Consider the following 119,132-nt stretch of genomic DNA (forward strand, 5'->3'; position numbering starts at 1 on the left):
GAAAGGGAAAAGAATTCTGTGGTAGACGTCCATTTTGTATGTTGTGCTTGAAATGTTAAAGAGGACCTGTGGTGCAGCAATACAGTACAAGGAAGAAGGTAGAAACAGTTTGGCCTGCCCCTTCGGTGACAGATGTTTTGGTGTTTATTGGAAGTGGTATTCTTAAATCAATTTTTTTTACGTTGAGGAAAGGTAAGTTTTATTTTTGCTGTCTTTGTCCCCACTGGGTAAATTCCTCTTCCTGTTATCAGGACACAATGGCAAGCGAGAGGAAATCTATCCAAATGGAATGGAAATACCCTCTTATAGATACACTATATTGTCTGCAGTATTGGGCTGCCCACCTTTCCACACACATGAAGTTTAATGCCCCCCCCCCCCCCAATCTTAGTCCTTAGGGTTCAATATTGAGTTGGCCCCACCCTTTGCAGCTATAACAGCTTCAACTCTTCTGGTAAGGCCGTCCACAAGGTTTAGGAGGGTGTCTATGGGAATGTTTGACCATTCTTCCAGAAGCACATTTACTGATGTCGGGGGAGGAGGCCTGGCTCGCAGTTTCCACTCTAATTCATCCCAAAGATGTTCTATGGGGTTGAGGTCAGGACTCTGTGCAGGCCAGTCAAGTTCCTCCACCCCAAACTGGCTCCTCCATGTCTTTATGGACCTTGCTTTGTGCACTGGTGTGCAGTCATGTTGGAACAGGAAGGGGCCATCACCAAACTCTTCCCACAAAGTTGGGAGCATGAAATTGTTCAAAATGTCTTGGTGTGCTGACACCTTAAGAGTTCCCTTCACTAGAACTAGGGGGCCAAGCCCAACCCCTGAAAAACAACCCCACACCATAATCCCCCCTCCACCAAACTTTACACTTGGCACAATGCAGTCAGGCAAGTACCTCTCTCCTGGCAACAGCCAAACCCAGACCCGTCCATCGGATTGCCAGACGGTGTGATTGGTCACTCCAGAGAACACATCTCCACTGCTTTAGAGTCCAGTGGCAGCGTGCTTTACACCACGGCATCCGACGCTTTGCATTGCACTGGGTGATGTAAGGCTTGGATGCAGCTGCTTGGCCATGGAAACCCATTCCATGAAGCTCTCTGCACTATTATGCTAATGTGAAGGCCACACCAAGATGGAGGTCTTTAGCTATTGACTCTGCAGACAGTTGGTGACTACTGTGCGCTTCAGCATGAGCTGACCCCGCCCTGTCGTGATGTGGCCTACCACTTGGTGGCTGAGTTGCTGTTGTTCCCAGTTGCTTCCATTTTGTTATAATCCCACTAACAGTTGCGTGTGGAATATCTAGTAGCCAGGAAATGTCACGGATGGACTTATTGCACAGGTGACAACCTATCACGGTACCACGCTTGGAGTCACTGAGCTCCTGAGAGCGACCCATTCTTTCACCAATGTTTGTAGAAGCAGTCTGCATGCCTAGGGCAGCTTTTTTCAACCACTGTGCCGCGGCACACTAGTGTGCCGTGAGATATTGTCTGGTGTGCCATGGGAAAAATTGCAATTTCATCCGTAACATGTGGCCTCGGCTCACAAATAGACCAATCATTAGAACAGCAATGGCCGTATACGGCCCGGCGGACCTTTTAATCCGGCCCGCGGAGCGTGATACTGTCAGGATGATCTGTCCCCCTCAACGTATCTGCGCATGTGCCGGAGATCGCCGATCGGCTGCTAATGCCTGAAACTGGCACATGCGCAGATACGTCGAGGGGGACAGATCCTCATAGGAGACAGATTTTCATGCTACACCGGAATGGCGAGAGGAACGCGCGGAGCAAAGGTAAGTGAATTGACACAGGGGGGGCTTAAGGACTTAATATGGGGGATGAATTACTATATGGGGGATGAATTACTATATGGGGGATTAATTACTATGCTTACTATGGGGGAATATTACTATACTTACTATGGATGACACATACACATCATTCATCTACTCTTGGTCCGGCCCCCGGGTCCAATATATGAACCCATTGCGGCCCTCAAGTCAAAAAGTTTTTCAATAAATTTTTTTAACATTTTCTAATGGTGGTGTGCCTCGTGATTTTTTTCATGAAAAAAGTGTGCCTTTGCACAAAAAAGGTTGAAAAACACTGGCCTAGGGGCTTGATTGTATACACCTGTGGCCATGGAGGGGATTGGAACACCTGAATCCAATGATTTGGAGGGCTGGCCCAATACTTTTGGTAATATAGTGTACCTGTCTGCAGTTCAACTTCATCCGCTTTTCCCCGCCCTATAGCAGAACTACTGCTACGGGGCAGCAAGGGTGCGCAAAGTCAATACTTTTGGCAATTTAGTGTAGTTATTACCAGCAAAGGTGTTCGATTGAGATTTCCCATTGCTTCCTGTTCTGGTGACAGGTATAATATTTTGAATCTCCCATCACTTTCAGTACTAGAGACAGTGGCCACCAGGAAAAATAGAGAAGTTAAAGCTTCCCAGTTGAGGTCTGACAGCTATAAAAACCTGACAAGGGTTCCAACTCTTCCTTCTAGTCTTTCCAGGCTCCATTCACTAAAGCATATTACATGTAGTATTTGGGTCACGACACATTTTTCCAAAACATTGCATGCGATAATGAAAATTAAGGTTCTCTGACCCTTTATACTATTTACCTCAAAAGTTAAAAACGGATAGTAAACACTACATAAAACAGAGGAAAAGTCAATTTGCTAAAGGAAATAAATGCATGCATTAAATAAGTAGTGGTCCAGGCCTGCAATAGTTAAAGAATGTTTCATTTTAGCTGGTTGTTAAGTAGCCGGCGCCTGCCGGTGTCCTTAACAACCAGCCAATAGCTGGTTAAGGAGCCAGCAGCTGCTGCAATCTTACCTACAATGATTCATCTGCTCTTGGTGCGATTCCCCGCTGACAGCAGAATGTAAACAAAAGAAGAGTCAGCATTAAAGATAAACAAAACATTGTGAGGTCCCTCCCCCTCAGTCCATACCAGGCCCTTGGGGTCTTGTAGGGATTTTGAGGGGGATCCCATGCAAAAATTAAATAAAAAAATGGATTGAGGGGGACGGAAGTTTGCGCTGTTTATTATTCAAACTTTTTAATGCCTGCTATTCTTTTATTTACATTCTGCTGTCAGCGGGGAATCAGGCTGACAGCAGAGGAGTCATGGTTGTTAAGGACGCAGCGGGTGCCGACTCATTAAAAAATATGTTTACCTTTTGTAACTTTCATTGGTTGTTAAGGGCACCAGCGGCTTTCGGCATTAAAATACTGCTAGAGTTCACTACCAAAATACCGCATCACTTCTAGAAATAGCACATGCAGTAATTTACAAGCGTTTTTTTTAGTGAACTGCAAAAATCCTACTGGTTCTGGGGAACAAATATGGAGAGCTACATGGGAATCCCTATACTAAAGTCTTAATCGATGAGTGAGAGGTCAAAAGGGCAGAAATTTGACCTTCGATAGTGCTGAGAGCCAAATACTGGTCCAGAGTCAGCTGTTGGAATGAGCAGATTTCCTAGCTAATACCATATGAACTACCGATGCCCCTCCACTGATGCCCGTTTATCAGCACCTGAGCTTAAAGTCAGCAATCCTGAAGCTTGATGGGCATATCAGTCCTTGAAATGAGAAGATGTAGACGATCTGGAAGAGCCCATGGAGTATCTGCCAAGTCTTACCAGGTTGGTGCACTACATCCACTTGGGCGAGTTCATGAGGCTCATTGGAATGCCCTCCATCTCGCTCCTGTGAAGCAGACGAGGAAGAATTTTTTTGGGGGAGGGACGGCAGTCAGGATGTACTGGCCGCAACAGAGTCACTTCTTTCTGTTAGAGCACAGGTGTTAAACTGGTGGCCCTCCAGTTGTTACCAAACTACAAGTGCATTGCAAGATTGACAGTTACAAACATGACTTCCAAAGGTAGAGGCATAAAGGGACTTGTATTTCGCAACAGCTGGAGGGCCATCAGTTTGACATCCCTGTGCTAGAGGATCTCTGTACCTAGAGACAAAACTGTTGCATTTGTTGTTGAACCTGAAGGTGAAGAAGTCCACATTCACTACCTAGGACAAAGGACCTGAAACACCTAGGGACTACTTCCCCAGGTCCAGACATTACCAGCTGAGGATGTCTGCCTACCAGTGTTCCACGTCTGGGGTGTACACAACAGACAAGGCTGGAATGTGAAGTTGCAATCTACCTCTCTTGCTGTAGTGAGACATCTGGTTCCCCACTGATGTTGGTGTCAGGGCTCCCAGGTGTGACCAGAGGTGTGTGGCTGACGCAGGGAAACGCAGACCTCAGATATGTTATAAACAATATAATTTATTAATACTAACAATACAAACATAAACGCAGTGCAATACTAAAACATAATACAGTGCAACCAAACCAAACCAAACCAACCACCCACAGATAACAGTACATACAAGCAAGCGTCGTCAGGCAGGCCGGGTCAATATCAATAGGGCAGGTAGGTACAGGGGGAGCAAGCGGAGATTGGTCGGGGTCACAGGCCAGGTTCAGCAGGTAGCAAGCAGCGTAGTACAGAGGGTCAGGCAGAGGGATGGTCAGGGTCACAAGCCAGGGATCAGAACAGGTAGCAAGCAGCGTGGTACAGAGGGTCAGGCAGAGGGATGGTCAGGAGCGAGCCGGGATCAGAGCAGGAGAAGTCAGCAGCGGTTCAGAAACAGGATGCAGGACAGAAACAGGATACAGGGCCCAGGACAAACACAACACCAAGGCAGAGTCTGTGGGTCTGGCCATCCCTTAAATACCCCAGCATAATCAGTTCCAGGTGTTAGCTGGCTGCAAAGTTGAGTCTCTGATTGCTGGGAGCATCCGCTGGCCAGCCCTGGTACTGCAGATCAAAAGGCAGGTGAGTCCCACCATTGCTGGCCAGTCCATTCCTGACAGTACCCCCCCCTCAAGGAGCGGCCTCAGGACGCTCCAAACATTCCTAGCTGGGAAAAATGTTCCACCGCCCGAGTCTGGTAACTGGCGGGATATCAAAGACTGGCACACCGGGCAGGACTCCGGGCAGTGGTACACCGGGCAGAGGCACATCGGGCTGGACTCCGGGCAGAGGCACATCAGGCTGGACTCCGGGCAGAGGCACACCGGGCAGAGGCACATCAGGCTGGACTCCGGGCAGAGGCACACCGGGCAGAGGCACACCGGGCTGGACTCCGGGCAGAGGCACACCGGGCTGGACTCCGGGCAGAGGCACACCGGGCTGGACTCCGGGCAGAGGCACACCGGGCTGGACTCCGGGCAGAGGCACACTGGGCTGGACTCCGGGCAGAGGCACATCGGGCAGAGGCACATCGGGCTACCAGGCAAAGCAGCAGGCAGCGGGCCACCAGGCGGAGCGGCAGGCACCGGGCCCCCGGGCGGGGCGGCAGGCACCGGGCCCCCGGGCGGGGCGGCAGGCACCGGGCCCCCGGGCGGGGCGGCAGGCACCGGGCCCCCGGGCGGGGCGACAGGCCTTGGGCCCCCGGGCGGGGCGACAGGCCTCGGGCCCCCGGGCGGAGCGGCGGGCGCCGGACCCCCAGGCAGAACTACAGGTCTCGGGCCCTCAGGCGGAGCGGCGGGCGCCGGACCCCCAGATGGAGCGACAGGTCTCGGGCCCTCAGGCGGAGCGGCGGGCGCCGGACCCCAGATGGAGCGACAGGTCTCGGGCCCTCAGGCGGAGCGGCGGGCGCCGGACCCCCAGATGGAGCGACAGGCCTCGGGCCCCCAGGCGGGGCGACAGGCATCGGACCCCCAGGCGGGGCGACAGGCATCGGACCCCCAGGCGGGGCGACAGGTCTCGGGCCCTCAGGCGGAGCGGCGGGCGCCGGACCCCCAGATGGAGCGACAGGTCTCGGGCCCTCAGGCGGAGCAGCGGGCCCGAGTCTGGCAAGACTGCGGGCACCGAGCCAACAGGTATGACAGCGGGCACTGGGTCACCAGGCATCAGGTCATTTGGCTTGCCAGCGGGCACCGCGTCATCTGGCAAGGCAGTGGGCACCGGGTCACCAGGTATGACAGCGGGCTCTGAGTCAATTGGCACGACAGCGGGCACTGGATCAGGTACCGGATCATCTGGATCAACAGCGGGCATCGAGTCAACTGGCCTAATAGGATCGTCGGGCTGGATCAGTTCATCATGCTGAGTAGCGGCATCAGGCTGAATGCAGGCATCAGGCTGAGTAGAGGCATCCGGCTGAAGAGAGGCATCCGGCTGAGTAGAGGCATCCGGCTGAGTAGAGGCATCCGGCTGAGTAGAGGCATCCGGCTGAGTAGAGGCATCCGGCTGAGTAGAGGCTTCAGGCTGAGTAGAGGCTTCAGGCTGAGTAGAGGCTTCAGGCTGAGTCACGGAAGGCAGGTTCACCGGTTTGGATACTGGCAGGATGGTATTGGTTGGAAAGAATTTTCGCTTTTTTCTGGTTTTAACTACTGGAGCACTGCAAGTAAACGCAGGTCTGCAAACGAATGGAGCAGCTGGAGACAGAGAAAAACTGGAGGATGGAACAGGAGAGGGAGCAGTTGCTACAGAGGGCTTTTTTACAGGGTTAAAGGCAGGATAGGTGCAGTGAGTGGGAACAGGGTACTGACATGCGGTAGATAGCCAAGTATACTGGGCTGTAACTGGAGGAGCTGGTGGGAATACAGGAGTAGAGTTAGAAGCAGGACTGGGTTTTTGTAAGCTGACTGAGGCTGGGTGCAACAAGTCTGTCCATGTCTGCAGTATGGGTTGAACAAAGCTGAGCTTACACAAAGCCTGTCTGGTCAATGACTGCACTGCGTTTATACAATCTCTTAGTGTCTGTGGTGAACATGTGGAATAACGCTCCAGAAAGTAACCCACATCATCCTCTAATAACCACACCAGGGACTCTACCTGGTCTGCACTAAATGGTGGCAAAAATTCATCCCTGCATTCGGGGGAACCAGATGAAACCAACTCAGCACAAACCTCAATCAAAGGCTGCACCTCAGAGAACTCTGTGCCCTGATCTACTAGAACATGAGCGAGCCGTATACATTCTAGTAGTTGATCCCTGGGATACTCCTTCAGAGTTTGATAAGCATACTCCCTGTCATCAAACACTAGCAGATATAAATACACAACCTCATCCAGATCCATCCTTCCCAGCAACAAGCCAAGATGGCTTCCCTGTGCAGCCACTTCTGGTCAGGATTGGCCTTGGTGTAATGTCAGGGCTCCCAGGTGTGACCAGAGGTGTGTGGCTGACGCAGGGAAACGCAGACCTCAGATATGTTATAAACAATATAATTTATTAATACTAACAATACAAACATAAACGCAGTGCAATACTAAAACATAATACAGTGCAACCAAACCAAACCAAACCAACCACCCACAGATAACAGTACATACAAGCAAGCGTCGTCAGGCAGGCCGGGTCAATATCAATAGGGCAGGTAGGTACAGGGGGAGCAAGCGGAGATTGGTCGGGGTCACAGGCCAGGTTCAGCAGGTAGCAAGCAGCGTAGTACAGAGGGTCAGGCAGAGGGATGGTCAGGGTCACAAGCCAGGGATCAGAACAGGTAGCAAGCAGCGTGGTACAGAGGGTCAGGCAGAGGGATGGTCAGGAGCGAGCCGGGATCAGAGCAGGAGAAGTCAGCAGCGGTTCAGAAACAGGATACAGGGCCCAGGACAAACACAACACCAAGGCAGAGTCTGTGGGTCTGGCCATCCCTTAAATACCCCAGCATAATCAGTTCCAGGTGTTAGCTGGCTGCAAAGTTGAGTCTCTGATTGCTGGGAGCATCCGCTGGCCAGCCCTGGTACTGCAGATCAAAAGGCAGGTGAGTCCCACCATTGCTGGCCAGTCCATTCCTGACAGTTGGTGTGCGTTACTACTGTGGTGTTGGACTGTGTGGTTGGAAGGTCATTTGATCTGGATTCAATCAAACACGGCAAAGATAGCCAAATCGTTCAAAGCTCTAGGATGTTGATCAGCAGACAAAACTCTGACAACTAAGTCCCCTGAACTAACAAGGGTCTTCCAAAAGAAGGAAAGGAAAGACTTCTTCAATTGCTGAGCCACCAAGCCAGTGACAAACTGTTACTTCTATGTTGAAACAAATCAATCTGTCCAGGGATTGGACTGACTTGTCCCACAAGTGAAACTGGGCAAACACTGAACTGCCTTGAAGGAAGCTACCATGAGACCTAAGAGTCTCATACAAAAGCGTAGAGTCGGGTGACTCCCAGAATGGACAGCTTGATCGTGACATCAAAGGCTCTGAAGTTTCTTCTATGGAAGAAACACTCTGGCCTGTGCTGTGTCCAGGACTAGACTCCAAACAATGATCTGTTACAGGTTCAAGATCCATTAAAACCTCTGCAGTGTTTGAAAGTCAAAGCCACGTGGGACAACTCTTGGTCTTTTACACAGCAGAGCTAAAAAAAAGACATCCATGTTCATAATAAGCATGCTGGTAGGAGGGGAAGTTACCATGGGCTGGCCTACAGGTTTTGGTGTGCCTGTGTTCAAGATTCCTGTAGACAGAAGTATAAACCAAAAGTGGAAGACTTCCTTCAATGGATGAGATAGACAAAAACATTTGGGCTTCCCATATCCTCAAAACAGGGTTTTTCCACTTATGCTATGTTGTATTTAGGCAATATAAAAATTAGAGATGAGCGAATTATTCAAAAATTCGGTTCGGCTGATTCGCCGAATTCGCCGAATAAATTCGCTTCGAGCCGAATATATTCGCTGCAAATTTAACTTATAAAAAGGGTGTTTCTAGGCTTCAGAGAGCCTTTATATGAGTGCAGAACACTGTACCTTTAATTTAAATGCCCTTGGAGTCTGCTGGGGAAGAGAAATAATACTGTCAGTCAGTATGACATGCAGATGAGTGCCGTCGATCTTAGAATCACCGCACACTTCACTCATTTGGGCAGTCACGGGGCCAAAACCAGAGTGTGGAGCCACAGTGTGGCGGTGGAGGCAGCAGCAATGGGAGGCCATACAGCACCCTATGACAAAATGGAACCCACCAGCAGTGTGAGGAGACCTGAAAGTGGCACATGGCAGAGTGTGGCGATGGAGACAGCAGCAATGGGAGGCCGTACAGGGACCCATGACACACTCTGGACCTGGCAGCAGCATGAGGAGGCGGTACAGGGGCCCATGACAGATTAAGGGCCTGGCAGCAGCATGAGGAGTCGGTACGGGGGCCCATGGCAGATTACGGGCCTGGCAGCAGCATGAGGAGGCGGTACAGGGGCCCATGGCAGAGTGGCGGAGCGTAAGCAGCTAAAATTGAAGGCCATACAGAGGCCTATGTTAAAAAGTCCCCCCAGCAGCAGCGTGGGGAGACGACTATCAAGAGTCCAATGGCAGAGTGGCGGAGCGGAAGCAGCTTCAATTGAAGGCCATACACAGGCCTAGGTTAAAAAGTCCCCCCAGCAGCAGTGTGGGGAGACGACTATCAAGAGTCCAATGGCTGAGTGGCGATCCGGGAAGTCAGCGTTGTGATTGCAGATGCAATGCAGAAATTCTACGAAGTAATGCCGTGGGTGCGAAGAAGATCATATACCGTCGTACTTCCATCCATAAGACGGAACAACCTGCGAACCGGGAGCTTTATTGCCCTGACCCGCTGAGCAGCTTCTGGGATACCCAAGAGGCCCATGGCAGAGTGGCGGAGCGTAAGCAGCTTCAATTAAAGGCCATAGTGTCTGAGGATGGACGTTGGCGCAGAAAGGCAGAGACCAACTGACTACATAGGTGGTTTTTATAGTACTTTATTTTGGCCTCCCTCTCAGCAGGTGTGAAAAAGGCCACCATTTTTGAACGGTAGCGAGGGTCCAACAAGGTGGACAGCCAAAAGTCATCCCTCTGTCTGATGGTTATTATTCGGCTGTCGCTACGCAAGCAACTGAGCATGCTATGGGCCATTTGTGCCAAGGAATGCGAGGGACTCCCTGCCTCCATCTCCACAGCATACTGCCACGGTGCGTCTGGGTCCTCTGTCTCCTCCTCCTCCTCTACCAGATGCTCCTGCTCCTCCACTCCTGTCCGCTGAGTGGAAAAACCACCCATTTCACTCAATAATTCCTGAGCACCAATATCCTCCTCTACCTCCTCCTCTTCTTCCTGTCCTGCCCCCACAGGGGTCATGTGGCATTGAGATCTGTGCGCCACGTCTACCGCACCCTGACCAGCCATTGTTAACAGCATTTGTTCCAGGACGTGCAACAGAGGAATGACGTCGTTCATCCCATAGTCCTGCCGACTCACGAATAGCGTGGCCTCCTCAAAGGGCCTGAGCAAGCGGCAGGTGTCACGCATGAGCTGCCAATGGCTGACATCTAAGTTACACAGGGGAGTACCTTTATCCGCTTGTAACATCAGGAAATCGGTGATGGCCTTTCGCTGTTCGTAAAGGCGGTCTAACATATGTAGGGTTGAATTCCACCTTGTTGCAACGTCGCAGATCAGGCGATGCTGTGGAATTCCGTTCTGCCGCTGCAGCTCAAGGAGGGTGTGCTTTGCGGTGTAGGAATGGCTGAAATGCATGCAAAGTTTACGTGACATTTTAAGGATGTCTTGCAGTGGGATGGTGGATTTTAGGAACCGCTTGACAACCACATTGAACACGTGAGCCATGCATGGCGCATGGCACAACCTTCCTTGACGCAGAGCAGACACCATGTTCTTTCCGTTGTCGGTCAACATGGTTCCGATTTTCAGTTTGCGCGGAGACAGCCATCTGTCGATTTCTCTGTTCATTACACTCAGAAGTTCCTCCCCTGTGTGACTACGTTCGCCAAGGCATACCAGGTGCAGCACAGCGTGACACCGTTGCGCCCTGCACATGTGATATGCCGGTCGGGTAATGGGACTTGGCACGGGGGTGGCGGCTGAGGACACGGCGGAAGAAGAGGTGGTAGAGGCGGACATCTTTGCTGGACCAAGGACGTGCAAACGTGGAGGCAAAAGCGGCGTGACCTGTCCAAGTTGCTGGTGCGGCTGTGCCGGCACCACGTTCACCCAGTGGGCCGTAAATGACATGTACTGTCCCTGACCGTAGTTACAGCTCCACACGTCGGCGCTGCCGTGCACTTTGGCAGAGACCGACATGCTCAAAGACTGGCCCACCATCTCTTCTACATGTGAATGCAGGGCTGGCACTGCCCTTTTGGCGAAGAAATGCCGGCTTGGCACTCTCCACCGCGGCTCGGCACAAGCCATCATTTCTCGGAAAGGTGCTGAGTCCACCACTTGGAAAGGGAGGGACTGCAGCACCAGCAACTTGGACAGGAGGATGTTCAGCTTCTGCACCGTCGGGTGCGTGCTCGCAAACTGTTGTCTCTTGGAAACGGATTCCAAGAAAGACTGCTGACGGAATCCGTGAAGAGGAGTAGCAGGAGAAGGAGCATCGGAACGAGCGGAAGATGCCAACGAGCGACAACTCCCCTCAGCAGAGGTGTTGGAGCCTTGACTGGCTGATAGAGGGCGATTGACGTCGGGTGACGGAGCGGGTGATGGAGCGGGGGCTGGGGCAGGCAGAACCGCCGTATCTTTATCACGGTTTTCCCAGGCCACCGAATGGCGACGCTGCATATGCTGACGCAACGCTGTAGTCCCAACATTGGCCCCCTGGCCACGCTTGAATTTCTGGCCACATAGTCGACATACGGCTACGTTTACTTCCTCGGGCGGCTTGACGAAAAATTGCCACACCGCCGAGTAGGAAACTTTGCCCCCGCTACTCCTCACTGGCTGACTGCTACTTCCTCCGTGCACACCGGCACCACTACTGGCCGTGGTGGTAGGCTGCAGTGGAGCTGGTGCTCTACTCCGTGGCCGTTTGGCTCCACTGACACTGCTGCGACCCTGCTGCCTCCTGGGCAACCCACCAACTGTTTTGCTCGCTGGCAAGCTGGCACCCTCTTCTCCTGATGATGCGGAAGCAATAGCCTGATGACGACGAGGCTGCCAAGTGCGATCAGCCTCATCATCATCAATTAGGGTCTCCGCGTCACTACTAGCCCCCTCGGCTGCGTGTGGGTCAGGAGACAGACCTGTCTCTAGACCGGCTACCGAGCCACTCTCCTCGCCAGTACTTCTTCGCCTGGCTGCTGAAGAGGCGGATGTCTCCCCCCATTCCTGACCGCCCTCTGTTAGCTCTTCCTCACTGTACAGTGGGGCTGAGCCCACAGCATGCGATACTTCGCTTGGTGAGGGAACACCAAAGGACAGGGGCAGGTCGAGGACACGTGATTTCAGTGGGCTTGCTCCCGGGCCATGCCAACTAACGGTTGTGTCTGACGTACCCACCGACCGTTGGCTGTAGGTGTCAGAGGTGACCTGAGAAGAGGAAGACGACCGAGTCAACCAATCGATGACGGCAGGGTTGTCGGTGGAGACACGACCGCTGGATGACACCGGGAGCACTGGCCTCTGGCTGCGACTAGTGCTGCCTCGACCCCTTCCTCTGCTGCCACGTCTGCTCGCTCCTTAAACATTGCCTCCTCTGCCACTCCTCTGCGTGTTGTCTGACATACTCTTTAATTCAATAAGCACCCCAAAAATAAAACCGGATTTAACTCTTTGAACGTACAATAGTGGTTGTGAAGCAGAAAGTCAGTTTATTTAGCACAATCGGTCAATTGCAGCTTGCCGTTGGCTGGAAACTGTACGTTTATGTCACTGGAATGCACTAATCACCCAAAAAATATTACCGCCACCCGGCGTGTAAATGGATCTAACTCTTTGAACGTACAATAGTGGTTGTGAAGCAGAAAGTCAGTTTATTGTACACAATCGGTCAATTGCAGCTTGCCGTTGGCTGGAAACTGTACGTTTCTGTCACTGGAATGCACTAATCACCCAAAAAATATTACCGCCAGCCGGCGTGTAAATGGATTTAACTCTTTGAACGTACAATAGTGGTTGTGAAGCAGAAAGTCAGTTTATTTAGCACAATCGGTCAATTGCAGCTTGCCGTTGGCTGGAAACTGTACGTTTATGTCACTGGAATGCACTAATCACCCAAAAAATATTACCGCCAGCCGGCGTGTAAATGGATTTAACTCTTTGAACGTACAATAGTGGTTGTGAAGCAGAAAGTCAGTTTATTGTACACAATCGGTCAATTGCAGCTTGCCGTTGGCTGGAAACTGTACGTTTCTGTCACTGGAATGCACTAATCACCCAAAAAATATTACCGCCAGCCGGCGTGTAAATGGATTTAACTCTTTGAACGTACAATAGTGGTTGTGAAGCAGAAAGTCAGTTTATTTAGCACAATCGGTCAATTGCAGCTTGCCGTTGGCTGGAAACTGTACGTTTATGTCACTGGAATGCACTAATCACCCAAAAAATATTACCGCCACCCGGCGTGTAAATGGATCTAACTCTTTGAACGTACAATAGTGGTTGTGAAGCAGAAAGTCAGTTTATTTAGCACAATCGGTCAATTGCAGCTTGCCGTTGGCTGGAAACTGTACGTTTATGTCACTGGAATGCACTAATCACCCAAAAAATATTACCGCCACCCGGCGTGTATATGGATTTAACTCTTTGAACATACAATAGTGGTTGTGAAGCAGAAAGTCAGTTTATTTAGCACAATCGGTCAATTGCAGCTTGCCGTTGGCTGGAAACTGTACGTTTATGTCACTGGAATGCACTAATCACCCAAAAAATATTACCGCCACCCGGCGTGTAAATGGATCTAACTCTTTGAACGTACATTAGTGGTTGTGAAGCAGAAAGCCAGTTTATTGTACACAATTGGTCAATTGCAGCTTGCCGTTGGCTGGAAACTGTACGTTTGTGTCACTGGAATGCACTAATCACCCAAAAAATATTACCGCCAGCCGGCGTGTAAATGGATTTAACTCTTTGAACGTACAATAGTGGTTGTGAAGCAGAAAGTCAGTTTATTTAGCACAATCGGTCAATTGCAGCTTGCCGTTGGCTGGAAACTGTACGTTTATGTCACTGGAATGCACTAATCACCCAAAAAATATTACCGCCACCCGGCGTGTAAATGGATCTAACTCTTTGAACGTACAATAGTGGTTGTGAAGCAGAAAGTCAGTTTATTGTACACAATCGGTCAATTGCAGCTTGCCGTTGGCTGGAAACTGTACGTTTGTGTCACTGGAATGCACTAATCACCCAAAAAATATTACCGCCAGCCGGCGTGTAAATGGATTTAACTCTTTGAACGTACAATAGTGGTTGTGAAGCAGAAAGTCAGTTTATTTTGCACAATCGGCAAACTGCAGCACCAACTGTGCACGACAGCCACCAAAAAAAAAAAGGGTGTATGACACTTTAAATTTTCGATTCTTTGATAGCTGTGACCGTAAGTAACGATTCTGTGTCCCTGAGTAACGATTCTGTGTCCCTGAGTAACGATTCTGTGTCCCTGAGTAACGATTCTGTGGCCCTAAAGTCTCTGTGGCCCTAACTCTGTCCCTTAATACACACAGGTCTGTCTCTCTTGAATGACCGGAGGCTAATGGAGAATTCTAAGATGGCCGCGATTTATAGCTCCACCATTACACAGTGCTGGCTGGCTGCTGATTGGCTAATGCGATCACATGTCATGAATGCATTATGGGTCAGCGCGCCTTGTCTGCGCGCCTTCCCAGAGATCCCCGCCCCATCTTCTCTGTCCATTTTCTCCGTCGCCACACATGTCGCCGCCATTTTTGGGAAAATTCGATTCGTGCATCCGAAGTTTGCTAATCTTCGGATTCGTCGCGAATAGAATTTTTCCAAATCTTCGGAACGAATTCCACTTCGTCATGTTCGATTTGCTCATCTCTAATAAAAATCATACATTTCAATACTGTTGCCTATATACACCAGTCACTTTTACCCCTTTGTCCTATTAACTGCCTTGTTCAGTCAGTGTTGCATGGTACACGACCACATGTGGCTCATGGCCATTAACATGGAGTTGCCACCCACCCCCTTAGCATCTATAACAGCCTCCACTCTGCTGGAGGCCTTTCTACAAGATTTTGTTGTATGTTTGTATGAATTTGTAGTCTTTGCTCATTCGTCCAAAAGAACATTTTGTACTAGACCTTTCTTCTAATCAATGTAGAAATTCCTCCCTAAGGTGTTAGTAGAGTTGAGGTCAAGGTGCTATGAAGACCCCTGCATTTTTCCACACCAAACTCATCAGGCCATGTCTTTATGGAGGTTTGGGCTCAGGGGCAAGCTCATGCTAGAACATTGAAGGGCGTTCTTCCAACTGTTACAAGGTTGGAGGTTCACAATTGCCTAAAATGTAGTATTAACAGTACCCTTCACTGGAAACACCTGAACTACGCCTTTGAGACATACAGTGAAGGAAATAAGTATTTGATCCCCTGCTGATTTTGAATGTTTGCCCACTCACAAAGAAATGATCGGTCGAGAAATCGAATGGTAGGTGTATTGTAACACTTAGAGACAGACTTGCAACAAAAAATCAAAAGAAATGCATGTCTAACAAATGATGCACTGATTTGCATGTTCATGAGGGAAATAAGTTTCTTGATCCCCTTCACAAAACATGACTTAGTACTTGGTGGCAAATCCCTTGTTGGCAATCACAGAAGTCAGACGTTTCCTGTAGTTGGCCACCAGGTTTGCACACATCTCAGGAGGGATTTTGACCCACTCCTCTTGGCAGATCCTCTCCAAGTCATTAAGGTTTGGTGGCTGATGTTTGGCAACTCAAACTTTCAGCTCCCTCTAAAGATTTTCAATTGCTAGGCCACTCCAGGACCTCAATGTGCTTCTTCTTGAGCCACTCCTTTGTTGCCTTGGCCGTGTGTTTTGGGTAATTGTCATGCTGGAACACCCATCCATGACCCATTTTCAATGCCCTGGCTGAGGGAACAAGGTTCGATACAAGGTTGGATAGTACATTGTCCTGTCCATCGTCCCTTTGATGCGGTACATTTGTCCTGTCCCCTTAGCAGAAAAACACCCCCAAAGCAGAATGTTTCCACCACCATGTTTGACAGTTGGGATGGTGTTCTTGGGGTCATAGGCAGCATTCCTCCTCCTCCAAACACGGTGAGTTGAGTTGATGCCAAAGAGCTCGATTTTGGTCTCATCTGACCACAACACTTTCAACCAGTCCTCCTCTGCCTCATTCAGATGTTCAGTGGCAAACTTCAGACGGGCCTGGACATGTGCTTTCTTGAGCAGAGGGACCTTGTGGGCACTGCAGGATTTCAATCCTTGTCAGCGTAGTGTGTTACCAATTGTTTTCTTGGTGACTGTGGTCCCAGCTGCCTGGAGAGCATTGACAAGATCCTCATGTGTAGTTCTGGGATGATTCCTCACTGTTCTCATGATCATTGACACTCCACGAGGTGAGATCTTGCATGGTGCACCAGACCTAGGGAGACTGACAGTTGTTTTGTGTTTCTTCCATTTGCGAATGATTGCACCAACTGTTGTCACCTTCTCACCAAGCTGCTTGGCGATAGTTTGGTAGCCCAGTCCAGCCTTGTGTAGGTCTACAATCTTGTCCCTGACATCCTTGGACAGCTCTTTGGTCTTTGCCATGGTGAAGAGTTTGGAATCTGATTGTTTGATTGCTCCTGTGGACAGGTGTCTTTTATACAGGTAACAAAATGAGATTAGCAGCACTCCCTTTAAGAGACTGCTTCTAATCTCGGCTTACTTGAATGAAAGACACCTGGTAGCCAGAAATCCTGCTGAATGATAGGGGATCAAATACTTATTTCCCTCATGAACATGCAAATCAGTGCATCATTTGTTAGACATGCATTTCTGCTGAATTTTTTGTTGCTATTCTGTCTCTCAGTGTTACAATACACCTACCATTACATTTTTAGACCGATCATTTCTTTGTGAGTGGGCAAACATTCAAAATCAGCAGGGGATCAAAAACACATTTCCTTCACTGTATATTAGTACACTTTTGGCCGTATCAGTAGGTGGTAAAAGTCAGATGTTCACAAATTCTTTGCCATAGAGCAGGAGTGACAACCTCAATTTCGTTGTGGGCTGCATCAGCATTAAGGTTGCCCTCAATGGGACGGTTGTATCTGTAAGACTGTATAAATGTATCTACTCTTTATATTTAATAATTGCTTCTGCATTCGATTATTACAAGGTTTAGTAATAACTAGTTGTGAAAGTACGAGTCTAGGAAGAATAACGGCTTATTCACATAATAATTATAAGCAGATGCACCTACTCTTTACATCTGATGTCAAGAGTCCCCCCACCATCAGAAGTCAAGTTCCCTCGACCTCCCTTATAATCCTTTGTGCTGCTGCCAGGAAGAAGATGGGGATGGAGTTGGGCAGCAGAAAGTGCAGGGTCTGGTGGAGGACCTGAGGAGGGCTGGAGACAGCTGCCGTAGTTTTTTGAATGCTGAGACCAGGGGAGGTAGAGACAAGGGAGTGCTGCGACTGCACAGAGAGATGCAGGATCTGTAGGTGTTCTGTCCTACCCTCTGTTGAGATTGGGGAGGGTATCTCCAAAGTTGCATGGAGAAACTCAGGATCTGTAGGAGGGGTTCTGTCCTCCTCTCTGCTGCTGACACAAGATGGGGGCGAAGATGTGGGGGGGGGGGGGGGTGCGGCAGCTGCAGGAGATGTGTGAGGGCCACATGAAATGGTCTGGTGGGCCAGATTTGGCCTGCATGCCTTGTGTTTGACACACATGCTATAGAGTGTATATTGACTGAGATGGTAAAGTCCTAAAGTCTGTTTAGTTTTCCATTCAGATTTGGCAGGCTTTTCATGTTGCACCTGGATAGGACTGCAGCATTCTCTCTTAAGATTCTGTCAAACCTCGCTCCTTAGCTTCACTGCACATAACCAAAGCTACATTAAGGGTTGTGGAGGGAAACACAGCGACCCATAGACTTCCAGGCCATTTAAAGCATAAGAATAGTAGCGACGCTATCAAAGCCAACCAACCACAAGCAGTCAACACCAGGATGGAAGACACTTAGCAAGTAGGTTGTGTTCTTTGGAGGTGGAGCCTTTGAAGAAAGGGGCTGGACATCAACTGCTGGAGCTATTCCGGAGACAAAGCTGTCAAATCTGGAGCACTGCCACTCCAACACGCCATACTACTGCCAAAGGGCTATTGAGGCACAGGGAATTGCAGATTCTAGAAGTATTCAATGTTTTCACAAGCACCATGTATGTGGGTGTGCTGTTTGTGCCTGTTGTACTGCATTTTATTTGAACTCTTTTGTTGACCAAAAAAAACATTATTGCTCTTCTAGACCACCCAGCAGGATACACAGAATGTAGACGCCACGAGCCAATATACTTACCCACATGTACACAGTTAAGAAAGAAAAAAGCCCATCCTCATAAACCAACTGGAGATTTCCATTATGCGTTGGTTATGGTGATGTAATGGTGATAGGAGGGGATGAGCAGCACACCTACTTAAAGGTTTGTAATTCTTGAAAGTGGTTGTAGACCCTTTCATATACCCAGTGAAGTGACTGGCCTCAGGTGATACACAGAGATGAACCAAATCCCCCTACATAAGTTGAACCTGTTTATCTAAGGCTGTCTTTCCCCTACATCCATTCAAAGCGCAGAATTTGTGCAGGATCTCAGCTCTAAAAAGCAGGAGGTGGGGAGCTGAAGATTTATCAGTGAGGAGAGCTGATTGGAGGGAAGGGACACTCCCCTCTTCATACACCACACAGGAACAGAGCGGAGGCTGTCATTCATAGGCTGTGCCCTCCCCATCACCTTTTTTCTCTTGGTGTCAGAGAAACTCCTCAGAAGTGACTCATGTTGACAGCAGAGGAAGGAGGCAGCAGACAGAAATAACTCTTAGTTCTTTGGATTGAGATAAGTACACACTATAGAGGGATATGCTTTGTTCATATTTCATGTCTGAGGTTTACAACAACTTTAAACAGCAAAAAATAAATACACTATAAGGCCAAAAGTATTGGGCCGCCTGCCTTTCCACGCACATTAATTTTAATGGCATCCCAGTCTTAGTCCGTAGGGTTCAATATTGAGTTGGCCCCGCCCTTTGCAGATATAACAGCTTCAACTCTTCTGGGAAGGCTGTCCACAAGGTTTAGGAGGGTGTCTATGGGAAGGTTTGACCATTCTTCCAGAAGCACATTTATGAGGTCAGGCACTGATGTCAGGGGAGGAGGCCTGGCTCGCAGCCTCCGCTCTAATTCATCCCAAAGGTGTTCTATGGGGTTAAGGTCAGGACTTTGTGCAGGCCAGTCAAGTTCCTCCACCCCAAACTCACTCCTGCATGTCTTTATGGACCTTGCTTTGTGCACTGGTGGGGAGTCATGTTGGAACGGGAAGGGGGCATCCCCAAACTCTTCCCACAAAGTTGGGATCATGAAATTGTCCAAAATGTCTTGGTAGGCTGACGCTTTAAGAGTTCCTTTAACTGGAACTCGGGGGCCAAGCCCAACCCTTGAAAAACAACCCCACACCATAATCCCCCCTCCACCAAACTTTACACTTGGCACAATGCAGCCAGGCAAGTACCGTTCTCCTGGCAACTGCAAAACCCAGACACATCCATTGGATTGCCAGACAGAAACATGATTGGTCACTCCAGAGAACACGTCTACACTGCTCTAGACTCCAGTGGCGTCATGCTTTACACCACTGCATTCGACACTTTGCATTGCAGTTGGTGATGTAAGGCTTGGATGCAGCTGCTCGGCCATGGAAACCCATTCCATGAAGCTCTCTACGCACTGTTGTTGTGCTCATCTGAAGGCCACACCAAGTTTGAAGGTCTTTAGCTATTGACTCTGCAGACAGTTGGTGACTTCTGCACACTGTGCGCTTCAGCATGCGATGACCCCGCTCTGTCATGTGATGTGGCCTACCACTTGGTGGCTGAGTTGCTGTTGTTCCCAATTGCTTCCACTTTGTTTTAATCCCACTAACAGTTGAGTGTGGAATATTTAGTAGCCAGGAAATGTCAGGGATGGATTTATTGCACAGGTGACAACCTATCATGGGACCACACTTGGAGTCCCTGAGCTCCTGCGAGCGACCCATTCTTTCACCATTGTTTGTAGAAGCAGTCTGCATGCCTAGGGGCTTGATTGTATACACCTGTGGCCATTGAGGGGATTGGAACACCTGAATCACATGATATGGAGGGCTGGCCTAATGCTGTTGGCAATATAGTGTATGTGTGCAAATATATTGTTTTTAACAAATAGTTTCAAAATGGTGAATTGTTGTGGGAATCCCCACCATGGCTACACCCATGATCCTCTGCTACTTTTTAAGTCCTGCCATCTTCCTAGAGTGAAGTCATCCCCATTATAAAAAAAGCTTTGTGAAGGGTATGACCTACTAGCAAAGCATACACATAGGGGCATAGTTGTGAAAAAAAAAAAAACAGTGCGAATGGAGCAAAATCAAATGTTCTCAGTCTATATTCTCTGCACATTAAATGTGTGAATTTGGAACATACCACATTATGTCCACTAGACGGTGCTGAGTATCATAGGAAAATAAGTATGCTCACCAGCTCCATCGTCTGGAGGAAAAGACATTTAATCTCCAAACACAGAAAGGTTTCTTCACAGTAAAAGCTGTGAGAATGTGGAATAGACTTCCTCAAAAGTTGGTTCTGGCCAGCTCAGTGGATTGCTTCAAAAAAGACCTGGATTCTTTCTTAGATACACAAATTATAACTGGATACTAACATTTATAGGTAAAATTGATCCAGGGAATATCCGATTGCCTCTCGGGGGATCAGGAAGGAATTTTTTTACCTGCAGGAGCAAATTGGATCATGCTTTGCTGGGATTTTTTGCCTTCCTCTGGATCAACTGTGGGTATAGGATTATAACTTTTTTTTTTTTTTTCTATGGTTGAACTGGATGGACTTTTGTCTTTTTTCAGCCAGGCTAACTATGTAACTATATTGGCCATAATGTGGTATTTTCCCCAGCCACAAATCAAGCTGCAGAGAATATTGCCTGACAACTTTCGCTTTTGCACAGGACTAATTTACATGCAGTTTCTATGGTCGAAGAACTATGCAAATTTTTTTTTTTTATACATACACCCCATGATGTCTCTAAAGGTTGAGCATAACTGTTGTAGGAGTGGCTAAATATGGAGGAAAGCAGATTAGGAGGAGCCAATTCACAATTATGGAATTTTTGCATCAGAGTCCTGATTTTATTTCAAACAATGCTTAGGCATTATTGATGTGTATCCAGCATATAAATCCCTCAATGAACATTTATAGCGCACCACTGAAATCCATCTTTTCAAGTCCTCATACTCAATGTCATGAAAATTTTACAACAGAGAACTAGAAATGTGCACCTGTGCAAACTCCTAGTTTTCAGATCCCACTGTCAAGCTGCGAAATGCAGAGTTATACACTTTTTTTTTTTTTTTTTAGATACAGTATGTAAGGGTTAGAACCCCTGTCAATTTTTCTCACTTCCTGTTGTGTCTTCAAGGCAAGAAGTGAAGGAAAATCTGGGACACAGTAAAAAAAATAAAAATAAAATAAACTTGAATTATTTCTCTACTCAAAAACTAGAAAAATTGTTTTGGGTTTGGTTATATTATAACTGACGCATGCTGATACCCTACTGATATTTTACATATATACATATTACAAACTGTATACAGAAATCAGTTTTAAAAAAACAAAACAAAACATTGGCACACATTACTATTCCTTCCATTAGGATGTGTATTGTCACATATAGCTAAAAAAACAGTAAAAAGGTTACAGTTCTATTTTATAGGATTTTCGTTGTCCTTGATTCTACCTATTCTACTTCTTCTCAGGCTCACCCTTGTCACCCTCTTCTAACCATAAGCCCTCCACCCCCCCCCCCCCCCCCCCCGTCATCTTTTTTGAGGAACTGACTCTTCACAATGGTCCAAAGAACCAGCTTATCAGCCTAATCACCTTTATGGCAGGACATTGTGATAGTTGTCCCCTTAAGGCTGGGGTCAATAAATATAGGAATTGGAGTTATCCTAAATTTCCACAAATGGGTCACAAAACTGTATCTGGTGCATGTTCCAGGTGCCAGGCACAGAAAAAAGGCAACATCACCCAAACAAGAAGATGGGCCAATTTCATTTCCAAAACTGTATCTGGTGCATTTTCCATGTGCCAGGCACAGAGAAGAGGCAACTTCACCCAAATAAGAAGGTGGGCCAATTTCACTTCCAAAACTGTATCTGGTGCATTTTCCATGTGCCAGGCACAGAGAAGAGGCAACTTCACCCAAACAAGAAGGTGGGTCAATTTCATTTCCTACTAAGGCTTTACTGTTGTCTGCGATTCAATGAAAACATCTCTCCCTCATCTCAAGAATGGTCAAGTCAAGCTCAGCTATCGCTGTCACTGGCTTATCTGACGAATGAGCTCTTCATGATGGTCCGAAGATGTGGCCATGTATGGGGGTCATCTTTAAAGGTGGGATTGGCTTTGTGATCTGATACATTTTCCATGTACCAGGCACAGAGAAGAGGCAACGTCATACAAACAAGGTGGGCCAATTTCATTTCCTTCTAAGACTTTACTGTTGTCTGCGAATCAATGAAAATATCTCTCCCTCATCTCAAGAATGGTCAAGCCAAGCTCAGCTATTGTCACTGGCCTATCTGATGAATAGGCTCTTCACGATGGTCTGAAGACGTGGCCATGTATGGGGGTCATCTTTAAAGGTGGGATTGGCATTGTGATCTGATGCATTTTCCATGTGCCAGGCACAGAGAAGAGGAAACTTCATACAAACAAGAAGGTGGGCCAATTTAATTTCCTACTAAGGCCTTACTGTTGTCTGCGAATCAATGAAAATATATCTCCCTCATCTCAAAAATGGTCAAGCCAAGCTCAGCTATCGTTGTCACTGGCCTATCTGATGAATGGGCTCTTCACGATTTCCGAAGACATGGCCATGTATGGGGGTCATCTTAAAAGGTGGGATTGGCTTTGTGATCTGATGCATTTTCCATGTGCCAGGCACAAAGAAGAGGCAACTTCACCCAAACAAGAAGGTGGGCCAATTTCATTTCCTACTAAGGCTTTACTGTTGTCTGCAAATCAATGAAAATATATATCCCTCATCTCAAGAATGGTCAAGCCAAGCTGAGCTATCGTTGTCACTGGCCTATCTGATGAATGGGCTCTTCACGATGGTCCGAAGACGTGGCCATGTATGGGGGTCATCTTTAAAAGTGGTAGTGGCATTGTGATAGGTGTGACCGAAGGGCTATGGTCAATAAATATGGAGATTTGAGGCCGCCTAAATTTCTACAAATGGAATATTAAAATGTACCTGATGCATTTCCATTGTGTCAGGCACACAGAAAAGGCAACTCCACCCAAACAAGAAAGTGGGCAGATTTTCTACTAAGGATTTACTGTTGTCTTTGACGTCAATTAAAATATCTCTCCCTTATCTTGAGAATGGTCAAGCCAGACTGAGCTACCATTGTCACCAGCCTATCTGCATTCTGCATGCTTGCGCTCCTCTAGTGGCAAAGCTTGGCCTTTCATAGTTATACCAGGACAAAGGGGGTAGGTGTTCTTTCCAGTAGGATGACAGGCCATTAAACCACAAACAAATGTCTGTGGCTGCTCTCCAAACAGCTAAAACTTTTCAGGTGGGCCTGCCTTCAGCCTTGTCTCTGTGACGTTTTTCGTGCCTGCCAAGGTCCGATTTCTGCGCAAAGCATTTTCCACATTGGGAACACGTATAAGGCTTCTCTCCCGTGTGAACTCTTTGGTGCTTTTCCAGAAGTCTCCTTTGGGTAAAACGTTTGTCGCACTCAGAACACGAATAGAGGTTCTCTCCAGTGTGGAGTCTTTGATGGTCTGCCAGAGTTGTTTTGTATGTGAAACACTTCCCACACTCTGTGCAAGAAAAGGGACCTTCGCCCGTGTGGCTTCTAAAGTGATCCACCAGACACGCCTTTACGGCAAAACACCGTCCACATTCTGAACAGGAGTACGGCTTCTGGCCCAGGTGTGTCTTCCGATGCTTGACCAGGTAGGATTTCAACGTGAAGGACCTGCCACATTCCGAACATGTAAATGGCTCCTCGCTGGTGTGCCTTTTCTGATGCTCGTCTAGGTAGGACTTCTTTGCAAAACATTTCCCACATTCGGAACAGGAGAACGCCTTCTCCAACGTGTGTGTTCGTTGATGTCGAACTAGGTTGGACTTCAGCTTAAAAGGCTTCCCGCACTGGGAGCAAGAGAATGGGGCTTCATCTCGATGGAACCATTTGTGCCTAGAGAGACATGATTTCCATCTGAAACGTTTACCACACTCGGGACATGGATAAATCTTTTCATCGGTCTTGTTCCTGTCGTTGTCAGTGGAGCACGCGTATGGCTTTGTGTTTATGTGAACCTGCCTATGCGCATTGAGACGGGACATGTACGCAAATGACTTTCCACATTCAGAACATGAATATGGTTTCAACCCTACGCAAGTTCTTTTAATAAGATCGGCTTTTTCTAGGAAATTCTCATTTTCAGAACATGGGAGGGTTTCGGTTTTTTTCGCAGAAGTGGAATGATTAAGAGGATGGGATTGAGGAAGATTCCCTTTATGTGTAGAAGGATCGGATGATAGATCTTCATTGGGAGATAGACAGAGATCTGAGATGATGGGGTTTTCTTTTCGGGAATCCTCTGGGAGATCATCGTCCTCTGCTTTAGATTCTGAAGGGTCAACTGGACATTTCTCATGGCTATTCCTAATGTATCGCCCATCTGGAGATAAAAAAAAAAAAAATTATGCAAAAGAAAAAGTTTAGGATTTTTCGAAATAAAATTCCTAAAACATAAATACTGCCAGAGAAATGCTTTAACCACTTCAAGTCCGGACACTTTTATCCCCTTCCTGTCCAGGCCAATTTTCAGATTTCAGCGCCATCACACTTTGAATGACAATTGCGCAGTCATGAGACACTGTATGAATTTTTTAGCATTTTTTTGATTCAGATAAAATTTTATTTTGGTTGTATTTATTCACCACAGGGATTTTTATTTTTTTTGCTATATAAATGAAAAAGTCCATAAATTTTGAAAAAGTGTTTTTCTTATAAAATGTTGCAAATAAATAATCTTTCTTCATAAATCTTGGTCAAAAATGTATTAATCTATCTTATTAGTAAAAAAAAAAAATAACCCAAATTAGTTTATAACCAAAAATTATAATTTTTCAAAAATTGTTTTTACATTTTTATTTTTTTTTTATATTATTATTTATAGGTTTTTTTTTTTTAACATACCGTCACCCTAGTAGTACAGTATCACCAAAGTGACACTGTACTATTTGTGAGGGGAGATGAAGAATTTTTTTTTTTACACTGATTGCTTTTGCACCTATAAAAGCTGTAAAAGCAATCATTTCTCCTTCTCTCTGGCTGCATTCTTGCAGCCATTGAGAAATACCTTTATGAACGGCAACCCGCCTCTGCACTGCTCCCATCTGGCAGTTTATATACATGGGCCTGACGGGAAGTGGGTAAAGCCTTTTATCCAATTTGTATTTGAATGTTTTTATGAAATAAAGAAACAGCATACAGAGTAACAAAACCCACAATTGTGAGTGTCAAGATTTCAAATAATAAGTCCATGCAAGAATAAATGATACAATCATAAAATAAAAGGATGGAGAAACGGACTGAGCAATTAGGTATGAGACTGAGCAATCCCTCCGGCACAAATTAGAGACCAAGATAAATCACAACAGGAAACAAAAGTCCGGCACAGAATGCACAATGAGAATTAAGTGACCCCAAAATGATTCAGTCCTTAATCAGATCCCAGTATATATTACAAAACGGTGAAATGTTGGAATCAAAACCACAGAAAACAATAGTGATGAAGTAAGGGAGAAGGAGAATAAAGAAAGAGTAGAGTAAAGGAGGATCAACCAGAAGTTTTTTAAAAAACGGAAAAGTATCGAATCCATGGTTCCCAAATACTGTTGAATTATGAGGCATTCTTAGTAAGAATACAGGTGAGCTTATCATTAATCATGATCTAATTGAGTTTATTTTTTACATAGTTACATAGTTAGTCTGGCTGAAAAAAGACAAAAGTCCATCCAGCTCAACCATAAAAAAAAAAAAAAAATTATAATCCTACACCCACAGTTGATCCAGAGGAAGGCAAAAAAACCAGCAAAGCATGATCCTTTCTGTGTTTGGAGATTAAATTTCTTTTCCCCCAGACGTAAAGAGCGCCCCCTTGTCCTCTGTGATGACCTCAGGGTGAATAACTCTACACCGAGTTCACTATATGAACCACTGATGTATTTATACATGGAGATCATATCCCCCCTTATGTATTATACATGGAGATCATATTCCCCCCCTTATGTATTATACATGGAGATCATACCCCCCTTATGTATTATACATGGAGATCATACCCCCCTTATGTATTATACATGGAGATCATATCCCCTCTTATGTATTATACATGGAGATCATATCCCCCTTATGTATTATACATGGTGATCATATCCCCCCTTATGTATTATACATGGAGATCATATCCCCCCTTATGTATTATACATGGTGATCATATCCCTCCTTATGTATTATACATGGAGATCATATCCCCCCTTATGTATAATACATGGTGATCATATCCCCCCTTATGTATTATACATAGAGATCATATCCCCCCCTTATGTATTATACATGGATATCATATCCCCCCCCCTTATGTATTATACATGGAGATCATATCCCCCCTTATGTATTATACATGGAGATCATATCCCCCCTTATGTATTATACATGGAGATCATATCCCCCCATATGTATTATACATGGAGATCATATCCCCCCATATGTATTATACATTGAGATCATATCCCCCCTTATGTATTATACATGGAGATCATATCCCTCTTATGTATTATACATGAAGATCATATCCCCCCTTATGTATTATACATGGAGATCATATCCCCCTTATGTATTATACATGGAGATCATATCCCCCTTATGTATTATACATGGAGATCATATCCCCCCATATGTATTATACATGGAGATCATGTCCCCCCATATGTATTATACATGGAGATCATATTCCCGCTTATGTATTATACATGGAGATCATATCCCCCCTTATGTATTATACATGGAGATCATATCCCCCCTTATGTATTATACATGGAGATCATATCCCCCCATATGTATTATACATGGAGATCATATCCCCCCATATGTATTATACATGGAGATCATATTCCCGCTTATGTATTATACATGGTAATCATATCCCCCCTTATGTATTATACATGGAGATCATATCCCCCCATATGTATTATACATGGAGATCATATTCCCGCTTATGTATTATACATGGAGATCATATCCCCCCTTATGTATTATACATGGAGATCATATCCCCCCTTATGTATTATACATGGAGATCATATCCCCCCATATGTATTATACATGGAGATCATATCCCCCCATATGTATTATACATGGAGATCATATTCCCGCTTATGTATTATACATGGTAATCATATCCCCCCCTATGTATTATACATGGAGATCATATCCCCCCTTATGTATTATACATGGAGATCATATCCCCCCTTATGTATTATACATGGAGATCATATCCCCCCCTTATGTATTATACATGGAGATCATATCCCCCCTTATGTATTTATACATGGAGATCATATTCCCGCTTATGTATTATACATGGAGATCATATCCCCCCATATCTATTATACATGGAGATCATATCCCCCCTTATGTATTATACATGGAGATCATATTACCGCTTATGTATTATACATGGAGATCATATCCCCCCTTATGTATTATACATGGAGATCATATCCCCCTTATGTATTATACATGGAGATTATATCCCCCCCTTTTGTATTATACATGGAGATCATATCCCCCCTTATGTATTATAGATGGAGATCATATTTCCCCTTATGTATTATACATGGAGATCATATCCCCCCATATCTATTATACATGGAGATCATATCCCCCCTTATGTATTATACATGGAGATCATATCCCCCTTATGTATTATACATGGTAATCATATCCCCCCCTTATGTATTATACATGGATATCATATCCCCCCCCATATGTATTCTACATGGAGATCATATCCCCCTTATGTATTATACATGGAGATCTTATTCCCCCTTATGTATTAAACATGGAGATCATATCCCCCCTTATGTATTATACATGGAGATCATACCCCCCCTTATGTATTATACATGGTGATCATATCCCCCCCTTATGTATTATACATGGAGATCATATCCCCCTTATGTATTATACATGGTGATCATATCCCCCCTTATGTATTATACATGTTGATCATATCCCCCCTTATGTATTATACATGGAGATCATATCCCCCCTTATGTATTATACATGGAGATCATATCCCCCTTATGTATTATACATGGAGATCATATCCCCCCTTATGTATTATACATGGAGATCATATCCCCCCTTATGTATTATACATGGAGATCATACCCCCCTTATGTATTATACATGTTGATCATATCCCCCCTTATGTATTATACATGATGATCATATCCCCCCTTATATATTATACATGGTGATCATATCCCCCTTATGTATTATACATGGAGATCATATCCCCCCTTATGTATTATACATGGTGATCATATCCCCCCCTTATGTATTATACATAGAGATCATATCCCCCCTTATGTGTTATACATGGTGATCATATCCCCCTTATGTATTATACATGGAGATCATATCCCCCCATATGTATTCTACATGGAGATCATATCCCCCTTATGTATTATACATGGAGATCATATCCCCCCTTATGTATTATACATGGAGATCATATCCCCCCATATGTATTATACATGGAGATCATATACCCCCATATGTATTATACATGGAGATCATATTCCCCCTTATGTATTATACATGGAGATTATATCCCCCCCTTTTGTATTATACATGGAGATCATATCCCCCCTTATGTATTATAGATGGAGATCATATTCCCCCTTATGTATTATACATGGTGATCATATCCCCCACTTATGTATTATACATGGAGATCATATCCCCCTTATGTATTATACATGGTAATCATATCCCCCCTTATGTATTATACATGGATATCATATCCCCCCCATATGTATTCTACATGGAGATCATATCCCCCTTATGTATTATACATGGAGATCATATTCCCGCTTATGTATTATACATGGAGATCATATCCCCCTTATGTATTATACATGGAGATCATATCCCCCCTTATGTATTAAACATGGAGATCATATCCCCCCTTATGTATTATACATGGAGATCATATCCCCCCTTATGTATTATACATGCTGATCATATCCCCCCTTATGTATTATACATGGAGATCATATCCCCCTTATGTATTATACATGGTGATCATATCCCCCCTTATGTATTATACATGATGATCATATCCCCCCTTATATATTATACATGGTGATCATATCCCCCTTATGTATTATACATGGAGATCATATCCCCCCTTATGTATTATACATGGAGATCATATCCCCCTTATGTATTATACATGGTGATCATATCCCCCCCTTATGTATTATACATAGAGATCATATCCCCCCTTATGTGTTATACATGGTGATCATATCCCCCTTATGTATTATACATGGAGATCATATCCCCCCCATATGTATTCTACATGGAGATCATATCCCCCTTATGTATTATACATGGAGATCATATCCCCCCATATGTATTATACATGGAGATCATATACCCCCATATGTATTATACATGGAGATCATATTCCCGCTTATGTATTATACATGGAGATCATATCCCCCCTTATGTATTATACATGGTGATCATATCCCCCCTTATGTATTATACATGTTGATCATATCCCCCCTTATGTATTATACATGTTGATCATATCCCCCCCTTATGTATTATACATGATGATCATATCCCCCCTTATATATTATACATGGTGATCATATCCCCCTTATGTATTATACATGGAGATCATATCCCCCCTTATGTATTATACATGGAGCTCATATCCCCCCTTATGTATTATACATGGTGATCATATCCCCCCCTTATGTATTATACATAGAGATCATATCCCCCCTTATGTGTTATACATGGTGATCATATCCCCCCTTATGTATTATACATGGAGATCATATCCCCCCTTATGTATTATACATGGAGATCATATCCCCCCATATGTATTATAGATGGAGATCATATACCCCCATATGTATTATACATGGAGATTATATCCCCCCTTTTGTATTATACATGGAGATCATATCCCCCCTTATGTATTATAGATGGAGATCATATTCCCCCTTATGTATTATACATGGTGATCATATCCCCCACTTATGTATTATACATGGAGATCATATCCCCCTTATGTATTATACATGGTAATCATATCCCCCCCCTTATGTATTATACATGGATATCATATCCCCCCCATATGTATTCTACATGGAGATCATATCCCCCTTATGTATTATACATGGAGATCATATTCCCGCTTATGTATTATACATGGAGATCATATCCCCCTTATGTATTATACATGGAGATCATATCCCCCCTTATGTATTAAACATGGAGATCATATCCCCCCTTATGTATTATACATGGAGATCATATCCCCCCTTATGTATTATACATGGTGATCATATCCCCCCTTATGTATTATACATGGAGATCATATCCCCCTTATGTATTATACATGGTGATCATATCCCCCCTTATGTATTATACATGTTGATCATATCCCCCCTTATGTATTATACATGTTGATCATATCCCCCCTTATGTATTATACATGTTGATCATATCCCCCCTTATGTATTATACATGATGATCATATCCCCCCTTATATATTATACATGGTGATCATATCCCCCTTATGTATTATACATGGTGATCATATCCCCCCCTTATGTATTATACATAGAGATCATATCCCCCCTTATGTGTTATACATGGTGATCATATCCCCCTTATGTATTATACATGGAGATCATATCCCCCCCATATGTATTCTACATGGAGATCATATCCCCCTTATGTATTATACATGGAGATCATATCCCCCCTTATGTATTATATATGGAGATCATATCCCCCCATATGTATTATACATGGAGATCATATACCCCCATATGTATTATACATGGAGATCATATTCCCGCTTATGTATTATACATGGTGATCATATCCCCCCTTATGTATTATACATGTTGATCATATCCCCCCTTATGTATTATACATGTTGATCATATCCCCCCCTTATGTATTATACATGATGATCATATCCCCCCTTATATATTATACATGGTGATCATATCCCCCTTATGTATTATACATGGAGATCATATCCCCCCTTATGTATTATACATGGAGCTCATATCCCCCTTATGTATTATACATGGTGATCATATCCCCCCCTTATGTATTATACATGGTGATCATATCCCCCCCTTATGTATTATACATAGAGATCATATCCCCCCTTATGTGTTATACATGGTGATCATATCCCCCCTTATGTATTATACATGGAGATCACATCCCCCTTATGTATTATACATAGAGATCATATCCCCCCTTATGTGTTATACATGGTGATCATATCCCCCTTATGTATTATACATGGAGATCATATCCCCCCTTATGTATTAAACATGGAGATCACATCCCCCTTATGTATTATACATGGTGATCATATCCCCCTTATGTATTATACATGGAGATCATATCCCCCCTTATGTATTATACATGGAGATCATATCCCCCTTATGTATTATACATGGTGATCATATCCCCCCCTTATGTATTATACATAGAGATCATATCCCCCTTATGTATTATACATGGAGATCATATCCCCCTTATGTATTATACATGGAGATCATATCCCCCCCATATGTATTCTACATGGAGATCATATCCCCCTTATGTATTATACATGGTGATCATATCCCCCCCTTATGTATTATACATAGAGATCATATCCCCCCTTATGTGTTATACATGGTGATCATATCCCCCTTATGTATTATACATGGAGATCATATCCCCCCCATATGTATTCTACATGGAGATCATATCCCCCTTATGTATTATACATGGAGATCATATCCCCCCTTATGTATTATATATGGAGATCATATCCCCCCATATGTATTATACATGGAGATCATATACCCCCATATGTATTATACATGGAGATCATATTCCCGCTTATGTATTATACATGGTGATCATATCCCCCCTTATGTATTATACATGTTGATCATATCCCCCCTTATGTATTATACATGTTGATCATATCCCCCCCTTATGTATTATACATGATGATCATATCCCCCCTTATATATTATACATGGTGATCATATCCCCCTTATGTATTATACATGGAGATCATATCCCCCCTTATGTATTATACATGGAGCTCATATCCCCCTTATGTATTATACATGGTGATCATATCCCCCCCTTATGTATTATACATGGTGATCATATCCCCCCCTTATGTATTATACATAGAGATCATATCCCCCCTTATGTGTTATACATGGTGATCATATCCCCCCTTATGTATTATACATGGAGATCACATCCCCCTTATGTATTATACATAGAGATCATATCCCCCCTTATGTGTTATACATGGTGATCATATCCCCCTTATGTATTATACATGGAGATCATATCCCCCCTTATGTATTAAACATGGAGATCACATCCCCCTTATGTATTATACATGGTGATCATATCCCCCTTATGTATTATACATGGAGATCATATCCCCCCTTATGTATTATACATGGAGATCATATCCCCCTTATGTATTATACATGGTGATCATATCCCCCCCTTATGTATTATACATAGAGATCATATCCCCCTTATGTATTATACATGGAGATCATATCCCCCTTATGTATTATACACGGAGATCATATCCCCCTTATGTATTATACACGGAGATCATATCCCCCTTATGTATTATACACGGAGATTATATCCCCCTTATGTATTATAAATGGAGATAAAGATAAAGTTGATCCAGGGAATATCCGATTGCCTCTCGGGGGATCAGGAAGGAACTTTTTTCCCTGCAGGAGCAAATTGGATCGTGCTTTGCGGGGTTTTTTTTGCCTTCCTCTGGATCAACTGTGGGTGTAGGATGATAACTTTTTTTTTTAAATGGTTGAACTGGATGGACTTTTGTCTTTTTTCAGCCAGACTATCTATGTAACTATCATGAATGTAGTTTGCCAGAAACGTATTAAAGCGCAAAGCCAAAACCTTAGTGAGGATCTTTTGTTTGCCATTGATCAGAGAAATAGGATGGTAATTAGGAACAGCAGTGGTATCTTTGTTAGGTTTGGGAATGACATATATGTTCTATTCTCATCAAATGGTACCACACCCCTATCCTGCAGATGATTAAAGTAATGAGCCATATGTGGAATCAAAAGATCAGAGAAGGTTTTATAATAATTATAAGGAAGACTATCAGGTCCCGGTGATTCTGGATCTCCTCACAAGTAATAGGTTGGTCCATCAGGTCTCTATGGGCCTCCTGGAGAGATGGAAGAGTCAAAGATGTCAGGAAATGGTTAACGGTTGGGGAGGCATTGTCTCGAGGTTGACAATAAAGGGCAGTATAAAGAGAATGGAATTCTATCAGAATTTTACCAGGGTCCTTGGATATAGTACCAGTCTAATTTTAGGAAGAGCTATATGGGAGTTTCTAGGAGACAATTTACGTGCCAACAGGGAGCCTGGCCTATCCCGCCACGTGAAAAATGTATGATTAGCACAACGTAACTGTTTATCTGCTGTAGTAGTGAGGCATAAGTTAAGTTCCAAGCGAGCCTGATCAAGTTTAGCTAATAAGTCAGGGTCGGGTGTCTGTTTATGTTGGGCAGCAAGATCAGTATAAGCTTTGGATTTAGCCAAAATTAATCCATCACGAGCCTTTTTAAGTCGGGAGAATAGTTGAATAAGAAAGCCCCTAACCGAGGCCTTAAGGGCCGCCCAATTGATAGCAGGATTCGTGTCCTCTGCCTTATTACTTTCAAAATAGAATTTCAGATGAGCTGAAATATCAAGACAATAGGATACATTGCTCAAGAGAGATTCATTAAGACACCAAAGAGGGTTAGCCGTCTTGTTCGTCAAGGTAGAAAGCATTAAGAGGACTGGATCGTGATCAGACCAAGATCCAGAAACAATCTTAGTAACTAATTTAGGTAGTAGTCTCATGAGAATAAATATATGATCAATGCGGAAATAACAATTATGAGCTTTGGAGAAATGAGAATAGTCTTGGGAAGTTGGGTTAGCTTCTCTCCAGCCGTCGACTAAATCATAGTGAAATAATAGCTGGGCAAACTTGCGGCTCTGTCTGGAAGGGGATCTAAGCATGGCGGCACGGGATCTATCCAACATCTGGTCCAATGCTAAGTTAGAATCTCCAGCCAATATAACATCGTCCTCAAACTCCGGGGCCAAAGAACTGAGTAGGAAGTGAAAACCCCCCCACCTGATTAGCATTTGGAGCATAATAAACCAAGAAGGTGACCAAGTTTCTCCTAAATGCCCTTTCACCAAAAGATAGCGTCTCTCCCGATCCTTAATTACTTTCATTTCAGTAAAAGATAAACACCAGGACAGACATAGCGCAACTCCCCTCTTCCTCTCTGAAGCATTAGCAAAGTAGAATACAGGATAGTCTTTATGCATGTATCGTGGAGTAAAAAGAAGGGAGGAAATGCATCACCTGGAGGGCCACAACGTCAGCTACTAAGGAGCAATAATGATGGAAGGCTTTAATACATTTAGAAGGAGAACCAAATCCCTGGACATTATGAGAAAGCAATCAAATTACACCTTTATCAGACCGTTGGGAGGACATGAATAGTCACAAAAGACCGATAAGTAGACAGGCTCGCCCACCTCCACAGCACAGTAGAAACCATGAGTATTCAATGGAGAACATGGCCGACCCTCAGAAAAAAGGAGAGGAAAGAAGGGAGAAAACATAGAAAAAGAAGAGAAGCAAGACACTTGGGGTACCCATAACTCAGTGTCAAAGGGAACCTTGCAATGTACATTATAGCAACAGAAAAATCATTACCAAGTAGTCCAGGGCTATAGCCCTGAAAAGGAAGGGGTCTACCCAAAGATCAACCTCTGGGGAGAATCCTCCAATCTGAAAGGGCACATAGACACCTCCTAGCACAAAAAAGAACACAATATAAAACATCAATTCAAACCAGTAGCTCACAAGAACATAGAGTGATAGATATATAAAAACCTCAATGAAATAGTCATAAATGTACAATTTGCGTGGCAAAACATAGAGTTGTAGGGAAAAAAAACGGGGGAACCAAGGGGGGAAAGAAAGGAAAGAAAAAAGAAGAAAAAAAAAGGGGGGGGGGGGAACCAAGGGGGGAGGGGGGAAGGAAAGGGGAAAGGTAGGAAAGAAAAAAGAAGAAATTAAAAGGGGCGGAGGAGGGGAGGAGGGGGAAATGAGCTAACAGTGGTAGCTAATGTTCCAATAGGAAACCATGGAGAAGCTACCTCACAGAAAGCCCAAAACACTGCAATGAAGAGTTCTCAAGTAGTTTTATGGTATGACTTCATCTTCTTCGATGTTGAGGCAGACCAAAGTGGCAACAGTGGCGGAGGCGGGCATGGGATCTCAGTTGGGTGTGGGATGAAGGACTATGGGAGATTAAACCCAGTTGGAGCAGGATCTTTTCGTCTTCGTGAAATGTGGAGAAAGCATAGGGTTTTCCATTGTAGGTAATTTGAAGCTGAAATGGATAAGCCCACCGACAGCGAATGTCCCACTGTACCAGGGAGGATAGTCATGGTTTGAAAGATCTTCTTTTCAGGATGGTAGTTGGAGAAAAGATTTGAATTTTGTATCCAGCAAGTTTCATGTCTGTATTTTCTCTAGCATACTTCATGACCGCTTCCTTGACCCGGAAAAAGTGTGGCTTGATAATAACGTCTCTAGGAGGCCCCTCCGGTCTGGGCGGAATCAGTGCCCTGTGGATGCAGTCAATCTGCATGTGGAGATCATTTATCTCTGGCACTGCAGATCGCATAAGAGACGGAGTAAGGCCAGCAAGATCTTTGACCAGCCCCCGGATACGGAAATTGTACAGTGGGGCACGGTTTTCCAGATTGTCTATTTTAGAGTAAGCTTCCAGTTGGTTTTGTAGCTCAGTAATCATATTGTAGCTCAGAAATCATATGGGAATTTTGGGACACATTATGGCATGTTGCGTCTACTTTAGATTCAATACTATCCAAATGTTGGACTAATTCCTGGAAGTCCTACTTTAAATCCACCGCTAATTTAGTAGTAGCCTTATCCAATTCCCGTTGTAACAGATCAGCAAAACGGGCGATAAGGACTGCGTCCCCTGAATACTGCGGTGGGACAGGTGGAAGTGCTGGGGATCCCGCAGGGCTGTCCAGATCAGGGTCCACACCACTACTTTGAGGAATATGTCAGCCATCTCCTTATCCAGAACAGAGGAGGTGTGGGAGTCATGGCCTAGGGAACAGGCCGAAGCCTGTGATGGAGAAGCAGCAGGACTATTGGAAGGATTAAGGGATTGTAGAAGATCACTCACCCCCTTAGTAGAAGCCACAGTGCCCAGAACACAGTCCCCACTGCAGGAACTGCCAGCCTTGGTCCTCTGGGGCAGTGGGTTAGCCTTTAGGGATGAACTGTAGGTTATGGGACCGAAGACGACCGCAAATTGCCTCCCCTGCCCGCCACGGGATCTGGTTCTGCGAGCCGCTTCGGCTCCTTCTAGCTGCACGACCAAGCATGGGAAAGAGCCCTGTAATGCCCGGTACTGACCTGAACTTATGCAGAGCTCGGGCGAGGTCTGGTGCCTGCTGTAGAGCGCTGGATGTGCCGGGAGGGTGCGGAGCAGATCACCGGGACATCTGCTCCATCCACTCGTGCATGCGCACCTCCCCTTTTATACAATTTGGATAGGATAAGCGGGTTATACTCCCTGTCAATTTGTTCTCCATCTGTTTCCCATTGGGGAAATTTCCGTTCACTTCCTTTCATATAGTCAAAACAGGAAATAAGAAATTTTGTGCCATCAGCCTGGTTCCCATCTTGGAGATTATGTGAGGTGGGATAGCCAGAAGCTTATGGCCCCTGACCCCCCCACTGGGCACAACTGTCTCCCCATTACGGTCTACTGACAGAGGAGGTCAGAGAAGAAGAGATTGTTGTGACCTAACAAGGAGAATCTGGGACTCTTCTCTGGATTTATTGATTCCGTCTCACCTTGGCCAATCTCTGGAGGAACTTCCTCCTCCTTGCGCAACTCATCCTCTCCCACATATGGTTCTTCTGCTTCCTCCTTCACTTCAACTTTGACAACAATCAGGCCGTCACCCTAGATAACACACAAAACAATTTTACTAAATTAATATTTCATTTTGAGTGATTTAAGAAACAAAATTAGAACATAAGTAATTGACCCAGCTTGGTGTTTCGTAAATTATCAGCCACCTACCTTATCGTTTTGAGGGATCTCCTGATGTTCCTGTGTGGAGTCCCGGGAATATAGAGGACGGGGACATCTCTCTGGGATATTTCTGTTACTGGATCCATCTGTAGGCAATACACACATTGACTGAAAAAAATGTTTCTATGTTTTTATATGGCCAAAACTATGTGGACCCTTCTCGAAATTATTAGATGTTTCCACTGAAGGGTACGGTTAATGCTAAAACATACAAAGACATTTTAGACAATTGCAACCTCGTGGTAACAGTTTGCAGACTTACCTTTTTTTCCCCAGCATGACTGTGACCCTTTGTACAAAGTCAGCTCCATGAAGTCATGGCCAGGAAGAGAGTGAAACATTTCGAGGAGAGGATCAGTCTCTAGATGAGGATGTGTTGCACTCTTTCTAAGGCTAAATAAACTTTCTATATTTTTGGCACGCTGTCTTCTCTTCTTGGAATTGTATTCTGATGGAGTGTGGATGGGATCTGAAGACCTGTACTCAACAAGCCTGCAGCAGTTGAATCTTGGAGTGGTGGTAGTAATATCTACTACTGTCCATAATGTTAGGATTTTGATACTTAACCCCTTCACGCCTAAGGGTAAAACAAATCTAAATACCTAAGCACAATTTTGCAACGTGGACATGTGTAAAACCGTACATATCATCACAACTACTTTGTACATCCAGGTGAATTATACCGTGTTTTTTTCAGGACAAACTGTGCTTTCATTTGGTGGTAAATGGTAATGGATATCTCCTGATTTTTTTTTATTATCAAAGGAAAACTGTCCCAAAACAGTTAAAATTTTTTATTTTTTTATATTTAGGTGTGTGTTTCTTGTTACTACCATAACCTCCCACCAAAGAACAACCCAAAATAAATTCTCCAGCTCTTGATGATCGCAGCGATACCATATATGTGTATGTTATTTGTTGTTTGTACCCGTAGTACAGCCCAGAAACAATAGTGTGCATTTTGTTTTTGTCTTTTTTTTTTTTACCTAAAACACACTGACACTGATACCAAATTGTTTTTTAAATCCTGACCTTTTGACCTTGACCTTTGATCCTGACCTTGACCCAAACACTAACCCTGGCACTGAACTAGATCAAATCTTGATCTAGGTATTTTCTCCCCCTCTGTGTGAGGTCCCAATCATGTGATCACTGATTGGCCAATCAGTGATCACATGAATAGTAGTAAGCAAGATGTCTCTTCCTGACATTATTGCTTACTACGTGTGAAATCTGTGAATGATCACAGAGATCACATGGTACAGGGATATTCACAACAGCCTTGTACCATGTGACAAGCTGTGACCAATCACAGCTCTCACAGTATTTCTCAATGGCTGCAGGAATGCAGCCAGAGAGAAGGAGAAATGATTGCTTTTACAGCCTTTATGGGTGTAAAAGTAATCAGTGTAAAAAAAAAAAATCTTCATCACTCCCACAAGTAGTACAGTGACACCATGGTGACACTGTACTGCTAGAGTAACAGTATGTAAAAAAAAAACAAAATACCCATGAATAATATTATAAAAAAAAAATAAAAATGTAAAACATTTTTTGAAAAATTATAATTTTTGGTTACAAACTAATTTTTTTTTTTTTCTGTTTACTAAAAAGAAAGATGAATACATTTTGGCTAAGATTTATAAAGAAAGATTATTTATTTGCAAAATGTTATAAGAAAAATATTTTTTTTTTCAAAATGTTTGGACTTTTTCATTTATATAGCAAATAAATAAAAATCCCAGTGGTGAATAAATACCACCAAAATAAAGTTTTATCTGTCTCAAAAAAATGCTAAAAAATTCAGTGTTGCATAACCGCGAAATTGTCAAAGTGTGAAAGCGTTAAAAGCTAAAAAATCGGTCTGGGCAGGAAGGGGGTGAAAGTGTCCGGACTTGAAGTGGTTAAAAGACCCCATTTTTTGATCTTAGAAAAATATTTTGCCTGCTAAGACAACTTTTGCTTGCTTCCTGACAAGAAGAAAACGGCTGATTGGAGAGAAACAACATTTTTACCAACCTGCCGTTCCACCCAAAGATCTCAGAGAACGCTATACCTGGGAGTGGTGAGATATTGTGGCCGAGTACCAAAACTTTTATTCATTCATAATCATTACTAGAACTGTACTAATATTTGATGGTGCTGTCGTGCTGGTATCGTGCACAGTGATTATATATATATATATATATATATATATATATATATATATATATATATACATATATATATATATACTGCTAAATTATTACGTAATTGCATTGATCTGATTGAACCCTTGAGATTGGATGGTGTATAGGGAGATTGGTTGCTAAATGACCGGGGTTGTTGTTGTTTGTTGGTTGTTTTGATCGTGGAATAGAGTTTTTATTTTTTTCCTCTAAATTGGTCTACTGTACATGCATTTTTTCTTAGGACATATTTGAAGTGTTTCAGTGTGTGTTATATCAGGAATATTTTCCTATTTCTCTTCAGCCGCAGGAATTGGAAATTATATACTGAATACTAACAATTGATATTTGCTAATCACTGAAAGATCAAGGTTTTGTTACTTTACTCTGTTATAATATATATTTTCTGAATTACCTAACTGAAATTCATTGTGGGTCAGGGGCGGACTGACCATTTGGAAACTTGGGCACTGCCCGAGGGCCCGGGATCAGTAGGGGGCCCCATGAGATGCCCCTGGTACCTTTTCCATAGGCTTTTTTGAGTTTGGGCAAGGACACAGGGGCCCCATGATCCCCTATTGCCCGGGGGCTCCATGAGTTGTCAGTCCGCCCCTGTTGTGGGTTATTCTTTGATTTATTTATTTCAGGCACTTATATAGCATCGTCAATTTATGCAGCGCTTTACATATATATTGTACATTCACATCAGTCCCCGGCCACGAGGAGCGTACAATCTAAGGTCCCTAACTCACATTCATACATACACATACAGTTGTGCTCAAAAGTTTACATACCCTGGCAGAAATTGTGAAATTTTGGCATTGATATTGAAAATTTGACTGATCATGCCACAAAATGCTCTTTTATTGAAGGATGATGATCATATGAAGCCATTTATTATCAAATAGTTGTTTGGCTCCTTTTTAAATCATAATGATAACAGAAATCACCCAAATGGCCCGGATCAGAAGTTTCCCTCCCCTGGAATGTTCGGTCTTGGTACAGACACACAAGGTGACACACAAATGCCAATTAGAGGTTAATGTCCCACATCTGTGTCTTTTTAAATTGCAATTACTGTCAGTGTATAAATAGTAAATGAGTTTGTTAGCTCTTACATGGAAGCACTGACTAGGCTAGATACTGAGCCATGGGGATTAGAAAAGAACTGTCAAAAGTCCTGCGTAACAAGGTAATGGAACTTTATAAAGATGGAAAAGGACATAAAAAGATGTCCAAAGCCTTGAATATGCCAATCAGTACTGTTAAATCACCTATTAAGAAGTGGAAAGTTCGGGGATCTCTTGATACCAAGCCAAGGTCAGGTAGACCAAGAAAGATTGCAGCCACAATTGACAGAAGAATTGTCTGGGATACATAGGTGACCTCAAGAAAAATACAGACTGCTCTGGAAATAGTGTGGTTGTTTTGAAGGAGCACAATATGATGACACTTGAACAAAAATTAGCTGCATGGTCGAGGTGCCAAAAAGAAGCCTTTACTGCATCAATGACACAAGAAGGCCCGGTTAGGCATGTCAAGGTGTTGTCAGGCATATTGTAACCGGGCGTTTTTGTGGCATTGGTGCAGTAAAAGCTTCTTTCTGGCACCTCGACCAAACATCTAATTTTTGTTCAAGTATCACCATATTGTACTCCTTAAAAACAACCACATCATCTTTTTCCACCGCAGCCTGTTTTTCTTTTGAGGTTACCTATGGGTTTTTCTTTGAATCCCAGACAATTCTTCTGTCAATTGTGGCTGCAATCTTTCTTGGTCTACCTGACCTTGGCTTGGTATCAAGACATCCCCGAACTTTCCACTTCTTAATAGGTGATTTAACAGTACTGATTGGCATATTCAAGGCTTTGGACATCTTTTTATGTCTTTTTCCATCTTTATAAAGTTCCGTTACCTTGTTACGCAGGACTTTTGACAGCAGTTCTTTTCTGATCCCCATGGCTCAGTATCTAGCCGAGTCAGTGCTTTCATGTAAGATCTAACAAACTCATTGACTATTTATACACTGACACTAACTGCAGTTTAAAAAGCCACAGATGTGGGACATTAACCTCTAATTGGCATTGTAACTCGTGTGTGTCACCTTGTGTCTCTGTACCAAGGCCAAACATTCCAGGGGAGGGAAACTTTTGATCCGGGCCATTTGGGTGATTTCTGTTATCATTATGATTTAAAAAGGAGCCAAGCAACTATTTGATAATAAATGGCTTCATATGATCATCATCCTTCAATAAAAGAGCATTTTTTGGCATGATCAGTCATATTTTCAATATCAATGCCAAAATTTCACAATTTCTGCCAGGGGATGTAAACTTTTGAGCACAACTGTACTAGGGCCAATTTAGACAGCCACCAATTAACCTACCGGCATGTCTTTGGAGTGTGGGAGGAAACTGGAGTACCTGGAGGAAACCCACGCAGGCACAGGGAGAACTTGCAAACTCCAGGCAGGTGGTGGCGTGGTTGGGATTTGAACCGACGACCCTAGTACTGCCAGGAGGAAGTGCTAATCACTTAGCCACTGGGCTGCCCATTCTTTGATTGTGTGTAGGAAATACTCTAGTATATTAGTTTGCATTACAAAATATATAAATATTTCTTGTATATAAACAAATTATTTATTTATTAATCAAATTGGCGATATTTGTATATTTGGCAAAGAAATCACATTGGTAAAAGATATATATATATCAAAAGATATAATTTTTATATAGCATATGTAAGTAATCCTACTGCAAATCCGTGCTTATTTCCACTACACGATTCGTAAAATATTAAATTATAAAGTTGTATAAAAATTATATAAACAATTATATTAAAAAGTCCACACAGTGATTTGTTCTCCACATGTGCTCCTTCCCCAGTGTGTGCGCTCAGCTGATTTCTATGACCAAACCGTTAAGTGAGGTCAAAAACAGCTTGTGTCCCTTTAAATGGACTTGTAGATGATTGGAGATATATATCCCTGTCCCAGACAGATGGATGGATGAGTGGAGTATTTCCCTTTTTCCAGCAGGGGAATGTCAGGTAATCAAAGAATATAATATAGTGCCTTATCTCCTTTTTAAAAAAGTATTTCTTAGGCTTAAATATAATGCACTCACATTTTAAAAATCATAAAACCGCTTTGTATTGCAATAATATTTTGTCCTCTCTGTGTTTTCCATGCTCCTTATACTCGCCGTGTATTTTCCTTTAAGCGTTGTGACATCAGAGCCCCTCCCCTACATGTTACGCCACCGGGTCACGTGGCTTCATCAGGGGGAAATGAGGAGATAAGGCACTATATTATATTCTTTGATTACATGACATTCACACACACACATGGAGAGATAAATCTATAAGGAGAGGAGAGACCCCCTAAAGGAGAGTGGGATAAGTCCATCCATCCATCCGAATCCAGGAAACTAGGTCTCTGGAAAACAGCAAGACTCTTCTTTTAATAATTTTTCACATCACATACACCAGTACGTTTAATTAAGTACACAACTTTTAGTTAAAAAAAAATTTTTTTTTATTTATTCACCTTAGAAAATTATAAAATACACCATAGTAGCTCACAAGAATCACGTTTTTATATTTCACACTGGTAAAAGAACTCAAGAACAATTACAGTGTGGTGATATTTTTATTCAGGTGTCTATATTATTTAACTGCTTGGCAACCGCGTTATAGCCAAATGACAGCTACAGCACAGTTGTCCAGTCCTGGGAGAGCGTCATATGACGTCCTCCCAGAACATGCCGTCCCACAAGCCCCTGGGGGTGCACACCCGCCGATCTCTGTGATCGCTGATCACGTGATGTGGTAAAAGGCCAATCACAGCGGCCTTTTACCACGTGATGAGCTATGTCCAATGACACAGCAGATCACTGGGTAAATGCAGTTGCTGGTTATCGGCTACACTCTCCTCACACTGTCACAGCATGAGGAAAGTGCTGCCGATAACCGGCAGTTGTCAGAGGTCAGATCAGCACCGATCGTGAGTGCCCTGATGATCAGTGCCCCGCAGTGTCACCCACCTGTCCCGCCCATCCGTGCCACCCACCTGTGCCCATCAGTGCCACCCACCTGTGCCCATCAATGCCCAGCAGTGCCACCCATCAGTGCTCAGCAGTGCCGGCAGTCAGTGCTGACAGTCATTGCCGCTTATCAGTGCCCATCATTGTTGCATATCAGTGCAGCATCATCAGTGCCAGCTCATCACTGCCGCCTATCAGTGCTACCTATCAGTGCCACCTCCTCAGTGCCGCCTATCAGTGCAGCCTCATCAACACACATCAGTGAAGGAGAAAAATTACCTGTTTGCAAAATTTTATAACAGAAACAAAGAAAAACTTTTTTTTCAAATTTTTTGCTGTTTTTGTTTATAGCACAAAAAATAAAACCCCCAGCGGCGAGTACATACCACCAAAAGAAAGCTCTATTTATATGAAAAAAATGATAAAAATTTCATATGGGTACAGCGTTGCATGACCGCGCAGTTGTCATTCAAATTGCGACAGCGCTGAAAGCTGAAAATTGGCCTGGGCAGGATGGGGGTATAAGTGCCCGGTAGGGAAGGGGTTAATATTGTTAATTTAGTCATTTGCCGGAACAGCTGGAAGCACTGCGTCTTAATTATATACGGGAGTCAGACACAGCCCAATTTATTTATAATTAATTATCACAAAAGCACCACAATAAAGACATGGCTTGAGAAGGTTGGGGTGGAGGATCTGGAGTGTCCTGTACAGAGCCTGGACCTCAACCCTACTGAACACCTTTGGGTCGAATTGCAATGCCGATTGTGAGCTGGGTCTCCTCATCCAACATCAGTACCTGACCTCAATAATTCTTTTTTTGGCTGAATAGGCACAAATTCCTACAGGACAACTCCAACATTTTTGAAAAACCTCTCAGAAGCGAAGAGAATTTTTTTTTTTTACCCCCAAGGTAAACCAAGTCTATCTTAATGCCCATGGTTTTGAAATGGGATGTCCAAGAGGCTCTGTGGAGTGTGATAGTATATCAGAGAAGAGGTTTTAAACCTTAGTGAGAAGAGGGCCATCTAAATGCTTTCAAAATCTTCCATGGCCCAACAAGAGAAGGAAAAAAAGTTCATACAACATAAAAGTATAGGAATGCAAAACATTTTGAAATGGTGGAAGGCTCTAGATGGGTTTGGATGTCATTGTGGAGGCGGTTAGGGCAGCCTTTCTCAACCAGGATGCCCAGGCACCCTGGGGTGCCTTGAGGTTTCTTCAGGGGTGCCTTGGCAAAATGTAAAAAAATTGCCCAAAACTTGCATAGAAGCCAGCGGGTGGAACAAGCCGACCATTTAGTTACACAAAGCCATTTTCAGGATTTCATTGTGCGACACTACGACCTTCTAGCCGCCGGCGTCCTGACAACCAATGACATCATCAGTGGATAAGGAGGATGTCAGCTTCCTGCACAGCATCCTAGTTTGGCCCTCCCCTGCCCCTCTCCATCAGGACTGGGGTCACATTAGCTCAGTGATGGAGAAAAACTTTGGGAGAAACACTGGAATACTAGTCATACTAGTTTTAGAATGGGGTGCCTTGGGACTGTCCAGAATTTTAGAATGGGGTGCCTCGGGACTGTCCAGAATTTTAGAATGGGGTGCATCGGGACTGTCCAGAATTTTAGAATGGGGTTCCTCAGGACTATCCATAATTTTAGAAAGGGGTGCCTCAGGACTGTCCATAATTTTAGAATGGGGTGCCTCGGGACTGTCCAGAATTTTAGAATGGGGTACCTCGGGACTGTCCAGAATTTTAAAGGGTGCCTTGACTGAGAAAAGGTTGAGAAACACTGGGTTAGGGGATTCTGTGGCTGACTTGGTGGCCCTGTAGGGGACAAGCTTTTTGAAAGAAGCTAGGGGGATTTGTGGGAGGTCGGTGGGACACTGTTGGAGGTCAAAGGAACTATGAAGGGCTGAGGTTCTGCAGCAGGCTGGGGGGCACTGTGGAAATTTGGGGAGACTGGTTGAGGCTAGGGGCCTGGGGGCACTGTGGAAATTTGGGGAGACCGCTTGAGACTGAGGTCCTGGGGGGCACTGGAAATTTGGAAAGACCGGTTGAGGCTGAGGGCCTGGGGGGCACTGTGGAAATTTGGAGGAGAATGGTTGAGGCTGAGGGCCTGGGGGACACTGCAAATCTAGGGAGACCGGTTGAGGCTGGGGGCACTGTGGAAATTTGGGGAGACCGGTTGAGGCTGAGGGCACTGTGGAAATTTCAGGGAGAACGGTTGAGGCTAGGGGCCTCTGTGGAAATTTCGGGAGACCGGTTGAGGCTTAGGGCATGGGGGGCACTGTGCAAATTTTGGGGAGAACGGTTGAGGCTGGAGGCATTGTAGAAATTTGGGAAGACCGGTTGAGGCTTGGGGCACTGTGGAAATTTGGGGAGACCGGTTGAGGCTGGGGGCACTGTGGAAATTTGGGGAGTCCGGTTGAGGCTGAGGGCCTGGGGGCACTGTGGGTGGCTAAGGGGAAACTTTGGAACCGGAGGTTAAGGGATCTGCATCAGCTCTAATGAGCCGGGCCCTCTGTTTCCTCCTTGTACCAAAACGTATTGTAACTATAACGTCTACCTCCATTTTGTAAAGCGCTGAGCAAACTGTTGGCGAAATATAAATCCTGTATAATATAATAATCTGACTGGAGGCCCAGGAGAAGGGTGGCCATGGCCTGAGGGTATAAAACCAATGTGTCAGAGAATGCGATTATCTAGGTGGATCCTCAATACTCTTCCTTACATCACAAGAAATGGAAGCCTCCTCTTACCCGGAGATGTGAGGGCCGGTTGGTTCGCCATCATGATGACGTCCTTGACCAGAGGCTTGTGTTCTCCTAATCATGTCCAGGGGGTGTAAGAATCTTCTAACGGTGTCACCCTCAGATGATCTGAACACACAGGAGACACGTTGAGCATCATCATTCACTCGAAGACCCATTCCCATCCTGTACGACAGGCGAAATGCGTCAAATCTTTTTCGGTGAGGCCCGTTCCCGCTTACACTCTGTTTTCGGGTATGTCATATTTTTTTTTTGTTTTTTATTTCCAAGTCTTGCCTACTGTAGTTTTACTTAATGTTCCTAATAAGAGAATTTTGGCGCGTTCATAAACGCCAATCCGAACCCGCGTGTTCAAGTCTTAAAGCCCCCATTTAAAACAAGCAATCCTATAAGCAAAGAGTTATCATTAACTTCACTGGGTAGCCTGCTTCCAGCTACAAAAGGCTGCGGAAACAGATGTGAATTCTGGGATTTTGAAGGAGGTCTAGTTATCTTTGGGCTACAAGAAAATGGCGGCAGCCATCCTAGCTTTGAAGATAAAAATTCGCTACGTGGAGCGGCAACGCATATACAGCTAAGCTCCTGCCGAGTGTAAGAAATAACATTCCCCATCCAACATTGAACGCAAAATATCTTCGCCTATAAAATAATACGAGGAAAAAGCTAAACAAATATTTGCACTACGGGAATATGGCTGCTCGAACCGAACGGCTCCGTGCGGGGAGTGTCGCCCTCTAGTGTCTGCCCTCCTGGGCTGAGCTGAGCGCCTCTGGTTTCTTGAAGAAAGGAGGGCGTGGCTGTCACTATAGCAACAAGGAAGCGCTTTTGCCGCAGTGGAACGCACACAGCAGAGCCAGAGGGCGGAAGTGAGGGAGTGTTTCCGGATGTGAGGGGAATAGTGATGATAAAGAGGAGACAGACCGCTGCTCAGTGAGGTCCACACTGTACTATGTGCTAGACCTTCCTTGTTATCATTCCCAATACCTTTACACTATCTCATAAATACCGTATAATGGTAATAAAAGTACTGTTTTTGTTAGGATTTTTTGCACCCCCTCCCAAAAAAAATCAGTGATGTGCCATATAATAGAATAGCACCCCTCCCCCCTCACCCTAAGCAGGGTATTTATGCTGTTTTTTTTCCAGGTGCTCAGATGACGGTCATATGTCCTTCCACATGGCCAGATCAAGGCTGACATCACGGATGAATACCCGACATTAGCGCTGCTTGGCGGTTTCCGTGTCAGCAGTTCGGGGTGGAGCCACTTGCGGAGGAGTGTTAGTAGATTTATTGTTTATATTAATATTCCTTTGCCTTGATCTATGTTCTCCTTCCTTCATCCTCCTTCTCATGTCCTCCTTTTTATTCTCAGATTTTCTGTTTTCCTTTTGTATTTCTTTCTCAGTCTTACTACTTCCATTTTTTTTGTCTTCATCTTCTTTCATCCCTTTTCTTCCTTCATCTTACTTCTTCTTCTTTCTCCCTTCATCTTCTATCATCTTTCCTTTTCCTTAATACTCCGTCTTCATCTTCCTCCTTCTGTCTTCCTCATCCAACTTCTTCCTTCTGTCATTCTTCATCCTACGTCTTCCGTCTTCTTCATCCAACTTCTTCCTTCTGTCATTCTCCATCCTTCATCCAACATCTTCCGTCTTCTTCATCCAACTTCTTCCTTCTGTCAATCTTCATCCTTCATCCAACGTCTTCTGTCTTCTTCATCCAACTTCTTCCTTCTGTCATTCTTCATCCTTCATCCAACGTCTTCCGTCTTCTTCATCCAACGTCTTCCCTCTGTCATTCTTCATCCAACGTCTTCCTTCTTCCTACTCTCATTCTTCATCCAACGACTTGCTTCTTCTTTGTCTCATTCTTCATCCAACGACTTCCTTCTTCTTTGTCTCATTCTTCATCCAACGTCTTCCTTCTCTCATTCTTCATCCAACGTCTTCCTTCTGTCATTTTTCATCCAACGTCTTCCTTCTTCCTTCTCTCATTCTTCATCCAACGTCTTCCTTCTCTCATTCTTCATCCAACATCTTCTTTCTCTCATTCTTCATCTAATGTCTTCCTTCTTCCTTCTCTCATTCTTCATCCAACGTCTTCCTTCTCTCAATCTTCATCCAATGTCTTCCTTCTTCCTTATGTTATTCTTCATCCAACGTCTTCCTTCTTCCTTCTCTCATTCTTCATCCAACGTCTTCCTTCTCTCATTCTTTATCCAACGTCTGCCTTCTTTCTTCTCTCATTCTTCATCCAACATCTTCCTTCTCTCATTCTTCATCCAACATCTTCCTTCTCTCATTCTTCATCCAACGTCTTCCTTCTCTCATTCTTCATCCAACGTCTTCCTTCTCTCATTCTTCATCCAACGTCTTCCTTCTCTTAATCTTCATCCAACGCCTTCCTTCTTCCTACTGTCATTCTTCATCCAACACCTTCCTCCTTCCTTCTCTCATTCTTCATCCAACATCTTCCTCCTCTCATTCTTCATCCAACGTCTTCCTTCTCTCATTCTTCATCCAACGTCTTCCTTCTCTCATTCTTCATCCAACGTCTTCCATTTTCCTTCTCTCATTCTTCATCCAACGTCTTCTTTCTTCCTTCTCTCATTCTTTATCCAACATTTTCCTTCTCTCATTCTTCATCCAACGTCTTCCTTCTCTCATTCTTCATCCAACGTCTTCCTTCTCTCATTCTTCATCCAACATCTTCCTTCTTTTATTCTTCATCCAACGTCTTCCTTCTCTCATTCTTCATCCAACGTCTTCCTTCTCTCATTCTTCATCCAACGTCTTCCTTCTCTCATTCTTCATCCAACATCTTCCTTCTTTCATTCTTCATCCAACGTCTTCCTTCTCTCATTCTTCATCCAACATCTTCCTTCTCTCATTCTTCATCCAACGTCTTCCTTCTTCCCTCTCTCATTCTTCATCCAACGTCTTCCTTCTCTCATTCTTCATCCAACGTCTTCTTTCTTCCTTTTCTCATTCTTCATCCAACGTCTTCCTTCTCTCATTTTTCATCCAACGTCTTCTTTCTTCCTTCTCTCATTCTTCATCCAACGTCTTCCTTCTCTCATTCTTCATCCAACGTCTTCCTTCTCTCATTCTTCATCCAACGTCTTCCTTCTCTCATTCTTCATCCAACGTCTTCCTTCTCTCATTCTTCATCAAACGTCTTCCTTCTTCCTTCTCTCATTCTTCATCCAACATCTTCCTTCTCTCATTCTTCATCCAACGTCTTCCTTCTTCCCTCTCTCATTCTTCATCCAACGTCTTCTTTCTTCCTTCTCTCATTCTTCATCCAACGTCTTTCTTCTTCCCTCTCTCATTCTTCATCCAACGTCTTCCTTCTCTCATTCTTCATCCAACGTCTTCCTTCTCTCATTCTTCATCCAACGTCTTCTTTCTTCCTTCTCTCATTCTTCATCCAACGTCTTCCTTCTCTCATTTTTCATCCAACGTCTTCTTTCTTCCTTCTCTCATTCTTCATCCAATGTCTTCCTTCTCTCATTCTTCATCCAACGTCTTCCTTCTCTCATTCTTCATCCAACGTCTTCCTTCTCTCATTCTTCATCCAACATCTTCCTTCTCTCATTCTTCATCCAACGTCTTCTTTCTTCCTTCTCTCATTCTTCATCCAACGTCTTCTTTCTTCCTTCTCTCATTCTTTATCCAACGTCTTCCTTCTCTCATTCTTCATCCAACGTCTTCCTCCTTCCTTCTCTCATTCTTCATCCAACGTCTTCCTTCTCTCATTCTTCATCCAACATCTTCCTTCTCTCATTCTTCATCCAACGTCTTCTTTCTTCCTTCTCTCATTCTTCATCCAATGTCTGCTTTCTTCCTTCTCTCATTTTTCATCCAACGTCTTCTTTCTCCCTTCTCTCATTCTTTATCCAACGTCTTCCTTCTCTCATTCTTCATCCAACGTCTTCCTCCTTCCTTCTCTCATTCTTCATCCAACATCTTCCTTCTCTCATTCTTCATCCAACATCTTCCTTCTCTCATTCTTCATCCAACGTCTTCCTTCTTCCCTCTCTCATTCTTCATCCAACGTCTTCCTTCTCTCATTCTTCGTTCAACGTCTTCTTCCTTCCTTCTCTCATTTTTCATCCAACGTCTTCCTTCTGTCATTCTTCATCCAACATCTTCCTTCTGTCATTCTTCATCCAACGTCTTCATTCTTCATCTTCATCTTTTGTCTTCTTCTGTCTTCCACCCTCCTTCTCATATCCCCAACTTTTCCCTAATATTCCTTCTGTCATTCTTCATCCAACGTCTTCCTTCTCTCATTCTTCATCCAACATCTTCCTTCTCTCATTCTTCATCCAACGTCTTCCTTCTCTCATTCTTCATCCAACGTCTTCCTTCTCTCATTCTTCATCCAACGTCTTCCTTCTCTCATTCTTCATCCAACGTCTTCCTTCTCTCATTCTTCATCCAACGTCTTCCTTCTCTCATTATTCATCCAATGTCTTCCTGATTTCTTCTCTCATTCTTCATCCAACGTCTTCCTTTTTCCTTCTCTCATTCTTCATCCAACGTCTTCCTTCTCTTATTCTTCATCCAACGTCTTCCTTCTTCCCTCTCTCATTCTTCTTCCAACGTCTTCCTGCTTCCTTCTCTCATTCTTCATCCAACGTCTTTTTTCTCTCATTCTTCATCCAACATCTTCCTTCTCTCATTCTTCATCCAACGTCTTCCTTCTCTCATTCTTCATCCAACATCTTCCTGCTTCCTTCTCTCATTCTTCATCCAACGTCTTCCTTCTCTCATTCTTCATCCAACATCTTCCTTCTCTCATTCTTCATCTAACATCTTCCTTCTCTCATTCTTCATCCAACGTCTTCATTCTTCATCTTCATCCAACATCTTCTTCATCTTTCGTCTTCTTCTGTCTTCCACCCTCCTTCTCATATCCCCAACTTTTCCCTAATATTTCTTCTTCTGTTTTCCGTCATCTTACATCAACCTACATCTTTCTTTTTTTGTCTTCCTCCTTCAGTTTTTTCCTTTTATCATTATTTTCTTTTTTTTTGTCTCCAGTCTTCCTTCATCCTCTTTTATCTTCCATCTTTTTCTGTTTTTTTTCTCGCCCCTTCCGCCTTCTTTCATCTTCCTTCTTCTGTTGTCTTCCTTCATCTTCTCTCATTCTATCATGCTTTGTCCTAATTTTTTTTCTTGGTCTGTCTTCTTCATCTTCCACCTTTTTTTTATCATCTTCTGTCTTGCTTCATTATATTTGTTTCTTCTTTTTCTGTCTTTCCTCAGCTTTCTTCTTCTCCTATCTTCCTTCATCTTCTGTCTTCTATTTTTTTTCATCTGTCTTACTTCGCCTAACTTCTTCTTTCATCTTCCTTCTCCTTCCTTCCTTTTTTTTCTTTTATTTTCTGTCTTCCTTCATTTGCCTCCTTTTTTTTTTCTTCTGTCTTATTTCATCTTGTGCTTTCTTCTGTCTTTAGTCATCTTCCATCTTACAAAAACAATATTTTTATTTCACTCTTGAATGCTTTTTAAGAAGAAAATTCTGATTTTCCTTTCAGTGTGCCAAGAAGAGGATCTTTTTTTATATTAAACCAATTTCAGGTTCATAAGAATATTTCAGGACAGAAGTATCAAAGAAGAGATCCCCATGGTTAGTCCCTTCCAGAAGGAGGAGAGTCCATTTCCCGCTCCACCAATCAGGATGGAGAACGAGCGTGGTATTATGACTGACAGGATATTAAACCTCACCCTTGAGATCCTCTACTTGCTGACCGGAAAGGTGAGGAGGATTCTGGGAGGTCACATGACATCACTCTTATCTCTAATAATAAAACGCAGACCTGACTGGAGAAGTGAGGAGGATTCTGGGAGGTAACATGACATCACTCTTATCTCTAATAATAAAACACAGACCTGACCGGAGAGGTGAGGATGATTCTGGGAGGTCACATGACATCACTCTTCTCTCTAATAATAAAACACAGACCTGACCGGAGAGGTGAGGAGGATTCTGGGAGGTCACATGACATCACTCTTATCTCTATTAATAAAACGCAGACCTGACCGGAGAGGTGAGGAGGATTTTGGGAGGTAACATGACATCAGTCTTATCTCTAATAATAAAACACAGAGCTGACCAGAGAGGTGAGGAGGATTCTGGGAGGTCACATGACATTGCTCATCTCTAGTTATAAAGTACATAACTGACCAAGGAGGTGAGGGATTTTAGGACTGTTGGTGTGACATTTCTAGTACTTACTTTCTATGAATAAAATGCATTATATTTCTAAAAGGTATTTATTAGTTTATCTTATTATTTAGAATTATGGTCCTCTGAAGGATTCTAGCAAGAATACACATTCCCCAGTGTCAAGGGGATGGAATGGGTGCCAAAATCCAATCACAAAGCCTCCATCCCCTTTCCTGAAAGCTGAAAGAAACAATGACAGGAAAATCCTAGAAGTCACCCAGAAGATCATTGAGCTGCTGACAGGAGAGGTGAGCGGTGCCGGGAATTCTGGGACATTCTCCAGTAACAGACAAGGGATGTGTCTGGATGGTGACTGTATCATTGTGTGTGTCAGGTTCCTATAAGGTGTCAGGATGTCACTGTCTATTTCTCCATGGAGGAGTGGGAGTATATAGAAGGACACAAGGATCTCTACAAGGATGTCATGATGGAGAACCGGCCACCCCTCACATCACCAGGTAAGAGGAGACTTTCATTTCTTGTATTGAGGATCCACATAGATACACACATCCTCTGATATAAAGACATAGAAACCATGTATTCAGTCAGTGTGTGTGTTTCCTACAGATGGATCCAGTAATGGGAACCCACCAGAGAGATGTCCCCGTCCTCTGTATTCCCGGGACTCCAAACAGGAAGGTCCCACCATCCCTCACCATCATCAGGTAGATGGATCCAGTAATGGGAACCCACCAGAGAGATGTCCCCGTCCTCTGTATTCCCGGGACTCCAAACAGGAAGGTCCCACCATCCCTCACCATCATCAGGTAGATGGATCCAGTAATGGGAACCCACCAGAGAGATGTCCCAGTCCTCTGTATTCCCAGGATTCAATAGAGGAGGATCACAACATGCCACAGGATTCTGTAGATGTTTGCTACAATTATCAGGTATGTTGGTTGCCGTAAATGGGCATACATTCAACGGCCACTTTATCAGGTCCACCTTGCTAGTATCGGGTTGAACCCGCTTTTGCCTTCAGAATGGCCTTAATTCTTCATGGCATAGATTCATCAAGGTGTTGGAAACATTCCTCAGAGTTTCAGTCTATATAGACATGAGTTGCTGTTTCCTTTCTATCATCTCAAACCAGTCTGCCCATTCTACTCTGACCTCTGGCATTCACAAGGCATTTTCATCCACATAGTTTCTGCTCACTGGATATTTTCCTTTTTTCGGACCATTCTCTGTAAACCCTAGAGATGGTTGTGCATGAAAATCCCAGTAGATCAGCGGTTTTTGAATTACTCAGACCAGCCCGTCCAGCACTAACAACCATGCCACGTTCAAAGTCACTTAAATCCCCTTTCTTCCCCATTCTGTTGCTTCACCACGTCTAGATGCCTAAATGCATTGAGTTGCTGCCATGTGATTGGCTGATTAACAATTTTTAACAAAAGTATTACCAAGCAATTGAACGGGTGTACCTAATAAAGTGGCCCGTGAGTGTACATCTGCTCTTCAGACAGGTTGGTTAAAATCTATGCATTGTGAAGGTGTGATCATGTAAGGGCAATTGAAAAAAATGTTTTATTTTAGTTTTTTGTATCTTATCTAGGGTAAAAACCTGATTGTGATCAAAGTTGATGATTCTGATGACGAAGAGCTATATGAAATGGGTGGTGAGCCGTGTAGGGAGGAGGAAATTCCTCCAGAGATCAACACAGGTGGGTAATAGACACTAAATCCAGAAAGGAGTCCCAGATTGTCCTTGTTCAGGGACAACAACTGTCTCTACTCCTCCCTCCTATGCCAGTAGGCAATAACCTCTCATAATTGGCACAGCAGATGTACAGACCCAGGAACTCAGTGCCAGGATGGTGGGAATCCCCCATAATGGGCACAGTGGATGTACAGACCCAGGAACTCAGTGCAAGGATGGTGGGAAACCCCCCCCCCCCATAATGGGCACAGTTTAAGTACAGACCCGGGAACTCAGCACAGGGATGGTGAGAACTTTTTTTAGAAAGACAACAGCAGGTGGGAATTCTGGACAGGGAAGGTGGGAACCCTCCCCCATAATGGGCACAGCCTGCCTACAGACTTTCGAACTCAGCACAAGAATAGTGGGAACTCTTCATAAAGACCACAGCAGGTGGGAACCCTCCCCCATAATGGGCACAGCGGGCATGCAGACCCGGGAACTCAGCACAAGAATAGTGGGAACTCTTCATAATGACCACAGCAGGTGGGAATTCTGGACAGGGATGGTGGGAACCCATCCCATAATGGGCACAGCGGGCGTACAGACCCAGGAACTCAGCACAGGGATGGTGGGAACTTTTCATAATGACCACAGCAGGTGGGAATTCTGGACAGGGATGGTGGGAACCCTCCCCCATAATGGGCACAGTGGGCATGCAGATCCAGGAACTTGGCACAAGAATAATGGGAGCTCTTCATAATGACCACAGCAGGAGGGAATTCAGCACAGGGATGGTGGAAACCCTTCATTTTGGGCATTGTATATGTGTAGACTCAGAAACACAGCACAGGGAGGGTGGGAGCCCCTCATTATGGGCACATCAGGTGTGCAGACCTTGGAACTCAGTGCAAGGATAGTGGGAACTACCCATAATGGGCCCAACAGGTGTACGGACTTGGGAACTCCTAATAATGGCTGAGCAGGTGTGCAGACCTAAGAATTCAGCATAGGGATGGTAGGAACCCTTCATTATGGGCACTGCAGATGTACAAACCCAAAAACACAGCACATAGATGGTGGTGGCACATCAGGTGTGCAGATCCGGAAACTCAGTGCAAGGAAAGTGGGAACTACCCATAATGGGCCCAACATGTGTATGGAGTTGGGAACTCCTAATAATGGCTGAGCAGGTGTAGACCTGGGAATTCAGCACAGATATGGTAGGAACCCTTCATTATGGGCACTGTAGATGTACAGACCCAAAAGCCCAGCACAGGGATGGTGGTGGCCCCTCATTATGGGCACATCAGGTGTGCAGACCTGGGAACTCAGCTAAAGCATGTTGGGAACCCCTCCATAATGGGCACAGAAGTCATGGAGATCAAAAAACTCAATTATAGTAGGATTCCCTCATAATGGGCACAGAAGGCATGGAGACCAAAAAACTAAATTCTAGTAGGATCCCCTCATAATGAGCACAGCAGGTGTACAGGCCCAGGAACTTAGTGCAGAAAGATCCCCAGATATGAGAAGTTTATCAATTTAACTCGGCAGAAGAGACTGTTGAACCCTCCATCTGCCAAACACTGAAATATCAGTTTGGGTGGACTGACCCTTTAATTAGCAGCTCGAGCAATTCCTTTTAGCCACATTTATTTTTTTTGTGCTGTTGAAGGTTCTCTTGCCCACATCCAGAGAGCAGCGCACTCTTCCAGTACTAGACCTAGATGACGAAACATACAATTGTCTTCTATCTTGATTCTGACAATAGTTCAGTCATTCCTGTTTCCCTCCCATCCTTCTTTCCTCCAGATGGACACTATAAAACAAGTAACACACAGACATATCCTCCATTGTCTCAGTATGCTGAAATAGAGGACAATGACATCACATCCAGTTCTTCGGGAGAAAACCTTGTTATTCCAAATCCCCATCCTATACCTCACAGCATATATTTTTCTTCAAATCTCTCGTCGCATATGGGGTACTTTCCTGAATCACTACACCCCGTCACCCATCATACAGCCCTCAACGGGGAAGACATGTTCCTCTATTCTGGGGTTGGCGATCATTTTAGCCAACATAGAAGACTTGTGGAACGCCGGAACAGATATCCGGCCAGGAAGCTCTATTCTTGTTCCCAGTGCGGGAAATGTTTCATGCAGAACTCCCATTTGATCATACACCAGAGGATTCACACCGGAGAAAAGCCCTTTTCGTGTTCATACTGCGGAAAATGCTTCAACGTTAAGTCCCATCTGGTGACCCATCAGAGGATTCACACGGGGGAGAAGCCTTATTCGTGCTCAGAGTGCGGGAAGTGTTTTTCCAAGAGGTCCAACCTTGTTCGGCACCACAGGCTGCACACAGGGGAGAAGCCTTATTCTTGTACAGAATGTGGGGCCTGTTATACGTGGAAACCGTCCCTACTGCTTCATCTTAGGAAACACAGAAGATGAAGACATGATTATGTTCTGAAAGAGGGAACCCTTATCGTATGGTATCCCACCTGGCGAATGTGCACGGGAACAAAATCGTCTGGGAGGATATGAGGTCCTCCGTTGCATCCAGAGGGCTGTTGCTTGAAACTTGTGCCTGTGCTTTTCACCACAATATATTACATTTAGATAGTCCCTTGATGCCAGCAGCTCCAGGGCCCTAGTTTCAGTTCACACCACGGGCACTGCATGGAGTTTTTTTTTTTTTTCTTTTATTACACAGTTCCCTGGTTTAAATCCACGATCAGAAAAAAATGACATTTAAATTGACTTTCACCCAGATGGTGTGTGTGTAGCAGGATCATTAGAGTATAAGCTCCTCAGGGGCGGGAACTAATATGAAAAACTCAGCAGAAGTGCAGTGTAGAAAACTCAGCACTGTATAAAGGTGTTAAAGTCTAATTAACCCCTTTACGCCGGCCGCACACAGATGTGCGGCCTCCCGGCCTCTGGGCCTAGACACTGAGCGGCTGCACATTTCCGTTCAGGTAAGAAAAAACGTGCTGAGAGCGCGCTCCCAACACACATGTCCGGTACCCACGGAAAGGTCCCGGTCTGCTCTTTCAATCAGGACTGTTCCCGATCATGTGACCGCCGTGACGACGCGTCACAGCGGTCACATGATCTCTAAACCCCGCCCATCTCGCCTTCCGCCTTCTGAAACTCTTAAAGGGCTGGGAGGCGCCGGCGGGAAGGGGTTAAAGACAAAACTTTTTTTTTAGGGGAGAGGGATTAAAACACCTGTCAGTTTTTCTTGCTGTCTGTCCCAGTTAGGGAGATCTTCTCTATTTGTCCTGTTAAGCCCTCATGCACACGGGACGTTTTCATAATGCTGGTAACGTTAGCTGTGTAAAGTCATGTTAAAAAAAGTGAGGTTTTTCTGCGTTTGCATTTTTTTTAACCAAAAAAAAATTTTGGTCAAAAAAAGTCCAAAACTGCAGTTTTGCAGTTTTTACAGCTAAAAAACTCCTAGAAACTAGTGGTGCGCTGAAATGAAAATTCTGGTGCCGAAACTGAAAATTCAAAATGCACTTGGCCAAAAACCGAAATGTGCAGTTTTTAAAAATGAATATATATTTTTGGGAAAAAAATACACTTTGATTAAAAAAAACAATATATACCCCAATTGTTTTGTAAAATATGAAAGAAGATGTTACGGCGAGTAAATAAATACCCAACATGTCACACTTTAAAATTGCGCACGCTCGTGGAATGGCGTGAAACTGCGGTACCTAAAAATCTCCATGGGTGATGCTTTACAAATGTCTACAGGTTACCAGTGTAAAGTTACAGAGGAGGTCTAGTTCGAGAATTATTGCTCTTGCTCTGATGCTCTGATGTTCGTGGCGATACCTCATGTGTGTGGTTTGAACACCGTCTACATATGTAGGCGTGGCCTACGTATGTGTCCACCACTACGTCTGAGGACGGGGGTACTTTAAAAGTTTTTTAAGAAATGTGTTTAATTTTTGTTTGTGTGGGGTTTTTTTTTTTTGGACTGTTCCTTTAAAAAAAAAAAAAAAAATTATAATCACTTTTATTCTTATCACAAGAAATGCATGCATCCCTTGTGATACAAATAATTAGTGACAGGTCCTCTTTATGGAGAGATGTGGGGTCAATAAGACCCCACATCTCTCCTCTGCAATGTAAAGCATTGGATCAAAAAAAAGCATTGATCAAGTGCTTTAAAAAGAAAAAAAACAAATGGCCGTATGTGACATCGCTCCGGTCTTCCAAGGGCATAGAGATGTGTGGCGCCCATCTTTCCTTCACTCATCTCTATGCCCAGTCCCGGGATCAATGGGTTCTCAGGTAAGACTGAACTACCGAGTGGCGAGGGGCAGGCGGCTTTGAGAAGTGGAGTTTTTTCGGCACTTGTATTTGTGCTTTTTTTTTTTCATTTCGGCCAAAAGGGGTGTTTTCAGCCGAAATGTTTCGGCCACTGGAATTTCGGTGCATCCCTACTAGAAACCCACTAGTTCTGGGGTTTTTTTTCCAGCCAAAAAAGTTGATTCCAGTCTATGTGTGTAGACCTAGGATAACATGCTGGGGGGTTTACTGGCTGTAGAAAAAAACATCAAAAGCCAAAAAGAGCTGGCGTAAAAACATCCCGTGTGCATGAGGACTTACCGTTATCATTGAAAGTAAAAAAAAAAAAATCCCAAATTTTGGGTTGTCCCCAGGAAAGTAAGAGGGGAAATCTTCCAATGTGGACACTAGTTCTGGTGAGCTGGGGAGTCCCCAAGGAATTCCCTTAATTTGCAGGGATTTCCTGTCACTTCCTGTTTGACTATGGGACAGGAAGTGAAGGAAAATCTCCCCAATGTGGCATGTACATTAGGCAGGTGTACATTTAACCTCAAATTTAAAAAAAACAACAAAAAAAAACCCATGATGCTCCAGGTACAGCCACACACTAAAAAAACACATTCAGTCTTTGTTAACCAAAGCTTCACCACAAACTTGAACAAGAGGGCGAGTCAAAAAAAGAGGGCGAGTCAAAAAAAGAGGGCAAGTCATCCGTACCAGTAGCGCTGTAAAAATATAGCACAGATGTTGTAGCATTTCCTCAGTTTGCTGAAAATTTTTGTAAGAAATAAAAATTGATGGTTCTCTGTTGACTACATTTTTTGTGTCGTAATGTGTGAATGTGAAGTGCCGTTTCAGTATGTGGCCACTACCGGGATCAGATTGGAGGTTACACGACTTTACCCCTTGGCCTCATTCATGTACAATCCGATTGCCTCTCGGGGGATCAGGAAGGAATTTTTTTTCCCTGCTGGAGCAAATTGGATCATGCTTTACTGTTTTTTTTTTGCCTTCCTCTGGATCCACTGTGGGTGTAGGGTTATAACTTTTTATTATGGTTGAACTGGATGGAATTTTGTCTTTTTTTAGCCAGACTAACTATGTAACATTTAGGGCTCCATGTACACTGCAGGTGATAAACTCACGTTTAGGAGCTTTTCTGCGTTTTTTTTTTCAGCAGCCCCTGAACTCTCCCTAATGTTTTCCTATGTGTCCATGTACACATCATCGTTTACAGGCAGTTGAGTTTTCAGTCGTTTTTTTTTAACGCAGAAAACTTGCGTTCAGCAGTTGATTTTATAAGCGTTTCAAACGCAAAACACTTGTAAACGTGGAAAAATTTTTTCCCTCTTCCAGTTCCCAATGCTGTCCAGAGCCTTTTTTCATCATGAAAAATGCATGCAAAGCGTTTTCAAGGTACTCAGATAGACAAAACACTGAACACAGGATGTTCCTACCAAACTGGTCACACATTGTAATGACCAATTCACACCTCAGACCTCTCCCACCCTTGGAAACAAAAGATATGTTAATGACCATTCATACCTCAAATTCCTCATGAAGACCCCCTGCCAGGAGGCCTTAATGACTCTTTCCACCACAGACACCTTTCCCACCCTTGGAAACAAAAGAAATGTTAATGAGCAACTCATACCTAAGCTAATCTCAACACATACTGCTGTCTCTGCTTCTACTCTCTGTATTTCTTTGAAAAAGTCTGAAATAGTTAATCATTTACCACTTTTCAGTGCATTCTGGGCATTTGGGAGGTTCCCCTGTGCTTATCTTTAAAAAACGCTTCTAAACACACATAAACGCGGCCAAACAGATGTTTTTTAACCTGCGTTTTCCAGCAGTCAATTGCCATCATTCAAAAGTGTCCCGTGTACATGGGGGCCTTACAGGACATGTAAATGTACGTTATGACTTGAAGACCAGGCCTTTTTCTAACACATTTTGTTTACATTCAAAAAACAGTATTTTTGCTAGAAAATTACTTAGAACCCCCAAACACTATATATGTATTTTTTTTTTAGCAGAGACATTAAAGAATAAAATGGTGATCGTTTCAATCTTTTATGTCACATGGCGTTTGCACAGCGGTTTTCAAAATTGTTTTGGGAAAAAAAATACACTTTAATGAATTAAAAGAAAAACCAATATATAACCCAATTTTTTTTTTAATTTGAAAGATGAGGTTATGTTGAGTAAATAGATATCTAACATGTCATGCTTTAACCCCTCGCACTCCAGAGGATTCCCTCCCCCCCTCTTCTGACGAGGCCATATTTTGCGTTACGTCGCTGTGTTACTTAACTGACAATTATGCGCTCATGCAACCCTGCACCCAAATTAAATTTACGTCCTTTTTTCCCACAAATAGAGCTTTCTTTCGGTGGTATTTGATCACCTGTGCGGTTTTTTATTTTTTGCTCTATAAACAAAAAAATACTGACAGTTTAAAAAAACAAACAAACAATTTTTGACTTTTTGCTATAAACCATATCCAGTAAAAACATTTAAAAGATCAAATTTCTTCATAAATTTCAGCCAAAATGTATTCTGCTCCATGTCTTTGCTATAAAAAAATCCAAATACGTGTAAATTAATGGGTTTACGTGAAAGTTATAGCGTCTACAAATGGCGGTATAGATACTGAGATTTTTATTTCTTTATGCTAGTAATGGCGGCAATCAGCGACTTATAGCAGGACTGCGGCGGGCACTCTGACACTGGGGGGGGGGGGGGACTGACTAACTGCCACTGCCATCCCAATGACACTAACACAGTGATCAGTGCTAATAAAAAGCACTGGCACTGTACTAATGACACTGGGCAGGAAGGGGTTAACAACTGGGGCAATCAAAGGGTTAACTGTGTGCTGTTTTACTAGGGAGACACACTGGCAGAGAGATACAAAGCAGCATGTCCATCCTGACAGGAGAGAGACCTGTGTTGTTTACAATCAGTGTTACTTGGCGATCACAGGGTGCCAGCGGGGAATCTCCGTCCGGGACCCGGCGATTGACATCTGTAGCCTGCCAATGGCTGCATGGATAGGGCGGCGCACGTGCCTGCCCCCTACCCTAAAATGGAAATCACACACACACACACATATATATATATATATATATATTTATGTGTGATTTTGCGCAGTCCTGCTGCCCTGTAGCAGTATTTTTGCTATAGGGAAGTGGTTAAAGCCCAACTCTCCTCCTACCAATGCCTCCTGGATGTCCTCCCCACCAGTGGAATTTTACACTTTTTTGGTTTTTTTTTTTACCTTTTTCTGATGTGATCTGGCTGGTCGTGACATACTGCATCCTCTTCTTCCTCTGTCTTGTGGCAGTGGGTGATTCTGCATAATGTAGAGATGGCACTCCCTGCATCAACATATTATTGTGTAGGGCCCCATGTAATAATCCCCTGGTCACAGGTGTCAAACTGGTGGCACTCCAGCTGCTGAGAAACTAAAAGTCCCATCATGCCTCTGCCTTTGGAAGTCATGCTTTTAACTGTCAGCCCTGCAATGCTCATGGGATTTGTAGTTCCACAACAGCTGGAGGGCAGCAGTTTGACACCCCTGTGCCTGGATTCACAGTCTGTCCTCTGTCCCCTGGGCTGAGCGATGCTGACGTGTCAGAAGACTAAGGACAGCTTGTGGACAGAAAGAGGTACTGCAGGGGCAGCTTTTAAATGAAGGTGAGTACTGCTGCCTCAGGCTGCTTTTTTAATACATGGGGGGCATTTAAAAGGATAGCTCAGAGTTGAGACTGAACCCTTTCGCTGGCAGAGTTGTTTTTTTGTTTCTTTTGCACACATTTAACAAATCATTTTAGGCCTGAAGTAGTTTAACCACTTCCATATCGGGCACTTTTACCCCCTTCCTGCCCAGGCTATTTTTCAGGTTTCAGCGCTCTCACACTTTGAATGACAATTGCGCGGTCATACAACACTGTACCCAAACTAAAATTTTATAATTTTCTTCACACAACTAGAGCTTTCCTTTGGTGGTATTTAATCACCGCTGGGGTTTTCATTTTTTGCTAAATTAACAAAAAAATACCAAAAATTTTAAAAAACCCACGATTTTCTTTGTTTCTGTTATAAAATTTTGCAAATAAATAATTGCTCTTCAGAAATTTAGGCCGAGATGTATTCTGCTACATTTCTTTGGTGAAAATAACCCAAATTAGGATGTATTATTTAGCCTGTAGGAAAGTTATAGAGTTCACAAACTATGGGATATATCTGAATATTGATCAATCCTGAAGTACTGACGGCCAGTCTAATTTCTTAAGGTCCAAAAATGTCAGAACAGGACAGATATCCCCCAAATGTCAGGACAGTACAGATATCCCCCCAAATGTCAGGACAGGACAGATATCCCCCAAATGTCAGGACTGGACAGATATCCCCCAAATGTCAGAACAGTACAGATATCCCCCAAATGTCAGGACAGTACAGATATCCCCCAAATGTCAGAACAGTACAGATATCCTCCAAATGTCACAACAGTACAGATATCCCTCCCTCCTAGATTGTAAGCTCGAAAGAGCAGGGCCCTCAATCCCCTCATGTTTTGCATTGTATTGTTATTGTTCTGTCACATGTTCTGTCCCCCTTTGTAATGTACAGCGCTGAGCGAACTATTGGCGCTTTATAAATACTGTATAATAATAATATCCCCCAAATGTCAGAACAGTACAGGTATCCCCCAAATGTCAGGACAGTACAGATATCCCCCAAATGTCAGAACAGTACAGATATCCCCCACATGTCAGCACAGTACAGATATCCCCCAAATGTCAGGACGGTACAGATATCCCCCAAATGTCAGAACAGTACAGATATCACCCAAATGTCAGGACAGTACAGATATCCCCCAAATGTCAGAACAGGACAGATACCCCCCAAATGTCAGGAATGTACAGATACCCCCCAAATGTCAGGACAGTACAGATATCCCCCAAATGTTAGAACAGTACAGATATCCTCCAAATGTCAGGACAGTACAGATATCCCCCAAATGTCAGAACAGTACAGATATCCCCCAAATGTCAGAACAGTACAGATATCCCCCAAATGTCAGAACAGGACAGATACCCCCCAAATGTCAGGACAGTACAGATACCCCCCAAATGTCAGGACAGTACAGATATCCCCCAAATGTCAGGACAGTACAGATATCCCCCAAATGTCAGAACAGTACAGATATCCCCCAAATGACCCCTTTTTGCAAAGTAGACAGTCCGACATATTTCATAAGAGGCATGCCGAGTTTTTTGAAGTTGTAATTTGTCATAATTTTCGGAAATGAAGAAATAAAAAAAATTATTTTCACTATTTTTTTTTTACATACTGTCACCAGTGTAGTACAGCATCAGCATATAACTGGCACTGCAGTGATCATTTTTTTTTTTTATTATTTTTATTAAATTTTTTTCTCTTTTTTTTAAGATTTTTTTTTTCATATTTCACTATGACCAAAGTAGTATAATGTTACCATAGTAACATTGTACTACTTTGGGGAAGTGATCAGTATTTTTTTTTTTTTTTTACACAATTTTCTTATAGCAAAGAATTTGCTATAAGCAAGCATTTACCGGAATGAAATCGATTCATTCAGGGGTTTTTTTTTGTGCTTAGCTGTGATTTGGCCACAGCTAATCACATGACACAACTGGGCTGTTATTAGCCCAGCTTGTGCATGTGATCGCTGTGACCATTCACAGCTAGCCACACTTGTATACAATGGATGGCATGAAAGGAAGCCATCCATGGTATACAACTGTCATGTGACCTGCTGTGATTGGTCGAAGCAGGTCACATGGTACTGGCAACGGGTCCGGTACACAGATCTGTCATCGGCCGTGTCCGAGGTACACGTCCGGTGACAGATCGCGCTGCTGCGCGGCTCTGCGGGCAGGCAAACTGCGCATGACTGAAAGGATGCCATCTGGCATCTACCCAGAGGGGCGAGCTTCTCGCCCGGCCCCCATCTGGCTATAGGCCGGGTGGGAACTTGTTAAACCCTCACTTGTTAAACCCTCCCCCAGAAATATTTTATATTTTTATGAAAATAGAGACCCTGGAGAATAAAATAGTGGTGGTTCCAAATTTTTATGTCACTTGATATCTTTGTAGTGGTCTATCAATTTCTAAATAAACACATGTAGCCAGGTGTCGGCTATATCATTATGCAATTCAGGGACATTTACAGATGAATCTATGGGTAATCCTTTCCCCCTAGTGCCCGGTACTGGGACCGCTACATCTCTTCAACCACTTGCTGACCGCGCTATAGCCAAATGACAGCTACAGCGTGGAGTCCAGTTCTGGGAAGACGTCATATGACACCCTCTCAGAACTGTGCGCCTGCTGCAGCGCCGCTCTTGTCCTTCGGTCACAGCTTATCACATGTCAGGATAAAGGGCCAATCACACCTGCCCTTTACCACGTGATCAGCTGTGTCCAATAATAGCTGAGTGTAAACACACTTGCTGTCATAGCATGAGGAAAATATTGCCGATAACTGGCAAGTGTGAAAGGAGACAGCTGCACTGATGATCAAGGCATTATCAGTGCAGCCCCAACAGTGCTGATCAGTGCTGCCTAATAAAGGTAATAAGTGTCCATCAGTGCTGCCAATCTGTGCCTAGAAGTGCTGCCAGTCAGTGCAACCTATCAGTACTCTTTAGTGCTGCCTATCAGTGCAGCCTCATCACTGTCTCCTCATTAATGCCCACCAGTGCCACCTCATTAGTGCAGCCCATCAATATCCATCAGTGCTGCCTATCAGTGCCCATTAGTGCTGCATATCAGTGCTGCCTCATCAATGCCCACCAGTGCTGCCTCATCAGTGCAGCCCATCAATGTCCATCAGTGCTGCCTATCAGTACTGCCTCATCAATGCCAACTCATCAGTGCAGCCCATCAATGTCCATCAGTGCCCATTAGTGCTGCATATCAGTGCTGCCTCATCAGTGCCCACCAGTGCTGCCTCATCAGTGCAGTCCATCAATGTCCATCAGTGCTGCCTATCAGTGCTACCTCATCAGTGCAGCCTCATCAACGCACATCAATGAAGGACAAAAAGTACCTGTTTGCAAAATTTTATAAGAAAAAGGTTTTTTTTTTTCCAAAATTTTCAGTCTTTTTTTGTTTGTTTAGCAAAAAATAAAACACCCAGTGGTGATTAAAGCGGAGTTCCACTCACCCTGTCAAAAAATAAAAGCAGCTACAAAAACGTTTAAAAATAAGCCACTTACCTGTCCCTCTGTCCTGTGGTGTGTCCCCCGCAGCCCGTTTCACCGGCCGTCCTGTATTCCAGGAGGCCGGCATCTTCAGTGCTCGGTAGGCAAGAGGTTAATGAGACATCTGGGGTCTTTTAGACCCCTGGGGGTTTATTTACTAAAGCTGGAGAGTGCAAAATCAGACTCACTTCTGCATAGAAACCAATTAGAAGCTGATTGGTTTCTATCCAGAAGGGAGTCTGATTTTGCACTCTGCAGCTTTAGTAAATAAACCCCCTGATGTCTGATTAAAGCAGCTGGGATTCTATGTAAATCCGCCCCCAGCCACCGTCAAAAGCCATCTAAATACAAGAAGCACACATATTCTTCCCTGAATCTTTCTGTGTTTTTTGTTTTTCTTCCACATCTGTGCCATAATCCCATGTTAGACTCCCTGTAATAAAGACTGCTCACTGCTACTGTCTCTCCTTGTGCAGGGTGACTGGTCTTGTCTCCGCCCCCTCCTGTAGTTTTCTGTTGGCAGCCTGTAGTGGGTGGAACCTGCTTGGCCCCTCCCACAGCTACCAGCATGTCTTTGGAGGTGGGAGGAAACCCACGCAAGCACAGGAAGAACATGCAAACTGCAGGCAGGAGGTGCCGTGGCTGGGATTCAAATCAATGACCCTAGTGCTGCCAGGTGGAAATGCTAACCATTTAGCCACTGTGCTGACATAAAATTGTTAGTCTTTTTTTTATATCACAAAAAATAAAAAAACGCACAGGCGATCAAATACCACCGAAAGAAAGCTCCATTTGTGGGAAAATAGGACGTAAATTTCATTTGGGTGCAGCGTTGCATGACCGCGCATTTGTCAGTTAAAGTAAAGCAGCGCTGTATAGCAAAAAATGGCCTGGTCAGGAAGGGGTGGTCAGGAAGGGGGGGGGGGGAATCCTCTGGAGGGCGAGGGGTTAAAGCATGACATGTTAGGTATCTATTTACTCAGCGTAACCTCATCTTTCAAATTCAGATTTTTGGGTTATATATTGCTTTTTGTTTTAATTCAGGAAAGTGTATTTTTTCCAAAAAAATGTTGAATACCGCTGCCGTGTGACATATAAAAATTGCAACGACCGCCATTTTATTCTTTAAGGTCTCTGCTAAAAAAAGTAAAAAAGTAACGCAGCGCCATATCGCAAAAAATGGCCTGGTCAGGAGTGGGAGGAAATCCTCTGGGGGGAGGGGTTTAAGGTGATAATTAAACTCACTTGGTGCCTTATCTGCAATGAATTAGCCTCACAACCTGCGTCATTTATATGTCTTTGGTTTTAAAGGGATGAGGTGGCAACCCTACCAGAGGCCGCCATTGTCCCGAAGGCCGTCTACATTGCTGCTAATACAGGACTGAGACATTGTGCAATGTCAGCCTCCAACAATAAGCATTCTTCCATTTACTGGCTAATTTGACATGCTGGGGCTGCCCCAGGTGTAAAAATAAAAGAGAAGGTCAGTAAAAAGGACTTAGTTCTGTTCTGTCTGCATAATGTGCGCTACAACAAAATGGCCGCCGCTCTAACTATAGGAGCCCGGGGAAGCCAATCCACGCAAAGCTACGGACTCGACAGCAGAGGGCGCAGGTCGGCGTTCGTTCTCCTCCACTCACTGCTCAGAGACATAGCGCTCTCCCTCCCGGAAGTGACCGAGCGGAAGTGATAGAGAGGGGGCCTCGGACTTCCGCTCGGGTTCAGTTACTGTTGCAGGTGAGTATTGGAGTGATGAGGAGAATGGGGACGGTTATAAAACGTTACAAAGGAGAAGAAGTGGAAGGCAGAAAGGACTAGCAGGGTGTTAACCCTACCTCACTGCCACATGGCAACCATTGATAGTATCTCCCTTGTTGCTATGGGCAACCAAAGGGCTTATTTATTAAAGCTTGAAGTGGAGCATTGTGGGTAAACAGGATGGCGTTAAATGGCCACACTTGGCGTCCATACCCTCCTCTCCAAGCGCAGAGGGACCCAAACAAACCCGGGGTCAGTTGGCCATTAGCTTTTGTCGTTTAGATTGGGGCCCCAAGCTGTCCCCCGACTACATCCTTCAGCTACAGCCTGTGTGGAAAATCTGGTGTTGCCGTCAAAAAGGAAGAGGCGCTGCGTTTACCTTCCCAGCGGCTGACACCACCTCCCTGATGTGTGATGTATTCGACCCATTGGATGGTTTGAATACATGCCCCCCCCGCTGCATGCAGTGGTTCCTCCTGCTGATTCATACATAGCTCCAGGACATAGGAGCCAATAGGAGGAACCAGTGCATGAAGCAGGGGGACTGGGGGGGGAGGAGAGGCTTTAAACCCGGTCATCAATGTAGAGCAAGTAGTCGAATCGTCAGATTCAGTATATGAGGATGGTGATGAAAAGGTGAGTACACGGCTTCTTGTTTGGGCAGGTGCGTCCTATTTTTGTAGATCTGTACGTGTCCTGTAAATGGTTGGGAGCCGGATCATCATTCTACTGAGTGCACATGTATATAAAGGTCACTATCTCACCTTTCCTGGACCCCCCCCCCCCCCCATCAACTTACTAATTAAGTTATTAACACGGAATTCCACAACTTGCAGGCACACCAGTGAGTGAGTTAAAGTGGTTGTAAAGGCTCAAGGTTTTTTACCTTCATGTATTCTAAGTATGAAGGTAAAAAACCTTCTGGGTGCAGCAGTGCCCCCATCTTTCTCAATACGTATCTGAGCCCCATCTTGATCCAGCGCTGTGAATGACAGCCTCGGCTGTCCCAGGTCTCTGCCTCCTCATTGGGTGAGGCAGCAAGCGGGAGCCATTGGCTAATGAGAGAGGGGGACCCCGCATTCACTCTGTCTGCTCTCCCTGGACCCCGCATTCATCCTGTCCGCTCTCCCTGGACCCCGCATTCATCCTGTCCGCTCTCCCTGGACCCCGCATTCATCCTGTCCGCTCTCCCTGGACCCCGCATTCATCCTGTCCGCTCTCCCTGGACCCCGCATTCATCCTGTCCGCTCTCCCCGGACCCCACATTCACCATATCCGCTCTCTCTCCCCGGACCCCGCATTCACCCTGTCCGCTCTCTCTCCCCGGACCCCGCATTCACCCTGTCCGCTCTCTCTCCCCGGACCCCGCATTCACCCTGTCCGCTCTCTCTCCCCGGACCCCGCATTCACCCTGTCCGCTCTCCCCGGACCCCGCATTCACCCTGTCCGCTCTCCCCGGACCCCGCATTCACCCTGTCCGCTCTCCCCGGACCCCGCATTCAGCCTGTCCGCTCTCCCCGGACCCCGCATTCAGCCTGTCCGCTCTCCCCGGACCCCGCATTCATCCTGTCCGCTCTCCCCGGACCCCGCATTCAGCCTGTCCGCTCTCCCGGAACCCGCATTCAATATATCTGGTCTTCCACAGTACACAGAACATGGAAATGCAATTATTTTTTAAATGTAAACTGCTAAATATTTTTTCTCATCAGCAGTATAGAGCAGTCTTGTGACTTCTATCAGTATGCGACCAAGCACTGGTTAATCTTGTAGGAGTTTTCATTTTGCTCTAGGAGGATGCAGGACCCCTGTCCTCTGTCTGGACAGTTCAGATTGGCCCAGTGCTGATCACATGCACTCTCCCAAGGAAAAAAAAACCTCTAGCAAACTGAGCATGTGCAGAGTGACTCCGCACGATATGTTTTATCAGAAGATAAGGGTAGAATCAAAGAAGACAGGATCAAACAGTGTTTTTACACACTGCAGAGGATTAACCCCTTAGGTTCCACAGTGAGTACAACAAGCATGCTTTACTGCATATACAGACTGATTGTACTGTTGTGGGTTTAGTAACACTTTAATTCCAGTTAGGTGCATGTCACCTCTGGGACTTATCTCTGTTCCTTATATGTGGCAGGTTTATTGCTGTCCCTGGAGGTTACACTGCGGCTGTGAAAGGAGAGAAACACACAGATCCGCTATGCCCGCCCCCTCTCCCCTGCTGCTCATTCACAGAAGCCTTGTATTTGGTGAATGAGTTCACATAATACAAAGGCTTCTGTAAATGAGCTGAAGGAGGGGTGGACATGACAGTTCCAGGGAATCTGCAGTGAGCAGCCTTGGAGCTCCAGAAGTTATCTTCCTGGAGCACAATAAATCTGTCAGATATGAATAATAGAGATAAGCCTCGTTAGACGTAAATCCTGTTATGCATGCAGTTTTTAAGTAACTGAATTTCTGGAATTCATCCTTAAAGTAGAACTGCAGCCTAAGGCCCCTTTCTCGTGTGTGGACCGCTCGTTTCTCTAGTTCAGTCATGTTTTTTCAAACAAAAGCACTGACTAGTCTTACATATGTTCCCTCAACAGGAACACCTGTTGCGGTGAGAACTGTCTGAATAGTTTTTGACCATCGGTGTAGAGAGATTTCCTTTCACTTCCTATTGTGTCTCCATGACAGAAAGTAAAGGGAAATCTCCTTAGTGGGGACACAGACAACAAAAGGAAAGCTGACCGGGGTTCTGCTCCTTCCCTCAACTATCCTGAATCTAAAATAATACAATCTTGAATTGTGGATATGGAGGTAGTGTAAGGAAGTTGGGGATAGAGCTCAGGGGATAGAGCTTTTGTGCGAAGCACTGACAGATTCCAGGATGATGGCAGTTCAGGTCCTGCTTTCAAAAACTTGGCTCAAAATTTTACTACTTCTCTACACTTGAATTGTATCCCTTCAAATCTGTGGATGTCTCTTGTATTTCTTGCCAAAGATCACTGAAGTACAAAGATGTTTGTACTTCTTTTCTTATCAGGTATTCCAAATTTTTATTGATTTTTTTACATCAGGTCAATTTGAAGCCAATTATATGAAAAAGGGGCACTGTGTTGGTTCAATTGTTGCAAGATGGAAATGGAACGGAGTTACATGACTGAAAGGATATTACATCTCACCCTGGAGATCATTTACCTGCTGACTGGAGAGGTGAGGATTCTGGGAGGTCACATGACCTCACTCTTATCTCTATTATTAAAACACAGACCTGACCGGAGAGGTGAGGATGATTCTGGGAGGTCACATGACATCGCTCTTATCTCTATTAATAAAACACAGACCTGACCGGAGAGGTGAGGAGGATTCTGGGAGGTCACATGACATCACTCATATTTCTAATAATTATTAATTTAGCCCTGCAAATAAATTAGAAAGGCTTGTTGTTTTATGCAGTGGTAAAGCACGTTTCTCCAACATATACATTTGCAGCTTTTCTTACCTTACAGGATTATGAACCGGTAAAGAAAGGGATAAAACAGCATGCGACACCCAGCAACTGTCATCAAACATCGGTAAGATGGAGCAAGAACCAGAGATGTATGAGGGAGCCATCACCTAACTTCCCAACACCCGAGAAAGAGAATGATGAGAAAATTCTAGAAGTTACCCAGAAGATCGTTGAGCTGCTGACGGGAAAGGTGAGCGGTGCCGGGAATTCTGGGACATTTTCCAGTAACAGACAAGTTATGTGTCTGGATGGTGACTGTATCATTGTGTGTGTCAGGTTCCTATAAGGTGTCAGGATGTCACTGTCTATTTCTCCATGGAGGAGTGGGAGTATATAGAAGGACACAAGGACCTCTACAAGGACGTCATGATGGAGAACCGGCCGCCCCTCACATCACCGGGTAAGAGGAGACGTTCATTTCTTGTATTGAGGATCCACCTAGATACGCACATCCTCTGATATAAAGAAATAGAAACCATGTATTCAGTCAGTGTGTGTGTTTCCTACAGATGGATCCAGTAATGGGAACCCACCAGAGAGATGTCCCCGCCCTTTGTATTCCCGGGACTCCACACAGGAACATGAGAAAATCACAGAAGATTCTGTAGACCTTTGCCAAGATATTGATTATGATTATCAAGTAAGTGCAATTTTATTTCATAAAGTCAGTTTGCACTTCATATTTAACATTTCCTAAATCCAATAGGTGTAAGAGTTGTTTATGCCTCAACCAGGATGAAAACCTGGTTCTTGTCAAAGTTGAAGATTTGGAAGCAGAAGAGCCGTATGTGATGAGTGATGAGCCGTGTGAAGAGGGGAAGGAATTTCCTCCAGAGATCACTATAGGTGAGTAATAAACACTAAATCAAGAAAGTCGTCAATAAATTCCTCGATAGCACTCCTCACCTCGATCAACATGCCTCGTCTTTTCCATTATTTAATTTTGTTGGTGTTCTTGACATATTAGAGTCATAACTGGAATTTAGCATGGGATAACGGCTGTTGTGTGATGTAGTGGGGTTGCCACTGTAGTAAAATGTGAGAATCTGCCAAATTGGCTCAGAGCGTGCATTGAAGAAAGGAACCTGTTAGTGACATCAGCACCTTTCTGACTCCTCAGCTCACAGAGGTTGATTGGCATCATAGTACCTCTGTGTGTCATGTTGTCATCCAAAGCCTCTGCAGTGATTCCCCTGTCTAAATTGCATCTTTTGGAATAGGATAAAAACTGGCTGAATCAAGTTACTGGATTTTTGTAGAACAGTTTATACTTTCCTGATTTAGTTTAACTAGCAAAAGTGTGCCCTTTCCAGGATCAGATGAAGTGAGAGATATTGAAAACAATCATAAAGAAGTAGCCTGGTGGTTATGAGTGAAGGATGTTTATGCAGGAGAGGGGTGTGGAGGATATGACAACAGGCCGCATGTGCCGAAGAGCAGTGTAGAGGGTATGACAGCAGATAGTATATACAGGAGGGGAATCTAGAGGGGATTACAGTGGGCTGTGTGTGGAGGGTATGACAGTGGGCAGTATAAACAGGAAAGGAGTGTGGAGGGTATGACAGTGGCCAGTATAAACAGGAAAGGAGTGTGGAGGGTAGGACAGTGGGCAGTCTATAGAGGAGAGGAGTGTGGAGGGTATGACAGTGGCCAGTATAAACAGGAAAGGAGTGTGGCGGGTATGACAGTGGGCAGTATGTACAGGAGGGGAGTGTGGCGGGTATGACAGTGGGCAGTATGTACAGGAGAGGAGTGTGGAGGGTATGACAGTGGCAGTCTCTACCGGAGAGGAGTGTGGAGGGTATGACAGTGGGCAGTATGTACAGGGGAGGAGTGTGGAGGTTGTGACAGTGGGCAGTATGTACCGGGGAGGAGTGTGGAGGGTGTGACAGGGGGCAGTATGTACAGGAGAGGAGTGTGGAGGGTATGATGGTGGGCAGTATGTTTAGGAATGTATGGGAGCAGGCAGCATATGCAGGAAAGGAGTGTGGAAGGTATGATGGTGGATCCAGCATTTGGGAAAAGAATGCTATGACCAAAGAAGTGTAAACTGTGGGACAACACAGGAGAGGAGTTGGGATGGTGAGGAATTGAACACTTGATGAAGGTATTCTCAGTAAAGGTGTAAAGCGAAATGTGTGCTGGAGGCCTCCGGTGCTCTTCTTTTTTTTTTTTTTTTTTTTAATACTATACAGGAATAAGGAAGGATAGTTCTGTGTACTGGAGGAGTCATCTCACTGCTGCTGTGAAACGAGGTGGGGCGTACAAGGGGTAGGATATAGATCATTGGGTGTTCTGGGAATTATATTATGCTGAGATGGAAGCGGAATCCCCCAAATTCTGACAACACTTAGATTTTATACTATACAGGATGTGATACAATGTCTTTATTCTGGAACCTTCACTCCTGCTTTTACCTTACCCCTCCATCTCTTACTTCTAGATGGACGATACAAAAGTTACGATACAGAGAGGCTGCTTGTTATCTCTGGAGATGAAGCAGGAGATGAGACCATAGCTAATTCTTTGGGAGAAAACCCCATCACTCCAAATCTCCATCCACTTCTTCATGGTACACAGCTTCTGTCTGATCCCTCTACTAATAGGGGGATCTTCCCCCATCACTCCCAGTTGGTTGCCCATCCTACAGACCACACACGTGAAATGCTCTCATGTTCAGAGTCTAGCGAGCGTTTTCCAGACACCACTGAACTACTGTCAGAGCACGGGGCCCACTCCCAGGAGAAGCCATACTTTTGCTCCCAGTGCGGGAAAACCTTTGGTAAGAAAGCAAACCTGGCCAGACACCAGAGGATGCACACGGATGGGAAGTCCTACTCGTGCTCGGAGTGCGGGAAGTGTTTCTTGCGAAAGTCCAGCTTTGTTGAACATCAGCGCATGCACAAAGGGGAGAAAACCTATTCGTGTTCTGAGTGCGGGAAGTGTTTCCAGTGGAGATCGACATTGTTTTACCATCAGAGAAGACACAAAGGTGGGTGTATTTACAGCTGGACATATGCTTTGGCAATGTGATTTACACTAAAGGGGAGGAGTAGAGTTTTTCGCTGGCTGTCCCTTGCCCTCAGCACGCATGAAAAGATGCCAAGGCAGGTCGCCGGGTAAATTGTTTCAAGCTTTCTGTTACCCTTTATCACTTATAAGGGAACCAGTAGGGGTAGATACGGGAGATACCACTGCTGGCTTTTTGAATGCCCAAACTCTAGGTAATCCCTCCAAGTAAATCTACCACACCCTCTCTACTAACCCAATTACTTTTTGTAATAAAGCAAAACTAAACTCACCATATACCTACCTAAATCCATGGTCACATGGCGCACTGGGTCCCGGGTCTTTTTTCTTCTGGAGTTGGTGGATTACCAGTTTTCACTTCTGGAGGAGGAGCCTTGGAGGATCACATGATGGCAGACTGTGGTAAGTAAAATAATTTAGAGGGATATAAGGATAAAAATGCGGGGGTTCTGGGTTTTCTATTATATTATTTTTTATTTTTTTTTTTGACTGGAGATGGATTTTAGGTGGAATTTCTACCTAAACTTTTTTCTTTTAACATTCCACGTCTTTATTGCATTCAGACCCTTCTTGATATTTTCCTTCATTTCAATCCTCAGAACAAGCATATGGATGGAGTTATACCAGCGGTACCCAACCTTTTTGGAAGTGATGCACCAATATATTATCGGCCAAAAATTGGGTTATCGGTGGCGTAAAAAATAGGTGCCGATAATGCCAGGGGTTTTTTTTTCTTTCACCTTTTGTAACCTGTTACACCCATATTTAGTGCCCATCAGTGCTGCCTACGAGTTCCTCCTCATCAGTGCACATCAGTGAAGAAGAAAAATTACTTATTTGCTAAATTTTACAACAGAAACTAAGAAAAACACTTTTTTTTTCTCTAAATTTTCAGTTTTTTTTTCATTTGTTTAATATTTAAAAAAAACCCAGTGATGAATAAATACCACCAAAAGAAAGCTCTATCTGTCTAAAAAAAATTATCAAAATTTCATATGGTTACAGTGTTGCATGACTGCGCAATTGTCATTCAAAGTGTGACAGCGCTGAAAATTGGCCTGTGCAGGTAGAGGGTGAAAGTGCCCGGTATTGAAGTGGTTAAAAACTGACAAATCATTCTTGGCTCGAGCTGGGCTTGAATTTAACTTTGAGGAAGAATGTTTAATATTTAATCCATCCTCCTCTTGTGTTTGTTTCAGATGGACGATACAACAGAAATAGCAGAGGGAGACGGAGAGGTGGTAACTTCACAGCAGATCCTCAGAGAGTTGTCCCCATTTTACCTAAGCCCAATCCTGTCCTTCCTTGTTTATACCTGTCATCTGTTCCTGTTACCCATGTTGGCTCTTTCACTGCTATACCAGATCCGACTACCTCAGTCTGTGTAAGGAATGAGCAATTCCTTAGTCCTGCTCATGGTGAACCCCTCAATGAGGGAGCAAACCCAGTGCCATTTAAGAGGACACATCTCACTGAGGGAGCAAACCTGGTGCCCTCTAAGCGGACACATCTCACTGAGGGCACAAACCCGGTACTATCTAAGAGAACACATCTCCCTGAGGGAGCAAATCCGGTACTATCTAAGAGGACACATCTCACTGAAGGAGCAAACCTGGTGCCATCCAAGAAGACACATCTCACTGAGGGACCAAATCCGCTGGCACCACAGAGGACGTACAATAATTATACAGCCTGTATAGGGGATGAAACGCTTCTTAGTCTCAAGCATGGCGAACCGATCAGTGAAGGATCAAACCGTGTGTCACCCCAGAGGCTGTACATCAGTGAGGGCTCAAACCTAGCGCCACGCCAGAGGACATACAAAGTAGAGGGACGCCGACCCCTCATTGGGGAAGCAAAGTTGTTGTCCTCTCAGAGGACGAACCTCAGTGAGGGAGCAAACTTGTTGCCGCACTTGAGGACATACAAAGTAGAGGGACACCAACACCTCAGTGAGGAAGCAAACCTATTGCCACGTCAGATGACATACCTCAGTGAGGAAGTAAACCCAGTGCCACCTCATAGGACTTACTTCAGTGAGAGAGCAAACCCAGTGTCACACCAGAGGACGTATAAAGTAGAAGGACACCAACCCTTCAGTGAGGATGCAAACCTATTGCCAGCTCAGAGGACATACCCAAGTGAGGGATCAAACGTGGTGCCACATCAGAGGACGTACAAAGTAGAGGGACACCGACCCCTCAGAGAGGACAGAAACCCATTGCCAGCTCAGAGGTTGTACCCAAGTGAGGGAGCAAACCCAGTGCCACCTCAGAGGACATTCAAAATAGAAGATCAGTGTCCATTTTCTCCATATGGAGATGACATTAACCTGAAACCAAATCCCTTAAGCCACGACAAACCGCTCACCATCAAGAAGGAGTTTTCGTGTTTGCAGTGTGGGAAATCTTTTTTCGAGGAGTCCAATCTCCTGAAGCACCAGAGGAACCACTCGCAGTCGAAGCCACACTCGTGCCCCCTATGCAGGAAGGCGTTTTCCAAGAAGTCAAACCTTCTTAGACACCAGAGGTTGCACTCCAAGGAAAAACTCTTCTCCTGCTCTGAATGCGGGAAGTGTTTTCTCCGGAAATCGGTCCTTGTTGAGCATCAGCGCATGCACACTGGTGAGAAGAAGTACCGGTGCTCTGAATGCGGGAAGTGTTTCCAATGGCGGTCATCCCACTTCTATCACATAAGGAAGCATCGGGGGGTGATGCCGGTCTCGTGTCCAGAGTGTGGAAAATGCTTTGCTCAGAAATCGCATCTCGCCCAACACCAGAAAATGCATGCAGCAGAGAAGCAATATTTAATTTATAATAGCTTTGGGACGGAAAGATAACAGATGGCCTCTCTCAATACACATGGAAAACATCCAATGGGAGGAGGTTTCCCAGTAGATGTGGCGCACCATTAGCTCAGACAGATATGGCTTTCTGTTTCTTTTTGTCAATTTCTACCTCTAGCGATAGTAGCACTCTATTGGCGTAAGATGCGCCTCTGATCGTATCTAAGAGTATAAAGGAAGTTATTCTTAAAATGCCAGTAAGATATTTTGAGGTATGTTCTTGTAGCCAGGAGCATGCCAAAAATTGGTGCAGTGCGTTGGAAAAAAAAACCGGTACCGGCCTGATTTTTTGTGCATCAAGCTTGATGTGTGCGTCGTGCCTTTTAAGGTCTTTAATTGTTTTTTTTGGGAATCAATTACAGCCTATAGGTCCATCAGGCACCCATGCCAAGCTGAAGAGGATGTCTTGGCAGTCCCATTTTAAAGAAGATCTGGTCATCAACCTGCTAGGCAGCATACATCGGCTTTGCCAGAAGGTTTACTACTTTCCAGGACAGCTCACTGGACACAGGTGATGATCCTGATTTGCTGTCCAGTGAGGTGACACAGGAAGCTGAATTGCTAAACCAGGAAGCTGAATTGTTTAGTTGAGAACTATGTGGACCACCCGCCAGGCTGTGCAATGTGGAACTTATGGCTGGTGAAACCATAAACATACAGTACTGTGCAAAATTTTTAGGCAGGTGTGAAGAAGTGCTGTAAAGTACGAATGCTTTTTAAAAATATATATTATTTATTTGTATCAATTTACAAAATGCAAAGTGAGCAAACCGAAGTAAAACTAAATCAAATGAATATTTGGTGTGACTACCCTTTGGCTTCAAACCAGCTCAATTCTTACACTTACACTGTTTGTACACTTGTGCAATATCATGGATTTTGTAGGATTAGCGTCAGGTGCATGAATAGTTATACCAAGCAGGTGCTAATGATCATCAATTTCATATGTAGGTTGAAACATAGTCATTAAAGTGGTTGTAAACCTCAAGCATGTAATATGAACAAAGCATATCCCTTTATAGTGTGTACTTGTCTCAATTAAGTGTCATTTCTGTCTGCTGCTTCGTTCCTCTATCAGCATGCATCCATTCTGACAAGTTTTCCTGACACCAAGAGAAAAATGATGACTGGGAAGGACTTCCAGCTGATTGATATCCTCAGCTCTGTTTCTGTGAGTTGTGTGGAGGGGAGGGTGAGTCCCTTCTGTCCAATCAGGTCTCAGAGCTCTCCTCATTGAGTATGACTGTGGAGTATGACTTCAGCTCTCTGCCCCCTGTTTTCTGACAACTCAGACAAGGTATATGAATTCTGCCATTTAAATGGCAGTAGAGAAGTGAAGACTGCAGATAAACAGGTACAACTTATGTAAGAGGATTTGTTTCATCTTTGTGTATCACCTGAGGCCATTTGCTTCACTGGGTATACAGTATGTAAGGGTTTACAATCACTTTAACTGAAACAAACTAATGTGCAGCAGGTTTAAAACTGGGTGAAGAACAGCCAAACTCTGCTACTAAAGTGAGGTTGTGGAAGACATTTTCTTGTCACAGGACACCCTGGCAAGACACAAGGTAGTTATACTGCATCATCAAGGTCTCTCCCAGGAAAAAGTTTCAAAGCAGACTGGGATTTCAAGATGTGCTGTTCAAGCTCTTTGGAAGAAGCACAAAGAAACGGGCAATGTTGAGGACTGTGGTCCGCCACGAAAACTTATTGCTTACTGCCCTTCGACATTGGAAGATGTCCAGCAGTGCCATCAGCACAGAACTGGCGGAAATCAGTGGGACCCAAGTGCACCCATCTACTGTTCAGAGAAGTCTGGCCAGAAGTGGTCTCCATGGAAGAACTGTGGCCAAAATGCCATACCTCCGACTTGAAAACAAGGCTAAGACACTGAACTATGGATGAAAACATAGAAACTGTAAGTGATGGTTTGGCCCCCATAGAGCCCTGATCTCATCATTATGGGGTCTTTCTGGGATTACATGAAGAGACAGAAGGATTTGAGGCAGCCTACATCCAGAGATCTGTGGTTCTTCAGGATGTTTGGAACAACCTACCTGCTGAGTGCCTTCAAAAACTGTGTGTACATCTATCTAGAAGAACTGATGCAGTTCTGAAGCCAAAGGGAGGTCACTAGGGATGCACCGAAATTTCAGTGGCCGAAATGTTTCGGCTAAAAACACTCCTATCTGCCATTGGGGGATACGAAAATAAGCACCAATACAGGTGCCGAAAATAACCTCGCCGCTGCCGCCCCTTGCCTGCCACTGCCGCCAACGCTGGGTAGTTCTCAGCCTTACCTGAGAAACCACCGAATGATACCCATGCTGGGCATAGAGATAAGTGAAGGAAAGATGGCCTCCACTCATCTCTATGCCCTTGGAGGGCTGGAATGATGTCACTTCTGGTGACGGAGCCTTGTAAACAAGGTCATTTTTTATATATATATATATTTTTTTTATTTAAAGCACTAGATCAATGCTTTTTTTTATCTAATGCTTTACATTGCAGAGGAGAGATGTGGGGTCTTATTGACCCCATATCTCTCCATAAAGAGGACCTGTCATTAATTATTTCTATCACAAGGGATGCATGCATTTTTTGTGATAGGAATAAAAGTGATTTTTTTTTTTTTTTTTTTTAAAAGGGACAGTGTAAAATAAATAAAGTTTAAAGTGCCCCCACCCCCCCCCCCGTGCTCTCGTATAGTGGCGAACTCATACATTGGCCACACCCACGTGTAAACAACGGAGTTCAAACTACAGACGTGAGGTATCGCCACGAACGTCAGAGCAAGAGCAATAATTCTCGCACTAGACCTCCTCTGTAACTTTACACTGGTAACCTGTAGAAATGTTTAAAGCATCACCCATGGAGATTTTTCAGTACTGCAGTTTGATGCCATTCCACGAGCATGTGTAATTTTAAAGCATGACATGTTGGGTATCTATTTACTCGGCGTAACATCATCTTTCATGTTTAAAACAAAATTGAGTTATATATTGCGGGGTTTTTTTTCAATCAAAGTGTATTTTTTCGCATTTATTCATTTTTAAAAACTGTCCATTTTGGTTTTTGGCTAAGTGCATCCTGAATTTTCGGTTTCGGCACCAGAATTTTCAGTTCGGTGCACCACTAGTAGTCACACCAAATATTGATTTTGCTTTTGGATTTTTCCTCTCTCCGTTTACTATCCATTTTGTTAACTGATATAAAAAAAAAACTAGGAATACTTCTATTTCTGAAAGCATTCTTTTACAGCATTTTTTTCACAGCTGTCTAAAACTTTCGCACAGTACTGTATGTCAACTGTGTTTGTGATTTGTGTGGAGTTTCACTTTCACAACCTCTCCTGGTATCTTCCCTCTATTGGATGCCCTCTTTATACATTTCCATACACCGATGGTGTACTAACTCATCTTTCAACCAGTCTGGTAGAACATTCGCTCTTTTCTTGTGCTCTGGTCTTTTCACATGTGTAGACTGTCGGAAAATTGAGCAAGCGGCCACAATAAGTATTTTTGGGAGCCTCAAGCTGTACCTACTTGGAGGAAAAACTACATGACCGACATGACATGGCACCAGAAAATTAGCAAATTCGATTTTTGGGGGTTATTGGTGCCGGTGCTGCATTAAAAAAAAAATGTAAATCTAAGTTAGTTACGTTGTAGTTGAACACTTGTAGATACTCAATGAGCTGGAGGGCAATGTTTTCCTTGATCGCCTGAGTGAACTATGGAGGACAATGTTGGATTGACTGACGGTTCTGACCTCTGAACTCCCTGCTCTTCCACCGATGTCTTCCACTGTTGTCACTTCCACTGTTTTTACCACGAGGATCACCTATTTGTGCCCTGTGCATGCCCATCCTATTGACCTCTGCTCAGCTCTAGTGCCAATCCCATGAGCCTCTTCTTCAAGTCTCTCCCTGTCTCATGTGACACTGCGGGGGTCTGCTGATTGGCTGCTCAGACCTCTCTAGAAGATATTGAATAGGGCAGCATCAGAGCGAAAGCAAGAGTAGGCAGAAGATATGTGTTCCTTTGCCCTGCATGACAGTTTGGAAATGGATTTGCTCAGCCCTGGCAGATGTCGTCCTTGGTAATAAAAAGTTTTATGTACACTCGTTTGCCAAATATGAGCTTTTTGGACATCTCACGGTTATTAATATGGAGTTTAACTTGTTGCCTGGCATGCCCAACATCCTTCCCCCAGCAGTCACTTCTTCCCCTAACATAGTCATCCTTCCTCTATGTGGTAAGACAAGATTTATGAAGTTGCAACACGACTCCTGTCTTGGTTTTAATGTACAGAGCTGTGTAACGCGTTGGGCCTTTATGAATTAAAAGGACAATAAACTTTATTTAGTACACAAATAAATTGTGTGTCTGACGATTTCTGTACACGTACATTAAGTTTGTATTAAAACTCAAATCCAACTTGGGCACAATATAAATAATTTCAATCCTTAGCAAGTGTTGGAAATAAAAAAAAGAAAATTGGCTCTGGTGTTATAAAAACCTTTCAAGCTCTGTCTTGCCCACACAGGAATCCAATACTGTTCATCTTTTGGGCTGAATGTTATTCAAACCTCTGCTTGCAACCCAAGGGTATAAAGGCCCTACCCCCACCCTGGGCTAGCGGGAGAATGCTGCAGATAACCCACCGCTCTGTGCAGCATTCAGAATCTGCACAGCATAAGAGGTAGAAGAGGGCAAACTATATCTGTGTCATCACTTGATCAAAGATCTCTGGAAAACGTAGTTGGTGCTGACCAGTCAGAAACCGTCTAGCCCACGAGTGTCAAACTGGTGGCCCTCCAGCTGTTGTCAAACTACAAGTCCCATGAGCCATTGCAAGATTGACAGTTACAAGCATGACTCCTAAAGGTAGAAGCATGATGGGACTTGTAGTTTTGCAACAGCTGGAGGGCCGCCAGTTTGACACCCCTGGTCTAGCCCTTACTTTCATCCCTACACAGAGAGGAGCGCATGCCTTGGGGATTTCAAATTACCAGACCTGTGAAGAGGTTTTTTCCTTGTTCGACAGCATGGGATCAGTGCAGGGAGGTTTCCCTCCTGGTGCTGACCAATCAGAAACCGTGTAGCCCCTACTGTCATCCCTGCAAGGAGAGGAGAGAACACCGTGGGGATTTCAAATCCCCAGACCTGTGAAGCAGCTTTTCCTTGTGTGACATCATGGGATCAGTGCAGGGAGGTTTTTCCTGCACTGCTCCTGTGTGAACTCAGGATATGACAAGCCTGAGTTCACACAAGATCATTGGGGAAACGGCATGCGATTTAGATCTACTAGGACCTGTAGCCACCCTTGGAGATAGCAGTGTGTTCAACTGTCCCATGTTTACTGGGTGGAATCCCACACCTACGGATACTGATTTGCGTTTATCAAAAAAGTTTTACCCAACAAGGTGAGCCTTCAATCGTGGCGAGAGAGTAGGCACTAGCATTTATGAGACCAAATAGTGTCTGTTCCCTGCACTCATTGAGAATCCGTCTTCAACACCTGGGTATAGCTCCTGCCCTCAGAGGATGGCCACTAGGCAAATCCAAAGGCACAGCCCTATCTAGAATCTAAACCCCTACATACTGTGTTCTGAACAAGCCCTGTTTAGATTTGTGTCCTGAGAAGGTAGGAGATTTAGAGCTCTGTTGGATGAAGACTTTGAAGATGAAGTTTATTCTATAGGTAGCTGCTGGCAGTGTCATACTAAACCTCCATCCTGGAGATTCACACCAGTAGCCGTTGTTCCTGCTTAGTGTGACACTGAACCCCCATATTCAGATATTAACTGTAGCAGGCACCCTGCTTCTGTGTCATGCAGAACCCTTAGATCTGAACAGTCACTTTCTCCTTGAGTCAGATATGATATTAACCACAGTGACCTCACCTAAACTTAATGTCTTACCAGACCACCAGATTGTGGATTTTCTTTGAAGAGGAGGTACCTTGTGTGGCCATCTGTTATGTTCCATACAGCCGGCAGTGTGATGCGATGGTGGTTGTATAACCCTCAAATGTATTGGGATGTTGGAGTCTGGGTGCAGGAGGTATGGTCCCAGATTCTGTCACCAGGTGCCATGAGCTGCTAAGACTTCAGAATGATTCTGTGCAACTCAACCACCCTCTCTTAGGTAAGGAGGGGAAAGGTATGCCTACTTGGCAGCCTGATAAGAAATTTAGGTTGATAGGGTGCTTCCTAGTTGTGCACTTCAACCTGCATTTGCATTTCAAGACATTCAGTAGACAACATTTCTTGATGTGACCAACCTCATAACTAATTATGCTGAGATAACAATGCCAACCCACGTTGGTCTAGCAAATATCACAGAAATCAGTGGGAGCAGTTTCCGGCCACCAGGCACACAAATTTGATCAATCAGTGAGCAGTTCTGAGATCCGTGGCAACTTAAAACCACATCAGAGGTCATTCCTCCCCTTTTTTTGCTCCACCATAAGGTTGCCTGTCTACAGCAAAGCTTGTGTGCTATAGAGAAAAACATTGCAATGCAGTCTCAGCCTAAATAACGCCTAGAAAGAGACGGTTGGTAAGAATACACTATAAGTTCTCAAAAGAAGTCAAAGCTTATGGTTCAGAAACCTGCTAGTCTGTCCACTTCCAAGAAGCATTCCTTTCACCAATCTGAAGTTTTGGACTCCAAGGCCAAGTTCCAGACCCAATGCTGCAGGAAGCCATTTTCCAACAAAAGGTGCGCCCCTACTCACTCGGAGGGAAGTTTACATGCAAAAGTTTGATAAGGGGAGGGTACAGACGAGTTGGCCAACAGAAAGGCTTCAGGTTACAAGCTGGAATTTCGGAGCTTTCCCCCTCTGTGATTCATGCTTTCAAATCTTTTTTTGAATGTTTCTTTGGGTTGCTTGTGAGAAAGTGGATCTCATCCTGCCTTGGGCAGAATGCCATGTCTACGCACTGTCTGCTGTCCACATTCCACATGCCTGTCCGCTGGACAGTTTTTATTTGGTTGCCATTACTTTGGCTCAGAGAGTTTTGGGACTGGCTTCTTTTTCTTGTACGAAAATGTTCCTGGTGCTACCCCTATGAAGGCCTCAGCTGTCTTTTTTTTTTTTTAACTAAAGGTGGTTTCTTCATTCCTTTTCAACCAGGACATTGTGCTGTTTTCCGACTGTACTAAACCTCAGACATCAGGGGACAAGTCTCTTCACACCATGGATGTGGTTCATGCTATCAGGTGTTACTTGAAGTCAACAGCTGCCAACCTCAGTGGGAATCCCTCTTTGTGCTTCCTGAAGGCCCAAGGAAGGGTCACAGCAGCTTCCAAATAAACCATTTCTCAATGGATCTGTCATCCTATTTCTCAAGCTCGGGAAACGTTTCACTGTTTTTGGTGACATCTCATTTTACCAGGAGTATTGATACTTTCACGTTTGTAAGGTTGCTACCTGGTCTTCAATGCTTACTTTTTACTAAGTGGATGCTGAATATGCAGAGGATGCTTCCTTTGGTTGGTGAGTTTTGCATGCTGCTGTGTGGGGTTCTAACAGGTTTTGGTCTAGTTGGGGCCTGTTGCCCTCCTCACATTCAGTGCTTTGGGACATCCCTATTGTAATGGATGTGAAGGTACCCTGTGTCCTGGGATGTACCATTAAAAAAATTTTACATTTTGGTTTACCTGCTAAATCATTTTCTTAGAGTACATCACAGGACACAGGGATCCTACCTCTTTTTGTTTGTGGTTCATGCTTTGCTACAAAAACTAAAGCCTTACCTAGATGGGAGGGGTTATGCCTAGCATGGGATTTTCTTTTTTGCCGGTGTCCACTTGAAAGTGGTAGCATAACCCTATTACAATGAATGTGAGCATACAGTGGGTATAGAAAAGAATCACCCCCAATCACATTTTATTGCTTTGCAGCTTGAAATGAAGACAGACACATTTTTGTTTTATCCAGCTGTATTATAACTTATAATGTGAGGACTATAACACCAACATGGCAGAAAAATTCAAAAACAGAATCACTAAGTTGGAAAAAGGATCAACCCCCCACCTAAAAATAACTTGTAAACTCAATCAGGTGTAGCTAATCATCTTCTCAATGGCACACAAATCCATTTGACAACAGATGTGATCAGCTGTTGTCATTTTGATTAGCTCAGGATGGAAAGAGCTTTCGTGGAGCATTTCAGTCCCTGGTAGTGCAACTGAAGCAAATCATCAACTATGGGTGGCAAGGCACTGTCTCTGGTATAAAGTTGTGGAAAAAGGCCTAGAAGCAGAATGAAGTCTATTATTAAGACATGGAAGGTATTTGGTACAACACAGACCCACCCTGGATCAGGACGTCTCTCCAAACTGGATGAAAGAGCCAGGAGGAAGCTGGTCAGAGAAGCTACCCAGAGGCCTACAGCAACTCTGAAGCAGTGTCAGGAATTGATGACAAAGAGTTGTCATTGTGTGCATGTGGCTTGTATGGGAGGGTTGCAAGAAAAAAGCTGCCCCTCAAAAAAGGCCACATGCAGTCATGACTGAGCTTTGTCAAAACGCACCTTGAAGATTCTGAGGCCACATGGAAAAAGGTGTTCTGGTCAGATGACTAAAATGGAATAATTTGGCCTCTAAATGATATGTCTGGCGGAAATCCAATCCAGCTCACCATCCAAATCCCACCATTCCTACAGGAAAGCATGGAGGTGGTAGTATCCTGATATGGTGGTTTCTCTGCAGCAGGGACTGTAGTACTTGTTAGGAGACAAGGAAAAAAAGATGAGGGCACAATCCCGGCACATTCTTGAGGACAATCTGCTGCCTTCTGCCAGAATGTTGTCAATGGGAAGAAGGTTTACCTTCCAACATGACAATGAGCCAAAGCACAGAGCAACAATGCACCCCCAGTAGTTGGAGGAGGAAAAGGTGAATGTCCGTGCATGGCCTAGTCAGAGCCCATTAAAAATCTGTGGAATGACTTGGAAGCCTGCCGTCTATAAACGCTCACCATCAAATTGAACTGAACTTGACCAATTCTGCAAAGAAGAGCGGGCAGATATTGCAAAGTCTAGAGCTGCAAAGGTAGTAGAGACATCTCCCAACAGACTTAAGGCTAGAATTAAAGCAAAAGGCGGTTCAACAAAATGCTGATGCAAGGGGGAGATCCTTTTTCCAACTCTGTGTTTCTTTTTTTTTCTGCCATGTTGGTGTTATATCTTTCACTTGTATGTAATAAGTTGCACTGAATAAATACAGCTGGATAAAACAAAAATTGTGTCTGTCTTCATTTCAGGCTATTTTGACGGGGATGATTCTTTTCTATACCCACTGTACCCTGTGATGTAGAAAAGTATTTTACCAAATAAACCAAAAATCCCATTATAGTCGTTGTGTAAACAACATACATACAGCATGTCCTGCCCTGTCATCACAAGCCTCTTTTCATCACAAGCGCTCAGAGTGTGACACCTTAACTTTGCCAGAGAAAATGGTGTCATCCTCCTGACTGTGCTGTCTGGCTGAGATGTATGATTCACGAAAGTGGCTCTACTGAACTACAAATACTTTGGCTGATAAAACCATTTACACAGTATGTGTATTTCAACCTTGTATTGAGCGGTTTACCTGGATTTGAAAGTATTGCGGTACAATATACACTGCTCAAAAAAAAATGAAAGGAACACTTTGAACACACATCAGATCTCAATGGGGACAACTCTGCTGGATCTCTATACTGATATGGACGGGGTAATGTGTAAGGACGTAAGGATGTCTCCATCGTTTGATGGAAATGAAAATGATCGACCTACAGAGGACTGAATTCAAAGACACCCCAAAAATCAAAGTGAAAAAATTATGCAGCAAGCTAGTTCATTTTGCTGAAATTTCATTGCAGCAACTCAGAATGGTCCTCAGTAGTTTGTATGGCCCCCACGTGCTTGTATGCATGCCTGACAACGTCGGGGGAGGCTCCTAATGAGACGACGGATGGTGTCCTGGGGGATTTCCTCCCAGATCTGGTCCAGGACATCACTGAGCTCCTGGACAGTCTGAATGGAGAAAAAAACAAACAGGTTTTGAGGTGCAGCCTGGCGGTGTCAGATGGACTGAAACATGATATCCCAGAGGTGTTTTAGGGGATTTAGGTCAGGCGAGCGTGGGGGCCATTCAATGGTGTCAATTCCTTCATCCACCAGGAACTGCCTCCATACTCTCACCACATGAGGCCGGGCATTGTCATGCACCAGGAGGAACCCAGGACCCACTGCACCAGCGTAGGGTCTGACAATGGGTCCAAGGATTTCATCCCGATACCTAATGTCAGGGTGCCATTGTCTAGGCTGTAGAGGTCTGTGTGTCCCACCATGGATATGCCTCCCCAGACCATCACTGGCCCACCACCAAAACGGTCATGCTGAACCATGTTACAGGCAGCAGAACGTTCTCCACGGCTTCTCCAGACCCTTTCACGTCTGTCACATGTGCTCAGGGTGAACCTGCTCTCATCTGTGAAAAGCACAGGGCGCCAGTGGTGGACCTGCCAATTCTGGTGTTCAATGACAAATGCCAATCAAGCTCTATGGTGCCGGGCAGTGAGAACAGGGCCCACTAGAGGACGTCAGGCTCTCAGGCCACCCTCATGTAGTCTGTTTCTGATTGTTTGGTCAGAGTAGTGTTTTTCAACCTTTTTTCAACCAAAGCACCCTCTAAAATTATGGACAATCTCAAGGCACCCCATTCTAAAATGTAAAAAACTATTCCTAATAGTTCTGCATAACGTAGCAACATCCACGTGTGCAGGACACCCAACGTTCGAGGTGATTTATTCTTCCAAAGCAAATATTCCTTTGCAAACAGGTACTGACTAGTATTCCAGTGTTTCGCCCGTAGCTTCTCTCCCTCACTCAGCTAATGTGACCCCACTGCTGATAAAGAGGGGCAAACAACGATGCTGTGCAGGCGCCCAACCTCCTCCTTATCATTAAATGATGTAATTGGTTGTTAGGATGCCGGCAGCTGGCAGGTTGTAAAAGTGCGTAATGAAAGCCTATGGCTTTCTGTAAATAATCCATCTGCTGGCTTGTATACAATTTTTGGGCAGTTTTAAAGCATATTGCCAAGGCATCCATGAAAAAGCCTGAAGGCACCCTGGTTGAGAATGGTGGGATTGGCTCTGACCCAGTCTTTGGCCTGCTGGAGGTCATTTTGTAGAGCTCTGGCAGCGCTCATCCTGTTCCTCCTTGCACAAAGGAGCAAATACTGGTCCTACTGATGGGTTAAGGACCTTCTACGGTCCTGTCCAACTCTCCTAGAGTAACCACCTGTCTCCTGGAATCTCCTCCATGCTCTTGAGACTGTGCTGGGAGACACAGCAAACCTTCTGGCAATGGCATGTATTGATGCGCCATCCTGAAGGAGTTGGACTGCCTGTGCAACATCTGTAGGGTCTAGGTATGGCCTCAGGCTACCAGTAGTGACACTGACTCTAGCCAAATGCAAAACTAGTCAGAAAAGATGAGTAGGGAAAAAAATGTCAGTGGCCTCTACCTGTAAAACCATTCCTGTTTTGGGGGTCATCTCACTGTTGACTTGATGCTATACTCTGATTACAAAGTCTTCCTTTCATTTTTTTTTTGAGCCGTGTATATTCCTCAATAGCCATGAAGGATATAAATAGTTTTGCCTTTTTCAAATCCAGATATTACTTTATAAAAGTAGCAGTGACATTATCACTGTTTATTCCTGTTTTGGGGGTTGTCTCATTGTTGCCCATCTAGTGCATCTATTAATTTCAATAACGCCAAAGCAGCTGAAACTGATTAACAACCCCTTCTGCTACTTACCTGACCAGATCGATATCCCAGGAGTTTCACTGATTAAAAAGTGTTCCTTTTCATATTTTTGAGCAGTGTACATATACCAATTATTCCTACCCTTGTTAACCCATATAAAAAAAACAATCTTTATTAGCCTGCATTAGCATTGTAAAAGCAACACTTAGACCCCATTCACACGGGGTAGACTCCGGCTGATTAGGGTGGGATCTGTCTGCTGATCCCCACTGAGTAGGCAGATGACAGGACTGTGTCTAGTCCACCTATGAGGAGCGGACGTGGACACAGCCAGCTCTACGGGTGGTTGGATGTAAACGGACTGCCTGTTTATTTACACCTGGGAAGGGGAACAGATCTCTATTGGTTTGGGTTTGGTGGATTTGATCTGGGCGGGTGTAAATTAATTCATGTCTGTTTACACCTACTGCTCCGTAGAGGAGAATGGAGGTTCCGATTAGGTCCACCTTAAAATAGGACAGGCAGACTCAATCGGAACGTCCGCATGGAAGATTTCTGTACACACGTGATATGCATTGTCAAGGGATGGGTGAAAAGAGATGTAGCTCAGGCGGTGTCAGCCTCCCTTCCAGGTGATGTTCTTGTCCTGAGCGGTAAAGCTTCCCCTCTTCAGAAGAGGACTCCATCTGTCCTTGCCCAGCATGCCCTTCATCTTGCGTGTCCACAATCTTTTCTTCAATTTGAAACGCTGAGTCTCGTGCATTGGTGGCTGGAAGGCCGGCAGCCTTTTCAATGTGTGGTGTTCCCCTGTAGGAGCAAATTGGATCATGCTTTGCTGGGTTTTTTTGCCTTCCTCTGGATCAACTGTGGGTGTAGGATTATAACTTTTTTTTTTTTTTTTTTTTTTTTGTGGTTGAACTGAATGGACCTTGTCTTTTTTCAGCCAGACTATGTAAGTTTTTTTTGGTGGTTGAACTGGATGGACTTTTGTCTTTTTTCAGCCAAACTATGTAATTTTTTTTTGGTGGTTGAACTGGATGGACTTTTGTCTTTTTTCAGCCAGACTATGTAAGTTTTTTTTGGTGGTTGAACTGGATGGACTTTTGTCTTTTTTCAGCCAGACTATGTAATTTTTTTTTTTTGGTGGTTGAACTGGATGGATTTTTGTCTTTTTTCAGCCAAACTATGTAATTTTTTTGGTGGTTGAATTGGATGGACTTTTGTCTTCTTTCAGCCAAACTATGTCATTTTTTTTTTGGTGGTGAACTGGATTGACTTTTGTATTTTTTCGGCCAAACTATGTATTTTTTTTTGTGGTTGAACTGGATGGACTTTTGTCTTCTTTCAGCCAAACTATGTCATTTTTTTTCGTGGTTGAACTGGATGGACTTTTGTCTTCTTTCAGCCAGACTATGTAACTTTTTTTTTTTTTTGGTGGTTGAACTGGATGGGCTTTTGTCTTTTTTTCAGCCAAACTATGTACCTTTTTTGTGGTTGAACTGGATGGACTTTTTTTTTTGGTGGTTGAACTGGATGGACTTTTGTATTTTTTCGGCCAAACTATGTATTTTTTTTTGGTGGTTGAACTGGATGGACTTTTGTCTTTTTTCAGCCAGACTATGTAACTTTTTTTTTTGGTGGTTGAACTGGATGGACTCTTGTCTTTTTTGCAGCCAAACTATGTACTTGTTTTTGTGTCTGAACTGGATGGACTCTTGTCTTTTTTCAGCCAAACTATGTAACTTTTTTTTTTTTGGTGCTTGAACTGGATGGACTTTTGTCTTTTTTTTCAGTCAAACTATGTAATTTTTTTTAGTTTGCGGTTGAAATGGATGGACTTTTTTTTTTTCAGCCAAACTATGTAATTTATTTTTTTGTGGTGGAACTGCATGGACTTTTGTTTTTTTTTTCAGCCAGACTATGTTTTTTTTTTTTTTTTTGTGGTTGAACTGGATTGACTTTTGTCTTTTTTCAGCCAGACTAACTATGTAACTAGTTGCAACCAGTATGCAAATGCTGATGTGCGATAAGTCTTGACTTCCTCACGAAACACTCCCCGCACTGCAGACATAAGAATGGCTTCACCCCTGTGTGAGTCCTTGCATGCACGGCGAGATTTGATTTTTGGGCGAAACATTTCCCGCACACAGAGCATGAATAGGGCTTTTCCCCCGTGTGCGTTCTCTGATGCCGGATGAGAAAGGCCTTATAAGTGAAGGATTTCCCACACTCCGAACACGTGTGCGGCTTTTCAGCTGTGTCTGTTAGTTCCGGCTCGTCTAGAATGACTATATCGGGAGAGCTCCTACCGTGCTCGCCTCCCCTATGAGTTTTCTCGTGGCTAATGACCTTTGACGCCTGAGAAAAACACTTCCCGCACTCAGCACAAGAGTAAGGCTTCTGGTCCGTGTGCGTGCGCTGATGTTTGATGAGAGAAGACTTTGTAGTGACACGTTTCCCACACTCAAGACATGAATACGGCTTCTCTCCCGAGTGCCTCCTCTGATGCCGGACGAGAAAGGCCCTGTAGGAAAAGGATTTGCCGCATTCCGAACACGAATGTGGCTTCTCGTCTGCGTGCATGATTTCATGTTGATCTAAGTAGGTTTTATCTGGAAAGCTTCTTCCGCAGTGGGAACACATGAACGCCCTTTTTATCCTGTGAGCTTTCTCATGCTTCAGGAACTTTGACGCCTCTGCAAACTGCTTGCCGCACTCGTGGCAAAAATACGGTTTTTGATCTGTGTGGGCACGCTGATGTTTAACGAGGTATTTCTTGGTCGTGAAGCACCTCCCGCAATCCGCGCAGAAAAATGGCTTCTGCCCTTCGTGAGTTCTTTCATGGATGATGACTTCCTGCCTTCGTATAAAGCATCTCCCACATATGGAGCACGAAAATGGCTTCTCTCCTGAATGCGTTCGCTCATGATAAAGGAGAGTCGATTTTAATGCAAAACTTTTCCCGCACTCCGAACAAGAGTACGGCTTTAGCCCTGTGTGAGTCCTCTGGTGGCTGATGACATCGTGCTTGCGGACAAAGCCCCTTCCGCACAAAGCACAGGAAAAAGGCTTTTCTCCTGTGTGAGTGCGCTGGTGATAAACCAAGGTCGATTTCAATGCAAAGCGCTTCCCGCATTCTGAGCAAGAATGCGGCTTTTCCCCCGTGTGATATTTCTGATGCCGGATTAAAGGGCCCTTCTCCGCAAAACACTTCCCGCACTCAGAACATGAATATGGCTTCTCCCCTGTGTGAATCCTTCGATGCCTGACGAGCATTCCTTTCTCGGCGAAAGACTTTCCACATTCCAAGCATGAAAACGGCTTTTCTCCCGTGTGCGATCTTTGGTGTACAATGAGTTTCCCTCGCTCTGCGAAACATTTCCCACATTCGGAACATGGGAATTTCCTGGGACGATTACTTGGTAGATGTTGGGTGATGGCAGGGTGGACAGGATCAAGAAAGCAACCTCTGTGGGTAAGGGGATCGTTCCAAAGGTCCGCAGTGGGGATTTCTGGATAAAGGTGTAAGGTGATGGGTTCATCTTCAGAAGAATCGAAAGTGATGTCATGTTCTTCGACTCCAACAGCTAGAGATTTTCGCCTCATAGGTTGTCCATCTAAAGAAAACAAACCACAGGGACGATTAATTAGTTTCAGGTGACTTCTCAAAAATTAATAAAAAATTATCCCTTGGTTTAAACACAATAAATGGTCAAAATGTTGTGGTCACCCAAACATCACACAGTATGTCAGCTTGTTGAAGGTTCTATTCTAAATTTCTGGGTATTAACCCCTCGCCCTCCAGAGGATTCCCCCCTTCCTGACCAGGATATTGTTTGCGATATGGAGCTGTGTTACTTTCACTGACAATTGCACGGTTGTGCAAAGCTGCAGCCAAACGAAATATACACCCTTTTTTCCTACAAATAGAGCTTTCTTTCGGTAATATTTGATTGCCTGTACGGTTTTTATTTTTTGGACTATAAACAAAAAAGGTCGCCAATTTTGAAAAAAAATAAAACCCTATATTTTGGACTTTTTGCTATTAAACATGTCCAATAAAAAAATTTAAAAAAATCAACTTTCGGCATAAATTTAGGCCAAAATGTACTCTGCTCCATGTCTTTGTAAAATAAAAATCCCAATACGTGTAAATTAATTGGTTTACATGAAAGTTATAGCGTCTACAAATGGCGGTATAGATACTGGAATTTTTTTTAACCACTTCCCGTCTGGCCCGTGTATATAAACGGCCGGATGGGAGCAGTGCAGGGGCGGGTGGCCGTTTACAAATGGCCTCCCTGCTTGTGCGCGCTCCCTGGAAGCGCGCTGCACCGCGATCCGGTGCCCACTGTGTCCTCCGAACACAGTGAAACACCAATCCTTGTACAGGACCTCTGTGTGAGGTCCCGATCATGCAATCACTGGCCAATCAGTGATCACATGAATAGTAGTAAGCAAGATGTCACTTCTGATATCATTGCTTACTACGTGTGAAACCTGTGAATGATCACAGAGGTCCCTGGGAGCACGCAGCACCGCGATTCAGTGCCCACTGTGTCCAGACTGCTGTACGGGACCATTGTGTGAGGTCCCGATCATGTGATCACTGATTGGCCAATAGTAGTAAGCAAGATGTTACTTCCTGAAATCATTACTTACAGTTGCAAGAAAAAGTGTGTGAACCCCTTGGGATTACGTGGAGTTTTGCATGAATTGGGCATAAAATGTGCTCTGAACGTCATCTAAGTCACAACAATAGAAGAACACAGTCTGCTGAACATAATACTACACAAACATTAGATGTTGCCATGGTTTAATTGCACATAACATGTAAACATTCACAGTGCAGGGAGGAAAAAGTATGTGAGGCCCTAGCTTAATGACTTCTCCCAGAACTAATTGGAGCCAGGAGTGTGCCAACCTTGACTCCAATCAGTGTGATGATATTGGATGTGTTGCTGACAGCTGTCCTGCCCTTAAAAAACACACACCTGTTTTGGGTTTACTGGTTTCAAGAAGCACTGTCTGATGTGAACCATGCCTCACAGAAAAGAGCTTTCAGAAGACCTACGATCAAGAATTGTTGACTTGCATGAAGCTGGAAAAGGTTACAAAAGTATCTCCAAAAGCCTTGATGTTCATGTGTCCACGGTAAGACAGACTGTCTACAAATGGACTGTGTTCTTCTATTGTTGTGACTTAGATGACGTTCAGAGCACATTTTATGCCCAATTCATGCAAAACTCCACGTAATCCCAAGGGGTTCACATACTTTTTCTTGCAACTGTAGTACTTGTGAAATCTGTGAATGATAACAGAGGTCACATGGTACAGGGCTATTCACAACAGCCTTGTACCACGTGACAAGCTGTGACCAATCACAGCTCTCACAGTATTTCTCAATGGCTGCAAGAATGCAGCCAGAGAGAAGGAGAAATTATTGCTTTTACAGCCTTTATGGGTATAAAAGCAATCAGTGTAAAAAAAATCTTCATCACCCCCCACAAGTAGTACAGTGTCACTATGGTGACACTGTACTGCTAGGGTGACAGTATGTAAAAAAAAAACAAATAATAATAAAAAAATAAAAGTGTAAAAAACATTTTGAAAAATTATAATTTTTGGTTATAAACTAATTTGGTTTTTTTTTTTTTTTTTTACTAAAAAGATAACTGAATACATTTTGGCCAAGATTTATGAAGAAAGATTATTTATTTGCACATTTTTATAAGAAAAACACTTTTTTTCAAAATGTTTGGACTTTTTCATTTATACAGCAAAAAAATAAAAATCCCAGCTGTGAATAAATACCACCAAAGCAAACTTTTATCTGTCTAAAAAAAATGCTAAAAAATTCATATGGGTACAATGTTGTATGACCACGCAATTGTCATTCAAAGTGTGATAGCGTTGAAAGCTGAAAATTGGCCTGGGCAGGAAGGGGGTGAAAGTGTCCAGTCTTGAAGTGGTTAATATATACTAGTGATGGAAGCGATCAGCGACTTATAGCAGGACTGCGGTGGGTATTCTGACACTGTGGGGGAACTAACTGCCGCTGACATCCCCAGTGACACCAATACAGTGATCAGAGCTAATAAAAAGCACTGACACTGTACTAATGGCACTGGGCAGGAAGGGGTTAACATCTGGGGAGATCAAAGGGTTAACTGTGTGCTGGGAGTGTTTTACTAGGGAGACATGCTGTACAGAGAAATACAAAGCAGCATGTCCTTGCTGGCAGGAGAGAGGTCTGTGTTGTTTACATACCGACCTATCCCCTTACAGCTTTAGCGGCGATCACCAAGTGGTGGCCGAGAATTGCTGGCCTGGTACCGGTGATTGACATAAGCTGCAACCAATGGCAGCGCGAGTAAAATATCTCCTATATGGTGCCTGCTGCTTTGTATGGCTCTACTATGCAAAGAGATACAAAGCAGCATGCAGGAGCTGACAGGGGAGAGATCTGCATTTCTCTGTCACTGTTCCTCGGCGATCCCTGGGTGCTGGCGGGGAATCTCCAGCCGGGACCCGGTGATCGACAGCTGAACCTGCCAGTGGTGGTGTGGGTAGGGCGAGTGTACGCCCCTGCTCAGAAATACAAAATCACGTGTATATACGTGATTTTTCGCAGCCCTACCGCCCTGTAGCAGTAGTTTTGCTATAGGGCGGTTGGGAAGCGGTTAATATGGAGCTTCCCCGTCACAGGAAGATTTTGGAGTGTGGGGATTTTAGCCAATTCAACTAAAAGTGAGTTTTTGAGGTCAGGTGCTCACCTGTGCTAATCTCTGAGCGAACGTCCTCCTCTTTAATCCTTGCACGTCCTTCTTCCTCCTTCTCAGCTTTGATGTCTCTCTGAGTGTCTCTGGTGTCTCCGGGGTCTGTGAATAAAGATGAGAGTGAAGCCCCCTGTACTGAGATGTATGAGAGACCCCAGAGAGTGTGTGTGGGGGGAGACTGGTCACGTCTCAATGACATGATGTGAGGAGAGCCAGGGTCTAATAGAGGCTGATTGCTCCTGACCCCCCCCCCAACAGGCACATACTGTCCCCCCATTACTGTCTACTGACAGAGGAGGAGGGAGAAGAAGAGATTGTAGTGACTGAACAAGGAGCATCTGGGACTCTTCTCTGGATTTAGTGTTTATTCCTCAGCTGGGCTGATCTCTGGAGGGATCTCCTCCTCCTTACATGGCTCATAGCTGGAGTCGAATAGAGGCTGATGGCTCCTGACCCCCCCACTGGGCACATACTGTCCCCCCATTACTGTCTACTGACAGAGGAGGGTGGAGAAGAAGAGATGGTTGTAGTGACTGAACAAGGAGGATCTGGGACTCTTCTCTGGATTTAGTGTTTATTCCTCACCTGGGTTGATCTCTGGAGGGATCTCCTCCTCCTTACACAGGTCATTGCCTCTCGCATACACTTCCTCTGCCTCTTCCTTCGCTTCCACTTTAACAGTCATCAGATCTGTATCCTGGATAATACAAAACAATAAAACATATCTTATTAAATACAAAACCACCAAACAGCATCTTGTTACATCCACCAAGGCTCCGTCCAGACCACATTGCGCATTGATGTTCAGAATGGCTAATTAAAGAAGAGCTCCACCTAAAAGGGGACGTTCCGATCTAAACACTGGTCCCCCCGCTCCCCATGAGGAACTGGCACCTTTGGGGAGCAAGTAGGGGTGGGTACCTGATTTTGACAGGTACACGTTCCCACTTCCGTTGCAAGCGACTAGGCAATCAGAAGCGGAAGTTGTTCTCTTCCCAATTGAGCATGCATTTAACTTGCTGAAGGCAAAACTAAAGGTCGAAAGACCCACAAACAAAGAACAACTGAAGACAGCTGCAGTTAGAGCCTTGCAAAGCATCAGGGAGGAGGAAACCCAGTCTTTTGTCATGTCCATGGGTTCCAGACTTCAGGCAAAGCATCAGAAAGGAGGAAACCCAGTCTTTGATCATGTCCATGGGTTCCAGACTTCAGGCAAAGCATCAGAAAGGAGGAAACCCAGGCTTTGGTCATGTCCATGGGTTCCAGACTTCAGGCAAAGCATCAGAAAGGAGAAAAGCTAGCCTTTGGTAATGTCCATGGGTTCCAGACTTCAGGCAAAGCATCAGAAAGGAGGAAACCTCGTCTTTGGTCATGTCCATGGGTTCCAGACTTCAGGCAGTCACTGCCAGTAAAGGATTCTCAATAAAATATTAAAAATGAACATTTTATTTACGATTATATTCAATTGTCCAATTACTTTTTATCCCTTGAAAAAGGGGGGGGGGTGGGGGCTACTCTTAACAGCTGTAATTCCTAAACCCTTCTTCCAATTTGGATGTACATACCCTCAAACTAAACCTGAGAGTGTGCACTTTCAGCCCATATCCATTATAGAACTATAGCTTGAATATGTTTTGGTAAATACCTGAAAAAACTAAAATTGTGTCTGTGTCCAAATATATATGGATCTAACTTTGTATTAGTGGTCCTGGTCTAGTAGAAGGGTCTTCTAAAGCTTTCTAAACAAAAGCCCATTTTACTGTCCTTCAGATTTTAGGTGGATTATGACCACTGGAGGTAGTAAATGCCCTCGCGTCCATGGTAGTAGACAAGGTTTCAGTCATAGTGGTCAGTTGGAGTAAATAAATTACATAGTACTTGTGGTTAGTAGTAGGAGGAATGGTACTCCATCGTTGGCTGCAGTGGGAGGAATAGTGTCCCACTGTTGGTGTCAGTGGAATAAATGGTGTCCTATCTTTGGTGTTAGTGGGAAGAATAATGTCCCATTGTTGGTGTCAGTGGAATAAATGGTATCCTATCATTGGTGTCACTGAGAGGAATAATGTCCCACTGTTGGTGTCAGCGGAAGGAATGGTGTCCCATCATTGGTGTCAATGGTAGGAATAATGCCCCATCGTTGGTGTCAGTGGAATAAATGGTGTCCTATCTTTGGTGTTAGTGGGAGGAATAATAGTCAGTGGAATAAATAATGTCCTATCATTGGTGTCAGTGGGAGGAATAATGTCCCACTGTTGGTGTGGTAGGAAGAGCGCCTTGTATCAGTGGGAGAAATAGTACCCCAAAAGCCAGATAAAGGCAAGGGCTGTAGTTTGGAGACCACTGGTCTAGTAGGTCATTGGGGGTAGTAAATGCCCCAAAGTCCATGGGAGTAGACAAGGTTTCAGTCTTGGTGATCAGTGGGAGTAAATAAATTACATAGTACTTGTGGTCAGTAGGAGGAGGAATGGTACTCCATCGTTTATTGCAGTGGGAGGAATAGTGTCCCACTGTTGCTGTTAGTGGAATAAATGGTGTCCTATCATTGGTGCCAGTGGAAGGAAAAATGTCCCACTGTTGGTGTCAGTGGAAGGAATGGTGTCCTATCATTGGTGTCAGTGGGAGAAATAATGTCCCATTGTTGGTGTTAGTGGAATAAATGGTGCCCTATCATTGGTGTCAATGGGAGGAATAATGCCCCACTGTTGGTGTCAGTGGAAGGAACAGTGTCCTATTATTGGTGTCAGTGGGAGGAATAATGCCCTAGCGTTGGTGTCAGTGAAATAAATGGTGTCCTATCATTGGTGTCAGTGGGAGGAATAATGCCCCACTGTTGGTGTCAGTGGAAGGAATGGTGTCCTCTCATTGGTGTCAGTGGGAGGAATAATGTTCCACTGTTGGTGGGGTAGGAAGAGCGCCTTGTATCATTGGGAAAAATAGTACCCCAAGGGCCATATAAAGACAAGTAAAGGGCCACAGTTTGGAGACCACTGGTCTAGTAGGACTTACTATGACTAGTTTCCGTCATGAACAACACGGGCAAACAAAAAAAAAATCATTGGTAATGCAGAGTCACCGCTTTATGTGACGACACCTGCATCTACCTGATCCTCCTGAGGGATCTCCTGAAGCTCCTGAGGGATCTCCTGATGTTCCTGTGTGGCGTCCCGGGAATAAAGAGGACGGGGACATCTCTCTGGTGGGTTCCCATTACTGGATCCATCTACCTGATCCTCCTGAGGTTTCTCCTGATGTTCCTGTGTGGAGTCCCGGGAATACAGAGGACGGGGACATCTCTCTGGTGGGTTCCCATTACTGGGTCCATCTGTAGAAAACACAAATATAATCCCATCATGCAACTCTTTCCCAATGTCATCATTGTGAACAGTAATGTGGATAACATGATACTAGGGTCATTAGAGAGGCTTACACTCGATGTCCCACCATAGTCACAAACTATTAAATAGCTCTGACATATTCCATAGTGCCGTACAGGCACTGAGCCAATCACATCAGCCTTTGTGCCAGAGGAGCTTACACTCTAATGTCCCACTATGGTCACTCGCTAATATATAAGAAGAGTTGAAGTAGAAGCACCACACCACTGCTAAGAGGTCTTGATACAACTTTATCCCATTAATGGTCAGGGGTATAATTCATGAAGTAGCCAACACATTTCAGGGGTCTAAGCGCCCCCTTCTACACGGCTAGAAAGAACATTAGATTTGCATATCAATCTGTCATTAATCCTAGGCTCACACCTATGCAAGTTGCGTTTTGTGCGTTTCTGCATTGCGTTTTTGCCTCGTGTTTTTTTTTTCATTTTTTAAAAATTTTCTTGTTGCTAGACAGACTTTAAATGCAAAATGCATAAAAAAAGTGGCAAAAACACAATACATGCTTTTCTGCAGCATTCCCATTGAAGTCTATAGAACCAAAAACGCAACGTTTTGCATTCAAAAAAGTCCCTGACCCTTTCCAAAAAAGCGCACCGGGTGAAAACGCGGAGATGTGAACATGTCCCATAGGAAATCATGTTAAATGGACTGTACTGCGTTTCTGCAAAACGCTACAGAAAACGCTTAGGTGTGAACATGGGGTAATACAATGTCCCCTCCACAGGGTCATAATTAAAACCAAACAGTCAATCGTAATGAGAGTATAGAGATAACTACATAAAAATGAGAACGTGAGTGCTGAAAAACACACCCAAAATAAATTAAAAAAAAATAAAGTAAAATAAAAAAATAAAATACAATCATAATAATAATAATAATATTGATAATAATCACCAATATTATTAAAATTATACATTATGGGTGATATATAACAAAGAAAAAAAAAGTAAAAACTCTCAAAACTGTGCAGAAACTAAACACCATATAATATACAATCTTGTACAATCGTAAAAATAAATAAGTACATAAAAAAAAAGAAATAATAGCATAATAAAAATACTACTACTGATAATAGTACTGCCAACCATAATAGAATTACTACTGTGAAAATGATACATTCTTGGCAATAAATTGATCTAAAAGGAATAAATGTATGAAAACATGAGAAAAATGATAAATGTATAAATTGAACCATACATGATACAATCTGATTGTACAATCGTAAAATGGTACAAAAGGTAATGAAAATGATATTAGTGCTAATGCTACTAAGAATAATCATACTTATTATAAAATAATACATTCTGGTTAAAAATTGTTTTTGGACCTAGTAAGAATAAATTTATAGAAATGACAAAATATATCCAAAGAGCTGATAGGAGGCATACACTGCATGATCTGACTGTCCAATCGCTGAACAATCCGCCCAGTCTTAAATATCTCATGCATTATGGGGTAAAATTCAAATGACCAATTCCATTGGTAGTGGATCCAAAAACTATTTATTCATTTCAGGTACTTATATAGCGCCGTCAATTTACGCAGTGCTTTACATATATATTGTACATTCACATCAGTCCCCGCCCCACACAATCTGCACAATCTAAGGTCCCTAACTCACATTCATACATACACATACTAGGGACAATTTAGACAGGAGCCAATTCACCTACCAGTACGACTTTGTAGTGTGGGAGGAAACCGGAGTACCCGGAGGAAACCCACACAGGCACAGGGAGAACATGTAAACTCCAAGCAGGTGGTGCCATGGTTGGGATTCAAACCAACGACCCTAGTGCCGCCAGGTGGAAGTGCTAACCACTTAGCCACTTTGCTGTCCATACTGTACAATCTGATTGTATCGTGTGTGCATAATAATAATATGCCTACCTTAACTGATATTCCTCACCTGTGCTGATCTCTGGAGGAATTTCCTCCTCTTTATTCCTCACACGTCCTTCTTCTTCCTCCTCCTCAGCTTTGATGTCTCTCTGAGTCTCTCTGGTGTCTCTGGGGTCTGTGAATAAAGATGAGAAAGAAGCCACCTGTACTGAGATATATGAGAGACCCCAGAGAGTGTGTGTGGGGGAGACTGGTCACGTCTCAATGACATTATGTGAGGTGGAGAGCCGGAGTCTAATAGAGGCTGATGGCTCCTGACTCCCCCACTGGGCATGCACTGTCCCCCCATTACTGTCTACTGACAGAGGAGGGGGGAGAAGAAGAGAAGGTTGTAGTAACTGAACAAGGAGGATCTGGGACTCTTCTCTGGATTTAGTGTTTATTCCTCACCTGTGCTGATCTCTGGAGGACCTTCCTCCTCCATACACGGACCATCACCCATAACATACGGCTCCTCTTCAACTTTAATGAGAATCAATCCTTCAGCCTAGACAAAAAAAACCCCATCAAAATATCTGAACACCGTTTGGCCAATTTTTTTACTTTACTCCTAAAACTCAAGATTCTCCAACCTGATCCTCCTGAGGGATCTCCTGATGTTCCTGTGTGGAGTCCCAGGAATACAGAGGATGGGGACATCTCTCTGGTGGGTTCCCATTACTGGATCCATCTACCTGATCCTCCTGAGGGATCTTCTGATGTTCCTGTGTGGAGTCCCGGGAATACAGAGGACGGGAACATCTCTCTGGTGGGTTCCCATTACTGGATCCATCTGTAGGAAACACACACACTGACTGAATACATGGTTTCTATGTCTTTATATCAGAGGATGTGTGCATCTAGGTGGATCCTCAATACAAGAAATGAAAGTCTCCTCTTACCCGGTGATGTGAGGGGTGTCCAGTCCTCCATCATGACGTTCTTCTACAGATCCTTGTGTCCTTCTATATACTCCCACTCCTCTATTGTTTCTATGTCTTTATATCAGAGGATGTGTGTATCTAGGTGGATCCTCAATACAAGAAATTAATGTCTCTTACCCGGATGGCTCAACATTATGACTTTCAGCTCTGTCCTCTGAAAAAAAGAAAAGTAGGACATCATCTCTGTTCATACGTGAGCCAACAGGAAAATATATTTCTACACATGGAATACAGTCTGTATTGTGGATCACATAGCAACACGAGTAACTGAGCTATATACTAATAACTTTGAAAAGTGACATGTCACCATCATTTCTGAACAGGTGCAATGGAATGTGACCGCTAGCCACACCATGACCTGGATAACCCTCGGAGGCCTCTAGTTGCACAGATTAGAGGATGTAATGTGATAATTCCAAGTGCAGAACCTACTTTATCATGACAATGAACTCCACAAAGTCCCTATTGGTCAGTGTGCCTTCCTAATACCTCCTCTGCCCTGCCTGGGGGTCGCAGGGTTAGCAAGCACTCAACAAGTCACATGCCATGCAAATCTGAATGCGAATGATTCGCAGTCTATTCTTGGGGGTGCAAGAAGAAAACATGAAGGTGAAACTGAGCTGGGTACATCGAGCAGCACTGTTGTATGCACTGCAGCCTGCATTCTATCATAAAGGGCATGTGACCTGACTAAGTCACATGACCTCCTCCATAAACTACTCCCAGAGTGCTGGAATCCCTTTGCCTCATAATAAGAGATTATTACCTCCTCCTGACTGGGTACACATTCTCCAGCCTCATACCCCTCCACCAGGAGGAATCCAGCACTGCCAGAACTCCTCCCTGACCTCAACTGTGGGCTACAACTAAATGGCTGCTTTGTTCATTGCCATGTTCCATTGACTGCATATAATTCTAACATTATCTGCCTATTATCATCTATGAATCACTAGAGTTAAAAATGACACCTGACTGTCACGTTTTTACTTAGTTTTAAACAGTGAGACACGGTTTGTGCTACAAGAAAATGGCGGCCACCCTCAGGCTCCTCCATAGATTTACTGACTATGAACGATAGGAAAATGTCCGCCAGTAGAGACGCGTTCTGGGAGACTTTCGCCATCTAGCGTTCGATTTCAGCCTCAGTGGGCGGGATCTGGGGGAGAGTAGCTATTTTGGAGGGTCGGCCTCTTCCTGGTTGCTATAGTAACGCGCGCAAAGCGAACCCGCCTACAAGAGCTGTTCGGTTGCTATAGTGGCACGCAGGCGCTGAGCACAGGAGCGTCGCACAACTGTCTGGCGACCATGGTGTCCTGCAGGCGCAGAGCGAATGGAGTTTTACGAGGGGAAGCAAGGCGGCCATTTTTTTGCAGACCAAATATGGAACCATGAACAGTTATTAGAGAATTGGCTTTGCTTTCCAGCAGCTGCTGGTGTGAGTGTGGAGAGTGTGTGCCCAGTGAGGAGGAGGTAATAATGTCTTCTTACTATGAGAGAAGGGGGTCCCAGCACTGTATGGGGGGGGGGGGGGGGTGTCACGTCACCTGAAAATGCTCATTTTCCTGAATTACCTTCTATATATGTATGATGGTACCTTCAAACGTTATAATCTGAACGTACGCGTTGCGTCTTTTGCATGTTTTTTTTTAAATGGCTGTAAATGTGTTTATTAGCACCACTGTAGACTAAATGATGGATAAGTCTGGCCATGACCGGGTCCCTTTAGGATGAAGCAGTGCTTCAGGTCAGTTTTAACACAGATTCTGCCTAATGTAGTTTAGGATGAACTAGGTTTTTCCAGGTTGTGGTCCCCGGGCTCTGATTGGTCGGGATCTCCATGCTTGGAACACCAACCTATCCTCTGTGTCTGCTGAGCATCTCCATTGATTGAAGACCTGCCGCTCCGTCGGACCTCGGAGACCCGTTGCTTTTCATTTGGTTGTAGAACTTCTCTTGGGGAAGCCTAAAGCTACCAATCTTTGTCAGGTTTCTGGGGGTTAGGGAAAGAAAACAGTCAATTGGCTGCTTCCTCTAGAACCCCAACGTATGGAGCAATCAGAACGAGTAGGGAAGATGGACAGGGATTCCAGAAGAGGGGTGGTCCTGGAGGAAGGAGGGATGGAGAGATTTGGGTCCAGAAGAGGGACAGTGGTATTCAGGTCCAGAAGAGGGACAACTGTGGAGGGATGGAGGGATTTGGGTCCAGAATTGGGGCAGATACAGAGCAACAGAGGTATTCAGGTCCAGAAGAGGGGCATATACAGAGGGACAGAGGTGTTCCGGTCCAGAAGAGGGACAACTGTGGAGGGATTTGGGTCTAGGAGAGGGTCAGATATGGAACAAAAGAGCAAAGGAAAACAGTTGTAAAGAAAAGAGAACTAGAGGTATTTGGGTTCAGCAGAGGGACAATTATGGAGGGACAGAGGGATCCATTTCCAGAAGAGGGGCAACTGTGGAGGGATGGAGGGACTTTGGTCCAGAAGTAGGAGGGAGGCAGAGCTGTGGAGGAAAGAGGAACAGAGGAATTTAGGTCCAGAAGATGGACAGTTATAAAAGAAAAGGAAAGAGAGCAAAGAGCAAAGGAAAACAGTTGTAAAGAAAATAGAACTAAAGGTATTTGGGTCCAGCAGAGGGACAATTGTGGAGGGACAGATGTATCCATTTCCAGAAGAGGGGCAACTGTGGATGGATGGAGGGACTTGGGTCCAGAAGGAGGAGGAGGCACAGTTGTGGAGGAAAGAGGAACAGAGGAATTTATGTCCAGAAGAGGGACAGTTATAAAAGAAAAGGATAGAAGGATGCTGGTCCCAAAGAGGGACAGTTTTTGAAAAAAAAATCTGGATGAAGGGATTTGGGTCTCAAAGGAGAGAGTTGTGGAGGAAAAAGGGATGTGGGCCCACAAGGACAGTTATGGAGAGGTATTCAGGTCCAGAAGAGGGACGGCTATTAAAGGGAAGAGTGATGGAGGAAGTTGGGTCCAAAAGAGAGCTAATTGTGGGTGAATGAGGGATAGAAGTATTTGGGACCAGAAGAGGAGCAGATGTGGAGGTTAGAAGAACGGAGGGATATGGTTCCAGAACAGGTTCAGGTATAGAAGAAAAGAAAGATGGAGGGATTCAGGTCACAAAGAAGGACAGTAATGGAGAGACAAACGTATTCATTTCCAGGAGTGGGGCAACTGTGAAGGAATGGAGGGATTCAGGTTCAGAAATGAAAACATTGTGGAGGAAAGAGGGATGGAGGGATTCAGGTCCAGAAGAAGGGTAGTTGTAGAGAAGAGGGAGAGAGATATTCAGGTTCAGAAGAGGGACATCTCTGGAGGGACAGTAGAATTTAGGTACAGAAGAGGCACAAATATGGAGGGACAGGTATTCTATTCTAGAAGAAGGACAGCTGTGAAGAGATGGAGGGACTCAGGTCCAGAAGAGGCACAGTTGTGGATGAAAGAGGAACAGTGGAATTAAGGTCCCAAAGAGGGACAGTTATGGAAAAAAAGATGGATGGAGTGGTTTGAGTTCCAAAGAGGGACAGTTGTGGAGGAAAGAGGGATTTGGGTCCAGAAAAGGGACAGTTGTGGAGGGACAGTTGGTATTCAGATCCAGAGGAGGGAAAGTTATGAAAGAAAGGAGTGATTGAGAGTCCAAAAGTGAGCTAATTGTGGAAGAAAGAGGGATAGAAGTACTTGGGTCCAGAAGAGACACAGATGTGGAGGTAAGAGGAATGGAGACATCTTGGTCCAGAAGAGGTTCAGTTATAGAAGAAAAGAAGGATAGAGTGATTATGGTCCCAAAGAATTATAGTTATGGACAGGCAAAGGTATTCATTTCCAGAAGTGGAACAACTGTAGAGGAATGGAGGGACCTGGGTCGAGAAAAGAGGCAATTGTGGAGGAAAGAGGGATGAAGGGAGTCAGGTTCAGAAGAGGGGTGGTAGTGGAGAAAAGGGAGAGGTATTCAGGTCTAGAAGAGGGATAACTGTATAGGAAAGACGGATAGAAGGATTCAGGTCCAGAAGAGGGACAATTTTGGATACTGGGGCAGAGGTTTTCAGGTCAAGAAAAGGGGGCATCTGTGGAGGGACAGAGGGACTCAGGTTCCAAAATAGGAAAGCTACAGACAAACAGGGGCATTCATTTCCAGAAAAGGGACAACTATGGAGGGATGGAAGGACTTGGGTCTAGAAGAGAGACAGTTATGGAAGGAAAGAGTGATGGAAAGATTCAGGTCCAGAAGAGGGGCAGTTATGGAGAAAAGGGACAGAGATAGGTGAAGAAGAAGGACAGTTGTGGAGAAAAGGGACAGAAAAAAGAGTGATAGAGAGTTTAAAGATTGTGGATGAAAGAGGGATAGAAGTATTTGGGACCAGAAGAGATTACTTTATAGAAGAAAAGAAGGATGGAGGGATTCAGATCCCAAAGAAGGAGATTTATGGAGAGACAGAGGTATTCATTTCCAGGAATGGGACAATTGCGGAGGGATGGAGGGATTCAGGTTCAGAAAAGAGAAAATTGTGGAAGAAAGAGGGATTCAGGTCCAGAAGAGGGGCATTTGTTGAGAAGAGGGACAGAGGTATTCAGGTCCAAAAGAGGAACAACTGTTGAGGGGCAGAAGAATTCTGGTCCAGAAGAGGGACAGATACAGAGGGACAGAGGCATTTCTAGAAGAGGGACTACTGTGGAGGGATGGAGGGACTCAGGTACAGAAGAGGCACGGTTGTGGAGGAAAGAGGAACAGTGGAAATTAGGTCCCAAAGAGGGACAGTAATAGAAGAAAAGAAGGATGTAAGGATTTGGATCCCAAAGAAGGACAGTTATGGAGGGACAGAGGTATTCATTTCCAGGAGTGGGACAACTGTGGAGGGATTCAGGTTCAGAAGAGAGGCATCTGTGGATGGACAGAGGAGCTCGAGTCCAGAAGAGGCACAGCTGTGGAGCAAAGAGCAACAGAGGAATTAGGATCCTAAAGAGGGACAGTTATGTAAGAAGAGAAGGATGGAAGGATGCTGGTCCCAAAAAAAGACAGTTATTGATTTAGATCTCAAAGGAGACATTTGTGGTGGAAAGAGGGATTTGGGTCCACAAGAAGCTCAATGGTGAAGGGAGAAAGGTATTCAGGTCTAGAAGAGGGACAGTTTTGTAAGGGAAGAGTGATGGAGGGATTGGGATCCCTAAAGAAGGACAGCTATAGAGAGACAGAGGTAGTTATTTTCATGCGTGGTACAACTGTGGAAGGATGAGTCATCTGTGAAGGGACAGAGGGATTCGAGTCAAGAAGAGGGACAGTTGTGTAGGAAAGAGGAACAGAGGAGTTTGGGTCCATAAAAGGGACAGCTGTGGAGGAAAAAGCTATGGAGAGATTAGGGTTCAGTTCTTTATATAATCAATGGACAGACATCATAGTAATGAGTCTATTTTAGCGATAGAAGCATTTTATGTTGACTTTTTGCAGCCATTATGTTAATGTGGAAGTACATTTTTACAAAATTGCTGACATGCAGGGTATTGATGACAGAAGAGACCATATAGGTCGCTTCTGCCATAAATGCATCCTCCTACCTGTCACCTGCCATGCACACTGAGCTGCGCATGTGCAGCTCAGAGAACATTTATGGCCCCAATCCGTGCCGTGGCGATGTGACTCTTGTACACATGTGCGGGAGTGACATCATGGCCCGGCCTATTGAAAGTCTGAGGGCACAGAACCCGTAAGGAAGACCGGGTGAAGATGGAAGTGCTGGTGGCCCGATGGATCGATCCCACCGTAGTGCTGGAGGGCACAGTTTGACAGGTAAGTGCCATAATGTACTAATATTCCATGCATACTAGAGCATTATGGCAAAATCCACCTGGGGGCCTAAAAAGAAAATTTTACAGCGGAGTTTACTACTGCTTTAATGCAATGTAATTGTTGCAGCTAAATCTTTATATACATGCCTCTCTTTCTGTAGTGTTCAGACATGCTGAGAACTGGTATACTTTTAAAGGACACAAGTATGAGTGAAAGGACGTCATGATGGAGGACCGGCCGCCCCTCACATCACTGGGTAAGAGGAGACTTTAATTTCTTGTATTGAGGACCCACCTAGATACACACATCCTCTGATATAAAGATGTAGTATGAGAGGGTTCCTATAAGGTGTCAGGATGTCACTGTCTATTTCTCCATGGAGGAGTGGGAGTATATAGAAGGACACAAGGATCTCTACAAGGACGTCATGATGGAGGACTGGCCACCCCTCACATCACTGGGTAAGAGGAGACTTTAATTTCTTGTATCGAGGACCCACCTAGATACACACATCCTCTGATATAAAGATGTAGTATGAGAGGGTTCCTATAAGGTGTCAGGATGTCACTGTCTATTTCTCCATGGAGGTGTGGGAGTATATAGAAAGACACAAGGATCTCTACAAGGACGTCATGATGGAGAACCGGCCGCCCCTCACATCACCGGGTAAGAGGAGACTTTCATTTCTTGTATTGAGGATCCACCTAGATACACACATCCTCTGATATAAAGACATAGAAACAATGTATTCAGTCAGTGTGTGTGTTTCCTACAGATGGATCCAGTAATGGGAACCCACCAGAGAGATGTCCCCGTCCTCTGTATTCCCGGGACTCCACACAGGAACATCAGGAGGATCAGGTAGATGGAACACTAGGCCCTATCAAACAATACTGTGACAGTGCCTGCTTTATATGAAGGCTTAATAGGTATAATAAAGAAATAAATTCATGTACATATAAGAGTGGCGTTCGTGTCAAACCGAGATCTTGGAGTTTAACCCCTTGACTCCGACATCACACAAATATGCGGCCTCACGGGACCGGGCTTTTTTCTGTGAGGCCACATATTTGCGTACCTGTCTTTCTGCTGGGAGCGTGCCGCACGGCGTACTCCCAGCACAAAGACCGGGGTGTCACTGAGAGCTCCGGGTTCCGTATAATGATCGGCATAGAGGAAAAACAAAGTTTGTTAAAAAAAATAATAAATTTACAATTTTTTTTTCGCAATACGAACGTATTAATTGGTTTTCAATGAATTTACAAAAATTTTTTAACCATGTCCCTGTGCAGTATTTATGCCTTTAACGTGCACTTTATAAAGAGTTTTGAACAGATAAAAAACTTTTTTTTACTTTTTTCTGACCTGTGGAACGGATTAATTGGTTTTCAATGCATTCCTATGGGAAGCTGCATTTCGATTTATGAATTTTTCGCAATACGAAAAGTCCCAGAGAACGCATTAAATTCGTAAACCGAGGTACACCTGTATTTGAAATTTAATTTAGTATTGGTATTGCTTTTTGTTATTCAGGGTACAGATATTGTCACTATTAAAGTGGAAGTAAAAGAAGAAGCCGAGGATAGTGATGGGAGGGATGATGTGTCGTGTAAGGAGGAGGAAGGTCCTCCAAAGATCAGCACAGGTGAGGAATAAACACTAAATCCAGAGAAGAGTCCCAGATCCTCCTTGTTCAGTCACTACAACAATCTCTTCTTCTCCCCCCTCCTCTGTCAGTAGACAGTAATGGGGGGGACAGTATGTGCCCAGTGGGGGAGTCAGGAGCCATCAGCCTCTATTAGACTCCGGCTCTCCTCCTCACATCATGTCATCGAGATGTGACCAGTCTCCCCCCACACACACTCTCTGGGGTCTCTCATACATCTCAGTACAGGGGGCTTCACTCTCATCTTTATTCACAGACACTGGAGACACTCAGAGAGACTTCAAATCTGAGGAGGAGGAGATAAGATGTGTGAAGATTAAAGAAGAGGACATTCCATTGGAGATCAGTACAGGTGAGCAGTAAACGCTATGCATGAAAAAGAGTCCATACAACAGTCTTTAACATCTAGCCACCTGGGGGGGCCCTAGATGTTCATTCACAGAAGGCCTTGTATGTTGTAGAACAGGGGTGTCAAACTGGTGGCCCTCCAGCTGTTACGAAACTACAAGTCCCATCATGCCTCTGCCATTCAGAGTCATGCTTGTAACTGTCAATCTTCCAATGCCTCATGGGACTTGTAGTTTGGCAACAGCTGGAGGGCCTCCAGTTTGACACTTGTGTTGTAAGGTTTAAAAAGTTCTTGGGTAAGCAGTAAATAGACTTGGCACATAAAAAATGTTAATAAACTTTGATAACCCAGCAAAAAAAATGAACCATTCTTATCTCCTGTAGATGGAAGATACCGAAAATATAACTCAGAGGAAAGTTCCGCCTCCTCTCTAGATAGTGAAACAGGAGATGATGACATCACAGCCGCTTCTCCCTCAGAAGACCCCATTTCCTCAACGCTCCACCAGAGAATTTCGTCCAATCAAATTAATTCCATCATCCACCATATACTTCCAAGAGAGGCTGAAGAATTTCCATGCTCTGAATGTGGGAAACGTTTTAAAAAGAGGGGCAAACTGACTGTACACCAAAGATCCCACACCGGTGTAAAGCCCTATTCGTGTCCAGAATGCGGAAAGTCCTTCACAGAAAAGAGAAACCTTGTAGCACATCAAGGGACCCACACGGGCTTGAAGCCGTATTCGTGCCCTGAGTGCGGAAAATGTTTTTCCGAGAAACGTCCCCTTATTCGACACCAAAAATGTCACACCCAAGAGAAGTCCTATTCCTGCTCGGAATGTGGAAAGAGTTTTGCGGTGAAATCGTGTCTGGTGAAACACCAGAGGACCCACACGGGGGAGAAGCCCTTTTCCTGTTCCGAATGTGGAAAATGTTTCGTTCAGCAACACCAGGTCATCAGACACGAAAGAAGCCACAGAGGGGAGAAGCCACACTCCTGTCCCGAATGTGGGAAATGTTTCACTGAGAAATCCTCTCTCGTTGCTCATCAAATGCTCCATACAGGCCGAAAGCCCTTTACGTGCTCGGAATGTGGGAAATGCTTCGCTCTGAAAGCAGACCTCAACAAACATGTCAGGACTCATACGGGACTGATGCCACACTCGTGTTCTCACTGCGGCAAAGGTTTTCCCGATAAAGCCAATCTGGACCGACATGAACGAATACACACGGGCCAGAAGCCTTACCCGTGTTCAGTATGCGGACGATGCTTTGCCCAAAAAGCCGACGTCAGCAAGCACGAGAGGACCCACATCCATGAGAAGCCATATTCATGTTCTCGGTGTGGGAAGAGTTTCCCCGATATGACTCGCCTACAGCGGCATGAGATAGTCCACACGCGCCAGAAGCCGTATTGTTGCTCTCTCTGCAGAGAAAGCTTTTCAGATAAAGCTCGTCTCAACCGGCACGAAACGATTCACACCGGTGAGAAGACTTGTTCCTGTTCTTACTGTGGGAAATTTTTCGCTCATAAGGCTTTTCTTGCTGCGCACGAGAGGATCCACACGGGGGAGAAACCTTTCCCCTGTTCCGTCTGCGGGAAACATTTTGCGCAGAAATCCAACCTGGCCACGCATGAAAGAACTCACACGGGTGAGAAACCGTATTCGTGTTCTGTGTGTGGGAAATGCTTCGCTCAGAAATCCAATCTGACCACCCATGAGAGAGGGCACACAGGGGAGAAGCCCTTTTCTTGTTCAGTATGCAAGAAATGCTTTGCCAACAAATCTAACCTCACTACCCATGAGAGAACTCACGTGGGAAGTTCCCTTGGTTCTTCCATTGACCAAGAGAAGGACCTAGTTACTTAAGTCGAAGACCCAGACTTGCAAGTCGAAGGAGACAATTCTTAAACCACGAATAAATGAATGATTGCACAACAAGACTGCATTTTTCCTCAAAACTGCATTACAATACTGACTACAAATGTGGCTAGAAGAAGGCAACATCTGGGCCAGCATTGATAAGAAGTATAGGGCAGCACAATGGCTAAGTGGTTGGCACTTCCGCCTGGCAGCACTAGGGTCATTGGTTCAAATCCCAACTACGGCACCACCTGCCTGGAGTTTGTATGTTCTCCCTGTGCCTGTTTGGGTTTCCTTCCAGGTACTCTGGATTCCTCCAAAGACATGCTGGTAGGTTAATTGGCTCCTGTCAAAATTGGACCTAGCACGTGTATGTATGAATTTGAATTAGGGACCTTAGATTGTACGCCCCTTGAGAGTTAGGGACTGATGTGAATGTACAATATACAGGTGTACCTCGGTTTATAAATTTAATGCGCTCTGCTGAACTTTTCGAAATTGCAAAAAGTTAGTAAACCGAAACGCGGTTTCCCATAGGAATGCATTGAAAACCAATTAATCTGTTCCGGAGGTCAGAAAACAGTAAAAAAAAAAGTCTTTTATCTGTTCAAAACTCTTTATAAAGTGCACTTTAAAGGCATAAATACTGTACAGGGTCATGATTAAAATTTAATTAGTAAATGCATTGAAAACCAATTAATCCGTTCCGGAGGTCAGAAAAAAGTAAAAAAAAGTCTTATCTGTTCAAAACTCTTTATAAAGTGCACTTTAAAGGTATAAAGGGACATGATTAAAAAAAATTTGTAAATGCATTGAAAACCAATTAATCCATTCCGGAGGTCAGAAAAAAGTTAAAAAAAAGTCTTTTATCTGTTCAAAACTCTTTATAAAGAGCACTTTAAAGGCATAAATACTGTACAGTGACATGATTAAAAAAAAATTTGTAAATGCACTGAAAACCAATTAATCCATTCGTATTGCGAAAAACATTCGTAAACCGAGCCATTATTTTCAATGGATTTTCATTCGTAAACTGAAAATTACGTTAACCGAGGCGTTTGTAAACCGAGGTACGCCTGTGAAGTGCTGCGTAAATTGACAGCACTATATAAGTACCTGAAATAATGAATAAATCTTTTCCAGAGCTAAATGTGTGTGGAAAAACACTTGAAGTGGTTAAGGAGAAAGACAATGCATATATAAAATTGTTGTGCTGTATCTTTACATTTGATTCCTCAAAATAATGTGAAAACAAATGTGTATAACACCCAAATATGCAAAATCATTAATATATATAATATAAAAGTTCATCAAAAGTTCACAGAACTGTGTGTGTGCAAAAATCAGAAAACGCAAGCTCGTCCGTGAATTCCCTGGTGAGTACCCCCACTACTGCTGCAATCAGCCTCTTACCAAACTGGAGAGACCCCAAAATATAGGCGGCTTTAACTTGCTTGTGGATACCTGAGAACTCTTGCAGTAAACACATCACAGAGATCGGGAACCACAGGGAACATTGTCAGGGATCGAATCTAGTCACCATCTCCGCTCATCATGAGACATGGATCCAGTAAGAGGACAAGTAACAAAACCTTGTTGTGTGAAACTGCCAGGTTTATTTGCTATATAGACAAAAAGCTACTTACAAAAATAGATAAGCATGGGCACAACAAACAACTCCTCCACTGCTTCCTCTGCTGACGTGATGACGTCAATGCAGGCTCCGCTCCAATGCGTTTCGTTGGACAAGATGTTCTCAAGGGGCTGTCCTGCTGGTTAACTCTGTTGTTCCTGATTCCTATGATGTAATTACGGCAAGAGTTCTCAGGCAGCCATAAGTTAGTTAAGACCTCCTATAATTTGGTTGGTAACCTGTTTGGTAAGAGGCTGATTGCAGCAGTGGTGGTGGTTCTCACCAGGGTAATCACGGGATATTTGAAGTTTTCTGATTTTTACACAAACATGGTTCTGGTGGACTTTTGATGAACTTTCATGTTATACATATGTTTTTCAGGGGTGTCAAACTGGCGGCCCTCCAGCTGTTGCAAAACTACAAGTCCCATCATGCCTCTGCCTTCGAGAGTCATGCTTTTAACTGTCAATCAGGCATTGCCTCATGGGACTTGTAGTTTGGTAACAGCTGGAGGGCCACCAGTTTGACACCCATGTTATACAGTCAGGTCCATAAATATTGGGACATCGACACAATTCTAACATTTTTGGCTCTATACACCACCACAATGGATTTGAAATGAAACGAACAAGATGTGCTTTAACTGCAGACTGTCAGCTTTAATTTGAGGGTATTTACATCCAAATCAGGAGAACAGTGTAGGAATTACAACAGTTTGCATATGTGCCTCCCACTTGTTAAGGGACCAAAAGTAATGGGACAGAATAATAATCATAAATGAAACATTCACTTTTTAATATTTGGTTGCAAATCCTTTGCAGTCAATTACAGCCTGAAGTGTGGAATGCATAGACATCAGCAGACGCTGGGTTTCATCCCTGGTGATGCTCTGCCAGGCCTCTACTGCAACTGTCTTCAGTTCCTGCTTGTTCTTGGGGCATTTTCCCTTCAGTTTTGTCTTCAGCAAGTGAAATGCATGCTCAATCGGATTCAGGTCAGGTGATTGACTTGGCCATTGCATAACATTCCACTTCTTTCCCTTAAAAAACTCTTTGGTTGCTTTTGCAGTATGCTTTGGGTCATTGTCCATCTGCACTGTGAAGAGGCGTCCAATGAGTTGTGAAGCATTTGGCTGAATATGAGCAGATAATATTGCCCGAAACACTTCAGAATTCATCCTGCTGCTTTTGTCAGCAGTCACATCATCAATAAATACAAGAGAAGCAGTTCCATTGGCAGCCATACATGCCCACGCCATGACACTACCACCACCATGCTTCACTGATGAGGTGGTATGCTTAGGATCATGAGCAGTTCCTTTCCTTCTCCATACTCTTCTCTTCCCATCACTCTGGTACAAGTTGATCTCGGTCTCATCTGTCCATAGGATGTTGTTCCAGAACTGTGAAGGCTTTTTTAGATGATGTTTGGCAAACTCTAATCTGGCCTTCCTGTTTTTGAGGCTCACCAATGGTTTCCATCTTGTGGTGAACCCTCTGTATTCACTCTGGTGAAGTCTTCTCTTGATTGGTGACTTTGACACACATACACCTACCTCCTGGAGAGTGTTCTTGATCTGGCCAACTGTTGTGAAGGGTGTTTTCTTCACCAGGGGAAGAATTCTTCGCTCATCCACCACAGTTGTTTTCCGTGGTCTTCCGGGTCTTTTGGTGTTGCTGAGCTCACTGGTGCGTTCCTTCTTTTTAAGAATGTTCCAAACAGTTGTTTTGGCCACTCCTAATGTTTTTGCTATCTCTCTGATGGGTTTGTTTTGTTTTTTCAGCCTAATGATGGCTTGCTTCACTGATAGTGACAGCTCTTTGGATCTCATCTTGAGAGTTGACAGCAACAGATTCCAAATGCAAATAGCACACTTGAAATGAACTCTGGACCTTTTATCTGCTCATTGTAATTGGGATAATGAGGGAATAACACACACCTGGCCATGGAACAGCTGAGAAGCCAACTGTCCCATTACTTTTGGTCCCTTAACAAGTGGGAGGCACATATGCAAACTGTTGTAATTCGTACACCGTTCACCTGATTTGGATGTAAATACCCTCAAATTAAAGCTGACAGTCTGCAGTTAAAGCACATCTTGTTTGTTTCATTTCAAATCCATTGTGGTGGTGTATAGAACCAAAAATGTCAGAATTGTGTCGATGTCCCAATATTTATGGACCTGACTGTATAGTGTATGTTAGGGATGCACCGAAATTTCGGTGGCCGAAACGTTTCCGCCTGAAAACACCCCTTTCGGCCGTCGGACTAAATTAAAAAAAGCACCAATACAGGTGCCGAAAAAACCCTGTCCCTCGCCGTCTGCCCGCCACTGTCGCCACCGGCCGCCTCTCGGTAGTTCTCAGTATTACTTGAGAAACCATCGAACGATCCCAGCGCTGGGCATAGAGATGAGTGAAGGAAAGATGGCCTCCACTCATCTCTATGCCCTTGGAGGATCGGAGCGATGTCACTTCCTGTTCTGGGCTTTTTTTTTTTTTTTCTTTCAAGCACTAGATCAATACTTTTATTTTTGATCCAATGCTTTACATTGCAGAGGAAAGATGTGGGGACTTATTGACCCCATATCTCTCCATAAAGAGGACCTGTCACTATTTCTATCACAAGGGATGCATGCATTTCCTATGATAAAAATAAAAGTGATTAAAATTTTTTTTAAAGGGACATTGCAAAAAAAATAAAAATTAATAATAATAAAAAATGTTAAAGTGCCCCCGTTCCCCCCCCCCCCCCCCCCGTGCTCACATGTAGTGGTGAATGCATACATAGGCCATGCCCACATATGTAAATGGTCTTCAAATCACACACGTGTGGTATCTCCACGAACATCAGAGCAAGAGCAATAATTCTCACACCAGACCTCCTCTGTAACTTTACACTGCTAACCTGTAGACATTTTTAAAGCATCACCCATGGAGATGTACCACAGTTTCACGCCATTCCACGAGCATTCGCAATTTTAAAGTGTGACATGTTGGGTATCTTTTTACTTGCCTTAACATCCTCTTTCATATTTTACAAAAAAATTGGAGTATATATTGTTTTTTTTTGTTTTTTTTTAATCGAAGTGTATTTTTTTCCAAAAACGATATATTCATTTTTCGGCCAAGTGCATTTTGAATTTTTGGTTTCTGTTTCGGCACCAGAATTTTCATTTCGGTGCACCACTAGTATATGTTAATGATTTTTGCACATTTGGGTATTATACACATTTTTTTTCATGTTATTTTGAGAATTAGAATGTAAAGATACAGTGCAAAAATGTGTTATTTGTAGTTTGTTAAACATGTATTTGGTGTAGTTGAGTGCTGCTGTACACCAAGCTTGGTTTTTTTGATCTAAAACAGTTCATACAATGACTTTGTGGACAGGATAAAATTTAGTATACTAGTTCTTACCCAATGAAGCCTCCTAAATTATTGGAAAATTAATTAGTCTCTTGCTTGGTCCACATGTGTACATTCAACTACAACATTTGGTGCTCTCCATAAGCAGCTTTTCTCTTTCAATAGGTAACCACTTCTCTCGTGCTACTCCAATTTCCTAGTCATGTCCTTCACAAAGTATGTCACAGTCTTCGCACCTTCATTCCGTTAAAATGCACTTTAACTACAAGGGGCGTTCAAAGTCAAAAAGTCGAACTGGGACTTTTGAGTTTATATAATAAAAGAACAAATTTGAAGGAGTGAAAACTGCATTTATTTTTCAACATACTCCCCTGCTACATGTACAGTATATAAATATCCCAGTGTTTAACTAATGCATGGAAAGCTTCAGCATAGAAAGATTTCTCAGTACGCCTGAACCATCCTAGAACATTCGTGAATGATTGTGTTTACCATTCCCACAGAAAGATTCATCTCTTGTGCAGTTTCATGACAGGTTTTGCATCGATTGTCCAGGATCAGGCGTTCCACGTGCTGAATGTTCACAGGAATGATTGCTGTTGGCTGGGAACCAGCATGGCCAGGATCGTCACTGATGGACATACGGCCATATTTGAAACGTATACACCAACCAAATGTCTTACTGCGGCTGAGCGTCTCATCACCGTACTGCGCTTGAAGTCTTCTGTAGTTGTCCGCGGTTCTACGCCTTCGTTCACAAGAAACTTCATCACCACATGCTGTTCCATGCACACACGAACAGTGTTGTCTGCCATCTTGATTAACTGGACTGGCCCGCGACATGTGCGTCACCTATCAGTAGTAGGACACGCTTGCCACTTACTACTGCATGTAGTACCACCACGCTAGCATCCCTTTTTATACCTGTAAGATTAAAGGTCCCGGTTTGACTTGAATGCCCCTCGTATGATCATAAAGGTCTATAATGCTGCCATGATAATGTCCCCAACAACACTCCATTTTGGCTGCCATGGGTAAGGGTAAACTGCAACTGCCAGTATAATTACAGAAGAATGAAAGATAACACCACGGGTGTCAAACTGGCTGTCAGGGATCCCGGCTTCTCGGCGGTGCGCGCATGCGCAGAGTGCCGACTCGTCCTAGCCAGCGAGCACTGAGTCCTAGGCGATCGCGGCGGCGGCCGCGCATGCGCACTAGCGATTGCGGCCACACCAATGAGAGCACAGGGCACCCTATTTAAACCAGCCCTGTGCATCTCTAAATCGCCTTATGGTCTTGTTCCCTGTACCTGTGTTCCTGTTTGATCCAGTGTTCCTGAATACCTTGTTACCGACCCAGCCTGTTCCTGATACTGCTGTCTTCCCCTGCTCTGACCCCGGCTCGTCCTGACTATTCTCTGCCTGATCCTGATTGCCTGACCTCCTGTTACTGAACCCGGCTCGTGACCTGTTATTCTTCTGCCTACTGTACTGTTTGCTCCGCTGTTGCCAACCCGGCCTGTCTGACCACGCATACCTCTTCACACCTGGCTCTTACCTGCTCCACGCCATTGGCATCCGCCTCTACCACAGCTGGTGTTTCTCGGGGGTCGCGACCTGGTCTCAGGCTGCTTCAAGTCCATCCCCACCATCAGGGGCTCTGGTGAACCAGCAGACTGAGGCTTAGACTCCACGCCCTGAGGGACCCCGGCCAGTGGGCCGCTAGAGGCTACCGCCAGTCGGCCGCTGACACTGGCGGCCCTCCAGCTGTTGCTAAACTAAAAGTCCCATGAGGCATTGCAAGATTGAGAGTTACAAGCATGACTCCCAAAGGCAGAGGCATGATGGGGCTTGTAGATTCGCAACAGCTGGAGGGCCACCAGTTTGACACCCCTGGATAACATCATGGGGTTCTTTTAAGGCAACTATAGTCCACCAGATACAGTCAACATTTTGTTCTGAGAAATTTTTTAAGGCCATCTTGGTGGTACTAATAATGTCAATTGCCTTTATGCCTGAAGATGTCTACTCAAGCCAATTTACCTACTCAGGCCGATTTACTACATTGTTGTAACAACTCACTGTCTCCAAATCATCTACACCTACCATTTTCTTTTCGATCTTAGACTCTTTGTGCATGGTCCTGCATCTTACTGTTTTGTGTGATTTTGTAATAATGTTATTGCTATAACCCCTATTAGTCCTGGTCTTCGTTTTTGTGACAATAAATTATGCATGAGTCCTACTGTGTCAATGAGATAGTAGGATACCACTTCTAGTTGCATTGGCCAAAAGTATCTGGACAACCCTTCTAATTATTGAATGCAGCTGAAGTTAACAAAGGTGTACATTTAATGTAGAATAATAGACAAAACTTTTTTTTCCATTTTGGATAGAGTGAGGGAGGCTTATAATCCCTGTAAGGTTTAATTTGGTCAATTTTTATCCAATTGGGAGAATTACCTTTACTTCCCATCTCAT

The 119,132-nt window shown here is 44.1% G+C and overlaps 3 protein-coding genes across 5 annotated transcripts; 1 reads left to right on the forward strand and 2 right to left on the reverse strand.

Annotated features, from left to right (window-relative positions):
- Window positions 1-21,859: 21,859 nt before the first annotated feature.
- Window positions 21,860-47,096, reverse strand: LOC149466234 (uncharacterized). The gene is made up of 4 exons (XM_089672678.1): window positions 46,622-47,096; window positions 37,634-37,731; window positions 37,402-37,513; window positions 21,860-24,750 (listed from the first exon to the last, which is right to left on the reverse strand). The coding sequence occupies exons 1-4, from the start codon at window positions 46,653-46,655 to the stop codon at window positions 23,630-23,632; spliced, it is 1,365 nt and encodes a 454-aa protein (XP_089528804.1). The 5' UTR covers window positions 46,656-47,096; the 3' UTR covers window positions 21,860-23,629.
- Window positions 47,097-47,523: 427 nt separating this feature from the next.
- On the forward strand, window positions 47,524-118,893 carry LOC149466235 (uncharacterized). The gene is made up of 21 exons (XM_089672717.1): window positions 47,524-47,648; window positions 47,780-47,911; window positions 52,180-52,400; window positions 52,943-53,119; window positions 53,206-53,329; window positions 53,439-53,761; window positions 54,430-54,538; window positions 56,329-56,971; window positions 70,912-71,035; window positions 71,332-71,523; window positions 71,610-71,733; window positions 71,843-71,973; window positions 72,068-72,179; window positions 73,777-74,325; window positions 75,563-77,199; window positions 108,306-108,438; window positions 108,548-108,633; window positions 109,306-109,417; window positions 109,695-109,790; window positions 110,171-111,981; window positions 117,177-118,893. The coding sequence occupies exons 3-20, from the start codon at window positions 52,269-52,271 to the stop codon at window positions 111,655-111,657; spliced, it is 6,291 nt and encodes a 2,096-aa protein (XP_089528843.1). The 5' UTR covers window positions 47,524-47,648; window positions 47,780-47,911; window positions 52,180-52,268; the 3' UTR covers window positions 111,658-111,981; window positions 117,177-118,893.
- Window positions 89,144-102,827, reverse strand: LOC149466236 (uncharacterized). 3 transcript variants are annotated; one of them, XM_089672655.1, is made up of 9 exons: window positions 102,753-102,827; window positions 101,945-102,140; window positions 101,636-101,835; window positions 101,454-101,550; window positions 101,071-101,178; window positions 98,991-99,088; window positions 96,352-96,463; window positions 95,764-95,868; window positions 89,144-92,604 (listed from the first exon to the last, which is right to left on the reverse strand). In XM_089672655.1, exons 2-9 carry the CDS (start codon window positions 101,976-101,978, stop codon window positions 90,980-90,982), a joined length of 2,379 nt encoding a protein of 792 aa, XP_089528781.1. In that variant the 5' UTR covers window positions 101,979-102,140; window positions 102,753-102,827; the 3' UTR covers window positions 89,144-90,979. The 3 variants fall into 3 exon arrangements, with proteins under 3 accessions (XP_089528781.1, XP_089528779.1, XP_089528780.1); XM_089672653.1 differs by having other exon boundaries at window positions 98,868-99,088; XM_089672654.1 differs by lacking the exon at window positions 102,753-102,827 and adding an exon at window positions 102,419-102,717 and having other exon boundaries at window positions 98,868-99,088.
- Window positions 118,894-119,132: the final 239 nt, after the last annotated feature.

Source organism: Staurois parvus, unplaced genomic scaffold (genome assembly GCF_062004578.1).
Source record: "Staurois parvus isolate SC_StPar_1 unplaced genomic scaffold, SC_StPar_1.0 ptg000132l, whole genome shotgun sequence".
In the NCBI taxonomy this organism is placed as follows: Eukaryota; Metazoa; Chordata; class Amphibia; order Anura; family Ranidae; genus Staurois; species Staurois parvus.

What these genes read in the sequence shown, in the direction of transcription:
- LOC149466234 (XM_089672678.1), bottom strand. Translation starts at nt 46,655, where the DNA reads ATGATGGCGAACCAACCGGCCCTCACATCTCCGG. An exon ending in AGATCCCTCAAAACGATAAG is followed by an intron (nt 37,514 to 37,633) that starts GTAGGTGGCTGA and finishes TGTGTTATCTAG; the next exon opens with GGTGACGGCCTGATTGTTGT. An exon ending in TCCTCCAGAGATTGGCCAAG is followed by an intron (nt 24,751 to 37,401) that starts GTGAGACGGAAT and finishes TTTTATCTCCAG; the next exon opens with ATGGGCGATACATTAGGAAT.
- LOC149466235 (XM_089672717.1), top strand. Translation starts at nt 52,269, where the DNA reads ATGGTTAGTCCCTTCCAGAAGGAGGAGAGTCCATTTCCCGCTCCACCA. An exon ending in GCCGCCCCTCACATCACCGG is followed by an intron (nt 71,734 to 71,842) that starts GTAAGAGGAGAC and finishes TGTTTCCTACAG; the next exon opens with ATGGATCCAGTAATGGGAAC. An exon ending in ATAGCTTTGGGACGGAAAGA is followed by an intron (nt 77,200 to 108,305) that starts TAACAGATGGCC and finishes ATAAAGATGTAG; the next exon opens with TATGAGAGGGTTCCTATAAG.
- LOC149466236 (XM_089672653.1), bottom strand. Translation starts at nt 101,978, where the DNA reads ATGATGGAGGACTGGACACCCCTCACATCACCGG. An exon ending in AGATCCCTCAGGAGGATCAG is followed by an intron (nt 101,551 to 101,635) that starts GTTGGAGAATCT and finishes TTTTTTGTCTAG; the next exon opens with GCTGAAGGATTGATTCTCAT. An exon ending in AGATCCCTCAGGAGGATCAG is followed by an intron (nt 96,464 to 98,867) that starts GTAGATGCAGGT and finishes TGTATTATCCAG; the next exon opens with GATACAGATCTGATGACTGT.